Raw genomic sequence first — 105858 nt, 5'->3', positions numbered from 1 at the left:
AGACCCAGAAGCAGTCCATATGGGAGCTGTTTTCAGTCCCACACATAAATTGGGCAGTCTTTTCTGTCCATGTGTCAGCACTGACCCATTCAATCCCCCAGTGTTCTTCGGCTAAGGAAATGGTACCACCATACCTCCAGATGCTCACGAAAAATCTCTGGAGTCAACCCCACTCTCACCTTTTGACTTCTGTCTTTCATCCAATCCATCAACAAATCCTAAGGGCTCTATTTTGTTTTTATTTGCTTGTTTGTTTGTTGTTGTTGTTTTGAGACGGCGTCTAGCTCTGTTGCCAGGCTGGAGTGCAGTGGCTTGTAAAATGGAGAAATCAAAAGTGCCATTTTCTGGCTATTTAGAACCATTATCGAGTTTGTATTGGGGCCAAGCGGTGTTGCAGAAAAAAGTAAGACGCTTAGATTTTAGGTTAGGCGAGAGTTGAAGAGGTTTAAGTTTTTGAGAACACAGGCTAAGGGAGAAGAAGGAGGAATGGAGGGTGGAAGGTTGCCCATAGTGAAGGAGGCAAGCCCAGAGAAAAGACAGAGTAAAGACATGGAGAAGCGGGTGTAGTGAGCAGCCCTGGGCTGCAATGTGGGTGAGCAGCCAAAGCAGGCGTCCCACAGTTGACTTGCCACCAAGGGAATGTGGGTGAATGACCAAGGCAGGTGTCCCCGCGGTGATCAGACACCAATAGAGTGTGAGTGAATAATCAGGCAGGAGTCCCGCGGTGATTAAACACCAAGGGGGCCGGGAGCGGTAGCTCAAGCCTGTAATCCCACCACTTTGGGAGGCCGAGACGGGCGGATCACAAGGTCGGGAGATCGAGACCGTCCTGGCTAACACGGTGAAACCCCGTCTCTACTAAAAAATACAAAAACTAGCCGGACGAGGTGGCGGGCGCCTGTAGTCCCAGCTACTCGGGAGGCTGAGGCAGGAGAATGGAGGGAACCCGGGAGGCGGAGCTTGCAGTGAGCTGAGATCCGGCCACTGCACTCCAGCCTGGGCGATACAGCGAGACTCCGTCTCAAAAAATAATAATAATAAATAAATAAATAAATAAAAAACACCAAGGGAAGACTGCCTTCCTGAGTCCGTGACCGGCGCCGGAGTTTTGGGTCCACGATAAAATGTGTCTCCTTTGTCTCTACTAGAGAGGAAAAAGAACTGCAATTGGAAGGTCAGGGAGATTGAAGGGTAGCTAGAGAGGCTGGAGAAGAGAGTAAAAAGACCACTTACCCGATGTGAAATTGGTGAGATGTTCCTTGGGCTGGTTGGTCTGAAGACCCGAGGTCATAGGTGGATCTCCTCACGGAGTGAGGGCGAGGACAGGGGACTGGTCTCCCAAAGGAGTCCTCCTGTCCCGGGTCTTCGGCACCAAATGTCACACGCGTCTGTGTAAAGAGACCACCAAACAGGCTTTGTGTGAGTAACAAAGCTGTTTATTTCACCTGGGTGCAGGTGGGCTGAGTCCGGAAAGAGAGTCAGTGAAGGGGGATGGGGTGGGGCCATTTTATAGGATTTGGGTGGGTAGTGGAAAATTACAGTCAAAGGGGGTTTTTCTCTTGCGGGCAGGGGCGGGGCATCACAAGGTGCTCAGTGGGGGAGCTTCTGAGCCAGGAGAAGGAATTTCACTAGGTTCATCGCTCAGTTAAGGTGGGGCAGGAACAAATCACAATGGTGGAATGTCATCAGTTAAGGCAGGGACTAGCCATTTTCACTTCTTTTGTGATTCTTCACTTGCTTCAGGCCATCTGGACAAATACTTGCAGGCTTGGGCTCAGAGGCCTGACACAATTCTCCTGCCTCAGCCTCCTACGCAGCTGAAATTACAGGCATGCGCCACCATGCCCAGCTAATTTTTGTATTTTTATTTTTTATTTTTTTGGTTTTTTGAGACCGAGTTTTGCCCTTGTTGCCCAGGCTGGAGTGCAGTGGCACGATCTCGGTTCACCGCAACCTCCGCCTCCCCGGTTCAAGCGACTCTCCTGCCTCAGCCTTCCTGAGTAGCTGGGATTACTGGCATGCGCCACACACCCATCTAATTTTGTATTTTTAGTAGAGACAGGGTTTCCCCATGTTGGTCAGGCTGGTCTCGAACTCCCGACCTGAGATGATCTGCCCACCTTGGCCTCCCAAAGTGTTGGCATTACAGGCATAAGCCACTGTGCCCGGCCAATTTTTGTATTTTTAGTAGAGACAAGGTTTCACCATGTTGGCCAGGATGGTCTCAATCTCCTGACCTCATGATCCACCCGCCTTGGCCTCCCAAAGTGCTGGGATTACAGGCATGAGCCACAGCGCACCGCAAGGGCTCTACTTTAAAAACATTATGTATTTCATTAGTTTGAAGAAGCACATTTTTCTTTTTCTTTTTTTTTTTTTTTTTTTTTTTAAGACGGAGTCTTGCTCTGTGCCCCAGGCTGGAGTGCAGTGGCGCGATCTCGGCTCACTGCAAGCTCCACCCCCCCTTCACGCCATTCTCCTGCCTCAACCTCCCAAGTAGCTGGGACTACAGGCGCCCGCCACCTCGCCCGGCTAATTTTCTTGTATTTTTAGTAGAGACGGGGTTTCACCGTGTTAGCCAGGATGGTCTCGATCTCCTGACCTCGTGATCCGCACGTCTCGGCCTCCCAAAGTGCTGGGATTACAGGCTTGAGCCACCGCGCCCGGCCCTCTCTTTTTTTTTTTTTTTTTTGAGATGGAGTCTCGCTCTGTCGCCCATGCTGGAGTTCAGTGGCGCCATCTCAGCTCACTGCAAGCTCCGCCTCCCGGGTTCACGCCATTCTCCTGCCTCAGCTTCCCAAGTAGCTGGGACTACAGGCACCCACCACCACACCTGGCTAATGTTTTGTATTTTTAGTAGAGACAGGATTTCACCATATTAGGCAGGATGGTCTCGATCGCCTGACCTCGTGATCCGCCTGCCTCGGCTTCCCAAAGTGCTGGGATTACAGGCGTAAACCACCATGCCTGGCAAAGAGGCACATTTTTCACTTGACATTTCTGAATTTGGGATGAAGTTTTCAGAGGACTAAACTAGTGGAGTTTTTCTTTGTGTGGCGGTAATAATGGTATATGCTTCAATTATTTATTGCTGCTTAACAAACCACTTGAGGCTGGGCGCGGTGGCTCAAGCCTGTAATCCCAGCACTTTGGGAGGCCGAGATGGGCGGATCACGAGGTCAGGAGTTCGAGACCATCCTGGCTAACACGGCGAAACCCCGTCTCTACAAAAAAATACAAAAAACTAGCCGGGCGAGGTGGTGGGCGCCTGCAGTCCCGGCTACTCGGGAGGCTGAGGCAGGAGAATGGCGTAAAAACCCGGGAGGCGGAGCTTGCAGTGAGCTGAGATCCGGCCTCTGCACTCCAGCCCGGGTGACACAGCGAGACTCCGTCTCAAAACAAAAACAAAAACAAAAACAAAACAAAAAAAAACAAACCACTTGAGAACTGAGCTGCATAAAACAACCACCATTTTACCTTGCTCACAGGTTTTGTGGGTCTGGAATTGAGAGAAGGCACAGCAAGAAATATTTGTCTCATCTTCACAATGCCTGGAGTCTTAGCTGATGGCTGGGATGACTGTAAGGGCTGGAGGCTAGAGTCATCTGGAGAGGAGTCACTCTCAAGTCTGGCTCCTTGGTTGGGATGACATGAATAGCTGGGGGCTCACTGGCTGGCTATCTATCTATCTATCTATCAATCATCTATTGTTATATATTCTCGGAACTTCTCCATGTGGACTCTCCACATGGCCTCTCTATTATGGCAGCTCATGGTTCTGAGGGCCAGTATCCCAGCTTCTTATTCCAATTGGACTGCTATAATAAAATACCATAGACTAGGTAGCCTGTAAACAACAGTTTACCTTTCTGAAGGCTAGGAAATTGAAGATAAAGTACCAGTAGATTTGGTTTCTGGTAAGGGCCTGTTTCTTCATAGAAGGCATCTTCTCGCTGGGCGGGTGGCTCACGCCTGTAATCCCAGCACTTTGGGAGGCCAAGGTGGGTGGATCACGAGGTCAGGAGTTTGAAACCAGCCTGATCAACATGATGAAACCCCATCTCTATTAAAAATCCAAAAACTGGCCAGGCCCAGTGGCTCACTCCTGTAATCCCAGCACTTTGGGAGGCTGAGGCGGGCGGATCATGAGGTCAGGAGATCGAGACCATCCTGGCTAACACCGTGAAACCCCATCTCTAATAAAAAAAAGTACAAAAAATTAGCTGGGTGCGGTGGCAGGCGCCTGTAGTCCCAGTTACTCGAGAGGCTGAGGCAGGAGAATGGCGTGAACCCGGGAGGTGGAGCTAGCAGTGAGCCGAGATCGCGCCACCGCACTCCAGCCTGGGCGACAGAGCTAGTCTCCGTCTCAAAAAAAAAAGAAAAAAAAAAAAAAATCCAAAAATTAGCCAGGTGTGGTGGCACGCGCCTGTAATCCCAGCTACTCAGGAGGCTGAGACAGGAGAATCGCTTGAACCTGGGAGGCGGAGGTTGCAGTGAGCCAAGATTGCGCCATTGCACGCCAGCCTGGGCGACAGACAGAGTGAGACTCCATCTCAAAAAAAAAAAAGAAAGTATGTTTTCGTTGTAACCTCACAGGGCAGAAGGGGTGAGGGATCTCCCTGGGGTCTCTTATAAAGGCACTAATTGATCATGAGGGCTCCATTCTGATGATCCGATCACCTCCCAAAGGCCCCACCTCCTAATACCATCACCTTGGGTGTTAGGATTTCAACATATGACTTTTGTGGAGACACACATTCAGACAATAGCACCCAGTGAGCAAGACGAAAGTTTGCCTCGGAAGTCACATCACATCACTTCCATTGTACTCTGCTGCTTGAAGCAGTCATAAGCCCACCCAAATTTTAGGGGAAGGCACACAGACCCCTGACCTCTCCATAAGAAGAGTGTCACGGCCGGGCACAGTGGCTCACGCCTGTAATCCCAGCACTTTGGGAGGCCGAGGCGGGCGGATCATGAGGTCAGGAGATCAAGACCATCCTGGCTAACATGGTGAAACCCTGTCTCTACCAAAAATACAAAAAATTAGCCAGGCGTGGTGGCGGGCACCTGTAGTCTCAGCTACTCAGGAGGCTGAGGCAGGAGAATGGCGTGAACCCAGGATGCGGAGCCGGCAGTGAGCTGAGATCGTGCCACTGCACTCCAGCCTGGGCGACAGAGCGAGACTCCGTCTCCAAAAAAAACCCCCAAAAACAAAAAAGAAGAGTGTCAAAGAATTTGGGGCTATGTTTTAGAACTGCCACAGTGTATCTTAAAATTAGTGGAGTCTGGCCGGGCGCGGTGGCTCAAGCCTGTAATCCCAGCACTTTGGGAGGCCGAGATGGGCGGATCACGAGGTCAGGAGTTCGAGACCATCCTGGCTAACACGGTGAAACCCCGTCTCTACTAAAAAATACAAAAAAGTAGCCGGGTGAGGTGGCGGGCGCCTGTAGTCCCAGCTACTCGGGAGGCTGAGGCAGGAGAATGGCGTAAACCTGGGAGGCGGAGCTTGCAGTGAGCTGAGATCCGGCCACTGCACCCCAGCCTGGGCGGCAGAGCAAGACTCCGTCTCAAAAAAAAAAAAAAAAAAAAAAAAAAAAATTAGTGGAGTCTTAGAGTCCACAAAATATGGTATCTTGAATTTGAGTACCCCTCACAACCTCTACTGCTAACACCCTGGTCCAAGCTATAATCACCATCCATCTGCCTCAGTGATTCCACTCCATCTCTCCTAGGCACCCTCACCATCTACTCTCTACATAGTAGCCAGAGTGATCCTTATAAAGCATAAATCATGGCTGGGCATAGTAGTTCATGCCAGTAATCCTACCACTTTGGGAAACCGAGGCAGGTGGATCACTTGAGATCAGGAGTTCAAGACCAGCCTGGGCAACATGGTGAAACCCTGTCTCTACTAAAAATACAAAAATTAGCCAGGCGTGGTGACTCATGCCTGCAGTCTCAGCTACTTGGCGGGGCTGAACCTGGGAGGTGGAGGCTAAAGTGAATCATGCCACTGCATTCCAGCCTGGAGAACAAAGTGAGACCCTGTCTCAAAAAAACAACAATAAAGCCCACAAACAGGCCAGGCATGGTGGCTCATGCCTGTAATCCCAGCACTTTGGGAGGCCGAGGCAGGAAGATCACCTGAGGTCAGGAATTTGAGACCAGCCTGGCCAACATGATGAAACCCTGTCTCTACTAAAAATACAAAAATTAGCCGGGCATGGTGGCGGGCACCTGTAATCCCAGCACTTTGTGAGGCTGATGCAGCCAGATTACCTGAGGTCAGGAATTTGAGACCAGCCTGGCCAACGTGATGAAACCCCGTCTCTACTAAAAATACAAAAATTAGCCGGGCATGGTGGGGGGCACCTGTAATCCTAGCTACTTGGGAGGCTGAGGCAGGAGAATCGCTTGAACTCAAGAGGCGGAGGTTGCAGTGAGCCAAGATCATGCCATTGCACTCCAGCCTGGGTGACAAGAGCAAGGCTCCATCTCAAAAAAAACAAAACAAAACAAACAAACAAACAAACAAAAAACCCATAACAAACAAAAACACTGAAATGATATCATAGACTGCCTTGATCTTAATCTTCTATCAACTTCTTATCACCCAGAAGAAAATCCAAAGTTCTAACTTGGACTTATAAGGCCCTATATAATCAAACCCCTGACTTTATAGCTGACCTTACTTCCTAGCAGTTTACCCGCCTGTTCATTCCATTGTTTCACTGGCAACATTGCTGTTTCTCAAAGGAATCTATCATATTCATACCGCAGGGTGTTTTAATTTGTGGTTCCCTCTTTCTGTTACACTTCTCACCTAGAGATCTACATAGATATCTTTCACCTCATTCTGGTCTCTACTCAGATGTCATCTCTTCAGACAGGCCTTCCTTGACCTCTCCATCCAAAAACAGCACACTCAACTCTATCACTCTCTCCCCACGCCTAGCATGGCTTTGCTGTGCTTTCCTTTACAGCATTGATCACAAAAGGCTAATCTGCTCCACATTCATTTACATGTGCATTGTCTGTCTCCACCTACAAGGCTGGGACTGTTTTGCTCACTGCTGCTTTCCCAAAGCCTGGTATATGGTAGGTGCTCAATAAATACTAATTGAATGAATTCACTTATTGCCTCATTTCCTCACTGTGTAACCTCAGGCAAATCACTTCTCAGGGCAGTTGGCAAGCAGACTGGTGGATGGCTGTTCCCGCAGGGTCTCACTCACATAGTTGTTAGTTGGCCAGCTGTCTGTGGGGAGATGGAGGTAACTGAGCCACGTGTCTTTCATCCACCAGCAAAGTAGCCCAGGTGATCACATAGGTTGAATAGCAGCAAGAAGGCAAGCTCCACATTCTCTTCTGCTTCTGTCATGTTTGCTATTGTTCCATTGGCCACAGCACGTCATGTGGCCCTTCTCAGAGTCATGGTGAGAGGGCACAGTCAAAAGGCAAGCATACAGGGAGGCGTGAACAAATCGGGGGCCACGATTACAACAGTCTACCCCAACAGCTAATTTCAGAAGAGAGTACTAGCTTAAGTGCAGCAAAGGTGGGAGGTGGCAAGGAGGAAAAACAACTTCTGACTCAGTGTTCTGGAAAAGCAGGGGACTTAGAGTCACTTTTCTTTTCTTTTTTTTTTTTTTTTTTTTTTTTTTTGAGACGGAGTCTTGCTCTGTCGCCCAGGCTGGAGTGCAGTGGCGCGATCTCGGCTCACTGCAAGCTCCGCCTCCGGGTTCACGCCATTCTCCTGCCTCAGCCTCCCGAGTAGCTGGGACTACAGGCGCCCACAACCGCGCCCGGCTAATTTTTTGTATTTTTAGTAGAGACGGGGTTTCACCGTGGTCTCGATCTCTTGACCTTGTGATCCGCCCGCCTCGGCCTCCCAAAGTGCTGGGATTACAGGCGTGAGCCACCGCGCCCGGCCGAAGTCTCGTTCTTATCCCCCAGGCTGGAGTGAAGTGGTGCGATCTCGGCTCACTGCAAGCTCCGCCTTCCGGGTTCACGCCATTCTCCTACCTCAGCCTCCTGAGCAGCTGGGACTACAGGCGCCCACCGCCATGCCCGCTAGTTTTTTTTTTTTTGTATTTTTTAGCAGAGACGGGGTTTCACCGGGTTAGCCAGGATGGTCTTGATCTCCTGACCTCGTGATCCGCCCGCCTCGGCCTCCCAAAGTGCTGGGATTACAGGCTTGAGCCACCGCGCCCGGCCTGTATTTTTTGTAGAGAGGGGTTTTGCCATGTTGCCCATGTTAGTCTCAAACTCCTGGGCTCAAGTGATTTGCCCTCCTCGGCCTCCCAAAGTACTGCGACTACAGGTGTGAGCCTCCATTACAGCCTAATATCTGTTATTTTTTTACTTATTTATGTATGTATGTATGTATTTATTTATTTCGCTCTGTCGCCCAGGCTGGAGTGCAGTGGCCGGATCTCAGCTCACTGCAAGCTCCGCCTCCCGGGTTCACGCCATTCTCCTGCCTCAGCCTCCCGAGCAGCTGGGACTACAGGCGCCCGCCACCTCGCCCGGCTAATTTTTTGTATTTTTAGTAGAGACGGGGTTTCACCGTGTTAGCCAGGATGGTCTGGATCTCCTGACCTCGTGATCCGCCTGCCTTGGCCTCTCAAAGTGCTGCGATGACAGGTGTGAGCCACCGCGCCCGGTCCTATTTTTTTGCTTTTTAATAGTAGCCGTTTTGCCCGGGCGCGGTGGCTCAAGCCTGTAATCCCAGCACTTTGGGAGGCCGAGACGTGCGGATCACGAGGTCAGGAGCTCGAGACCATCCTGCCTAACACGGTGAAACCCCGTCTCTACTAAAAATACAAAACATTAGCCGGGCGTGGTGGCGGGCGCCTGTAGTCCCAGCTGCTCGGGAGGCTGAGGCAGGAGAATGGCGTGAACCCAGGAGGCGGAGCTTGCAGTGAGCTGAGATGGTGCCACTGCACTGTAGCCTGGGCGACAGAGCGAGACTCCATCTCAAAAAAAAAAAAAAAAAAGTAGCCATTTTGATCGACGTGAGATGGTATCACACTGTGGCTTTGATTTGCATTTCTCCAATGATTAGTGATGTTGAACATTTTTTAATGCTTGTTTGCCATATGTATGTCTTCTTTTGAGAAGTGTCTGTTCATGTCCTTTGCCCATTTTTTTAATGGGGTTGTTTGTGTTTTGCTTGTTGATTTGTTTAGGTTCCTTATAGGTTCCCGATATTAGATCTTTGTCAGATGTATAGTGTGCAAATATTTTCTTCCATTCTGTAGACTATGTGTTTACTGTGTGATAGTTTCTTCTGTGTGAAGAAGCTCTTTGGCCTAATTAGGTCCCACTTGTCAACTTAGGCTTTTGTTACAATTGCTTTTGTAGTCTTTGGCATGAAATCTTTGCCAAGGCCTGTGTCCAGAATGGTATTTCCTAGGTTTTTTTCTAGGGTGTTTACAGTTTTGGGTTTTATATTTAAGTCTTTAATCCATCTTCAGTTGAGAAGGAAGGATCCATTTTCATTCTTATGCATATGGCTAACCAGTTATCCCAGCACTATACATTGAATGGGGAGTCCTTCCCCATTGCTTGTTATTATCAACTTTGTCGAAGATCAGATAGTTGTAGATGTATAGCTTTATTTCTAGGTTTTCTATTCTGTTCCATTGGTCTATGTGTCTGTTTTTGTACCAGTACCACACTGTTTTGGTTACTGTAGCCTTGTAGTACTGTTTGAAGCAGGGTAGTATGATGCCTCCAGCTTTGTTTTAAAAGCACTATCTCATTTAATTTTCATAATCACCCAGAGCACTAGGTTCCATTTCTTTTTTTTTTTTTTTTTTTTTTCCTGAGACGGAGTCTCGCTCTGTTGCCCAGGCTGGAGTACAGTGGCCGGATCCCAGCTCACTGCAAGCTCCGCCTCCCAGGTTCCCGCCATTCTCCTGCCTCAGCCTCCCAAGTAGCTGGGACTACAGGCGCCCGCCACCTCGCCCGGCTATATTTTTGTATCTTTTAGTAGAGATGGGGTTTCACCGTGTTAGCCAGGATGGTCTCGATCTCCTGACCTTGTGATCCGCCAGTCTCGGCCTCCCAAAGTGCTGGGATTACAGGCGTGAGCCACCGCGCCCGGCCCTAGGTTCCATTTTCATCTCTCTTTTTTTTTTTTTTTCTTTTTTATTTTTGAGATGAAGTCTTGCTTGTTGCCCAGGCTGGAGTGCAGTGGTGCAATTTTGGCTTATTGCAACCTTTGCCTCCTGCATTCAAGTGATTCTCCTGCCTCAGCCTTCCAAGTAGCTGGGATTACAGATTTGCACCACCATGTCCAGCTAATTTTTGTATTTTTTGTAGAGATGGGGTTTCACCATGTTGGCCAGGCTGTTCTCAAACTCCCAACCTCAAGTGATCTGCCTGCCTCAGCCTCCCAAAGCTGGGATTACAGGTGTGAGCCACTACTCCTGGTCACAATCTTGAGCAACAAGAACAAACCTGGAAGCATCACACTACCTGATTTCAAATTATACTGCAAAACTATAGTAATTAAAACAGCATAGTATTGGCATAAAACAGATACATAGATCAATGGAACACAATATAAAGCCCAGATATAGATCCATGTATTTATGCTCAATTAATCTGCAACAAAGGTGCCAAGAGCACACAATGGGAGAAGGACAGTCTCTTCAATAAATTGTGTCAGGAAAAGTGAATGTTTGCAGGCAGAAGAATGAGATTAGACCTTTACAACACACACAGAAATCAACTAAAAGTGGATTAAAGACTTAAAATATAAAACCAAAAACTGCAAAACTACTAAGAAGAAACAGGGAAAAAGCTTATTCACATTGGTCTGGACAATGATTTTTTTGGGTATGACCCCAAAACCACAGGCAACAAAAGCAAAAATAGACAAATGGGATTGCATCAAACTAAAAAGCTTCTGCACAGCAAAGGAAATCAACGACAGAGTTGAAGAGAACCTATAGCATGGGAGAAAATATTTGCAAACCACACATCTGATAAGAGTTAATATCTAAGATATATAAGTAACTCAAGTAGCTCAACAGCAAGAAAACAAATAACCCAATCAAAAAATGAGCAAAGAGGCCAGGCACGGTGGCTCATGCCTGTAATCTCAGCATTTTGGGAGGCTGAGGTGGGTGGATCACCTGAGGTCAGGAGTTCGAGACCAACCTGACCAACACGGTGAAACCCTGTTTCTACTAAACATACAAAATTAGCGGGCGTGGTGGCACATGCCTGTAATCCTAGCTACTCGGGAGGCTGAGGCAGGAGAATCGTTTGAACCCAGGAGGTGGAGATTACAGTGAGCCAAGATTGCACCATTGCACTCTAGCCTGGGCAACAAGAGCAAAATTACATCTCAAAGAAAAAAAAAGCAAAGAGCCAGGTGCAGTGGTGTATACCTGTAGGCCCTCCTACTTAGGAAGCTGAGGTGAGAGGATTGCTTGAGTCCAGGAGTTTGAGGCAGACCCAGGCAACATAGGGAGACCTCATTTCTAAAACAATAAAAATAAAAAATTTAACGGGCAAAGGACTCAAATAGATATACCCCAAAAGAAGACATATAAATGGCCAATAGGTGTATGAAAAAATGTTCAACATTGGCTGGGCACGGTGGCTTACGCCTGTAGTCCCAGCACTTTGGGAGGCCAAGGCAGGTGGATCATGAGGTCAAGAGATTGAGACCATCCTGGCCAACATGGTGAAACCCCGTCTCTACTAAAAATACAAAAATGAGCTGGGCATGGTGGCACATGCCTGTAGTCCCAGCTACTCGGGAGGCTGATGCAGGAGAATTGCTTGAACCGGAGAGGCGGAGGTTGCAGTTAGCCGAGACTGTGCCACTGCAGTCCAGCCTGGTGAGGCGAGTGAGACTCCATACTAAAAAAAAAAAAAAAGAAAGAAAAATACATCACCACTCATCAGGGAAATGCATGTCAAAAGCACAATAAGATATCACCTCACACTTGTTAAAATGGCTATGATCAAAGAGACAAAAGATAACAAAGATGGGAACCCTTGTATACTGTTGGAGGGATTATGAGTTGGTAGAGCTGTTATGGAAAACAGTTATGGTGGTTCCTTGAAAAATTAAAAATAGAACCACAGGCTGAGCGTGGTGGCTCATATCTGTAAGCCAAGCATTTCGGGAGGCCAAGGCAGAAGGATTGCTTGAGTCCAGGAGTTTGAGACCAGCCTGGGAATCACAGTGAGACCCTATCTCTACAAAAAATAAAAAATTAGCAGGGCCTGGTGGCCGCACCTGTAGTCCTAGCTCCTCGGGAGGCTGAAGTTACAGAGTGAGACCCTGTCTCAAAAAAACCAAAAGAACTACCATATGATCCAGCAATCCCATTTCTAGCTATATCTCCATAGAAAACGAAATCAGTATGTTGAAGCGGTATCTGAGCTTCCATGTTCATTGCAGCATTATTCACAATAGCCAAGATATGAAATCAACCTACGTGTCTGTGGAAGGATAAATGAATTTTTAAAATGTGGTATATCCAGAGAATGGAATATCATGGAGCCTCAAAAAGGAAGGAAATGTGGCCATTTGGAACATGGATGAAGTTGGAGGACATGCTAAATGCAATAAGCCATACTAAATGAAATAAGCCATTATGCTAAGTGAAAATATAAAGACAAATATTGCATGATGTCATTTATATGTGGAATCTTAAAAAGCTGAACTCATAGAAGCAGAATGTAGAATGATGGCGGCCAGGGACTGGTGGGTGGAGGAAATGGGGAGATACTGGTCAGTTATTATTATACAGCTGTTTTAGTCATGCAAGATGAATAAATTCTGGAGATCTAATATACGGCAATTATAGTTAATAATACTGTATTGTACAGTTGAAATTTGCTAAGAGAGTAGTTTTTTTTTGGGGGGGGTTGGAGGGTGAACTGAGTCTCGCTCTGTCACCAAGCTGGAATGCAGTGGCACAATCTCGGCTCACTGCAACCTCCACCTCCTGTGGTTCAAGTGATCCTCCTGTCTCAGCCTCCTGAGTAGCTGGGACTACAGGCATGTGCCACCATGCCCAGCTAATTTTTTGTATTTTTAGTAGAGATGGGGTTTCACCATGTTGGCCTGGATGGTCTCGATCTCTTGATCTCGTGATCTGCCCACCTCAGCCTCCGAAACTGTTGGGATTACAGGTATGAGCCACTGCGCCCGGCTGAGAGTAGATCTTAAATGTTCTCACACATGCACAAAAAGCAAAAAGTTAACTATGTGAAGTGTTTAATATGTTAATTAGCTTGATGTGGTAATTATCTTTTTTTTTTTTTTTCTTTCTTTGGGACAGGGTCTCGCTTTGTCACACAGATTGAAATGTAGTGGTGCAAACCCTGCTCACTGCAGCCTCAACCTCCCAGGCTCCACCAATCCTCCTGCCTCAGCCTCCCAACTAGCTGGGACTACAGGTGCATGCCACCACACTCAGCTAATTTTTTTTTTTTTTTTTTTTTGAGATGGAGTATCGCTCTGTCCCCCAGGCTAGAGTGCAGTGGTGTGATCTCTGCTCACCGCCAGCTCCGCCTCCTGGGTTCACGCCATTCTCCTGCATTAGCCTCCTGAGTAGCTGGGACTGCAGGGGCCCACCACCACGCCCAGCTGATTTTTTGTTTTTTGTTTTTTTTTTTGAGACGGAGTCTCACTCTGTCGCCCAGGCTGGAGTGCAGTGGCCCGATCTCAGCTCACTGCAAGCTCCGCCTGCTGGGTTCCTGCCATTCTCCTGCCTCAGCCTCCCGAGTAGCTGGGACTACAGGCGCCCACCACCTCGCCGGGCTAGTTTTTTGTATTTTTTTTAGTAGAGACGGGGTTTCACCATGTTAGCCAGGATGGTCTCAATCTCCTGACCTCGTGATCCGCCTGTCTCGGCCTCCCAAAGTGCTGGGATTACAGGCTTGAGCCACCGCGCCCAGCGATTTTTTTTTTTTTTTTTTTTGAGACAGAGTCTTGCTCTGTCGCCCAGGCTGGAGTGCAGTGGCCGGATCTCAGCTCACTGCAAGCTCCGCCTCCCGGGTTCACGCCATTCTCCTGCCTCAGCCTCCCGAGTAGCTGGGACTACAGGCGCCCGCCACCTCACCCGGCTAGTTTTTTGTATTTTTTAGTAGAGACGGGGTTTCACCGTGTTAGCCAGGATGGTCTCGATCTTCTGACCTCGTGATCCGCCCGTCTCGGCCTCCCAAAGTGCTGGGATTACAGGCTTGAGCCACCGCGCCCGGCCGATTTTTTGTATTTTTAATAGAGACGGGATTTCATCATGTTAGCCAGGATGGTCTCGATCTTCTGACCTTGTGATCCGCCCGCCTCGACCTCCCAAAGCTCAGCTAATTTTTGTATCTTTTGTAGAAACAGGATTTCATTTCAACGTATTGCCAAGGCTGGTCTTAAACTCCCAGGCTGAAGCAATCCACCCGCCTCACCCTCCCAAAGTGCTGGGATTACAGGCATGAGCCACCGTGACCAGCCGATGTGGCACTTATCTTACAATGTGTAGGCATAACAAAATGTTATGTTGTTAGCCAGGGATGGTGGTGTACACCTGTAGTCCCAGCTACTTCAGGGAGGTGGAGGCTGTAATGAGCTATGATTGTGCCACTGTACTCCGGGTTGGGTAACAGAGGGACACCTTCTTTGTTTTTTTTTTTTTTTTTCCTTTTTGAGACAGAGTCTCCCTCTGTCGCCCAGGCTAGAGTGCAATGGGCACTTGGCTCACTGCAGCCTCCGTGTCCCGATTTCAAGCAATTCTCCTCTCTCAGCCTCCCGAGTAGCTGGGACTACAGGCGTGTGCTACCACACTCGGCTAATTTTTGTATTTTTAGTAGAGATGCGGTTTTGCCACGTTGGCCAGGCTCGTCTTGAACTCCTGACCTCAAGCGATCTGCCTGTCTCAGCCTCCCAAAGTGCTGGGATTACAGGCACAAGCCACCAATTGTCTGTATTATTCACAATATGACTTTTTTTTTTTTTTGAGACGGAGTCTTGCTCTGTTGCCCAGGCTGGAGTGCGGTGGCACGATCGTGGCTCACTGCAAGCTCCACCTTCCAGGTTCAAGTGATTCTCCTGCCTCAGCCTCCCAAGTAGCTGGGACTACAGGCACCTGCCACCATGCCCAGCTAATTTTTTGTATTTTAGTAGAGATGGAGTTTCACCACGTTGCCCAGGCTGGTCGCAAACTCTTGAGCTGGCAATCCGCCTGCCAAAGTGCTGGGATTACAGGCATGGGCCACTGCGCCCGGCCATGACTTTTTTTTTGAGATGGAGTCTCGCTCTGTTGCCCATGCTGGAGTGCAGTGGCGCTATCTTGGCTCACTGCAACCTCCGCCTCCCAGGTTCAAGCAATTCTCCCGCCTTAGCCCCCAGAGTAATTGGGACTATAGGCATGCACCACAATGCCTGGCTAATTTTTGTATTTTCAGTAGAGACGGAGTTTCACCATGTTAGCCAGGATGGTCTCGAACTCCTGACCTCAGGTGATCTGCCTACACCTGGCATTACAGGCATGAGCCACTGTGCCTGGCTTGTTTTCGTTTTTTTCTTTGAGGCATTGTCTTGCTCTGTTGCCCAGGCTGGAGTGCAGTGGCACAATCACAGCTCACTGCAGCCTCAACCTCCCAGGCTCAAGTGCTCCTCCCGCCTCAACCTCCTGCTAGTAATATACTATTGGCATGTGCCACCATACCTGGCTAATATTTTTGTTTTTTCTATAGGGACAGAGACTTGCCATGTTGCCCAGGCTGGTCTCAACCTCCTGGCCTCAAGAGATCCTCCTGCCTTGGCCTCCCAAAGTGCTGAGATTACAGGCGTAAGACATTGTGCCCTCATATACACTTTATTTATCGATTACACTTCAGTAACCCTTGAAAAAAACCTTAATTTAAAAATAAATAGGTTGGGTGTGGTGGCTCATGCCTGTATCCCAGCACTTTGGGAGGCCAAGGTGGATGAATCAGGCCAGGAGTTCACAACCAACATGGCCAGCATGGCCAAATTCGTCTCTATTAAAAATACAAAAATTACTCGGGCATGGTGGTGCATACCTATAATCCCAGCTACTTGGGAAGCTGAGATATGAGAATCTCTTAAGCCCGGGAGGCAGAAGTTGCAGTGAGCTGAGATCAGGTCATTGCACTCCAGCCCAGATGACGGAGCAAGACTCTGTCTCAAAAAAAGAAAAAAAAGGCTGGGCGTGGTGTCTCATGCCTATGATCCCGGCACTTTGAGAGGCCAAGGCCGGTGAATCACTTGGGGTCAGGGGTTTGAGACCAGCCTGGCCAACGTGGTGAAACCTTGTCTCTACTAAAAATACAAAAAATTAGCTGGGCATCGTGGCGAGCACCTGCAGTCCCAGCTATTCAGGAGGCTGAGGCAGGAGAACGGCGTGAACCTGGGAGGTGGAGGCTGCAGTGAGCCGAGATGGTGCCACTGCACTCCAGCCTGGGAAATAGAGCAAGACACTGTCTCAAAATAAAAAAAGAAAAAAAGAAAAAAAAAAAGTCTTCCCCCAATTTTTTTTTTTTTTTTTTTGAGACAGTCTCTCGCTCTGTTGCCGAGGCTGGAGTGCAGTGGTGCTATCTTGGCTCACTGCATCCTCTGCCTCCTGGGTTCAAGCGATTCTCCTGCCTCAGCCTCCTGAGTAGCTAGGACTGCAAGTGTGCACCACCATGCTTGGCTAATTTTTGTATTTTTAGTAGAGACCATGTTGGCCAGGATGGTCTCAATCTCCTGACCTCATGATCCACCCGCCTCAGCCTCCCAAAATGCTGGGATTACAGGTGTGAGCCACCATGCCTGGCCTTAAAAATTTTTTCTTTAATTTAAATGTTTTGTAGAGATGAGAGTTTTGCTGTGTTGCTCAGGCTGGTCTCAAACTCCTGGGCCCATGAGATCCTCCTTCTTTGGCCTCCCAAAGTGCTGGGATTACAGGTATGAGCTACTGTGCCTGGCCAATGAAGCTGTTTTTAAAAATGAGCTGGGAGTGCCCGGACACTGTCGCTCAAACCTGTAATCCCAGCACTTTGGGAGGCTGAGGAGGGTGGATCAGGAGGTCAGAGGTTTGAGACCAGCCTGGCCAACGTGGTGAAACCCCTTGTCTACAAAAAATAAAAAAATTAGCTGGGTGTGGTGGTGTGCACCTGTAATCCCAGCTATTCAGGAGGCTGAGGCAGGAGAATCACTTGAATTTGGAAGGTGGAGGTTGCAGTAAACCTAGACTGTGCCATTGTACTCCAGCCTGGGCAACAGAGCAAGACCTGTCTAAAAAAAAGAAGAAGAGCTGGGAGTAACAGATGTCCCCATTATTTATTCCTGTGCTGCAGCAAATGACCCCAAAATATAGTGGCTTAAAGCAACAGTCATACCATTATGTTTCACATTTTGTGGATCAGGGAATTCAGACAGGCTTGGCTGGGTGGGATGTTCAAGGATGGAGGTTTCAAGATGGCTTCACTCTTACACCTACCACCTTGGCAGGGACAGCTGGGAGGCTGGGCTCCAGTGGGTCCCTGTCCTTCATGGAGATTCTGAGCCTCTTCATGTGGTCTCTCTAGAAGGAAGGTCAGACTTCTTACATCATGGCTCAGGCTATGAGAGACCAAGGTGGAAGCTGCCAATTATCTTAAAGGTTAGGCCTGGACCTGACATAGCATTACTTCTGCCATGCTTTATTAATCAAAGTAGTCATGTTCTGGGAAGAGGGAAAAGGCTGAGTTGGAACTGCCAGGCAGAGCTACGATGGCACAAGTGTACTCCAGCCTGGACAACACAGTGAGACCCTGTCTCTAATAATAATAATAATAATGCAAAATAAAAAAGGAAGCCATAATGGGTCCTAAGCAGTTGAGTCTGGGTATATGATGGTTGTGGGTGGGCCTTGTGTGGAAGAGTGATGGAAATAATACTGAGTCGGGCACGGTGGCTCACGCCTGTAATCCCAGCACGTTGGGAGGCCGAAGCGGTTTAATCACCTGAGGTCAAGAGTTCGAGACCTGCCTGGCCAACATGGTGAAACCTCGTCTCTACTAAAAATACAAAAATTAGCTGGTATGGTGGTGCATGGCTGTAATCTCAGCTACTCGGGAGGTTGAGGCAGGAGTATCACTTGAACCTGGGAGGTGGAGGTTGTAGCGAGCCAAGATCGCGCCACTGTACTCCAGCCTGGTGACAGAGCAGACTGTCTCAAAAAAAAAAAATAATAATTAATTAATTAATTAAATTAAGTTTAAAAACAAACAAAAAAAGGAAGCAATGCTGGGTAGGAGTTATGAGAGACTAGAGAGGTCCTCGGCTGCCAGGTTAAGCAGTTGAGTTACCTTTTCTAGGTAAGAGGGTAGTCCTTGAATTCTACAGCAGATGAAGTCAACGAATGAGTAAAAGACAGCATTAGGCCAAACAAGGATGAATAAATGGCATAAAAATTTTCAGCTACAAAATCAGGCAGCATTTGGAGTAAGAAGCGGGTCAGGCTTAACAGCATGTATTGATTTATATATCTTTTGATTTTTCTGCTTTATTTATTTATTTGTTTGAGATAAGGGCACGATCTCGGCTCACTGCAACCTCCACCTCCCGGGTTTAAGCGATTCTCCTACCTCAGCCTCCCAAGTATCTGGGATTACAGGCGTGTGCCACCATGCCTCGCTAATTTTTGTATTTTTAGTAGAGACAGGGTTTCACCATGTTGGCCAGGCTGGTCTCGAACTCCTGACCTCAGGTGATCTGCCTGCCTCGGTGAGCCACCATGCCCAGCTCGGATAATTTTTCGTATTTTTTGTAGAGATGGGTTTTCGCCATGTTGCCCAGGCTGGTCTCGAACTACTGGGCCCAAGCAATCTGCCCTCCTCGGCCTCTCAAAGTGCTGGAATCACAGGCATGAGCCACCATGCCCAGCCTATATTTTAAAAACAACTTTCATTGGTTTTACCCTTATTATGAAAGACACAAATTTCATTTTCAAAAATCCAGAATGACAGTTGAGCTTTAAAATGGTTGGCAGCAGGTAGCTACTTTGGGGTCTTGAGCTGGGAACGACAGGAGGCAAGACTGCAACTTTCATTGATGGAGGAGAAGGAGGATGTGGTTTATTGTGTGAGATGCTGAGGTCCAGGGGAGGGTAGTTATTAGACAATGACAGACTTAAGGGTTGGCAGGCAATTTGCAAACCAATCTGCTGAATACCAATTATTATACTTTTTTTTTGGTCTTTTTTCCCCCCTTTTTGTGGATAACGAGGTCTCACTATATTACCCAGGTATGTCTCGAACTCCTGGGCTCAAGCTATCCTCCCGCTTCTGCCTCCATGAGAGTGGGGATGACAGGCGTGAGCCACTGCACACGGTGAATACCAATGATTAAAAAACAGTGAACATGGGGCCCGGCGCCGTGGCTCACATCTGTAATCTCAGCATTTTGAGAGGCTGAGGTGGGTGAATCACGAGGTCAGGAGTTCGAGACCAGCCTGGCCAGCATGGTGAAACCCCATCTCCACTAAAAATACAAACGAACTAGCTGGGCATGGTGACATGCTCCTGTAGTCCTAGCCACTTGGGAGGCTAAGGCAGAATTGCTTGAACCTGGGAGGCAGAGGTTGCAGTGAGCAAAAATTGCACCACTGCACTCTAGCCTGGTGACAGAGGGAGACTCCATCTCAAAAAAAAAATAAATAAATAAACAAAAAGCAGTGAACATTTATTGAGCACTTACACATGCTTGGTATTATACTAAACACTGTACATTTAGTAACCCATTTAACCCTGATAGTCAGGTACCTGTATCATTCCCATTATATGGATTAAAAATTTGAGGCACCAAAGGGTTAGGTAACTTGTCCAAAGCTCCAGTTAAGCGTGGTGGAGCTCTCAAGTCTGTAGTCCCCGCACTTTGGGTGGCTGAGGCAGGAGGATTGCTTGAGGCCGGGAGTTTGAGACCAGCCTGGGCAACACAGTAAGACCTTGTCTCTAAAAACAAGAAAAAAGAGGGAAAAAAAATAGTGGAGATGAAGTGTTAGTTTAGCTGAGTTCTGTAGTTATCTACCAAAGCTAGATATTTACTTTTACCTTTTATATGTGCAATTCGGGTTTCTCCATTCTAATTTATAAAGTTCTAGGTGACTAGAGCTTCCATGATACCATCTGACATGTTGCTGTTCTGGACTCAGGGTTGTTGAAAGCAGCTGACATACTCTGTTAATGATTCCAAGCCAGAGTCAGGCTGGAGTGAAGAGTTGGCCCGGTGTGTAAGGACTCCATCCCCCCTTAACTGGCAGGATGCAGGCAATGATTCAGTAGGTGAGGCTGGTCACCTCCCCCATCCCCTCACCCCCTGCCATCATTCAAAATAGTAATTATGATGTAATGTTGGTTTAATGTTTAAAAAAATACTCTGATGATTTATGGACTTAAAAGTTATCTAAATGCACCCTGAGGATGATGGTGAAAGGTGCAATTTTGACATCAAAACAAGCGGGTGCATCGAATATTTAATTAAAGGATCAGATGAAGAAAGCAGATGCAAAGTCGCTCAGATGGAAATGTGGCCTAACCCCCCAACCCAAGGTCTGAGAGTGGCAGAAGCTAGTGTCACCTTTGAATACAAAACATGGCTACAGACGAATTCAAGAAAGAGTGAGAATGTATTGCTTATATAATTTTAGGGCTTTTTTTTTTCTGAGGCGGAGTCTTGCTCTGTTACCCAGGTTGGAGTGCAGTGGCACAATCTCAGCTCACTGCAACCTCTGGGTCCCGGGTTCAAGCAATTCGTCTGCCTCAGCCTCCCAAATAGTTGGGATTACAGGCGCCTGCCTCCACACCCGGCTAATTTTTTGTATTTTTAGTTTCTTTTAACAAATGATTAATTATTAAAATACAAGATGATTTAAGGATTCTTGAAGGCATATAGACTCCCTTTCAAATGTAAACGAGTGGAGGTAAAACCGGAAGCCTGCAGTCCTCCTCCTTGGCTAACAAAGGGTGTTTATTAGCTAGGATGGCAATGAAACATTTAATACAATGTAGTTTATAGCAGTGGACCGTGTCTTTGGCTCCTCATCTGGATGTGTAGCTCTGGCTTCTCATGGATAAGCTGTATAAAGCCTTATTAGATTCAAATACTGTCACTATGCCATATTAAAAAAAACATAGCTATGAACTGTATTTCTTATACAAGTGGGGTTAAATTAGTTGATTTAAAGATTTCCCTCTTTCCTACTGGTGCTAAAAAATTGTTAAACAAAATTAGGAATGTGCTAATTTAACAATTTACACTACAGGCCTGCTGCCTGGCAATGTGCTGTCAATTCAAGAAAAGAAAGCAAGCAAGCTACTTCATGATGAGAAATCAAACCTCACCCCCACTTCTCTCTCTTTTCTTCCTTTTTTTTTTTTTTTTTCCTCTGAGCAATGGTCCCCAGGAAACAAACCCACAAACCGCTGTCAAGTCTGATTCCTCTTTCTGGAGTTACAGCCTTCCTGCTCCTCCGTGATGGCTCAGCGGACGCACCACCTCTGCTACTCGTTTTCAAAATACATGTTGAGTCTTAGGACCAGGACCAGGAGGACGATTGAGATTTTTTTCCTTGTCATCTTTCTTTTCTTCTTCTTTCTTTCTTTTTTTTGGTGGTGGGTGGGGCCAAACTAAGAGGGAGACAGCAGGTCTGGGCCATCCCTCCTCTGACCCTCTGGGGCCATCTTCCTTCTGGCAATTCTCTTCCCCCATCTGTTTTCCTCTTGTTTTTGTTTTTTAAAAGAGAAGGAAAAACAATCAAAGAAAGGAAAAGAAACGAAACAAAACAAAATTACATGAAACATCTCTATGGCAAGGCCAGTACGGTAGAAAATTATGGTTAAAAAATTATAGGAGTGCATTGATTCATGTGAGCATTCCATGTTTCCACACAGGTCTCAAATTATGGAAGAAATACATTGTTTAGGCAATAGATGGTGGCATGAGAAGCTTCCTCTTTTAATTTTTAAATTATACAAACTTTGCTTCTTCGTTTGGCAAAGGAGGGGCTCTGTTTTGGTTTTATTTGATCAGTAATTTTTCATTCCTTACACATTTCAGTAAATGTTCACTGATCTTCGCTTTGCTCCAGGTGCTGAGGAGGGAGCTCTGGGGGCAGCTGAGGGCTTAGGCATTCCTGGTGTGGCTGCTAGGCTCTTCCTCAGCCTGGGAAATGCTCCCATCACAGGACAGCACCCTGGCCCCTGAGATGGCTTCATCCTTTTGGAGAGGTACTTCTGCAGCTTCCTAGGGCCTTCGGCACATGTGTCTAGCTGGGTTGATTTAAGGGCTCCTTCCAGGGTGATCATCCCATGGATTCCAATGAGCAAAACCAGAGGAGCTGGGGAGGTCCACGTAGTGTATTTTTAAATTTCTCCATCTTTATGATCCAGGCATAGTTATGAAGGTTGGACACCGAGGTTTTTTTTAAAATTGCTTATCGAAGTATAATTTAAACAGTGAAATTGTGCACAGATCTTAAACGGCATTTATAAGTTTTGACAAATGTACACACATGGCAATCTATTTTTATTTCACTATCCCAGAAGGTTCCTTCATGCCCTTTCCCAGTCAATACCTCCTCATCCCCAAGGGTACTTTTCCTCTCCCCATAGCTTAGTTCTGTCTGTTCTAGAATTTCCTGGAAATGGAATCACGCAGTATGAACTCTTTTGTGTTTGGGTTCTTTCTCACAACACCATGTTTTTGAGAGTCATCAGGTTGTTGCCTGTACCAGGTTAAATAGGATATCACTAACAGCGAGATAGTGTTAAGAAGGGACAATTTTTACCCCGTTGGCCTCCAGGCCAGATACTACCTAAATCCTGGTAAGTGGCCCTCTTCGCCCTTCCAAGTGAGTCTCTCTCCAGGGCCATGCAAGTTTCTCTCCCAGAACCGCTCAGGCGGCCTCGGGCACCACCCAGATGGCTGCGGGGCCATCACCAGGTCGCCTCCCCAGAACAGCTGCCCCCTGCTTCCCCCCAGCCCCATTAAAACTCAAAAGGGAACTCTGGCCCCTCTGCCGATCAGAATTCAGATTCGCTTAATTCCACGCATCCAACTGCACACAACTGTGGGATGTTTTGGTGATCACAGATATGCACAGTCCTTTAAAAAACGTAAAAAGAAAAAAAAAAGGTGGGTAAAAACCGAGATCTCCAAGGCAGTGGATATCAGTCTCGGTTGAGCCAGGGATTCAGAATGAAATCTTTTCTTTTTTAAATAAACGGAAGAGTCGTTCTCTGCTCCTCGCTCAGAAGGTTTCAAAGGTCGTCACACTGAAGCCCGGGGGCGTTCATCTCCCCAGCGGCCGGGAGAAGGGAGGAGGTTGGAGGGAGGAGGGAGGGAGCACACAAAAGCGGGCCGTGCTGAGAGGGCTAATGTTTCCTGTTTGCCTGGAGCCCCCTCCCCTGCCTCCCCTCCCCCAGCCCCCTCCCAGCACTCGGGCGGAAGTGAGTTTGCTCCTTTGGAGATTAAAAGGATTCCGAATTCCGATCAGTCCCAATAACCGGCGTACTGAAGAGAAGAGGAGGAGGAGGAGGAAGAGGCGGCAAAGCAGAGAAAGAGGGGGCGCGCGCGCGCGCACGCAACCCGAATTGGGGGAGTTGTGCAAAGCCCCAGGAGGCCGGGGCACGGCGAGAGCAAAGCCCGGTAGGCGCAGCGCGGCCGAGGCCACCCGCGTCCGGATCGGCGATTCGTTTCAGAAAGAAGATGACGCGGGCGCGAGCCGGCGGCGTTGGCCACGCGGCTCTCGAGCTCGCCGCGCGGGGTTGTTGCCGGTTCCACTGATTCCAGCGCGCCTGAGAGGAGCCTCCATCCCCGAGGCTCGGGATCGGAGGGGGGACCAAGGCGAGGGCGAAATGGCCCAATGACAAAGGAAATGTGATCCCCCTTCGCTGCCAAGGTTTCAGAGAGGACGGACGTGAGGAGGAGGAGGGGCGCAGGGCGCGCGCGGAGCTCGGATAGCATTGCACGACGGCCCGCGCGGAGCGGGTACATCTAATATCTTCCTGCCGATGAATAATTCAGGGCGGCCCGCGGGGACCTGCGGCCCCGCGCGCTAAGCCGAAGGGGAAGGAGCGTGCGGGAAGCGCCCAGGCCAGGCGAGGCGGGGGCACGAGGGCTCCGGGCCGCGTGGGGCGCGCGTGCGTGTTAAGCGCGGGCAGCCGCGGCCCGGCTGGGCAGGCGCGCGGGAGACTCGAGGCGCGTGGGACGCGCGTGCGTACTGCACGCGTGCGGCCGCGGCTGGGCCACCACGAGCTGCAGCTGCTGCGGGGCCCACCGCCCTGCAGACGAGGCCGCGCCTGGCGGTGCGCAAGCCCCAAGCGCAGCACGCCGGGCCACCCAGGAGCCCCTAGCCGCCGCGTCATGCGGCGGGGCAGCCGGCGTCGCGCGGGGAGACACCGGCTTGGCGACGCGCCGCTCCCGCCTTTACTAGTTTGGGGCGCCTTCCCCTCCCAAGAACAGACTAGATTCGTTTAAAGAAAAGCAACGCACCAAATACTCGTAGAACCAAATTCTGCTCTCGCCAGGACTGGGACTGCACAGAGAACCCTCCTTTTGGGAACTCCTTTCGGCTATCGCGAAGCGAAGCGCCAGCTGCTCCAGGGAGTCTTCCGACCTCCCTGCCCCCGCTCGCCCCTCGCCTGTTGGGGCTTGTTCCGGTCTTCTCTCTTCGGAAGGCACGCGGCCCCCAAGTTATCCGGAGGAATCTGTGTTGCCGCTGGATAGTGGCATTTAATGCCTGCAGTGTCGGGGGTGGCAGCGCTCGGGCCGGACGTGGCGAAGCCTAGCGGGCAGCGCTGCTCTGGTGCCGGCTCCCGGATTGCAGGCCTAATCGATGCATTTTTCTGAGTGAGTCGGTGGCTCCCCCACCCACCTCGTCCGCTCTCTCCTCCTCCTCCTCCTCTTCCTCTCTGGTCTCCTCCCTCCTCCGGGCTGGGTTGCAAATGGCTTCGTTCCCCGAGACCGATTTCCAGATATGCTTGCTGTGCAAGGAGATGTGCGGCTCGCCGGCGCCGCTCTCCTCCAACTCGTCCGCGTCGTCGTCCTCCTCGCAGACGTCCACGTCGTCGGGGGGCGGTGGCGGGGGCCCTGGGGCGGCGGCGCGCCGCCTACATGTCCTACCCTGCCTGCACGCCTTCTGCCGCCCCTGCCTCGAGGCGCACCGGCTGCCGGCGGCGAGCGGCGGCGCGCCTGGAGAGCCGCTCAAGCTGCGCTGCCCGGTGTGCGACCAGAAAGTAGTGCTAACAGAGGCGGCGGGCATGGACGCGCTGCCTTCGTCCGCCTTCCTGCTCAGCAACCTGCTTGACGCGGTGGTGGCCACTGCCGACGAGCCGCCGCCCAAGAACGGGCGCGCCGGCGCCCCGGCGGGCGCCAGCGGCCACAGCAACCACCGGCACCACGCTCACCACGCGCACCCGCGCGCGTCCGCCTCCGCACCGCCACTCCCGCAGGCACCGCCGCCGCCCGCGGCTTCCCGCTCGGCACCCGGCGGCCCGGCCGCTTCCCCGTCGGCGTTGCTGCTGCGCCGGCCTCACGGCTGCAGCTCGTGCGATGAGGGCAACGCAGCTTCCTCGCGCTGCCTCGACTGCCAGGAGCACCTGTGCGACAACTGCGTCCGAGCGCACCAGCGCGTGCGCCTCACCAAGGACCACTACATCGAGCGCGGCCCGCCGGGTCCCGGTGCCGCGGCAGCGGCGCAGCAGCTGGGGCTCGGGCCGCCCTTTCCTGGCCCACCCTTCTCCATCCTCTCAGTGTTTCCCGAGCGCCTCGGCTTTTGCCAGCACCACGACGACGAGGTGAGTGCGTGGGGGCGTGTGTTTGTGTTCACCGGATAACTGCGTGTATGCTCAACAGTGGTCTCCCGGCCGGTCCCGTAGCGAGGGGGGGAGGCCCTCTCCGGATTTGCTTTGTATTTCCTTCAGCTACGTGGCAGTCCTCGCTACCAAAGTAGATCATGACCTGGGAAGTATGTGGAAGTGGATTCTGTGTAAGTGTCGCGAGGGGCCCCGAAATATCCCATAGCGTGGGATCCTCCCTTTTCCGATTTTAATTTGTGTGTGGCAAAACGCGGCAATCGTCTTCAGTTAGGCATGAGTTGGGAAGAAATAGGTGTGTTTGTGTAGACGTGGCCTCCTGGCGCGGGCACGCCAGAGGCCTCCCAACGTGATGAGAAGGGGCTCCTTTATTTTCAGATTTTTGTTTGGAAAACTCATAGGTTGTTGCCTTTAAAATAGGGCGTGAGCCCGGAAGGGGTGGTTGTGTGGTGGTTGTGTGGGTGAGTGCGTGGAGTTGGTGTGCCTCCGTAGACCTGGTTTCCACGTGCGCACTTGTGAGGGGAAGACTGGTTTTTTTTTTGTTGGGACAGCGTGGTAGTCCTTGCCTCCTTATGTTGGGTAAGAGTGGGAGAGTCTGTGGATCTTTGAGGGCCAGGGGCCCCCCGTCTTAAGGCCTTCTCGCCGCGGCTGCTTCCTATATTGTTTGAAATGCGTGTTCTGGCCCCTGAACTCTCCTAGCGTGAAATCGCCGTTCGTAGGCCCACGGCTCCACCCCGAGATAGAAGCAGAATAAGGGGACGACGTTATCTTCACCCGCCTGAGTCTCTTGGGCCGCGCCCGCCTGCCCGGACTCCAAGCCCTACAGGAACCGGTTTCCCTGGTTAGGAGGTATCCACCCGGCTCAACCAGGGGCTCCACTTCCTTGGAAAAGACCAAGGCAGCCGTACGCTGCTGGAACGCCGGAGCGCGAAGGGTCTTAGGGCTACATCGCAACCCTCGGGCTTGATTTCGCCCTTTGGGCTGTCGAGTAAACTTTTGCTTATTTTTCACACAGTGTGAACCCTTTCTCGTTTCCTTTGGTATTACGCGAGTATCTTCTGCTCCCCCGAACCCAATAAAGGCAGGCCAAAAGTCTTGAGAAGCGGGCTCTGCCGGAGGGGGTCAGTAACTTAAGCGATCTACCTGTAGACCGGTGAGAAAGGGTGTTGGTGAAAGTCTTGATAGCGTAAGCTGGAGACTGCAGAGGCTTTAAAAACCATAGTGGGGGTCACGGCCTGTGTGAGCTGGAGAGTGGGTACCGAGCACCGCAAAGGTGAGCCCAGCGCTGCTACCTTTTCCACTCCTAACCTGCTCTTTGGGGAGGAGGGCGGAGCCATTGCCTGATGGCCTTTAGCTGGCTTCTCCTGTTGGGAAAAAGTTGAAATTCTAATCTACTTGTTGTGGGCATCTCCTTTTAAAGGGTTTCTTCTAGGTAAGAAGCTAGGGGGCAGTTTTCATTTTTAAACTTTGAATGGACTCCTAGTTTTAACATATGGGTTCATGTTCTTTAAGCACTTTTAGAAAAATGAATGATTGAGGTAAATACCGATCCAAATCCCAGGAACAGAAAAATGGAGCCAGTTCACTTGCAGATTGGGATCAAATGCAGGGCGAGCAGAATGGGGTTGAATCCAGGAGTTTCCCTCCTGAGAGCTGCTTTTAGTTTAAACGTCAGTTTATATTTCCAGTTAAAGATCCACCTATATTTTTATTTAGACTGAAACAGTAGATGCTCAGTGTTGGCAGACTTGTAAAAGATTGATTCACTTTTAAAATTAGAAAAGCCTTCAAACTGCACTGGGGAGTGTGAATTGAGAAGTGAAGCTCTCCACTCACCCTGGGTGGGAGGTACTCGGAAGCTCTTCAGATTCACTTTTTAGCATGTGCAATGTCAGGTTGAAGTAACTAATACTTAACATAAAATTTGCTCAGTTTTGAGCAAGATTCTACTTACTCTCTTTAGCTTTTCATGAAAAACGTTTTGGAAATTAATTGTTTGGCCCTTTTATTCATTCCTGGATTTAGAACGCCAGAAATTTGAGATTAAAGGTGACAAACCAGTGTTCTGAGTAGAAGACAAGTGTTTAGGAGAGAAAGCACTGCCAGGTAGTGAGGTTCATAAACGGTTCCACCCACAGCTTAAATAATTCCTTTTCTTTGAAGAAAGTGATCACGTTAACAGTTTGAGAATATTGTTCCTTTAAAAAGACATCCCTCTGGCTGGGAAGGAGCTTTAGGACATTTCCATTTGGAGGATGATAGGCCCATATCTTGACTGTGGTATACTGAATGCTTAAATCTACTTATTTTAATGTGTATACTGTCTACCTCAATTTTTAAGACAAGCTCCTTAACTGAGTTACTTCCCTTGTCAACAGGCTCCGCTAAATAATTCAGAGCAGCACCTTTTCCTCATAGTGACTAAGGCCACCTGACCTTGGGAAGGAGGCCCAAACACCCTACCCCAGCCTACAGTGTCTCTCGCCCAAGGGGACTTTCTTCCATAAGTGTCCCCTTGGAGATGTCTCCTTAAGATTGGCAAGTGAGGTGTCTTGTCTGAGCAATTGGCTTTAAGCCGTAGTGATGATAACCTGGAAATCTTTGGGTTTTTCAACGAAATAATGAGACTTGCTTGCTGCTACTCTCTTTGGCTTATTTCAACAGCATAGTTGGGGCTTTTCACTAGTTCTGTGCCTCCAGAGTCCGAAAGACCTGCAGGCTCCGTGGCCCAGCCAGCATCGGGGGGGGAATCCGAGGCCGCTGTCCCCGGAACAGCTGGCCCCGGGCCCGCTGCGTGCCGCGGGTCCCGGGAGAGGCGGGCGCAGGCAGAGTCGCCACGGGCCTGTGCCGCCGCCCGGCCAGCCCGGAGCCTGTCTCGGCTCTGGGGACGTGGCCTGGCCGGCGGCTGCTCTTCTCCCTGCAGGCACCCGCTGGGGTGTTCACGGCTGCACTGGTCATGGAGAAGGGTCTTCGCTTGAGTTTTGGAGGAAGAGTTTCACAACTAGGGAGCTGTGAGCGCTGCTCCATCTGCTCACAAGTGGCCTTTTAGCATTGTTTTGCTTTTGGCACATAGGACATGAGCCCTTTGCAGCCTTGGAGGCGACACTGGGAGCACAAATCCTGGGTGTGTTATGTGCCTAAGCTGGGCGTCAGGATTCTGTGAATGGCGGGAAGTTGAGCAAGGTTTGAACCCAGGAAAGCCTCTGTCACTAGTGGTGAGGGGCAGTGGGGGTGACATTGTTGCCACCTGGAAAACATTGTAGCCCGCCCCACCTGAGGATGGCAATATTGTTCCCAGTTAGGCGGGTCCGGGGGTGGAATTTTCTGGAGTCTCTGGTTGGAAAAAGGGGTGCAGGTGTTGGTAGTATGCATGCGGTCCTTGTGTTGGGTTTTAAAATGCCACCTGAAGATAAAAGTTCTAGAATTCCAACCTGATTTGACCCTGAACATTGAGCACTCCCTGGGACTGTCTCCTGGCAGGAAACTTAAAGTGGCTTCAGACTCTTGGAACAAGATTTGCTGCCTAAAATAATCGGTGGTTGTGTGAATTTCTGTTTCGTATATTGCGAGTAAATGGGACCGTACCTGTATTCAGCACCAGTGTATATTATTCTCCGTTCCCAAAGTCTTAAGTTTTTTCGAGCCTGCATATACTCAGTGTATGCACGCTTATTTTTAAATTATATGCATGTTCTTGCGTAAATTATAAAATCCATACCAAAATATTTTTAAAAGCATAATACAAATTTCCCAGTTCCTATCTTTTCCTTCTTTAGAAGTTATCAGATGTAACTTAAGTTGGTGAAATTTATGAGACAGTTTGAGAATTTCTAGCTGAAATTGGGATTTCAATTGGAATCTGATTGATTCATATTAATTTCTTTTTTTTTTTTTTTTTGAGACGGAGTCTCGCTGTGTCTCCCAGGCTGGAGTGCAGTGGCGCGATCTCAGCTCACTGCAAGCTCCGCCTCCCGGGTTCACGCCATTCTCCCGCCTCAGCCTCCCAAGTAGCTGAGACTACAGGCGCCTGCCACCACGCCCGGCTAGTTTTTTGTATTTTTAGTAGAGACGGGGTTTCACCATGTTAGCCAGGATAGTCTCGATCTCCTGACCTCGTGATCCACCCGCCTCGGCCTCCCAAAGTGCTGGGATTACAGGCTTGAGCCACTGCTCCCGGCCTGATTCATATTAATTTCAACAGCTTTTTTTTTTTTTTTTTTTTTTTTTTTAAGTAAGGACAAGGAGAGAAAGTGAACAGAAATGGGTATTCTAGTATTTCTGTACCTGCTCTACACTACCGGGTGAATATGTCCTCTGAGTGCAGACATCTCACCTACTGGCTGGAAAACCAAACTTTAACAGAGGTTGCTGCTTTGAATCCAGTTCAGCAGGTAGACATTTGGAAGCCTATTGAATTCAGAAAACGCTTGATAAAAATATATAGGAGGGAAATGTTCATTATTGATATGTTAATTGCTTAGCCTTTGTGGCCTTAAGCTATTTCCACTAAAGTGCATAGGAATGGATTTTTCAACGTGGACCCTCAGGAAGTGGGGGCCATGGCTAGTTTGGCAAGCCTGTGCTGATGAGGTTGCCTTGAAGGCATAAGGTGTCATGAACTGTGCTAGTAATATGGAGGCTGTTGTAGTATCAGCACTGTCTGGGAAACCTTTTGTGATTATTTGTTCAGTTTCCTTTCTTTGAAAAGATAAACTGTAATGATTTGGGGATTGCATAGATTTGATACAATATTTTTATTTCCAATTCTGGGAATATACATTTTGGAAAACAAGATATTTGGGAACAAAACGGGTACTTTTTCTAAACTGCCAGGTCTTCATTTGACAATAATATTTGTTCTTTATCATTGACATTGTTTTCTTTTTTCTTTTTTTTTTGAGATGGAGTCTCACTCTCGCCCAGGCTGGAGTGCAGTGGCGCCATCTCGCCTCACTGCAAGCTCCGCCTCCCGGGTTCACGCCATTCTCCTGTTTCAGCCTCCCGAGTAGCTGGGACTACAGGCGCCCGTCACCAGGCACGGCTAATTTTTTTGTATTTTTAGTAGAGACGGGGTTTCACCGAGTTAGCCAGGATGGTCTCCATCTCCTGACCTCGTGATCCGACCGCCTCGGCCTCCCAAAGTGCTAGGATTACAGGCGTGAGCCAGGCGCCCGGCCAACATTGTTTTCAACGTGAAATAGGTGTACTTGAAATGGGGAAACTCAGGAGGCGGAGGTTGCGGTGAGCCGAGTTGCGGTGAGCCGAGTTGCGGTGAGCCGAGTTGCGGTGAGCCGAGTTGCGGTGAGCCGAGTTGCGGTGAGCCGAGGGGTTGCCATGTTGGCTAGGCTGGTCTAGAGCTCCTGACCTCAAGGTGCTCTGCCTGCTTCGACCTACCAAAGTGCTGGGATTCAGGTGTGAGCCACTGTGCCTGGCCCTTAGATAGTTATTTTCTAGAAGGATCTCAGGAGGCTAAAATGTGTAGTTTTCTCAAGTACTACTTAATATGGATGTAACTTTCTCCTCACACGTAAAATTATGAGCATAATTGGACTTTTTGTCTTTTTACTGAAAAAAATAACTAATAATCGCGCGTGTAGAGTAAGAGAACTCTTGTGGAAGCTGTCAGTGAGGTGAAAAGGCTAAAATGCTTTTTGAAGTGTTTTGCCGGAGTAAAACGTGTTTGTAAGTTTTTCTGGTTCAAGAGGAATTTTCATTATTTCTGTAGGTCTAAAATTTAACCCCCTCCGGGTTATTTTTGGTGCTAAAAGTCACATGGTTTGCTATTTCTCCATCCGGTTCTCCACACAGGGCAAGGTTTATTTTGTCTGTATTCATTCTTAGCAAATAAAGGACCATTTCAGTGTCAGTTTTGACGCTTAGGCAAAAGGGTGAGATGAATTCTATACTATGCAGGCAGTTTCAAAATAGTGCTTCCCTTCTCCCACTCCCACCCATAAAACTAATAAAGGTTAAAGGCCTGGCTCGCTAAGGCTGTTTTTGCTATCTCTGCCATTTTGGAAGAGAGCAAGAGAAAGATAATGATAAAGAATGACAGTGGCCTTAAGGGAGCAAGATGCCACCCATTGAAGCCCACTCTGTTACCGCTTTTCTTCTTGACCTTTCATGCATTGTGGCTTGCAAGAGTAAGCTTGATCCATCTTTCCTCTAAAGCTGATGTGACCTCCTACTTGTTCGATACTAAATTATTCCCCTCCTTTTGAGGTTTTGTCTATACTCACAAACCGAGTTGGCTGAAACCAGATTGACTGTTTTGATTGACAAGACTCTGACTTGTCAACCTAAAAAGTGGGAGGAGTAGGGGGCCTAGTGGTGTCCCTTTACATTTGAAACTGTTTGACTTAAACCATATTCCAAGGTAAATCTTTGCCTCTCCCATGCCATTTCTTGCCTTCCTTGTGGTGTAGATAAATGCAGTTTACTTACAAACTGGCTTTGAAGGTAGAATGAAATGAAATGGGGGACGATCCCACTCAGCTGCCCTCCCGGGGGGTGCGGTGGCTTATGCCTGTAATCCCAGCACTTTGGGAGGCCGACGTCCCATCACATAAGGCCTGGAGTTGGATACCAGCCTGACTAACATGGTGAAACCCCTTTGCTACTAAAAATACAAAAATTATCCGGGCGAATCCCAGCTAGTGAGGCTGAGGCAGGAGAATCACTTGAACCTGGGAGGCAGAGGTTGCGGTGAGCCAGGATTGTGCCACTGCACTCCAGTCTGGGCGATAGAACAAGGCTATGTCTCAAAAACAAAAACAAACTCCATCCAAACCTGAGTTTTAGAGATACTCATATTAGACTTAGGCTAATAGTTTTTTGGGTCATCCTTACTGTAGATTTTCTAATCCTAGATGGTTCCTAACCTGAACTTTAATTCCCATCAGGTGAGTTCTGGTTTTTTTTTTTTTTTGAGAGGGAGTCTTGCTCTGTCACCCAGGCTGGAGTGTAGTGGCACCACATTGGTCAGGCTGGGCTCAAACTCCTGACTTCAAGTGATCCACCCAGCTTGGCCTCCCAAAGTGCTGGGATTACAGGTGTGAGCCACCACACCCGGCCAGGTGAGTTTGTTTGTATTTTTGAGACGCAGTCTTGTTGCCAGGCTGGAGCGCAGTGGCCTGATCTCTGCTCAGCTCACTGCAAGCTCTGCCTCCCGAGTTCACGCCATTCTCCTGCCTCAGTGTCCTGAGTAGCTGGGACTACAGGCGTCTGCCCAGCTAATTTTTTTGTAATTTTTTTTAGTAGAGACGAGGTTTCACCGAGTTAGCCAGGATGGTCTCAATCTCCTGACCTCGTGATCCGCCCACCTTCGGCCTCCCAAAGTGCTGAAATTACAGACATGAGCCACCGCACCCGGCTGTGAGTTTGTTTTTAATGAAGCTGTAGTTAAATTATCAGTTGGAACAAAAAATTAGCAGCCAGTTGTATTTCACTCAAAAACAATTTTCCGGCCGGGTGCGGTGGCTCAAGCCTGTAATCCCAGCACTTTGGGAGGCCGAGACGGGCGGATCACGAGGTCAGGAGTTCGAGACCATCCTGGCTAACACGGTGAAACCCCGTCTCTACTAAAAAAAAAAAAATACAAAAAAAACTAGCCGGGCGAGGTGGCGGGCGCCTGTAGTCCCGGCTACTCGGGAGGCTGAGGCAGGAGAATGGCGTAAAAACCCGGGAGGCAGAGCTTGCAGTGAGCTGAGATCCGGCCACTGCACTCCAGCCTGGGCAACACAGCGAGACTCCGTCTCAAAAAAAAAAAAAAAAAAATTTCCACATAGAAGTAGTAGTCTTTAGCAATAAAAATACTGTTTTCAGTAATTATGTTAGCGTATTGAAGTTGTGATTATTGGGAATGAGGTCCTTTGTCATGAAGTGTGGGGGGATAATTCTTTTTTTTTTTTTTTTTGAGGTAGAGTCTCACTCTGTTGCCCAGGCTGGAGTGTAATGGTCTGATCTTAGTTCATTGCACCTTCTGCCTCCTGGGTTCAAGCGATTCTCCTGTCTCAGTCTCATAAGTAGCTGGGTTCACAGGTATGCACCACCATGCCTGGCTAATTTTGTATTTTTTGTAGAGACAGGGTTTCGCCATATTGGCCAGGCTGGTCTCCAATGATCACCCGCCTCAGCCTCCCAAAGTGCTGGGATTATAGGCGTGAGCCACCACGCCCTGCAAGGGGGCATAACTCTTGATTGTGATCATTTATATGAGCTTCTGCAGAATAGCACATTTTGTCAACATTAATAGGTTTTAAATAGAGCGGTGGGCACAAAAAGAATAAAGTGGATGCAGATCAGTTGTGTAGACTGAGGACATACCCTTCTGGGTCTGACACCCTGTGAATTCCACGGGCCCTTGAATGGACTTTGGAGCCTGAGTGGTCAGTCAGGTCAGGCGCCCCTGAGAATGAGAGCCTTTGTAAAACATCTGTTGGCTGCTGCATCCTGTAGCTGTTACTTCTGGAAAGTTTGGCCAGCCATTTTGTTCTTGTCTTAATCTTTTGCAGTTCAAATGTTTTTATTTATTTATTTTTTTTTGAGACGGAGTCTCACGCTGTTGCCCAGGCTGGAGTGCAGTGGCGCGATCTCGGCTCACTGCAAGCTCTGCCTCCCGGGTTCCCGCCATTCTCCTGCCTCAGCCTCCCGAGTAGCTGGGACTACAGGCACCCGCCACCGCGCCCGGCTAATTTTTTGTATTTTTAGTAGAGACGGGGTTTCACTGTGGTCTCGATCTCCTGACCTTGTGATCCGCCCGCCTCGGCCTCCCAAAGTGCTGGGATTACAGGCTTGAGCCACCGCGCCCGGCCTCAAATGTTTTTCTTGAAATGCCAGTGGATTTGGGGAAGTCGTTTCATACTCTTTTGAGACTGATTGGGATAATTACTAAAATGGTGTTATATAAAAAAATCTGCACTTAAGGTTTGCTGCTGAGTATAGATTTGATGACTACTTAAGCACTGGTGTTTTAAAAGTGAGAATTGTGAATGAGTGGCATCAGCAGCCATTATTACCATGTGTGGGACACTTAAAGGAAGTCAGGAGTTTAGATCGTTTATCTCCACATTTTGATCTGTGCGCTCTGAGATCAATGTCAAAGGGAGACATTTCTGTTACTTAGGATTATCAATAGATTTGTACTGAAAATGCTTCCAGAAATGTTGTAGATAAGCATTGAGCGGGAGAGTAGAAAGTTTAGGGTAATAGTTGGAAAAAAGTAAGATTCCTGATAGGCAGTCTTAATCAAGTGTCCGTTTAATTATTTGGCTTTGCTTGAGTGCTCTGGTTCTAGGTTAGATTCTGCTTTGCCTCAGTTTTTGCATCTGTAAAATGAGGGTAACCCTTTGCGGTGTTGTAAGGATTAGAGCTGACATGTAAAGTCTTATAGCACAGTGCCCTACAATTGAAGGCAATTGTAAACTTTTTTTTTTTTTTTTGAGGTGGAGTCTCGCTCTGTCACCCAGGCTGGAGTGCAGTGGTGCAATCACAGCTTACTGCTGTCTCAACCTTCCCGGCTCAACTGATCCTCCCACCTTAACCTCCCGAGAAGGTGCATGCCACGAAGCCTGGCTAATTAAAAAAAATTCTTTTTGTAGAAACTGGGTTGCACCATGTTGCCCAGGCTTGTCTCCGACTCCTGGGCTCAAGCCCACCCTCCTGCCTGTCCTCCCAAAGTGCTGGGATTATAGGCATCAGCCACCTCACCTGGCCCCTGTTTACATTTTCTATGATGTGTTTGAAAACCACTAATTTTTCTTTTTAATTTTTTTTGTAGAGACGGGGTTCTCACTTTGTTGCCCAGGCTGGTCTTGAACTCTTGGCCTCAAGTGATAGTGATCCTCCTACTTCAGTCTCCTAGAGTATTGGGGTTACAAGCATGAGCCACTGCCCTCCACTAGAAAACACTAATTTTTTTTTTTTTTTTGACACAGACTCTCGCTCTGTCGCTCAGGCTGGAGTGCAGTGGTGTGATCTCGGCTCACTGCAACCTCCACTTCCCTGGTTCAAGCGATTCTTCTGCCTCAGCTTTCTGAGTAGCTGGAACTACAGGCATGCACCACCATGCCCGGCTAATTTTTTTTTTTTTTTTTGCGACGGAGTTTCACTCTTTGGTGTGATCCCGAGTAGCTGGGATTGCAGGCGTGAGCCACCACAGCCGACTAATTTTGTATTTTTAGTAGAGACAGGGTTTCTCTGTTGGTGAGGTTGGTCTTGAACTCCTGACCTCAGGTGATCCACCTGCCTCCCAAAGTTCTGGTATTAGAGGCGTGAGCCACTGCGCCCGGCCACGTCTGGCTAATTTTTGTATTTTTAGTAGATACGGGGTTTCACCGTGTTGGCCAGGCTGGTCTCCAACTCCTGACCTTGTGATCCACCCACCTGGCCTCCCAAAGTACTGGGATTACAGCCATGAGCCACCATGCCCTGCCACCATCACTAATCTTTAAAGCCAGGATATTGTGTGGAGGCTGGGGAGAGGAAGGGAAACTGTGGCATATCAAGGAAGCAGATCAACTTGCTCAATGGAACAGTCTAATCTCTGCAACTAGAGTATTTAGTAAGCATTAATGTCATGGTATTGTGTCTGTGTGTGTGTGTGTGTGTGTGTGTGTGTGTGTGTGTGTATGCATTGGAGGAGGCATCTGAAGAAGAATCAGATTGTCACAAGAAAGGCCTTAAGTCTTCATAGAAGAAGCTTCTCCATTACAAATGGGAATGCTGAGGCCTGGGGTATGAAATGACTTGATCAGAAACTGTCCTGACTCCTAGTCTACTCTTTCCACATTGCTCTTTATGTGACAATAACATGTGTTACTGACAAACGTAGCTTTTTGAGATTAATCCTTAAAAATCTGCTTAATACTAAATTTACGGCCTGAATTTTTTTTTTTTTTTTTTTTTTTTTTTTGAGATGGAGTCTTGCTCTGTCACCCAGGCTAGAGTGCAGTGGCACCATCTTGGCTCATTGCAACCTCTGCCTCCTGGGTTCCAGCATTCTCTTGCCTCAGCCTCCCAGGTACATGGGACTATAGGTGCATGCCACCATGCCCGGGTAATTTTGTATTTTTAGTAGAGATGGGGTTTCGCCATGTTAGCCAGGCTGGTCTTGAACTCCTGACCTCAGGTGATCCGCCTGCTTTGGCCTCCCAAAATGCTGGGATTATAGGCGTGAGCCACTGTGCCCAGCCTCTACATGTGTTTTGTTTGTTTGTTTTGATTTTATCTTCTTGCTTTGACCTAAGTCATTAAGGAGAAAATTAAAAAGCATAAATGGGCTCTGGTCTCTTAGCCAAAAACTGAGTGTAACCATCTTGCAAAAAACTGCTTGTCATTCCAAAATTAATTTAGTAAGTATTACCAGAACGATAATTTAGCAAAGGAGAAAGCTTTGAGTTTTGTTAATCTCTTGAAATGATAACTGCATCTCATAGTGTCAGGGTGAGGTGCATCCTCTGGGCATATTCTATTCCAGATTGCCGGGAATGGAGCCCACCTCCTGCTCCTGTCCCCATGCCCTCTCACCCTGGCCCCAACACCTCAGAGCAATTTGACATTAATGGAGTGGGGATTTTTACACTAAGTCTGGCCTCTTGTCGATATCAGCGGATTTAAGGACCACTTCCAGCTTTTGCCTGATTGTCAACTTCCAATGAGTTAGTGCAAGTTGGGTTTGACCCTCAGAAGATGCCCTTCATTCCTTTGCAGAAACAAAGGAGACTTAGTTTTCAAGCCATAGAATGCCTCCCCCTGCCCCAAATGTTGAGGGTTTTTTTTTTTTTTTGTTTCTATGTTTTGTTATTTTGCCGGAACTGGAGTGCAGTGGCGTGATCTAGGCTCACTGCAACCTCCGCCTCCTGGGTTCAGGCGATTCTTGTGCCTCAGCTTCCCCAGTAGCTGGGATTACAGGTGCCCGCCACCACGCCTGGGTAATTTTGATATTTTTTTTTAGCAGAGACTGGGTTTCACCATGTTGGCCAGGCTGGTCTCGAACTCCTGACCTCAGGTGATCCACCTACCTTGGCCTCCCAAAGTGTTGGAATTACAGGCGTGAGCCACTGTGCCTGCCTGCAAATGTTGAGTTTTGATGGACTTTTCCAACCACATTATAAAGATGGGGGTGGGGGACTGTTGGGGGATTTTGGAGATGAAAGGGGAAGAGTAGCTTGAAAAATGCTCACAGCTTCTTGGTATAGGTAAGACCATGAGCCATAGGATAACGACTGGATTTAAGTCCTAGTGTTGCCCTGTGTGACCTTGGACAAGTCACTTAACTGACTTGATTTCTGACCCTTAAGATGGGAGTGATAGGGGTGGCTACATCTTCCAGACCTATTTATGGGGAGCTCTTTCACATGAAGGTGGTTTGAAAGAGATAGAAAAATTTATATTGTAATGTATGTGCCCGTAACTGTAAATATCATGAAAAAATTTGGCTTCAACTTTTCCTGCAAGTTGCAGCCAAACAGCTAAAGTTTGTTTTCGTGAAATTAAACAATGTTGCTTATCTTCCTTTTTTTTTTTTTGGAGACAGAATCTCGCTGGGATGACCAGGCTGGAGTACAATGGTGTGATCTCGGCTCACTGCAACCTCTGACTCCCGGGTTCAAGTGATTCTCTTGCCTCAGCCTCCGGAGTAGCTGGGACTACAGGCGCATGCAACCACACCTGGCTAATTTTTGTATTTTGAGTAGAGATGGGGTTTTACCATGTTGGCCAGGCGGGTCTTGAACTCTTGACCTCAAGTAATCTGCCCTCCTTGGCCTCCCAAAGTACTTGGGATTATAGGCATGAGCTATTGCACCCAGCCGTTATCTTCCTTAAAAGATATTTTTTGGTTGATGGCCAAGCAGTATTTGATGCCATGAAATAACTTGGGCAGTTCCTCATTGCTGACAGAACTTGGATGTGTTAAAATTTGCCTTCAAAATATTTGAATGCCTATTTCTGTTCAGTGTGAATTGTGCTCTTCGCTGAAGATGTGTAAGAGCAGTCTACGTTCTATTCCTTGCTTTAGTCTTGTGGCTTGACTGGGAATATAAAACTGAAAAGGAAAAGGTGAATTGCGGGGAGGGCATTCTCTACTTCCCTATATGGCCTCTTTATATGTGGCCTTATTTAAATTTTTTTTTTTTTTTTTTTTGAGACGGAGTCTCGCTGTGTCACCCAGGCTGGAGTGCAGTGGCGCGATCTCCGCTCACTGCAAGCTCCGCCTCCCGGGTTCACGCCATTCTCCTGCCTCAGCCTCCGAGTAGCTGGGACTACAGGCGCCCGCCACCACGCCCGGCTAGTTTTTTGTATTTTTAGTAGAGACGGGGTTTCACCGTGTTAGCCAGGATGGTCTCGATCTCCTGACCTCGTGATCCACCCGCCTCGGCCTCCCAAAGTGCTGGGATTACAGGCTTGAGCCACCGCGCCCGGCCTTTATTTAAATTACTAGATGAAATTTAAATGCTAAAGTTGGCCATGCACATTGGCTCATTCCTGTAATCCCAGCACTTTGGGAGGCTGAGACAGGAGGATGGCTTGAAACTGGGAATTTCAAGACCAGCCTGGGCAACAAAGCAAGACCCTGTCTCTGCAAATTAGCCGAGCACCGTAGTTGTGCCCCTGTGGTTCCAGCTACTGGAGGAGTGGGGAGGGTCTGAGGTGGGAGGATCACTTGAGCCCAGGATGCAGTGAGCTATGATCATGCCATTGCACTTCAGCCTGAGCAACGGAATGAGATCCTGTCTGCTAAGGTTGATGGAATCCAAATAAGTTCAGATGGGGAGATGAGTTTGGGGCTGAATGAACAGTAATGTTGGGGAATTACCCAGGTGTGGTGGCACACATGTGGTCCCAGTTACTCAAGAGATAAGATTGCTTGAGCCTGGGAGGTGGAGGTTGCAGTGAGCTGAGATCATACCACTGCATTCCAGCTTGGGTTGCAAAGTGAGACTCCGTCTCAATAAAAAATAATACAAGTTTAAAAATCAGACCTTTTACCTAATTATTACCCTCCTCTTCCTCCCTTCCTAGGGGGTGGATGATTGATACATTGAAGAAATAATATCAGGGGCTAGAGCCACATTAAATAATAGATAATATAAAGAATTATTGACTGGGCTGGGCGCGGTGGCTCACGCCTGTAATGCCAGCACTTTGGAGGCCAAGGCAGGTGGATCACCTGAGGTCAGGAGTTCGAGACCAGCCTGGCCAACACATGGTGAAACCCAGTCCCTACTAAAAATACAAAATCTAGCCAGACTTGGTGTTACACGCCTGTCGTCCCAGCTACTTGGGAGGCTAAGGCAGGAGAATCACAGGAGAATCACTTGAACCCGGGAGGTGGAGGTTGCAGCGAGCTGAGATCGCACCACTTCACCATTGCACTCCAGCCTTGGTGACAAGAATGAAACTCTGTCTTAAAAAAAAAAAAAGGCTGTTGTTCCCAAACCTGCTTATTGTAATTAACCCAGCTCAAGTAAAGATGAAATAGGGGTGCAGAATATTGTAATTTCTATGGAAACTGGAATTTCTATGAAAACTGATTTGATAAAGTAAGCCCTGGGGAAACAGCAGAGAGCAAAACAGTCCCGCATCCCTGCTGTAGACTTCACATTTGGGATAATAAGATGATCCCCTGCCTTGGCTGTGTCCTTAATCTGCTTCTGACTGGAGTGGAGGCTGCTGCTGTTGCACAGAGGGAGCTTCTGTGGATAGCTGGTTTGGAACCCCCCGGCTGTCTCCCCGGTGTGAAGTAAGACATTCAGTGCATGATGGTTACAATCTTAAGAGTGAGATGGGGAGGTTGAGTACAGGCTGCAGGAGTACTGAGCATGTTTTTTTTTTGCTCAGGCTAAAGTGCAGTGGGAAGAACGACCTGACTTTTTTGTTTGAGAATCAAATGAAATATTTTCTGCAGTATGCCCTATTTATAAGTGAAGACATTTATGTAGAAATTTAATGTGAAAGAATTAATATGGGGACAGTGCTGCATAGGGCTAATGGAAGCACCTACTGTGCCCCACCCCCATCCTTGATCTTTGGGGGAAAAAATGCGTCTTTGTTTGTTTTTAATTTTCTTCATTTTCCTAATACAACAGGTTTCTACTTCCTTTGTTTCTGTTGTTAGCTTGAAAAGAGCCTTCAGGGATTTAGAGGAATATTTCAAGAGGAAAATTAGTTTTTCCAATTTAATTCGATTTTGAAAACCACATAGGTGCTGCAAATACAAAGAAAAAACACAGCTCTGTTCAGCTGTGGACTGACCCAAAATATTTGGAGCTTTACCTCCGTGTGTATAAGTTAAGTAAGGTTTCAGTATCTCCACTTTTAAACTGAAGTTTGGTAGGTGAAAGAGTGATTGTGTTTGTTATGGTCATAAATGGAAACCATTTGAAGAAAGGATAGCAAAGCCTCTCATAGCAGGAGATAGTGATTAAGTCTAGATGACGTTTGGGACTTGACAAAGCAGCTACAGATTTCATGTTAAGCCTGTTGTGCAATAAATCCAGACTTGCCTTGATTGAGATCCTGTAGCTGAAGTTGTTTCCTGTCTTCATCTGCAGCTTTATTGTTGGTTTATGTAAGTAGATTGTGTGTTAATTACATACACAAATGTTAACATACACAGGCATACAATGAAAGGCATTAAGTATACCAGGGTTTCCTAGATCGGGGGAATTTTACTTCTAGTATAGCCAGTTTTAAAGTTGGAAAATGAGCATTTCCTTTTCTCATAAAAGGAAGGATGGTGGGAGGCCGGGTGCGGTGGCTCACACCTGTAATCACAGCACTTCGGGAGGCCGAGGTGGGTGGATCACAAGGTCAATATCGAGACCATCCTGACCAACATGGTGAAACCCTCCCCTCTACTAAAAATACAAAAATTAGCTAGGCGGGGTGGCGGGCGCCTGTAGTCCCAGCTACCCTGGAGACTGAGTCAGGAGAATAGCCTGAACTCGGGAGGCAGAGGTTGCTGTGAGCCGAGATTGCGCCGCTGCACTCCAGCCTGGTGACAGAGCGAGACTCCATCTCAAAAAAAAAAAAAAAAAAAAAAAGAGGGATGATGTTCACATTTGGCATTTTGAGCATTCGTTTTGTCTATGGTCTACTACAGAATCTGAGCACAGAATTTGTCTGAATGTAATGACATTCAGACAAATTCTGCCCGAACTGGCAGAATGAACTGTCAGTGCCTTTTTGTCCTAACCCCATAGAATTTAATTTATACAGATTTTTTTGTTTGCTTGTTGAGACGTAAAACCAGTTGTCTTCCCCATCATGAAAGGTATGTAAAGCATCGAATGGAATAAAATTTAAAAGCCATGTGCAAGATGAAACTATGAAGATGAGGAGGTGGTGATGTTAAGCTCTGCTTTGAGAGAAGAGGTTGAGTTTCAGGCTCTGTTGGGTTCCCGTTATTGGCATGTTAAGGACATCTGGACAAATCACAGGTTTTGCATGTGTAACATGATGGCGGGGGAGTGGGGGCAGAATGTCCAACGTGTAACAGTTCTGTAGCTTCAGCAGGTTAAGAAACATTCTCATTTTAATTCCTTGACTTTACACCTATTTGTAAATGTTATCACTGTGCGAGGGTCCTCTCCCCCTCTAAATGGTAAAAACAGACAGGTTGACTCACTGTGAACAGAAAAGAGGAACCCAGATGAATGAATGCTTAATCAAAAGTATGTTAACACTTGATAGGGGTGAAAAAGGGAGGGAAGGGGTAACAATTTTGTTTTAAATGTGTGTTTAAAAGACAACAACGTGGCCGGGCGCGGTGGCTCAAGCCTGTAATCCCAGCACTTTGGGAGGCCGAGACGGGCGGATCACGAGGTCAGGAGTTCGAGACCATCCTGGCTAACACGGTGAAACCCCGTCTCTACTAAAAAAAAAAAAATACAAAAAAAACTAGCCGGGCGAGGTGGCGGGCGCCTGTAGTCCCGGCTACTCAGGAGGCTGAGGCAGGAGAATGGCGTAAAAACCCGGGAGGCAGAGCTTGCAGTGAGCTGAGATCCGGCCACTGCACTCCAGCCTGGGCGAGACAGCGAGACTCCGTCTCAAAAAAAAAAAAAAAAAAAAGACAACAACGTTTAATGGTTTTGGGAAAATGACGTTTTGTTTAGAATTCACAACGCCTGTCATTTTAGGTTGTAATTTTTCTGAGTATGTCTATGCCTGTGAGTATAATATTTGATGTTTTTCATTTCTCCTTCCTTCACCATCCTTAGTCAGCTCGTAATTGCTGGATGAATAGAAAACTGAGATTTTTCTCAGGGATACCTTTTATCCTAGGAAGTAACTGTAGTTAACTCTAATCGTAAGTAATATAAACCTATTTGTTGTTTGGATTATCTGTAAATTTTATTTTTTTTTTTATTTTTATTTTTTTTTGTTTTTTGAGATGGAGTCATGCTCTGTCGCCCAGGCTGGAGTGCAGTGGCCAGATCTCAGCTCACTGCAAGCTCCGCCTCCCGGGTACACGCCATTCTCCTGCCTCAGCCTCCCGAGTAGCTGGGACTACAGGCGCCCGCCACTTCGCCCGGCTAGTTTTTTGTATTTTTTAGTAGAGACGGGGTTTCACCGTGTTAGCCAGGATGGTCTCGATCTCCTGACCTCGTGATCCGCCCGTCTCAGCCTCCCAAAGTGCTGGGATTACAGGCTTGAGCCACCGCGCCCGGCCAAATTTTATTTTTAAAATGTACTTCTGTCCCACTTCTTTCCAAAGTGTGTGGTGTTCCAGGTTCGTGGGGTTCCTTTCAAGCAACCATTTACATACACAAGCATATAGAGTTTAGTCTCAAAAAACGTGTAGATGCCACCCTGTACTGACTTGCTGGTCGTTATTTGCACTAAACTTGGCCTTTATAGTGTGAAATTTATTTTGCCTTTCTCTGCTTCTGATTGCCTCTTTTATTTGGCTGTTGCCAGCAATGCACATCCTTGTGTCCCTGTTACCCTCTCTTATAGAAGGGAGATCCTCCCCTCCCCCGCCTGCTTCCCCAGCTAGGAGATCTCTGGAACCCTGGAGAGGCACATTTGAGATGTTAATAGATCCCAGCACTTTGCTCCTGAGAGCTTGCCTCCCACCAGCCACATTTCCTCCCTCTCCACCCCTCCCTTATTGCCATCAATCTAATGAAAAAAAGGGTTCGTCCTGTTGTTTTACTCTTCATTTCTGCAATCGCTATGAGGTGTGCGTGAGCTTTTTGTATGTTTATTGGCCATTTGAGTTTTCCTCCTGAGTTCCCTGCTCCTGTTCCTGGGTTGATTTCTTGGGTTTAAAAAAATTTCAATTTGTAGGCATTTTGGATAAATACTGATTACTAGTTGTGTGTTACAAAGGATTTCTCTGAGGCCATGGTTTGCCTCCATTTAGTTTAACTTGGTATACATTTTAAATTTTAGTGTGATAGACATTTACTTTCTCTACATTTTGTGTCTTTAGGTCCCACTTTAGGTATAGTCTTGGTATATCGTATGAGGTGGATCTAATTTTATTTAGAACAAATGATGAGCCTAATGTCCTGTCTCTGTTAGTGAATGGTTTCTTGTCCTTTTTTTCTTTGTACCTTAGATTTCAGGGAAGCCATTCTGAAAATAGCTAGTGGCTGTGGATGAAGAGCAGGTATATGAAGGTCCTTAACTTGTGAATGCCAGCTGGCTTGCAATCAGTTGAGTGTTCATGCTTCGTGGCCATATACTGGTAGCTATTATACTGGTAGCTATTAAGGAAATAGTCTCTGCAGACGTTCATTTATTCACAGCAGACAAGTGATGGTGCTTGTATTGGTCTAGGTCTTGTTACAAACCACCCATTCCTTCAGCATGTACCATTGGTCTAGGTCTTGTTACAGACCACCCATTCCTTCAGCATGTACCTATTCCCGGGCTGGGCTTTTTCAAAAACATACAGAATTGCTGTCTTATAGGTGCCTTTTCCCCCCTCAATTTTTATCTTCATTGGATTTTTAAATTGCAAAAGAAATAAGTAGTCACTGTAACACAGGCAAACTTGAAGTATATTTAAAAAAAAAAAAAAAATTTACCAGTTTCACTCCCCAAATGTAATCATTGTTAACAGCATGGATAATATCATTGTTCTTATTTCCTAAGCGTATGCAATGCCATCTTTATGACTGACTGTAATTTAGTTGTGTACACATTGATATAAAGGTGTTTTGAAATATATATTGCATTTTGTACTGTCTAATAAGTTTGTGTTGCCACCACCACAATCAAGATAGGGCATTTCCACCAGCCCAGAAAGTTCCTTTACTACGTTGCCTTTTAGTACAAATCTGTGGAGAATTTGGCCTGCTTCTCTGGTCATGGGTCTCAAAAAGATTTATAAAAAGTATAGTTTGAGGGGCTGCGGATATGGTCAAGTCTCTAAGGATGAAAAGTTGCAATGTCTGATGTCCTGGCTTACTACTGATCTGATAATAGTTGTAAAACTTACTAACGTCACTGGGCATGGTGGCTCACGCCTGTAATCCCAGCACTTTGGGGAGGCCAAGGTGGGCGAATCACGAGGTCAGGAGATCATCCTAGCCAACATGGTGAAACCCCGTCCCTACTAAAAATACAAAAAATTAGCCGGGCATGGTGGGACGCACGTGTAGTCCCAGCTACTCGGGAGTCTGAGGCAGAATTGCTTGAACCCAGGAGGCAGAGGCTTCAGTGAGCTGAGATAACGCCACTGCACTCCAGCCTGGGTGACAGACTCAAAAAAAAAAAAAAAAAAAAAAAAAACAACCTCCTAAATTCTTTACCTCTATGGCATTTAGCTTCTCAGAAGGCTCAGATTCTCTCTCTTTTTCTGTTTTAAGGGCCACAATGCAAATGGCCAGGGCACATTGTTGTCCTCTGAGCAGATGCCTGCTGGCAGGCAAATTCCTCAAGGATTGCTCGAAAAATGTGGATGTGAATTTCATGTGGATGTGAATTTCGCTCAATCAACACACTTGTCATTGAGCATCTGCCATGTGCCTGGCACTCTCCGAGTGCTGGAGGACATAAAGCAATAAATAGGGCTTGCCCTCTGGAGGCCCTTACATCACTTATAAAGGGAAGTAGAATTACTGGGGATTTGGGGTACCGTGGATAATGATGTACATGTAGAAGTACTATATTATTTTGGATTAGGTACTATCCAGGTTTCACTCTTGTTGCCCAGGCTGGAGTACAATGGCGCGATCTCTGGCTCACTGCAACCTCCGCCTCCCAGGTTCAAGTGATTCTCCTGCCTCAGCCTCCCGAATAGCTGGGATTAGAGGCATACGCCACCACGCCCGGCTAATTTTATATTTTTTAGTAGAGAGGGGGTTTCTCCATGTTGATGAGGCTGGTCTCAAACTCCCGACCTCAAGTGATCCACCCGCCTCGGCCTCCCAAAGTGCTGGGATTACAGGCACCACTGTGCCTGGCTTTTTTTTTTTTTTTTAATTAAGTCAAGCACTGAAGGGGCATGCAGTGGAGAAGTGAAGCCCTAACGCAGAATGCCAGTTTCTATGTATTCTCCTAGCGGCGCTTGGTATAGGGGAGCTAAAGCTCTTTTGTCCTTGGAGGAAGGTTGCTTGTAGAGACTAGTGAAGGCTTATGAGAAAGTTCATAGCTTTTCAGGCCTGCTGGTCAATTGGATGTGACAGATTGGTGGTTTCCATTCCTGAAGACTCTTCTTCTCAGGAAAAATTTGGGTTCTGAGCTCTTTTTTTTTTTTTTTTTTTTTTTTTTTTGAGATGAGGTCTTGCTCTGTCACTGAAGTTGGAGTGTAGTGTCGCGATCTCAGCTCTCACAGCAACCTCTGCCTGCCCGGTTCAAGCAATTCTCCTGCCTCAGCCTCCTGACTAGCTGAGATGACAGGCACATGGCACCATGCCTGGCTAATTTTTGTAATTTTAATGGAGTCGGGGTTTCAGCATGTTGGCCAGACTGGTCTCGAACTCCTGACCTCGGATGATCTGCCCGCCTGGGCCTCTGGGATTACAGACGTGAGCCACCATACCTAGCTTAGAGCCTCCTTAATCAGAAATCTAAACTTGCAAGGACGTTTCATTTCAGGGGTGTGAGTGGAGGGTGTTTCTTGTCATGGATCAGCTATTATACATGCCATTCAGAACTGCCTTTCATGGATGCTAAGGTCCTGTGTGAAAGTGACATGAATTTTTTCTGAGACAAGAATCTCATTTGGTCATTGAGACTGGAGTGCAGTGGCACCATCTCACTGCAACCGCCGCCCCCTGGGTTCAAGTGATTCTCTTGCCTCAGCCTCCTGAGTAGCTGGGATTACAGGTGTGCACCACCACGCCTGGCTAATTTTTGTATTTTTAGTAGAGACGGGGTTTCGCCATGTTGGTCAGGCTGGTCTCGAACTCCTGACCTCGTGATCCATCTGCCTTGGCCTCCCAAAGTGCTGGGATTACAGGGGTGAGCCACCGCACCCGGAAGACATGATCTTACCAAGGAGGGACGTCTGATCCCCCAAGCCCCAGAACTTTTACAGTAGGCTTTAGGCTGTTTCCTCGTGCATAATTGTTGAGTCTTCACTGTAGAAAGTCAAATTGATTATTGAACTTTTTTGTGGGGGCAAGGTCCCTTATCACTTGGCACTAGCAGGGTTCGGAATTGGTTCCTCATATCTAATTCTTCCCTCATGCGTGGATCTGCTGGCAAGTCAGAGTTTGCTGGGCCAGAATGGGGTACGGGCATTGAGGGTGGGGGTACTACCCGGGGAAGAGGGTATAAGAGCCACTTGCAGGTCCCAGAAGAAAGACCTGGGTGCTTTTGAGGAGCTGGGTGTTGGGAAAATCGGGAAGCACTTTGCTGAGGACTCCACTGACGATTAGAACTGTATCTACAAAGCAAATGTTCAACCAATGTTTACAGAGTTCATTCAAACTGGCTGCAGTTTAAAAACTTGCCACCTCTGCCCTTCAAAGCAAGAGAGAACCTTGCTGTTTTGTAAGTATGCCTCAAAATGTCTTTCCCAAAGCCCCCGCAAGCCTCCTCCAAAACAGAAGTTGTTCATCTCCTGTTCATTTGAAGATGTACCCACTGTATTGTCAGTGGAGGAGTGCACCAGCACAGGGAGGGAGAAAAGTTTGCTTTCACCAATTCCTGTGTTCCCCACCCCTCTTCTCTTCCAGAGGTCCTTTTTGCTGGGGATCTCTGATTGGAATCTCCCTAGAATCATCTCATGTTGATGCAGGCAGTCTTTTAAATAGGCCAACAAGCCCCACATTCTGTGCTTTGAAGGACAGTAAAATGTTTGCACTGGTTACAGTAAAAGCCAGTACATGGCACGAATACAAAGCCCCTCGAGATAAAGTTAATGATTAAATTCAGAGGTTTTGGCCTGTTTCCTCTACAGATTGCTCTCTCCTGAACTTTACTCCATTATGTTTTGAGACAAAGCCCCCAAATTGCCTTCTGTGTTTATAAGGTCCAGTTGTAATCTGTGCTGGAGCCTTTTCCTTGAGTTTTCTCCATTCCTCCAACAGGGCGTGCGGTGGGGGTAGGCTTCCTTAGGGCCCCTTGCTGGGGCTGCTTTCTTCGGTCCAGTTTTGTTTGGATACCACCCCCAACCCACATGCTTGGGGCAGGAGGAATTCCACCCTGGGCTCTTTGTTCAGCAGGAATGGCTGCCTCCTGGAATGTTGATCACCTTGGCCCAAGTGGCTGACACTGGTGAAGCCTTGTGTTTCTGCTGCTGGGGAGCTTTCAGGGCTCAGCTGGGGGTGCAAGGGGGCATGCGTTTGGCCCTGAGTGGTGGCCTCCCTTCTCAGTCACCTCTGGGCTAGTCTAAGTGAGCCAGCTTTTATCTTATCCACAAACTAAAGATTCTATCCCTTCCTCATTTAAAAAAGCCAGGGAGCCAGGCACAGGGAAAATGTGTGCCTTGATTATATCGATAGCACCCTGAGTGTGATATTATACTATTGTTTTGGGAGATGTTACCAGTAGGGGAAACTGGGTAAAGAATACTAAGTATCTTTACCTAGTGAGGTGGCTCACACCTCTAATCCCAGCACTTTGGGAGGCCAAGGTGGGTGGATCACTTGAGGTCAGGAGATCAGCCTGGGCAACATGGCAAAACCCTGTCTCTACAAAAAAATACAAAAGTTAACTGGGCGTGGTGGTGTCTGCCCTGAACCAAGATTACGCCACTGTACTTCACTGTACTCCAGCCTGGGCAATGAGTGAGGCCCACCCCCAACCCCTACCCCCCAAAAGAAAAAGCCCCAGAGGCGGGGGATTGGTTAATGTTTAGTGCTGTACCCATTCTTTGGCTTAACGAGGCTTCTCTACTGATGAAGCTTTGTAAGGTTTATTGTTTCCTTTTTCAAGAGGTTTGTTGGGACTTCACCTAAGTTGGATTCCCAGGACTTACCAGGAAGCTTCCTTTTTAATTTATTTTAATATTTACTTTTATTTAAAAAATTTCTGTAGAGACAGGAGTCTTGACATGTTGCCCAGGCTAGTCTGAAACTCCTGTACTCAGGTGATCCTTGGCCTCCCAAAGCCAAGGGATTGTAGGCATGTGCCATGGTGCCCAGCCAGGGTGCAGTTCTTGAACTCACGGCATACACCTAGGAACAGCTCCACTCGTTTCTGAGCAGCTGTCTCTACCTGCTTTGCTCTAGCATAATAAAGATTGCCCCTGTAATTTCAGCAGGGATTTCCCCACAGCTCAGCAGGGAGAGAAGGGAGGAGTTCTCCCTTCTGTCAGTGCTGGTCCTCATATGCTCAGAAGGGGAATTTGCAGTTCCATCACTGTCTAGATTTACTGCTGGGAAAACATTGTCCGTATTGAAAACTGACAGTTTGATAATGGCATAATTATTTAGTGTTGCTCATTTTGCTTTGACTGCCAGGAAGCTCAGAGCCAAACTCTTGGTCTCAATCCAGGAAGTCCTATCCGCATGCTGCTCTTCTCCTTTCTTGACTGGAGCTTGCTTGTGTTTGTCTTCTTTGTAAGCTGCTTTTCTTAGATTTGGATGAGAGTTCCTGAAATAAATTTCAGTAAAAATTGAGTGAAAGATGATGGGGGTTATAAATTGTCCAGGATAGACAGGTTTTGATCCAACAAATCAGACTGCTGAGTAGGTAAAAGAATTAAGCCATTGTACCAGCATAGCACTTGTCAAACACGCACGTAATCCCCATGTATGCTCTGTCCCTTCCTGGATAGAGTCCAGACCCGTGCCAGGGGGCGGGTGCAGAGACTTGCTAGCATGTGCCTCACAGAGAAGCCTGGGCAGTGAGGACTACAAAGCTCTCCTCTGTAAAAATCAAAGTGATTTGAGAAACCCCAGGGTTATTCATGTCCCCTTATACAGGCCTTAGCCAGGTGTAGGCTCTTCTGATCCCCGTCTCCCTGCCGCCACCCAGGAACGCTCTATTCTGCAATTTGGTACATCTTGAAACCCCTTCTTGAGAGGTGGGAGGAAGTGGTTAATCCCCACTTCCTTCCCTGGGAGTTTTATGGGCCTCTGGGAGCCTGCCTTACTCTGGCCTTAATGGTCATAAATGACCCTCTCTCAGGGCAGGGTGAAGCCCCTATGAGTCTTTGCTTGGACTCTAGGCAGTTAGGTGCTTAATAAATGCTTTTTGATGGTGATTCCCTTGGTCTTCTGTAATTGGAGGGTGGGGGTGGGACTGTTTGTAGGATTATCGGGGTGTTGGCCACAGCCCCTCCAGCTGGATATGGGCCTGGAACGTTGTGATCGGGCAAGGGCTTCCAGGGGGCTGGGACTAGGTTTGACGGAATTGGTCAAGTCATGCTTTTGTTGAGAAATCCAAGGGGGCAGGGCCTCACCCTCCAAGGGAGCCCTCTGCTTCCTGTTACTTTCACCCCCCAAGATCTGACCTGCATGGTAACAGGGGGTAGGAGAAATGTGAAGGTAATCGTAATTGAGGTTTGATCTGGCTTTCACCTCAGGACACTCCCCCCAACTCCCCAGGATCCTTTTTTTTCATCCACCAGAGTTTTAAGGCATAGCAGTAACTCCCCAGTAAGCTTATTTCTTGGTTTGCCCAGCTCTTGGGACAGGCTTACCCAGGGGCCTTCAAGTAAGGGATACCGGGATCTGTGAAAATGGAGTGGATGGCCCAGTTGTGCTTAGCACATTTAATCTTTATTAGTGGCAAAAGAGCTCTGGGAAGGAAATCTGGGCAGGCATCACCTCTCCTGCTAGCAGGTCCCCCTCCCTTTCCCTGCCAACTAATCCCCGTGCCTCCCATTCTGCAGGGTTTTAATTAACTGTGTTTAATCTTCCCCGGGAAGCAGGCTTAATGCCCGCCTGCGTGCTTATCCCGTTACCCGCTGGGTTTTCTGTTCCAGCCCAGCCAAGGACAAGTAACATTCTGGAGGAGTCTTCGCCCAAGGGCCATTAGCTGAGGGAACCTCCCTGAGCTCCTTTCCTGTCGTGCTGCTTTTTGGGAAGGTGCAGAGCCGGCCCAGAAAGCAGCCAGGGTGTGGGCAAGGGTTAATCTGGGCCCTGCCCGCCCACCCTGCCTTTGTGGAGGAGCTCCATAAATCCTGCTGGATTTAATGTTATGCAAATAACTCCAGATAATGCACTTTTTTCTGGTTAGAATCTCAAGATGTCTTAATGTGAAATACAGAAAAAATAAGTGTCCTAAAAATGATGAGAGCCGAAGTATTTTACGGGAAATCATTTGTGGTGACTGCCTACTATGTGCTTACCCATGCTTTCTGGCTGTGTCGGGGTTATTTTGTGTGGTTGCGTAAATCAGCCCTTCCCTGGTTAACAATGACCTGGGAGTTGGTTAGCCCTGGGGCTCCCTACCCCGTGGAGATTCTGATTCTCTGAAACTGGGGTGGGGCTCAAATTTGCATCTTTAACAAGTACCTCAGGGGATTCTAATGCTGGTGGCCCCTTTGAGAAACAGATTTAAATGTTGCCCTAGAAGGAAGGAGGGGACTTTAGGTCATGACGGAGTTCCCAGCACACTGTTTTGTTTTGTGAATTGGCATTTTACCCAATTGTCAGTCATAACTTTACTTTTATTCCCTTTCCTTGAGACTGGGTCTCAGCTTGTCACTTAGGCTGGAGTGCAGTGGCATGATCACAGCTCACTGGAGCCTCAGCCTCTCAGGCTCAAGCAATCCTGCCTCAGCCTCTGGCATAGCTAGGAGTACAGGCACTCTCCACCATGCCTAGCATCTCACCAGTGATCCACCATGCCTGGCCAATCATAACTTTTCTATTTAATTTTACATGATGTCTCCTGAATTGTAAGTTGGCAGACCTATATTATTATCAGATGCCTGGTGGGTTTAAGCAGCCCTTGATAATAATGAAGCTTTAACTTAGCTGATGAAGTAGGTTAACCAACTTTAAGACGTAACAATTCCTAGAATATTGAATCAACTTTTAGCCGTTCCTCTCCTGAGCCACCTTGAAAAGATAGCCAATGGGGACATTATATTTCTGAGAAGCCATTTCATACTTCCAAAGTTCCCCAATTTTAATGACATTGGGATGGAAATTCAATTTAAGACAAGATAGTGAAGACAATGAGTTTTTGGACTGAATTTGAGCTAAACTGCCCGAAGTTGTTTCATGTGGGACTCTGCCTTCGACACAAGCAAGGGCAGCTTAGAACTAGGTTATGGAGCTGCTCTTGGGGTGAGGCTGTGCATCTCGAGGGCCTTGCCAGGTTTTCCCTTCTGGTTTCACCTCTAGTTGGCATCTCTGTTCTCTCTCTAAATGGAGCTGAACGGGAGCCACCTGGAGGCTTTCCAGGTACCTGTCTGGATTGTATAAAAACAGCTGGTGCTGTGCCATGGAGGGGAGTACAGTAATTTTCAGACAGAGCTGAAATGTTTGTGGCCGTGTCTCCCAGACCATGCCAGGGCTTCCATTTCACTCCCAGGGTTAATTGGGTGAAAATGTGGGAGACACATGGCTCAGACCCACAGAAGGCTTGCAAAGATGTAGGAATCCCCAGGAGCCAGGGCAAAAAGGATGAAAAAGAATGCAGGTGTTTAGTATATTCACGAGTCCCCAGTGTCCCTCATCTGGCTAAGCAGCTCCTGCCACCACACCATGAACAGTCTTACTGCCACCTCGCTTGGCAGCCCTCCTTCCCTCTAGCGGGTTTGCAGGGAGTCTTGAGTTTGGGGTTACTCACAGGCACAAACCTTTGTTAAACTCGGTGGTCACTAGGTAAATGAGATCATATGATATTATAAGCCAGTTGTATGTATTGTTAATGACAATATGCTCTGAGAGAACAAAAGGCCTTGGGATCTTACATGAGGTTACTGGGTCAAATTGCCATGCGACCTGGGCAAAGTTTCGGTTTGGATCCTTTTTTTTGAAACAGAGTCTCCCTGTCACCCAGGCTGGAGTGCAGTGGTGTGATCTCAGCTTACTGCAACCTCTGCCTTCCAGGTTCAAGCGATTCTCCTGTCTCAGCCTCCTGAGTAGCTGGGATTACAGGCACCTGCCACCATGCCTGGCTAATTTTTGTATTTTTAGTAGAGACGGGGTTTCGTCATGTTGGCCAGGCTGATCTCGAACTCCTGACCTTAGGTGATCCGCCCAACAGTTTGCATCATTTTTTAAAAAATGGAGTTGGAGATTATGGCTCACTAGCTTGTGCATTTATTTATTGTGTTTTTGGGTGGGAAACTAACTTGGTAAGCCACTTCTTATTTTTAAATTGGTATAATAATTATATATATTTAGAGGGTACAATGTGATATTTGGTATATACATACATTGTGGAATGATTATTTTAAGGTAATTATCTCAGATACTTAGGGTTTTTGTGATAATATTATTTAAAATGTTTAAAATCTGTTCTCAATACATCATTAACAACTATGGTCACCATGCTGTGCATTAGCTCTTGAACACGTAAGTCTCCCTGTCTAACTGAAACTTTGTGTGTACCCTTTAACCATATCTCCCCTTGCCCCTCCCCTATACCCACCCCCGTCCCCACCCCACTCCTAGCCTCTGGTATTCTACTCTCTACTTCTCCTTTAGTTCTCTACTCTCTACTTCTGTGAGATCAGCTTTTTTAGTGACATCATGTGGTGTCTGTCTTTCTGTGCCTGGCTTGTTTCACTCAGCATAATAACCTCCAGTTTCATCCCAGTTATTGCAAATGACAGGATTTCCTTCCTTTTAAAGGCTGAATAGTATTTACCCATGCATATATGGCACATTTTACTGTCTTGTGAACAGTGCTGCAGTGAATGAGAGGACAGATGGCTCTTAGACATACTGATTTCAGTTATTTGGGGTATATACCCAGAAGTGAGATTGCTGGATCATGTGGTAGTTTTTGTTTTGTTTTGTTTTGTTTGAGATAAAGTCTCGCTCTATCACCTAGGCTGGAGTGCAGTGACACGATCTCTGCAACTTCTACCTCCCTGGTTCAAGCGATTCTCCTGCCTTATGCTCTGGAGCAGCTGGGACTACAGGCTCACGCCACCAGGCCCGGCTGAAATTTTTTTTTTTTTTTTTGAGACTGAGTTTTGCTCTTGTTGCCCAGGCTGGAGTGCAATGGCACGATGTCACCGCAACCTCCGCCTCTTGGATTCAGGTGATTCTCCTTCCTCCACGCGCCCCCCCCCCCCCCAGTAGCTGGGATTACAGGCATGCGCCACCACACCTCGCTGATTTTGTATTTTTAGTAGAGACGAGGTTTCTCCACGTTGGTCAGGCTGGTCTCAAACTCTCGACTTTAGGTGATCACCCTTCTCGGCCTCCCAAAGTGCTGGGATTACCGACATGACCCACCGCAGCTGGCCTAATTTTTGAATTTTTAGTAGAGACGGGGTTTCTCCACGTTGTTCAGGCTGGTCTCAAACTCCTGACTTACCGCGTCTGGCCTAATTTTTGAATTTTTAGTAGAGACGGGGTTTCACCGTATTGGCCAGGCTGGTCTTGAACTCCTGACCTCATAATACACCTACCTACCTTGGCCTCCCAAAGTGCTGGGTTTACAGGTGTGAGCCACCGCCCCCGGCCAGAGTAGTTCTGTTTTTAACTTTTTGAGGAACCTCCATACCCCTCTCCATAATGTCTGTACTAACCTTAAGGTTGTACATTTTAAGTGAGTTGATACAGGGAAGCATCACCAGTGCCTGACTTACTGTATCCTTACATTTGGCAAGTACACATTGACTATCTGTTTTGAGCTTAGCTTTGTGCTCAGTTAAATGCAGCCCCTTCCATATGTGACAAATGAATGTGCTGACAACCAGAGATTCGCCTGGAGTCGGCTTCCTCCCACATTTGCCTCTGAGTCTTGGCTTAGCTGGCTCTCAATATGGTGCTCTGTTTTTTTGTTTTGCTTTGGGACTGGTAATGTTTTGTATATTTATGGGCTCAACCAACTGTGGATTGAAAATATTAGAAATAAGGCAATAAAAATTCAAATACAGTATATTGACATAGTATTTACATTGTAGTAGGTATTCATAACCAATCTAGAAATGATTTGAAGTATATGGGAGGATGTTCATGGGTTATATGCAAATACTACACCATTTATATAAGGAACTTGAGCATCCTTGGATTTTGGTATCCAAGGGGGTCCTGGAACCCAGTCTTCCACAGATAACGAGAGACGGCTGGACTTTATACAAGCGTGGCAAAGAGCCACTTAATACTGTGTGACCTCGTGTGAGTTAATCTCTTTGCCTTAGATTTTTAATTTGTTAAATAGAGATGATAGGTAGACACTTAATGGTATCCTGTGCGCTGACGAAATGCACAGATCTGAATAGATGGTGAGTTTCGACAGTTGTGCACCCCAGGGTAGTGTGCATTTCTTTCTGCCCTCTTAGTTCTACAGGTCAGAGGAATCCTGCCAAAGGAGTTCTGCAAGGTCTGGCCCATAAACTCTTATCTTGTCTGCAGAAGTCAGCTGGTCTTGTCACTTCTTTCCCTGATAACCACCCCTCTTCCCTGGAGGGGTGGGGGCCTGAGTCATCAGGGCATGAAGCTGTTGTGGAAGGTTCCCTCCAAAGAAATAAGGGGATTGTCTTTGCTAATTCTTTCCTATCTCTTTATCTCATATTTCTTAATACTGTTTTTTTAAATGGTTCTTTTTGGGAAATGAGGCTCAAAAATATACCTAGTTTTATCTGTGATTAGGATCCTGAGGTTATTTTTCCCTTGCCCCAGGCAGTTTTAAAATGCCTGATGCCTCTTCATCTTTGCCCCTTAAACACCAGCCCTGGCCAGCTAAACGAAACCTGGGACAGTGGCCAGGCCATGGACCCAGTGGAATCTGGGGATGGTGGGAATCACCTTGGTTAGCTGAGACTTGAGGTGACAGGAAAACCAGAAAGCTGCGCTTTCATGTGGTAGTGTCATGGAGTGGAAACGTCTGGGTTTCAGAGCCCTGCCAGACACATCCCTAAGCCCCTAAACCCTAATTCCTCACCCCTATTCAGTGAGTTCCCTGAAACTCTGGGGGTCTAGGGTTGGAGAGAGGTTAAGATGATACTTAAATTTTTTCAAACACTCTTATTTTAGGAAATGGGAAAAAATGGGATCCTGGCCCTGGGCAGTCAGGGGAGCCTTAAGCTGTGTGTGCTAAGTGGACAGAGGACTTAAGGGCATGATAACTGCAATTTAATTTAAAAAGCTGCATGTTGGAAAATAAGCCCCTCAGTTTGGATGGATAAGGACAGAAGGAACACAGTCTTGTGAAACTACTTCTTGGTAGTTAAACATCATTTCATGGTGAAGGCAGAGCGAGTTCATTTACCTGCCTTAGATGAGAAACCCCAGTACTGCAGTTTCCCCCAGGACCAATTTTTAAACAGTGTGGTTAGAGGAAGGATCCTGCATAGGGCCTGGAGTTTTTTTTGTTTCTTCTTCTTCTTTTGAGACAGAGCCTTACTCTGTTACCCAGGCTGGAATGTAATGGTGCGGTCTGAGCTCACTGCAACCTCCGCTTCCCGGCTTCAAGCAATTCTCCTGCCTCAGCTTCCCCAGTAGCTGGGATTATAGGCGTGCGCCACCACGTCCAGCTAATTTTTGTATTTTTAGTAGAGATGGGGTTTTGCCGTGTTGGCCAGGCTGGTCTCGAACTCCTTGCCTCAAGTGATCCACCCACCTCAGCCTCCCAAAATGGTGGGATTACAGGCGTGAGCCTGGCCTAGGGCCTGGAATTCTAATGTTTATTTCTTAATTAAGCTGTGGCTGTTTTACTAGGTAAACAGGCCTCCTTCCCCTTCTACTTTTTTTGTCTGGTGGGGTAAGAGTTGGGTGCATTGGTTATGGATTCTTAACTTTTTTGTCAAGAACCCCTTTAAGAATCTGACCTGTGTACTTTCTCTCCAGAAGGAACTGCACACTCAAAATTTTGCACACTAACTGAGGGGTTACCAGGCCCTGCGATTGTCACAGTTGTGCACACAAATTGAAGGTAGCTCCCATCTGGCTCCTAAGCTTGTGTGGCTCAAAGTGTTCTTGGGGTATGTCTTCAGTGTCTTTCAAAACAAAATAGTAATCTGTTGTTATGTATTTCCAAAAATGAAACAAACCCCCACACATCCGGGTGGTTTCAGAATTTAGGCCCTGTGGCATGGAGGTTCATTGTGGTAAAGCCTTCCTTCCAGTCTCCCTCCGTTCCGTGCCTCTTTTCCAAAGGCAGGTAATGGGACAGAAAGGTGTTGAAGCATTTCTGAGTTTAAAATACTAATCCTGTGGCAAATCTAGGGTTTTCTATAGGAGGATGTGGTGATTAGCGGGTGAAGTTTGCATCGTTAATTGGGAATACAGATTTTTTGTGTGCAATTCTCTAAAAGCAAGTGTTAGGGAGGGTGAAAAGCTAAGAGGAAATTGTTTCTCAAAGGATTTTCGCAAAAGGCATTTCCCTTCCCCCTCCTCTTATGTTTGACCTATTTATGTACTTTCAGAGTGTTGATGTCATAGTATTTCAAAGGGATATTGTATGTCTTGACTGGTAACTGCTTTTAAATAGGCCCAAAATACTCCCTCCTCCATTAATGATCGGCATGGCTCCAGCCAGGAATGGAAATTGTCAAATTGTCGTAGAATGTCTTAGTCATCCTAATGACTAGAGTCATTCTCTCTCCTGCTTAATTCTGGACCTTCTTTTGCAACCACTGGAACATAATCAGCAAATAAAAATAACCTTTAAGGAAGACTAGCTTGTGTAGACGAACGTTCTTTGAATTTTAAGCTGAAATGCTGAGTGCAGGATGGAGAGAACGCTGCTAAGCAAGGTATCTTGACCCGCTTGTTAGTGAGGGTTTTGTAGAGGGACCATTCCCTGCCCCATCCGCCTGTTCCTCTTGTGGGATTAATCATTTCCTTTTGACCTTGTGCTCTGCCCCTAACATGTTGCATTGATCAGATCCCGAAATCTCAAGTCATTCTCCACCCCCACCACCCACCTCATTCTAATTAGACATCCTGAGGTGCAGGTGGGGGAGGGGTTTAAATAGAAAAGGTATTCTCTGTCACAATACACAAAATGAAAAACAAATCATTATTTTTCAAAACAAGCCTCTCCACTTTCCTGTTTTGTTTTCTTATGATTCTGTCAAGCCTTTTAGAAAGCTCCACTTTCTCAGTGTGACTATGGAAATGTTACTGGTTCAGCTTACACATTTTAAAGCCTTGTGTTTCTTAGGCTGTGGGGAAAACTTTGTTCTTTTTCATAAGCCTTACATCTCAATTTCTTCCTCACTCTCACTTTTCAGAAAATTTCTAAGTAGATGGTGAAATTTGAATTTCAGGCTACAATTAGTAAAATAATTGAATACAATTGGTAATAGAGTAGAATACAGTGAACAAATGGCCAAGCCAATAAGGAGGGTATGCAGAACTGACTGATTTTGGTGTATTTCCCTCCTTAACTGAATCCACCCAGCTAAATATAAAGTTCTTTGAAGACATAGTGTTGTCCTCACCTTTGATTAAGAAAAGAGAATTGGCAAACTGGAAACTTTGTTTTTTTGTTTTTGTTTTGTTTTGAGACAGAGTCTTGCTCTGTTGCCCAGGCTGGAGTGCAGCGGTGTGATCTCAGCTCACTGCTGCTTTCGCCTCCCAGGTTCAAGCAATTCTGCCTCAGCCTCCTGAGTAGCTGGGATTACAGGTACCCACCACTATGCCTGGCTAATTGTTGTATTTTTAGTAGAGATGGGGTTTCACCATGTCGGCCAGGCTGGTCTCGAACTCCTGATCTCAGGTGGTCTGCCTGCCTGGGCCTCCCAAAGTGCCGGGTTTACAGGTTTGAGCCACCACGCCCTGCTATAACTGGCAACTTTGAAAGGGGTGGGGCAGCTCTACTCTGTGTGACGTTAATCTTGGGAAACTTAATTATTTCAAACTTAAATTTCAGGGTGGCAAAACAGAGGTCTGAAGAGTATCAAAATTGCAAAAGAGAGAAAGGAAAGCTGATTTTATCACTTAGGCATAGCAACAGCTTGCTTTTGCCGGGTGGGCAGGAAAGGAATTTTCTCTTCACTTCCCACTTGCACGTACCGGAGACCCTCTGGAGCGTGCCCAGGGGAGTCCTGTGGGAACAAAGGGTCTGTATTGGACCTGCTGCAGCTTGGACCAGGCTGTTTTATGGCCGGTCCTCGACCTTGGACCAAAGTGGCTACAGATTCCCTGGGGGTAGCCTTTTGGATTGTGGGGCTATGAATGAAATTGGGGACAGGGACAGTGTCACGGCCTAAACTGGAGCCCCGGAGGCACATCCTGGAGAAGGACATTGAGGGCTGTGTTCCTTCTCTCTGACCAGAGGGAGGGTGGGGGTTGGGAGGTAGATAATTAGGTCTCTCCAACTTCTCCATATGTCCACTACTGGGTTTATGCCTGAGGGTGTTGTGTAGACATGTGAAGTATTGGGAAGCAAAACAGTGGTTCAAACAAATGCAGTGATAGGAGAGTGGGGCTCTCAGATGTGAGAACTTACAGACGACCCAAATTAAGACAAGAACATTTTGCCAGAGAGGTCTCCTTGTGCTAGGCTCATTGTAGGGAGCTATAGGGATGTGCTATTAAAGTCAGGCTTGTTAAACCCAACAGGCATTTATTCTCGACCTGGAGGGATAGGGAGCCATTGAGGGTTCTTGAGTTTGGAAGTAATGAAAAAAAGAAAGCAGTTGAATTTAGCAGTGGTTGATGGCACACAGGTAGAATTGCCTCTGCCTGAGGATTACAGAACCCTAACTGGGTAGAGGAAGGTTTGTATTCGTATACTGTCTTTATTTTATTTTATTATTTTTTTTTTTTTTTGAGACGGAGTCTCGCTCTGTCGCCCAGGCTGGAGTGCAGTGGCCGGATCTCAGCTCACTGCAAGCTCCGCCTCCTGGGTTCACGCCATTCTCCTGCCTCAGCCTCCCACGTATACTGTCTTTAAAAAAAAACAGAAACAAAAACAAACCAAAAAAAACCCCTTTGGTATTCATTTAGTATAAGCAGTAATGAAACATGCAGCTTCGTAGCTTTGTCTTGGCAAATATTTCAGGAACATGAAGAGAACAGCAAAAGGTGTTTGCAATTAAGTTCTAAGTAGCTACACAAATACACCCCAGTTTGGTGTGAATAAAAAGTATGGGTGGGGCGCGGTGGCTCACGCCTGTAATCCCAGCACTTTGGGAGGCCAAGATGGGCGGATCACGAGGTCAGGAGATCAAGACCATCCTGGCTAACACGGTGAAACCCCATCTCTACTAAAAAAAAAAAAAAAATACAAAAAAATTAGCCGGGCGTGGTGGCGGGCACCTGTAGTCCCAGCTACTCAGGAGGCTGAGGCAGGAGAGTGGGGTAAACCCGGGAGGCGGAGCTTGCAGTGAGCTGAGATCCCGCCACTTCTCTCCAGCCTGGACGACAGAGCAAGACTCCGTCTCAAAAAAAAAAAAGTATGAAATTTTGTTCTATGACATACAAAGAATGTGTGCCTAAGTCAGCACCAACACTGAACTCCAATCCAGGCTCTGCTCAGATGGGGCATGTGGGAGATGCCAGCTACCCACATCTTGGGGCATCTGTCCTGTATGCTATCCCTCTGAACTGTACCCTCTCACTATAGATTTGGTTATCAAGGAATACTTTTACCTATTTTTCTTCTTTTCCACAGATAGTAACATACTGTGTACATTACTCTGTTCCTATTTTTTCCATAGTAACGTATCTTGGAGATTATTATTATATTTTGAGGCAGAGTCTCACTCTGTCACCCAGGCTGGACTGTAATGGCATGATCTCAGCTCACTGCAACCTCCGCCTCCTGGGTTCAGGCAATTATCCTGCCTCAACTTCCTGAGTGCTGGGACTACAGGCGCCCGCCACCACGCCCGGCTAATTTTTTTTTGTATTTTTAGTAGAGACGGGGTTTCACCGTGTTGTCCAGGATGGTCTCGATCTCCTGACCTCATGATTCGCCCGCCTCAGCCTCCCAAAGTGGTGGGATTACAGGCGTGAGCCACCGCACCTGGCCAGAATATCCCATTTTTAAAAAAATGGTTGCCCTGGAGTCAATTTATTTAACAATTATTAACTAGTACTCTATTAATGGACATTTAGTTTACTTCCAGTCTCATGTGGTACTATAAATCATTTATTTTTAAGGAAGTGCTTCATTCCTGCCTGGGTGAACATCTAAAGATTGTCTTGTAACTTGTAAGTGTTCTTACGAGAGAAGGGACACCATTTTTCCTGAGGAGAAATGGAAGTTAAAATTTTGTGCTGAGATAATGTTGAGCCGTTGGTGAGTTTGTCAAGTCTGGGGTTTGGTTTTGTCAAAAGTTTGTGGGAGGCCAGGTGTGGTGGCTCACGCCTGTAATCCCAGCACTTTGGGAGGCCAAGGCAGGTGGATCACTTTTGAGGCCAGGAGTTCAAGACCAGCCTGACCAACAGAGTGAAACCCCATCTTGACTAAGAATACAAAAATTACCCGGGCAAAGCGTGTGTCTGTAGTCCCAACTACTCAGGAGGCTGAGGCAGGAGAATCGTTTGAACTCAATAGGTGGAGGTTGCAGTGAGTTCAGACCACACCACTGCACTCCAGCCTGGGTGACAGAGCAAGACTCCATCTCAAAAAAAAAAGAAAGAAAGAAAGAAAGAAAGGGAAGAAAAGCCTTGGTGTTGGCCCCTTTGGGCCATCTTGGCTCACAGCAACCGCTGCCTCCTGGATTCAAGTAATTCTCATGCCTGAGCCTCGCAAGTATCTGGAATGATAGGCATGTGTCACCATGCCTGGCTGATTTTTTAAGTTTTTGTAGAGACTCAGAGGTCTTGCTATGTTGGCCAGGGTGGTCTCAAACTGCTTGACTCAAGTGATCTGCTCACCTCGGCTTCCCAAAGTGCTGGGATTACACATGTAAGCCACTGCGCGCCTGGCCTACATTCCCATTGTAATAGTTTTGTTCCCTAGCACGTTCTCAAAGATGGTTATTTCTGGAGAGGCACCTCATTCGTGGACATACACATGGAAAGATGCTTCTGGACATTGCTTAGGCTGTTTAGGCTCTGAGAGGTTGTGACCAGCTCATGGAAACCTTGAGTTTTCCTCTGACTCTCTGTGGCTACCCAGCTGACCAAAGCTCTGGAATGGAATCCATGAATGAAATTTTGATGGAATTAGCTGTGGGCAGAGCTAGGAAGGAGCCTTAGTTTGAATATCCTCTTCATTCCCTAGGCCTTACTCAAGGAGGAAACAAGGCGGCATCATCTGGCTAAATCTTTCTAGCCCTCAGCCCCAACTCCTCACAAAGCTGTTTTCTGTTCTTTAATAGATGAGAATGGTGTTATGATGATCATTTTCTGGCCACAGTTGGATGCTGGTGGGATACAGTGCTCACCACCCACTTAAGTAGAGCTATTGCATAAGTGGTTATTTCCTCCTTTCTGTTTGTTCAAATGTGTATTGAGCATCCATGTGCCAGACACTTAGATGCTTGGAATGAAGCAGTGAACAAGAGGGAAAAGTCAGTTCCAGCCTTCCTTGTACAGTGATCTCCCTTACCCACAGTCAGCCACAGTTGGAAAATAGCTGAGTGCAGCACACGATATTTTGAGAGAGAGATACCACATTCATATAACACAGTATATTGTTACACAATACATTGTTATAATTGTTCTCTTTTAATATTGGTTGTTGTTACTCTTCTTACCTTTTATCATAAATATATATGTATAATGAAAAACTTAGTGTATGTAGGGTTTGGTACTATCAGTGCTTTCAGGCATCCACTGGGGGTCTTGGATGTATCCCCCAAGGATAAGAGGGAACTACTGCACTTAAATTCGAATGGGCAGGTGGTGTACACATTTTCAGGGATTGAAAAGGGTTGTGAGGTACCTGCTTTCTCCGATAGTTTTCTTTACCTGGAACTTTCACTACCACCGCCCCCTCACACCCCCCATCTACTTGCACTTTTAAGACTTGACTTCTCCTCCTCCAGGAAGTGCTAGGAGATTACATCTCAGCTGGACTTAATTCAGTTGTCCCTTCTATTAGACTGTTAGCACTTTGAGGGCAAGGACATCATAGTGCCAAGCATGAGGCAATAACGAACTGTACTGGGTGTTAAAAATAGGACCTCTGTTGGTGGAAGGTGGAAGGGAAGAAAGGCTGTTTTGACTGGACATGCATAAGAGTGGAGTCACTGGCCTCCTGCAGAGGAATTTGGGACATGTAGGGTCAGAGGTCATCATTCAGCATGCTTTCTCCCACTCTTATTTATGAAATCTCTCAACCTTCTTTTCAACGAGCACAGTAACCCAGCGAACCTGGGGCAGGAGTGCCTTCTTGGCTCATTGTCAGTCCTGCTTTGCAAACACTGTGATTTAACTTGCCTTGCCGCTTACCAGGCCGGAACCCTTCTGGGCTCATAACCACGCCTTTTCTTTCTGTTGGAACTGCCACGGACGTTTTTGGGTTTCATGTAGGGTCCTCGGATGAATTCTCTACCACCACCCCGAGAGGAAATGTAGTATCCCCATTTATGGGTGAAAACAGAGCTCAGTGAGCCAACTTATCCAAAATTGCTGGAGAAGGACCACTCAACATTTGAACCCAGGGTTTCTGACTCCTCAACACAAGGTGGCCCAAAGTTGTGTCCTGGCCTCCTTCCACGTGGCTGGAACGTTCGCTAACCGCTGGCCCCTCAAGGTCACCCAGCTATCACATACATACTTCTCTTCAGGAGCTTTCACTGGGTCCCCTGTTGCCTCTGTTTTACTTTGAGTTCTACATTTTGTCCAGGAATAGCGTGCTTCTTTGCTCAAGCTGTTCTTTTAACTGGCAGATTTGTAAATCTTCCACCTCAGTCCTCCTGGGTCTGTCCCATTCTCCTTGAGAAGCTATTTCTGATTTACCTGCTTATCCCACGGGCATGCTGCTGCAGTGTCTCCTAGACAGTGGTTGAAGTTCTTGTTGAATGGAGTCATTTTGTGCAAAATTTCTAGCCATTTTTAGCAATTTTTCTCTAACTGGCCTCTTGGGCAATTCACTCTTGAACAATGTGGGGGGTTAGGGGTGCTGACCCCCTGTGCAGTCAAATTTGTATGTAGACTCCCCCAAAACTTTATAGTATGCTTTTGATTAGAATTCTTACAGATAATAATAAGTCAATTACCACATGTGTGTATTATTTGTATGTTACATGTATTATATGCTGCTGTATTCTTCAATAAAGTGAGCTTGAAAATAATGTTACTAAGAAAATTAATAACGGCCGGGTGCGGTGGCTCATGCCTGTAATCCCAGCACTTTGGGAGGCCAAAGCAGGCAGATCACTTGAGGTCAGGAGTTCAAGACCAGCCTGGCCAACATGGAGAAACCCTGTCTGTACTAAAAACACAAAAATTAGCCAGACATGGTGGTGGGCGCCTGTGATCCCAGCTACTCTGGAGGCTGAGACACAAGAATCCCTTGAACCCAGGGGCTGGAGTTTGCATCGAGCTGAGATCATGCTACTGCACTCCAGCCTGGGTGTTAGAGCGAGACTTAGTCTTGGGGCTGGGAGGAGGGAGGACACTAAAAGAAGAAGAAAATGTATTTACTATTTAAGTGGAAGTAGATCATTATATAAAGGTCTTCATCCTCCTTATCTCATATTGAGTAGGCTGAGGAGTTAGAGAGAGAGGAGGGTTTAGTCTTACTGTCTTAGGGGTGGCAGAGCTAGAAGAAAATCCATTTATAAGTGGACCCTTGTGTTTCAAACCCATGTTGTTCAAGGGTCAGCTGTATTTTGGTAATTCCTCATTTGTCTTACTGATCCTCTCTATCAGGGGTATATTTTCCAAATCAGGCCATGTCTGAGTGTGAAGGGGGTGCTGTTATCAATTAAGCCTTAAAAAAAAAAAAATTAAGCCTAGACATCGTGAGCAAACCTGTCCAGACTGACCAACCAACACCTCTAGAGACTAGAAGCTTCTCAAGTTGTTTTTTCTTTCAAGGCTTTTAGCCCAGTCTTAAATCTGATGTAAACAGTTTAAAAATCAGCAGTGAGCACAGCACACTTGACTATGAGGCCAGGATACTGTGGCCTCGTAGTCTCTGAGTCTGAGTACAGACCAACTTTAAGAGCTGTCTCTAAAACAGATGGAGTTGGAGGCCCAGGAGGAAGTTCTGGGAGAGCCAGGAGGCTCAGCTAAACAGCCCGAGCCTCCCTGGCCACCTCTTCTTGGGGAAGAGTTTTAGATGCAGTGGGATGAGTATTGTGGAAAGACTAAGGAAAAGCCACATAGGGCCTCAGAACAATTTGGGGGAAGGACAGAGCCAAATATTTAGATTTCTTGTGCCATGTGTATCACCTTTTCCTGACTTGAGGTGATAGACAAAGCAAAGAAGTAAAGGTGACTTTTTCAGGGCCAGATGGAGCAAGACAGGAATTTCAGGACCCAAGTAAAGACTAACTTGGGGGCTTAGAAAAGCCTCCTGAAAACTTCGATTATGTAACTGATATCACCTGATTGTTTCACCAGCTAAGAGCTTGTGAAATTTCTTTTTCCCATCATAGCAGGTCTGGCTTCTCCCATCTCTGTGAAGTTTACCCTTGCTTATCTGACGGAGTGCATGGTCAGGTTCTGCCCCTCGTGGCCTTTATAGGGCAGAAGTGTGGGGGTTCTCTTGGCTCCGTGACCTGCTGAATCTGGGCGGTGGGTGCCTGTTTCACAAGTTCTGTTGAACAGCATCCAACAAGCTTCATTTGTTGGAATGAGGTAGGATTTCTGAGAAACGTTCACATCTGAGACTTGAAATTATTTTTCATTACCATCATTTGCTAAAAGAGGAAAAACACGATGAGTGGTACCGCAATTTTAAGCTTTTCTTTTTTCTTTTGGAGACAGTGTGTCGCTCTGTTGCCTGGGTGGTGTGCAGTGATGCGACGTCAGCTCACTGCAACCTCTGTCTCCTGGATTCAACGATTCTCCCGCCTCCCAAAAAGCTGGGATTACAGGTGCACACCAACATGCCTGGCTAATTTTGTATTTTTAATAAAGATGTTTGTATTCACCATGTTGGCTAGGCTGGTCTTGAACTCCTGAGGCTAGGCCTCCCAAAGTGTTGAGATTACAGGCATGAGCCACTGTGCCTGGCCAACTTTGGGGTTCTGAAGAGGGGTTTGAGTCCAGTGGTTTTACGTACAGTGTCCCCAAATGTTGGTCTTTTTTCTGGTTGTATCTCGTTACCATTTAGTTGACATTTCCCTGCCTGGAATGCTGCTGACCTGGGTGCCTGGGTTCCCTGGCTTTCCAGGGGTCATTTCACTTGGTCTTTGCTTACATCTTGCTGTAATGACTGCTTCTTTGGAGTGGACTGTGTACACTGGTGGGAAGAGGGTTTCGGGGAAGCCAAGGGACTGGGACTTTATTTCTGGCCTTAGTAGAGCCCAGTAACATGGTTCCTGGTGTGGCAGCTGAACTGATAACAGTGAGTGGGTTGATCCCCATGTGATTCCTGCACAGGGTGGGCCCTTCTTCCTCAGGTCACACTACCTAAGACTTAGAATCCAGCTTTCCTGCCACCCAGTTCTGTTCCCTGTTGGGCCAGTTTCTTCTGCTTTGCCTAGGCCTTTTGGCCCACCCTTTGTTGTGCTTTCTCTTCCTCCCCTGCCCTCCCCTCCTGTCTCCTGCCCTCCCCTCCCCTCTCCTCTCCTCTGCTCCCCTCTCCCTTTCCCTCCCCTCCTCTCTCCCCTTTTCCCTCCCCTCCCCTCCCCTCCCCTTCCCTCCTCAATGGAGTCTCACTCTTGTTGCCCAGACTGGAGTGCAATGGCACGATCGCAGCTCACTGCAGCCTCTGCTTCTGGGTTGAAGTGATTCTCCTGCCTTAGCCTGCCAAGTAGTTGGGATTACAGGTGCCCACCACCACGCCCAGCTATATTTTGTATTTTTTGTAGAGACGGGGTTTCACTGTGATCAGGCTGGTCTCGAACTCCTGACCTCAGGTGATCCACCCGCCTTGGACTCCCAAAGTGCTGGGATTACAGGAGTGAGCCATCACGTCTGATCCCTCAACACCTTCCTTTAAAAAGGCCTTGAAATTTGAGGTGTGTTTTGCCTTTTATGCCTCATTTCAGTTGCCCTACTCTCCTCATTGCTCTACCCAGGACCCTCTAGATTATTGATGGTTGGTAAGAGAAAATCACCATTGCTCTCTACAGTTTGGGGTTTCTCCTGGGGAGGTGGGAGGACTCTTACCTGCCCAGTAACTGCCTAGATCACAGCCGTGGGGCCCACCTGCCTCAGGTTACTCCCTGTGTGGGGGACAGACGGGTAGCTTCCATCTCAGAAGCTCCTAAAGCAAGCTGCCTGGCCTGGGCTCTGCGCGCCTGGTCTGTGCCCCTTTGACATTTGTAGAGGTGTCTGCAGGGCTAGGTTTCCTACTTCTGGAGTAGAGGCTACAAACACTAACTTGAAAAGGGTTTTTAAAAATAAATCGTGGGGCCGGGCGTGGTGGCTGATGCCTGTAATCCCAGCACTTTGGGAGGCCGAGGCAGGCAGATCGCTTGAGCTCAGGAGTTTTAGACCTGCCTGGCCCACATGCTGAAACCCCATCTCTACTAAAAATTCAAAAATTAGCCAGGTGTTGTGGCACATGCCTGTAGTCCCAGCTACTCTGAGGGCTGAGGCAGGAGAATCGCTTGAACCCTGGAGGCAGAGGTTGCAGTGAGTTAAGATCGTGTCATTGCACTCCAGCCAGAGCAAGACTGTCTCAATAAAATAAAATAAATAAATAATCTTTTTTTTTTTTTTTTTTTTGAGATGGAGTCTCACTCTGTTGCCCAGGCTAGAGTGCAGTGGCTGATCTCGGCTCACTGCAACCTCTGCCTCCTGGTTCAATCGATTCTCCTGCCTCAGCCTCCTGAGTAGCTGGGATTACAGGCATGCACCACCACAACGCCTGGCTAATTTTTTTTTTTTTTTTGAGACGGAGTCTCGCTCTGTCGCCCAGGCTGGAGTGCAGTGGCGCGATCTCGGCTCACTGCAAGCTCCGCCTCCCGGGTTCACGCCATTCTCCTGCCTCAGCCTCCGGAGTAGCTGGGACTACAGGCACCCACAACCGCGCCCGGCTAATTTTTTGTATTTTTAGTAGAGACGGGGTTTCACGGTGGTCTCGATCTCCTGACCTTGTGATCCGCCTGCTTCGGCCTCCCAAAGTGCTGGGATTACAGGCGTGAGCCACCGCGCCCGGCCTTTTTTTGTTTTTTAAAGTAGAAACTGAGGTTTCACCACGTTGGCCAGGCTGGTCTCGAACTCCTGGCCTCAGATGATCCACCCACCTCGGCCTCCCAAAATGCTGGGATTACAGGCATGAGGTGCGATGGCTCACGCCTGTAATCCAAACACTTTGGGAAGCCGAGGTGGGAGGAATGCTCCGGAGTTCAAGACCAGCCGGGGCAACAGAGTGAGTCCCTGTCTCTACAAAAAAATAAAAATCATTTTCTTTACAAGACTCAGCATCCACCCGTTCCCCCGCTTTTGCACTGAAGATGTTTGCTCTGCTCTCGCTCATTTTGCCTTTTACTTACAGAGAAAGATGTCAAGAAAGGCTCTGGTAATTGCTGGAATGTCTGGGGGAAGATGAGGTACTGGGAGAGTGTGTCTGGCTTCTCTCTTTAATACTCTCCTTGACAGGTGCAGTTTTGGGGAATGCCATAGAAGAGCCCAGACTTGGTACTTGGGAGACAAATCCCCGTAATTCACAGACACACCCCAGCACCCACTCCTCCACACCCCCACCCCCCACTTGAGCCTCAGCAATCCCCGCTGCAGCATGGGCACTTCTTGTCATTCAGAGAATTCACAGAGGCCACATATGTGCTAGCTACTGCTTCCCAGGATTGGTCACTTCCCAATGTAAAACAGTTACTCCCTGTGAACAACTCTGTATTAAAACAAAATTTCTATGGTAATATCTTTCTCCCCCCCCCCCCCTTTTTGGGTGGAGAGTAGGCATTGCCTAGAAAGGTAAGTGGCTCTAAGCCTTATCAACGGATAGGACAGTGTCACCTTGATTCACTAACCCTAATCAAGACAGAAGGCAACTAAGTAACGCAGGGGACAAGGACAGAAGATGATGGAACTTGCAGAGAGGAGTGAAATGTTAGGTTGTGTTAACGGTAGAAAGCATGACTAGTAATATTTACCAACAGTTTTTATTACTAGTGTATTCTCATCTGAGTCTGTATTTCTGCTTCTCTTCTCAGGACAGTTTTACCCAGGTGATGAGTGCCTTCCCTTGCTTTAAAAAAATCTGCCACTCTACACCATCTCAGCCACATGGGCGATTGAAACCTACTTAGTTTCTTTAGGAACTGAAACGGTTTCAGGTGTACACTGTTGCCTGCTGTTTAAGAGGCGAGGACTGAGTTACATGGCCACCTACAGAGTCTGACCATTTTTTAAATGTCAACCCCAAAGTACCACTGACTCTTGTCCATAGCACAACAGATTAAAACCGTGCCTTGCTTTTGCGACCTTGGAGGCAGCCGGAAAACTTGTGTGTCTACGTCCAAATCTGTCTTTTCGTGTCCAGTTAAAAAATATATAATTTACATGGGCAGTGATCTCAGTGTTGGAACAAATCTCTTTTATTTGCTGCTGGAAGCTGCATGGGCCACTCATTAATACATCAGAGGTCAGATGCATGCCGGGGCAGCAGCTGGGACACTAATGATTTCATACGGCTTTGTATGACCGCTGGCCGCCTGTGGTGCTGTAAATCGGGACTCAGGGTTCTAATTTTTTCAAAACCTCCAGGGAGGTTGCCTCTTGCGAGATAGAACTTAAGATAATATTTATAGTAGAGGGCAAAGGAAAAATAATACCTAATGGGAACATTGTGGAAAAAATGGTAGCAACCTATTAGAAGTAAATTATGTGGGGCCATTGGAGTTAACTCATTTATGGGCTCCATGAGTATTTTATTAGGTCCTTAGCTATGAAGAGTGCTGCGCTGTGGCCAGGCTCCAAGCATCACCCCCTCAACACTTAGGTTGCCAGTGGAAGGATTCTCCCCTCACTTTTGGGAGGGAGGAGTAGAATTGAATCCTCCCCACCCTTTTTTTTGAGCCGGTCTTGGTGTGTCTCCCAGGCTGAGTGCAGTGGTGCATTCATGGCTCACAGCAACCTCAAACTCTTGGGCGGGCTCAAGCCATCCTTCTGCCTCAGCTGTGACTAGAGGCATGCGCCACCATGCTTGGCTAATGTTTATTTTTTATTTTTTTGTAGAGGCAGGGTCTGTCTTTGTTGGCCAGGCTAAGTGTACATTTTGAGTTTTGATGATTTATATATACCTGTGTAATCAGTCCTCCCCCATCAAATATAGATTATTTCCCTCACTCCAAAAGGATTCCCTTGGGTTCCCTCTAGTTCATCTCCCTTCTCACCTGCAACTACTGTTGTGATTTCTTCGACGTTTAGTTTTATCTTCGTATGTTAATAAATGGAGTTACGCAATATATTCTCTTGATTTTGGCTTTTTTCCGCCAGTCTAGTGCCTTTAAACTTCTTGTCTGTAGGTATATTTATTTATTTATTTTTGTTTGTTTGTGTTTTGAGACGGAGTCTCACTCTGTCACCCAGGCTGGAGTGTAGTGGTGAGATCTTGGCTCACTGCAGCCTCTGCCCCCCGGGTTCAAGCAATTCTCCTGCCTCAGCTTCCTGAGTAGCTGGAACCACAGGTGCCCGCCACCAGGCCTGGCTAAAGTTTTATATTTTTAGGAGAGATGGGGTTTCACTATGTTGGCCAGGCTGGTCTCAAACTCCTGACTTCAAATGATCCACCCACCTCAGCCTCCCAAAGTGCCGGGATTACAAGCTTGAGCCACCATGCCCGAACTTCTTGTGTGTAATTACTGACAAACATCCTATTGTGTGGATGTACCACGGTGTATGTTGATGTGGAAGTTTTGTTTTTACTTTTAAACATCCAAGACTGATTGATTGAGACAGGGTTTCTGTCACCCAAGCTAGAGTGCAATGGAATGATCATAACTTGCTGTAACTTTGAACTCCTTGGGCTCAAGCCATCCTCCCACCTTAGCCTTCTGAGTAGCTAGCAAGTTTTATTTAAGTAAACATACTTATTTGTTCAAAACTGTGTTTGGGAGGCAGTAATCCAAAACACAACTCTGGCACTTTCCAAGCCGTCTCTCAGTATTGTGTAGTGTAACTTGGATCTGTTAGAGGACACCCCAAGCACAGGTGTGGCACTTGCCACCCTCAGGAAAATGCCCTTTTGCTGCAGAGCCTTCAGGAAATGTGTGAGAGACTGAAGGCGGTGGGCCGGTGGGCCATGAGTTTGCCTCAAGCTGTGTGGGGTGGGTGCCAGCCCAAAAAGCAGATTCTGATCTGGGAGGCAAATAAGTCCAAAGGGCCTAGGGAGCGGGTGCCCTCTGGGTTCGCCAGAGGCAGAGTTTGGAGAACATGTTATTCGAGATCCCATGCTTTGAAAGGCAGGATGCAGGATGTCAACAGGGTCCTGACACCGCAGTGCCCCCAGGGGCAGAGCACGAGTGTCTGCCGCCTGCCCTCAGGGCTCAGGCTCAGGCTCAGGTCTGGTGTAGGATGGAAAGTCTGGGTAAAGGAAATGGCAGGCATAGCTACATTCCCCACTACGCATCCCTCTTCCCCCACTTGGCGTGTGTATTGTCCCACAGTTGGTATTTTGCAACATCATGATCATACTTTTAAATATTAAGTGGTGTGTGTGTGTGTGTATGTGTGTGTCTTCACAAAGGCCTGGAGAAGTGCTAATTTTAGCTCAACATGGGAGGTCCCTGTCATTTTCCCTGCCGGAATCTCCTTTTACCTCGACCTCTGCCCCTTATGACTCACCTGGAGGATTGCTCCTGCCTTGTAAAACTCAATGTAGCAGGGCCAGCTGGGGGGTGGCTCACGCCTGTAATCCCAGCACTTTGGGAGGCAGAGGCAGGCGGATCACGAGGTCAGGAGATTGAGACCATCCTGGCTAACATGATGAAACCGCGTCTCTACTAAAAATACAAAAAATTAGCTGGGTGTGGTGGCACGCGCCTGTAGTCCCAGCTACTCAAAAAAAAAAAAAAAAAAAAAATCCTGGAAGCATCATGTTTTAACAATAAGTCATATTGTACATGGTGGCTCACACCTATAATCCCAGCACTTTGAGAGGCTGAGGCAGGCAGATCACTGGAGGTCAGGAGTTTGAGACCAGCCTGGCCAACATGGCAAAACTCATCTCCACTAAATATACAAAATATACAAAATAGCCAGGCATGGTTACAGGCATCAGTAATCTTAGCTACTCAGGAAGCTGGGGCAGGAGAATCGCTTGAACCCAGGAGTTGGAGGTTGCAGTTAGCTAAGATCACCCCACTGCACTCCAGCCTAGGGGACAGAGCGTGATTCTGTCACAAAAAAACAAACAAAAACAAAAAAACCCCAAAAAAACCCACTGCAGCAGCCCGCAGAGGTCGGAATCACAGAAAACTACAAACACGAGTTACAGCACCCTTTCTCAGGCCACACTGTGCGCTCGGGTTTAGGCGGCAGCAAGGGACATATTCATGAAACTGCTTTGTCTGACTCTGCCAAAACTGGTGGAAGGCGTTTGCTGTGCTGCCCAGGGCATTGTTCTTATCTGGGTTTTCATCTTCCTTAAGAGAGTCATTGCTGGGGGAAAATGATTTTCTTCCAGGATGAACTCATTTTCACACTTTTAATAGTTCTGATAGTTCCTGTGAGCCACAAATGGGGCTATTTCTCTTTTTATCAAGTCAGCAAGTAAGCTCAGCCAAATTCCAGCGTTCAACTCTGTAAACAGAATTTAGTCACTTTCATTATCTGGGCCTTTTAATTTGCTAGGTTTTGTTGTTGTTGTTTTTAAGACAGAGTCTGACTTGTTCTGTCACCCAGGCTGGAGGCAGTGTCAAGATTTTGGCTCACTGCAACCTCTGCCTCCTGGGCTCAAGCAATTCTCCTGCCTCAGCCTCCTGAGTAGCTAAGATGACCGATGCCTGTCACCACGCCTGGCTATTTTGTATATTTAGTGGAGATGAGTTTTGCCATGTTGGCCAGGGTGGTCTCAAACTCCTGACCTCCACTGATCTGCCTACCTCAGCCTCCCAAAGTGCTGGGATTACAGGTGTGAGCCACCACGCCTGATCAACGCTTTGTGTTTTGTGTATACTAGTAAGAGCTGTGTGCTCAGAGAAACACCCAGACATGGTGGTGTGCTACTGGAGTATGCTGAGGCTCTGAGCCCTGAGACTTTGCACAGGGCCATGTTGATGGAAAATAGTTCAGGGACTGGTGAAGCTGGACCCTTGGACTTTACCAAGGGCCTGTGTGATTCTGGGGCCTGGTCCCACAAGCAGGGGAGCAGGTGATAGGAGAAGGAACTACCCAGTGTTTGTGGAAGCCTTATAGAATGGTGCATTGGGGGAGCAGGGGCTTTCTAGATGTGGTTGGTTGGCTGCTGTTGGGGAGGAGTAATGGTAACTGTTGGGGGAGCAGCAGTTGGTAGTGAAGAATTTTTGAAGACAATTAGGGAGGAAGGGAGCATGGTGTGGCTTTTGGAGTCACATAAAAACTTTAAGTGAACAAATGCTAACAGATGACATTTTGTGATTGTCAAACTATGCTTCTCCCTGGGCACCAGCCGTTGCGGTGAGTTCAGATGCAGAGGTAACAGCATCCCTCTCTGATTTCAAGTTTTCCTTTCAAATTGCCTTGTCCATGGAGCCTAAACATTTAAATTGGAGATGAGTGGATGCCTCTGACCCCACTTGAGGCTGTTCTTGGACACTCCCACTTTCACCCTACCCCCCGCCCCTTTAGATCTTCAAGTGTTATATTGCTTATTTAGTCTGAGAATGAATCTTGTTCCGCCAGACAATATTACATGTGTGCATTTCTTACCTTAACCTTTGAGGTCAGTTGAGCCTCATCCTTCAAAATTTCAGATTTTAGAAAGTTAATACTGTGCATTTACATAATACGTATAATGGGACTGCAAAATAACATTATTTTTGCAGTGAGATACATAAAAATTTACTGAATGACATAGGCAAAAATGATTAATCCTTTTCACACCAGTTCCAGTTTTTAAAATTATTTTACTGACAATTGTGTGTGTGTGTGTATGTATGTATGTGTGTATAGTGTATGTGTGTATATATACATACATATTTTTGAGACGGTCTCGGGCTCTGTGGCCTAGGCTGGAGTGCAGTGGTTCGATCATGGCTCACTATAGCCTTCATCTCCTGTGCTCAAGTGATCTTCTTGTCTTGGCCTCCCAAAGTACTGGTATTGTAGACCTAAACCAGCATCCCTAGCCAAAAATCTTATATATTTATTGTGTACAACATGTTTTGAACTCCGTATGCATTATAGAGTATGTATGTTGAGCTCATTAACATGCATTGCCTCACATATTTTTTTGTAGTGAGAATACATAAAAATGTACTCAGCGATGGTCAAAAATACTGTAATAGCTATAGTACCTTGTCGTACATGAGTTTTGCTGCCAAATAGTATATGGAAAACTTTGTATTCCAGAGCATCATTTTGGATTTTGGAGTTGCAGAAAGGGGATTGTGGGCCTCGGGTGTGTGTATGTGTGTGTGTGTGGGTGTGTGTGTGTGTATGTGTGTGTGTGTGTTTTAATTCCTAACACCCCTCTTCCTTTTTATTGCCTGAGATTCCTTCAATTTGTAGAGATACCATGAAGCAGCCCCGCTTAATCTATTTAACAGACACTACTGAGACTGCCAGAACGCAACACAAGACTTTTTCCTTGGGCTGCTCCTCTTCTAGGCCCCTTTTCAATGTTGGCACCCATCAAAGCCTTCCACCCAAGCAGAAGCAGATCTTAACTCCAGTCCCAACTGTGAACTGTGTCCATACTGACTCCCTCTCCTGGCATCCCCTGCTGGCCTTTTGTGTTCGGTTGTGTTGAGAACAGAAACTGGTACTTTGCCCTTCACATGGGTGAAGGTCGACCTGACTGAAAAGAATTCGGTAATTCTTACTATCCAAGCTTGCAAGTAGGTTTCCACCGATAACCATTATATCAAGTGATGTAACAATTGAATATATTACCAAATTGAAAACTAGGGTTTCTCTAAAGAACAAGGATGTTAACTGTGGCATTGCTTGTGCTTTTTCAAAAATCAGGAAAGAGTTTTAAAATTGTATTAGTATATACTGACAGTACATTCATATAGCAGCATACCATGCAGCCATTCAGAAAGCCAGGCATCTCTCTGCATGGAGTGACCCAGAACATTCAGAACAAGTTAATATAGTTAAGAGAAACTTTTTGTCTTAAAAAATTCAATTATGTCTAGAATATAGCTTTGTTTTTCCATGGTTAAAGTGGAGACAATTGAGCGAGACATTAAGGATTTTTTTTAAAAAACTGTTTACTTGTATTACTTTCTGCATTTGAACAAATACTTGTTACCTAGCCAAATGAAAAATGTTTTGGAAACACTCCTTCCCCATACCCCCACTAAAGTAAGGTTAATTTGTCTGCGGCGGGGACTCTCTTGTCTTTAACTGGTGAACGCTGTGTATGAACTGGGTCCCTATTCCTTTCTCCTGTTTATCCAGGCCACAGATGTGGGGCAGCACGTGGCCAGAGCTACAGGAGGGGGCTTCTGCTGAGGGTTTGGGCTGCGGGTTTGAGCCCAAGCACTCAGTCTAAGTCAAGTAAAGCTTCGTTTTAATATTACTTAAGACTTGTTTCATGGCTAGACTTTACTCCCTTGAACTTGGCTTACCATTTTTAAAACGAATCCTCTGTTGTCCCACCTGAGAACCTGCAGAGTAACACACACAGGTCAGGCTTCCTGTGGGCCTCATTTGCTTCTGTTGCCTCCACTTTACTTCTGTCGTGGGAAACTCAGAAACCCTCTGGGGTGGGTGGAGATCGAGCCAGGCGTCACGGTTCAGCCTTGGTTTGTGGGAGGCCAAGTAAATGTCCTCAGTCATTTTAAGGGATATTGAAGTAATCTTTAAAACGTTTACAGCAGTTTATGTATTTGAGTTGAGACATTTTGATGAACTTAAATGGCGATCTGGGCCTTCCTCCATCCTTCCAGCTTACATTCTTCACTGATAGGGGTAGTTGTATTTTAAACCTCAAGCTCATTCTTTGAGATGTGCGGGGCTGCAACAGAGGTCCCTTGGTGTGTGTGTTCTTGTTGGGCCACAGATAGGAGTGCAGAATCTAGATTCCAGAAGCCTGGATGCGTGTGCATTTGCATGTGCACACGTGCGTGCACACACGTTCATTAACAAAGCATTCTATTTAAACACTCGCTAAGATACAAACATGCGTATTTTGTATTTTTATTTATTTATTTTTCTATTTTTCCTTTAATCTCCCTCCCCCATTCCCCCCCACCAGTCCCCCGCCCGTTCCTTTCCTGCTGGGCTCACATTCCTAGGTCTTTGTCTCTGCCTGGTATTTTAGAAATTTTGGGAGAGGAAGGCAATGGGTGGGACGTTCTGGAAGCTGGGGGCAGGGAAGAGGGTGGTCACTTGCAGGGTCAGAGGTCAAGCCTCCTCCATTTAGCTGGGGCAGCCGGATTGTCGCCAGGCCCGAGGGGGCGTGTCTGTGCATCTGCCCGGGAAGCCCCAAACAGGCCTTGGAATTCCTGCTGCTAGACGACCTGTTCTTCCCAGTCCCTTCCCCCCTTTCCCGGGAGCCACTGTTCATGGCTGCTCCCACATTTCTGGCTATAGGACCCTCCACACAGCTCCAGCTTATTCCCTTAAAAATAATTTTACACCTGTTTCAGAGATAATTGCACCCATGCACATCCTCTCCTATCGATTGTTTTAACAGCTCTAAAACTGTGGTTTTTCAATCTCAGAAATTGTGGTTAGATGAGACGTGGAGCTTCTAAATGAAGAATGAAATCTTACCAAAGTTTTTCTCCAACTTTTATAGCTGGAAGGTTTATAAAAGTGGATTTCATTTTATAGTTTTTGGACAATGCATTCTTTTAAAAATTCATTGTTTACTAATTACAAGCACATTGAGGCCATTCTTTTACTCACTGGTAGCTTTTTATTATCAACCGTTTGGGTGTTCCCCGCCCCCATCTCTGTTGCAGGCAGCCTGGAGCAGCTGTGGAATCACTGGCTCTTCTGAAACCACAGCGTGTTCTGGATACTTAGAACTGCATCGATCCTGTATAAAATGATACCAGGCAGGGATTGCATTCAGAGACCCCTTTCATTTGTGTATCTGGGCTCTCAAGGCTGGTCATGGGAGGGCTCTGGTGTCGGCTAAGGGCACCCTGCCTTTCGCTGCCATCACCGTCCACTACCTGTTCTGACCAGGATTTTTTTTTCTGGACACTGCATCTGCAGAATCTTTTAAAACCTACCATTCATGGGGGCATTGCAAATGTCCAGCATCATCCAGGTTCTGTGTTTTAAGGTTGATCTAAACCTAAGAAAAATCATCTTAATTCTTTATAGTTGCACAGTTGGAGTCTGGAGTGGCCACCCTGGCTCAGCCCAGAACTTGTTTTGTTTTGTTGTTGTTGTTTTTTGTTGTTATTGTTGTTGTTTGTTTGCACTCTTAGCCGGTGTTGCCTAGGCTAAGTTCATTGCCATGGTCACGGCTCACTGCAGCCTCGACTTCTTGGGCTCAAGGGATCCTCCCACCTCAGCCTCCAGGAATGAGCCACCGCGCCCAGCTAATTTTTGTAGTTTGCTCCAAGTGCTCCTCTAGCCTCGGCTTCTCCTGGAGCTTGGACTACAGGCATGAGCTGCCATGTCCAGCTACTAGAACTTAATTTTGAAGCTCTTTAGTTTCTGTTGTCAAGTCTCTATAGATAGGCTTTCTGCGGTGGAAGGGGTCTCCGGAGGTACCTAGTCAGGACCCTTTTGTTTCACAGATGAGACTGAATCCCAGACAGGTCAAGAGAACTGACTGGACAGAGGGTTCCATAGCCAGGTTGTGCCAGGCTCAAGTTTACAGCCTGAGGTTCTTTTCTACTCACTAGCCATGGAGATGAGAACAATGTAGGTAGTTATCCGAAGGAAGCAGGAGAGTGCCATTCAGTCCACACAGCTGTCTTGAGGGAAAGACAAGAGATGCCTTCTCAAGGTTGCTTAGCGGTTAGAAGCAGGGAGGCCACCCGAAGGTTTAGTGGCATGTTTTATTCACATGTAAAAGAGAGTTTTCTGATGGAAGGTTTTTCACACTTCACATCAGCATAGGAGTGATCTCTACATTATCTTGACAAATGGAGAGAGCAAAGGAAAGGAATGTAGTTCAAGCTGGTAGAATTGCTTTAGCACCATGTCGTAAAAAAGGGATCGGCCAGAAATTTTTCCTGAATTTATCCAGCTCAGCATCTTTTGGTTAGTATTTATACTTGAGAATTTTAGATTTAAAAGATTATTAGGATTAGATAATCTCTAAAGGATGGATCAGCTTAAAAAGCAACTGACTTAAAGGAGGCAAGTTGCTGTTGCCTGGTTTCAGTCTGCCACTATTGCTGGCAAAGCACTGCAGTGATCAAAACTGGCAGCAGAGTTGCAAACCTTACCACATTTCCCTTGTATAAAGTAGGATCTGGGCCAGGTGTGGTGGCTCACGCCTGTAATCCCAGCACTTTGGGAAGCCGAGATGGGCGGATCACGAGGTCAGGAGATTGAGACCATCCTGGCTAACACAGTGAAACCCCGTTTCTACTAAAATTACAAAAAAATGAGCCGGGCCTGGTGGCGGGCGCCTGTACTGCCAGCTACTCGGGAGGCTGAGGCAGGAGAATGGCGTGAACCCGGGAGGCGGAGCTTGCAGTGAGCGGAGATCGCGCCACTGCACTCCAGCCTGGGGAACAGAGTGTGAGACTCCATCTCAAAACAAACAAACAAATAAAGTAGGATCCATAAAACCTGATGGTTATAGCAGAACTGTTTCTTTACAAAAGTAAAAACACAGTATCCTGAATCTTTCCTTTTTCCTGTTTCTGAATTGTAAAGTTTCTGGAGAACCAGTTTAGCCCATGCTAGATTACACGCTTCCCTATTAACTCAGCCCTGAGTGGAGTAACTCTGTGTGCTTGACTGAACCAGTTAGGGGAAGCATTTTTCTAGTGGACACATTTTATGCAAAGATTTTGGTTATTAATAAAATAAGCATCTTGGAGAAGGAAAGAAGCAGCAGTCTCCCTCTATTTGCCCCCAGCCCTCTCTGTTTGGAGCTCTCCACCTAAGAAAACTTTCTGGGCCGCTTCCAAGCCTTCTCCCCATCTGTGTCTCCCACAACACTTCTGCCCTGCTTCTCGCCAGAATGAGCTTCTATTCAGTCTGCGCGGAATCGCCTGGATCTCCACCATACCTAGCAAGGTGCTTTGTATTGGGGATGAGAGAGCGGGGGTGTCGCCTGTGTTGGACCCAGCTTTGCCGAAGGCTCATGTTGGCTTCCCTGCTGTGTCTTTGCTAACACTGTGGCCTTGAGCACCCCCCACCTCCTGTCTTCCCCTGGAGATGAAGTGTTGGTGGTGTATTTGTGGAAGAATTCCCCTTGCCTACTGCTTCCCTGCCTGTTGCATGTTAGCTAGCTTCCCCTCATGCCCAGGTGTACCAGAGGCAGATTTAAACTCTGCTCTTGAAAGCAATCCAGCAAACATTTGCAGACTGGTGCTAAGTGCCCTGCTCTGTGGAGAGATACACAGTAATGAGACTGGCCCAGTTTCTGTGCCAAGGAGTTTTCTCTCTTGAGAGCTGCTTGTTTATTAGCAGGTAAAGGTTGTGCCAACCCTTTCTCTCTCTCTCTCTCTCTCTCCCTCTCCCTCCCTCCCTCCCAGCGTGCTGGGCCCCAGGGAAGTGTAGAACATCACATAAAGCAGTTCTGTCAGCACTGGCGGCCTCCCAGGTTCAACTCCTTGGAATAACTTGGCATGAAGAAGAAAGGCAAGGAGCTGGCTGACCTTACCACTAGCTTTTTGCCTTCGTTCCAGAAACTTAAGCCTGTGAGCTTGCTCGAGTGCCTGGGAGAACCATGCTTTGCACTTTGCACTTTGCACTTTGCATGACAAGCTGTGGTGTGAGGATGGTTGTTACTGGCTCTTAACCTTGCTTTACACATCCAGGCTAGAGCAGCAAAGGAAACTCTTCTGGTATATTCTTGCATCCAGGCCACCAATATCAGACTAGGCAACACAGTCTAAACAACTTTTCTGGATAATGAAGCTAAGATTCAGGAGAAACTCTCGTGCCGGGAGGTTTTTGTTTGGTTTGGTTTCTGCCTTTGAAGTGTCTCTGTTACATTCTGAGTGAGACTACAGTGGGATGTGGCATTCAGTTGTGTTCCCCACTCCATTCCCCCTTGATTTGGGGCAGAGAGAGTGGGAGAAAAAGGGAAGCAGACAGTTTTGGTTATGTTTGCAGTTACTCCGCTGCTGTCTCTCCCTGTGGGGTGTGCTTGCTCATTTGGAAGCTGGTGGTTCGGTTGTGGGATCCAGGACCCTCAAGTTGCTGTCTTCCCTCCTCCTCCCGTCCTGTATCTCTATTTATGCCTGTCCTCTCTCTGGTCACCAGGTGCTGCACCTGTACTGTGACACTTGCTCCGTGCCCATCTGTCGTGAGTGCACAATGGGCCGGCACGGGGGCCACAGCTTCATCTACCTCCAGGAGGCGCTGCAGGACTCACGGGCACTCACCATCCAGCTGCTGGCAGATGCCCAGCAGGGACGACAGGCAATCCAGGTGAGCCTTCCCTACCCTTCCGCAGTTCCCATGTGAATCGGGTCCCCCTTTCTGTCAGGTGGCATGGACAGACATTTGGGGCAGATTCCAGTGTGGGGGGTGGAATAGTGACCCAGATGAGCTCAGGTGACATCCCTGCAGCAGCGATCCCTTTAGGGGTTCTGGTAGTCTTGTGAAGATGTCAAGGACATGTCCAAAGTTACTGGTCAGATTTCTAAGCACCTGGCCTGGGTCCTAGCATACCACCTGCACGTGTGCCACCTGGCTGCCTCCCGAAATCAGAGCGGACATTGGCACTTCCAGCCAGGACCGCGGAAAGGCTGGGTGCTTAATGCTTATTATTATTATTATCATTATTATATTTTTTGAGATGGAGTCTTGCTCTGTCACCCAGGCTGGAGTGTAGTTGTATGATCTCGGCTCACCACACCTCCACCTCCCGGATTCGAGTGATTCTCCTGCCTCAGCCTCTCGGGTAGCTGGGATTACAGGCATGCACCACTGCACCTGGCTAATTTTTGTATTTTTAGTAGAAATTGGGTTTCACCACAGTGGCCAGGCTGGTCTTGAACTTCTGACCTCAGGTGATCCACCTGCCTCGGCCTCCCAAAGTACTGGGAGCTACTGAGCCCAGCCAATGCCTTTTATTTATTTTTGTTTTTGAGACAGAGTCTCACTCTGTCACCCAGGCTGGAGTGTAGTGGCGGGATATCAGCTCACTGCAACCTCTGCTTCTCAGGTTCAAGTGATTCTGCTGCCTCAGCCTCCCAAGTAGCTGGGATTACAGGTGCCCGCTGCCACTCCCAGTATTTTTTCTTTAGTAGAGTTGGGGTTCCACCATGCTGGCCAGGTTGGTCTTGAACTCGTCCTGACCTCAGGTGATGCACCCGCCTCGGCCTCCCAAAGTGCTGGGATTACAGACGTGAGCCACCATGCCCGGCCTAATGCTTTTTAGACAGAGACCTTTATGATACAGATTTACTTATTTATATGTGAGAAATTAGTGAGCAGGAGAATGTTGTGTGAGGTTCCGTGTCTACAGTCCTTTCCTGGATGGCAAATCCCCCGTAATTGAAACTGTCGTTTCTGTTGAATTCGTATCAACAGCTAGGGAGGGGCATGTGTAACTTTGAGAATTGGCAGGGTTCTCTTACATAGTTAGGTGATAGTGTCCCTGAATTGCTGTTAAATCTTGTCTGATTCAGGTGACAAGGTTTTAGGAAATCAGAAAATTGTGACGTTTTCCCTGTGTTGTAGGATACTTTGAAAGTCAAGAAAAGTTGTTCACCCTCTAGCAGAAATAACATAGGAACCATTTTAGAATATTTATATAAGTGAATTGTTTTAAAAGTAAGATTCTGGCCAGGTGCAGTGGCTCACGCCTATAATCCTAGCACTTTGGGAGGCCGAAGTGGGTGGATCACTTGAGCTCAAGAGTTTGAGACCAGCCTGGGCAACATGGGGAAACCCTACAAAAAGTACAGAAATTAGCCAGGTTTGGTGTGACACTCGCCTGTAATCCCAGCTACTTGTGGGACTGAGGTGGAAGGGTCGCTTGAGCCCCAAAGGTGGAGGTTGCAGTGAGCCAAGATTATGCCAGTGCACTCCAGCCTGGGCAACAGTTAAGAGCCTGTCTCGAAAAAGAAAAGAAAAAAAAGAAACCCTATTTTGAAAGTGCTGAAGAATTGAGATCACGTGTCTTACAGAAGAGGGAGGATGTGATTTAATAAGTTTCTCAGCCGCTATCACATTCCCATGCATGATACTGAAACAGTCTTTTCTGATGAGTCAGATTGTATGATGTTCAGATTATAAAACTGGAAGTTTGAGAGACTTTCTGGAATGACTCATCCTGTCATCGTTACACCAGTATTGTTTGTCGTCTTTAAAATGCCTTGAGTGTCTCTGTTGCTCTTCTCCTTTGTCAGTGTCTTCACCTGTGCGTCATTCTGTTGTGTATCAGTGCGTCCGTCCCTGTGGATGAAGTGATTTGTGTCTTTCTTTTTTTTTTTTTTTTTTTTTTTGAGACAGAGTCTCGCTCTGCCGCCCAGGCTGGAGTGCAGTGGCCGGATCTCAGCTCACTGCAAGCTCCGCCTCCCGGGTTCACGCCATTCTCCTGCCTCAGCCTCCCGAGTAGTTGGGACTACAGGCGCCCGCCACCGCGCCCGGCTAGTTTTTTGTATTTTTTAGTAGAAACGGGGTTTCACCGTGTTAGCCAGGATGGTCTCGATCTCCTGACCTCGTGATCCGCCCGTCTCGGCCTCCCAAAGTGCCGGGATTACAGGCTTGAGCCACCGCGCCCGGCTGATTTGTGTCTTTCATTTTATGCCACGACAGTTAGGACCTTGACAAACAAATGCCTTACCCTGCCGGTGTCTCCTCAGCACCGGTGCCCAGCCTTCACTGTGGCTCGCACCTATAATCCCAGCACTTTGGGAAGCCGAGGTGGGTGGATCATCTGAGGTCAAGGAGTTTGAGACCAACCTGGCCAACATGGTGAAACCCTGTCTGTACTAAAAATACACAAATTAGCCAGCCGTGGTGGCGGGCGCCTGTAGTGCCATCTACTCAGGAGGCTGAGGGAGGAGAATTGCTTAAACGCAGGAGGCAGAGGTTGCAGTGAGCCGAGATCATGCAGCTGCATTCCAGCCTGGGCGACTGTATGAGACTCCATCTCAAAAAGACAAACAACAAACAAAAAGAGCCACTGGTGTCTAGGTCTGAACTCCTAGATTGTGTTATGATTTTATTATGCTCTTACTGTCTTAGGAGGTCGAAAACACTTGGAGAATTATTGAGAGAATGCTGGTATTCTCTGTGCTTAGTGGGAAAAGCCACTGTGGGGGAGAAAAATGACTTGTAACAATTTGCTGGAGACTTAAGGAGAGCACCCAACAAATCATGAGTGGGTAACATGGTGAAATCTCAGAGAAATGGAAATTCAGACTTTTTGTGGAGAGAAAAGAGTGTGGGAAAAATAAATATAGTCAACTGTATAAGTGGTGAGAACCTAGGCATAAATCCTAGAGGTATGATTTAAATGTTAGTTAAAAGTGTGTGCCCAACATTAATCTGAATTCTAGATCATGGGGTATTTTGGGTAGAGGCATTTTAGATCTGTTAATCTATAAGGCCACAGCCAGGTACACTACATAGATTGATTTCCTAGAAGGTTTTTGTTTAACCATAACTTGTGTGTACTTAGCATCCTTAAGTCTTGTTCTGTCACCCAGGTTGGAGTACAATGGTGCAATCTCGGCTCACTGCAACCTCCGCCTCCCAGTTTCAAGTAATTCTCCTGCCTCAGCCTTCCTGAGTAGGTGGGATTACAGGCACCTGCCACCACTCCTGGCTAATTTTTGTATTTTTAGTAAGAGACGGAGTTTTACCGTGTTGTTGGCCAGGCTGGTCTTGAACTCCTGACCTCAGGTGATCCACCCACCTCGGCCTCCCAAAGTGTTGGGATATCAGGTGTGAACCACCGCACCTGGCCATTGTTGTTGTTGTTGTTGTTGTTGTTGTTATTATTTTAAGAGACAGTATCTCTGTCACTCAGCTAGAGTGCAGTGGTGCCATCATAGCTCACTGCAGCCTGAAACTCCTGGGCTTTTAGGCGATCGATCCTCTTTCTTTGGCCTCCCACATAGCTAGGACTACAGGCATGCTCCACCACGCCCAGCTAATTTTTGTATTTTTTGTAGAGATGGGGCTCGCTTTGTTGTCTAGGCTGATCTCAAACTCCTGGCTTCAAGCGATCTTTCACTTTGGCCTCCAAGGCGCTGAGATTAAAGGCATCAGCTGCCTTGCCCAGCCTGACAATTTCTTAAAATGTAACACAAGCCTTCATCCCTTTATTTTTCTCATGAGATTGCAACAATTCAGTCACATCTTCAGACTCCACTTCTAATTCTAGTTCTCTTTATATTTTTACCACATTTTTAGTGACTTCCTCCACTACTTCTTTCTGCTACAAGAAGTTAATCAGCTTCTTCAAACATTCTATTAATGTTGATATTTTGACCCCTGCCCATGAATCACGAATGCTCTTTTATAGTATATCCAGTTTTAGTCTTTGTGCTGCCAAAGTGAGCACCACACATGTTCTTAATGGCACCTGGAATGGTAAATTCTTTGCCCAGACCCATCAGAGGAATCACTATCTGTAGTAGCTATAGCCTTACAAAGTTTATTTGTTAAATAATAAGACTTGAAAGTTGAAACTACTTCTTGATCCATGGGCTGTAGAATGGATGTTGTGTAACCAGACATGAAAAAAACTTTCATGTCCTTGTGCATCTCTAGCAGAGTCTTCTGGGTGACCAGGCACATTGTCAGTCAGCGGTCATATTTTGAAAGGAATCTTTTCTTCTCAGTGGTAGGTCTGAACAGTGGGTTTAAAATATTCCATAAACCGGCCAGGCACGGTGGCACAAGCCTGTAATCCCAGCACTTTGGGAGCCCGAGGCAGGTGGATCACCTGGGGTCAGGAGTTCGAGACCAGCCCGACTAACATAGAGAAACCCCTTCTCTGCTAAGTACAAAAAATTAGCCGGGCGTGGTGGCTCATGCCTGTGATCCCAGCTACTTGGGAGGCTGAAGCAGGAGAATTGCTTGAACCCAGGAGGCGGAGGTTGCAGTGAGCCAAGTTTGCGCCGTTGCACTCCAGCCTGGGCAACAAGAGTGAAACCCCGTCTCAAACAAATAAACAAATAAAAATTTAAAAAATGCCATAAACCGTGCTGCAGGCAGACCTGCCGTCATCCAGGCTTTGTTGTTCCATTTGTAGAGCACAGGCACAGCACATTTAGCATAATGCTTAGGGGGCCTAGGATTGTCGGGATGGACAGTGACTGTTGGCTTCAACTTAGTCACCTGCTACATTAGTCCCTACCAGGAGAGTCAGCCCGTCCATTGAAGCTTTGAAGCCAGGCATTGACTTCTGAAGCTATGAAAGGTCCTAGATGGCATCTTCTTCCAATATAAGACTATCTCTTTCCAATATCAGGCTGTGTTCTTCCAATAAAAGTCTCCTTCCAAAAAAAAATGTCTGAAGTCTGTTGTTTAGCTGTCTTCATCAATTATCTTAGCTTGTTCTTCTGGGTAACTTGCTGCAGCTTCTATATCAGCGCTTGCTGTGTCACCTTACACATACGTGTTTTGGAGATAGCTTGTTTTCTTAAACCGTATCAACCAGCCTCTGTTAGCTTCAAACTTCTGCAGCTTCCTCATCTCTCACCCTTCATAGCATTGAAGAGTTAGGGCCCTGCTCAGGAAGGATTAGACTTTGCCTTAAGGAGATGTTATGGCTGGTTTGATCTTTTCTCCAGATCATTAAACTTTCTTCATATCAGCAATAAGGCTGTTTTGCCTTATTACTGTTTGAGTGTTCACTGGAGTGAACTTCTAATTTCTTTCAAGATCTTTTGCAATCACAGCTTTAACTGTTTGGTGTGAGAGGCCGAGCTTCAGCCTGACTGTAGCTTTCTACTTGCTTTCTTTACTAAGCTTAATCATTTTAGAATTGTGGGACCTTTTCTTTCACTTGAATACTAACGGCCATTGTAGGGTTACTGAGTGGCCTGATAAACGCCAAAGATCACTTGTCACAGATCAGCGCACCAGATAAAGTAATAATGAAAAACTTGAAATACTACAAAAATTATCAAGGTGTGACACCGACAGTACGGGCTTTTGGGAAAATGACACCAATAGATTTGGTTGATGCAGTATTGCCACAAATCTTCAATTAAAAAAAAAATCACTGGCTGGGTACTGTAGCTCACAACTGTAACATCAACACTTTGGGAGGCTGAGGCAGGAGGATCACTTGAGCTCAGGAATTCTAGTCCAGCCTGGGCAACATAGTGAGACCTTGTCTCTACAAAAAATCAAGAAGGTTAGCCGGGCCTGGTGTTGAGCGTCTGTAGTCCCAGCTACTCGGGAGGATTGCTTGAGGCCTGGAGGTTGAGGTTGCAGTGAGCCACGATTGCACCACTGCACTCCAGCCTGGGCGACAGAGCCCAAAAAAGAACACAGCGAGACTGGGCAACGCAGCGAGACTGTCTCAAAAGAGAAAATGTGGGTTTTTCTTTTCTGTCTATGAAGTGCAATAAAATGAGGTATGGCTACAGTTTGTGATTATATTTTTTATTATTATTTTTTTTGAGACAGTCTTGCTGTGTTTCCCAGACTGGAACGCAGTGACAGATCTTGGCTCACTGCATCCTTTGCCTCCCAGGTTCAGGCGAGGAGCTGGGATTACAGGCATGTACCACCACGTCTGGCTAATTTTGCGTTTTTAGTAGAGATGGGGTTTCACCATGTTGGCCAGGCTAGTCTTGAACTCCTAAGTTCAGGCAGTCCACCCGCCTCAGCCTCCCAAAGTGTTGGGATTACAGGTGTGAGCCGCTGCGCCTGGCCAAGAATTACATTTTAGAGTGGACCACAGTAGCTCCCCATACCCGGTATGGTCGCCTGCAAGTGTATGGGTGATGTTTGCATTCTCTTACCTTCTGACCATTGGTCTCTTTAAATACAGGTCATTATGCCACCACTGTTCTCCACAGTTGGCATCACTGATCGATATCTGTATTATTTCCCTTCAAAGCCCTCGAGTCTCCTCCATACTGAGTGAGGAAGTGCACTGGAAAGTGCACTGATGCACCAGTCCAAATGGAGACCCTCAACTTTCAAATGTTTGATTCGATCTGTTAACATCTCAAAGATGGTTAAATTTTCTCTCCAGCACCATGCTTGTTGGGTGATTTCTCTTTCCTTAGTGTAAAGTGTATTTATCTGTTTTGGAAGTTTACCCAGCCTTTCTACATTGTCATTTCCCCCAATCCATCTGCCTTATATTTCTTCAAATGCCCTGCTGTTAGAGGTTGGGAACTATTTCAGTAAGTCCTGGTCTGCACATCTTGGAATGCGGTGCTTGGCTGGGTACTGCATAGTTTGGAAGGGAAAGACCTATTTTTCTACTATGCATTGGGAAGGGCTTTTGTGACTCTCAGCCCAAGGAGTATTTTTGCATACTTGCTGATTATTAAAATTGCAACAAAAGCTTTGAATCCCCTGAACCTGTTTGAAAAATTGAAGGAACCGTTTTTATCATAAAATGTGAGTTCCAAACATGAGGGATAAGCCTGGCTAGGAGACCAGGGGAAGAGGTGAGTAGGGTAGTACACCCATTCCTGTGCAAAGGGAGTGGTTTTGTGTTTGTTTGGTTTTGTTTTTGTTTTGTGAGACAGAGTTTTGCTCTTGTTGCCCAGGCTGGGCCTTTTTTTTTTTTTTTTTCTTTTTTTTACATCTGATAGACGTTAGATGTAAAAAAAAAAAAATTAGTTTGGCAAGTAGTATGACATTAGTATTAGTTTGCCACCTCTGCTTTCTATTGAGGAATGATTAAGAAATCTTACAGACATAGGTTTGGTTGCCTTGGTCAAATATTAGCTTGGACACCAGTTGTGCTAATTAATAACCAACACATCTAAAAATATAGAGGGTGCCAGTTACTAAGTTCTACTCTTTGGGCTCTAACCCTGTCACACTCTTGCCATGTGATACTGGGGCTGTGACTCTTCAAACTACATGTATGGGAAAAGGACTTCTTCCCTTTTTCTTCCAATTCATTTAAATTATATTATTATCATATTATGTATTTGTTTTGAGACAGAGTCTTGCTCTGTCACCCAGGCTGGGGTGCGGTGGTACAGTCACAGCTTGCTGCAGCCTCGATCTTCCAGGACTCAAGCAATCCTTCCAGCTCAGCCTCCCAAGTAGATGGGACTACAGGCAAGCACCACCGTGCCTGGCTAATTTATTTATTTATTTATTTTGTAGAGACTGATGGAAGGAAAAAAAAAAACCCGGCGCAGCAGAGCAGGGGTTGGGGCCCCTGGCCCCCGCCACTGCCGCTCAGGCTGATCTCAAACTCCTGGGCTTAAGCTATCCTTCTGCCTCCCAAAGTGCTGGGATTACAGGTGTGAGCCACTGTACCCGGCCCCAATTCTTAATAGCAATTCTTCTTCACTCCGACAGCAGAAGTTGGTTTCAATTTCAGATCTTGCCACTACCAGAATTAGCTGGACGTAACCTCGCCACCTTATTCTGTGTTCTTGTAACCACAGCTTTCTTTCCTTTGTTCTCTCAGACAAAGCAGAAGAAGCTGCTTCTGCAGGTGCTGTCTGCCTCCGTGTGCTCTTTGCCCCAGCAGTTCTCCCATACCTGTTTAACCATTTCCCTACGCTAAATTCTCTTTAAATGTCTAGGGAGCTCTCTGGCTGTCTCTCGCTTTCTCTGTTTTTCCCTGGATGAATCCTGACAGCCTGAGATACTACACATGTATCAGTGCTATTATGATACCTGCCTATGTGCATGCTCATTTGATTGGCCATTCTAATTTTTTAACTTCTAGGTAATGTGGATGTAATATCTGTCTGCTTCACGTTACTGACTTCTGTATTAGTTTATCGGGTCTGTTGTAACAATTTACCGTAAACTGGATTACTTAAAAACAGCAGGCCGGAAGTCCAAGATCAAGGTGTCAGGACCATGCTCCCTCTGAAGGCCCTCAGGAGGACTCACTGCTTTCCTCATCCGGGCTTTTGGCAGTTGCCAGCATCCTTGGCTTGTACCTGCATCAGTTTCCATTTCAGCTTTGGTCTTCACATGGCTTTGTTCTCTGTGTATCTGGGTCTGCACATGACCCTCTCTGGATATCAGTTTTGGGATTTAAGATTCAACTTAATCTACTATAACCTCATCTTAGCTAATTGTATCTACAAAGACCGTATTTCCACACAAGGTCACATCCTGGCCCCCATTTAGTTGAGCCCAGAGTTTGGAGGGACAGTGTTTAACCTGACGCAGCTACCTAGTGCTTTGGTAAACACGATTATGGCTAGAGATGGGCAAATATAAAATTTATAGATTGTTCTGCTAATTGTTCTGCTAAATCCCAGGTGCCATAAGTATCATGGGCTTTGTACTTAGCTCCTCCTCTGATTGATATGTAATGGTACTTGAGACAGGATTGTAAAGGTGGAGCAGAAAGGTTATAGAAATATGCTGTTCCCTTCCAGCTTCAGAAGGGAAGTGGCATCGGAACTGGGTTTGGAAATTTAGGGTGAAGCATTCCAGGCTGGGGACAGCCTGTGAGCCCTCTGGATCTACCCAGTTCCCCTGTGAATCAGTTCAGTGGATCCTTAGGACACACAGGATCCTCTTAGGCAGGGAATGCAGTGTGGCCGCTAACCATTGGAGTCATGGGTGGTGTGCTTTTTGTTTTGTTTTGTTTTGTTTTGTTTTGTTTTGTTTTAAATAGAGACCAGGTTTCACCATGTTGGCCAGGCTGGTCTCAAACTCCCGAGCTCAAGTGATTCGCCTGCCTCGCCCTCCCAAAGTGCTGGGATTACAGGCGTCAGCCACTGTGCCCAGCCACCATGAGTGTTTTTGGGGCTGTACCTTTGAGCGTGTCTTGCATGCCATGAATGTGTCAGCTCTCATCCAGACTGAGTCAAACTGTTGGGCAGGAAGAATACTCATAAAAATAAGGTAGATTGTGTATTGTATGATGATGCCATCTATATGAAATACCCAGAACAGGCCAGGCGCAGTGGCTCATGCCTGTAATGCCAGCACATTGGGAGGCCTAGGTGGGCAGATCACTTGAGCCCATGAGTTTGAGACCAGCCTAGGCAACATGACAAGATTCCCCCATCTCTATTAAAAAAGAAAGGAAGGAAGGGGTGGGGGGAGGGAGGGAGAAATGCTCAGAACAGATTTGTAGAGACACAGGAGATTAGTGATCGCCATGGTGGAGAAGGAGGGAAGTGGAAATGACTCCTTAATGGTTATGGCCTTTGCTTTTTGGTTGATGAAAATGTTCTGAAGCTAGGTACTGGTGATGATTACACAACACTGCACATACTAAATGTGACTCATGGTAAATCTTATGATAGGAGCTAAGTGGCCTGACGAGACACAATGGCTGAACTTTTGTCCCAGGTGTTTATCAGATGAGAACTACTAATAACAGTGTTTTACTCTGTGCCAGGTGCTGAGCTCAGCTCAACCCATGCATTGCTCTGCATTTCCCTCACATCTCCCCTTTACCAAGGTTGGAGAAGACCAGGAGCTTGTCCGAGGCCTTACAACTAGTAAGAGGCCCTAAACTAACCCAGGATTGGAACCTGGGTTACCTGACTCCAGGGATGACTGACTAGCCTGGTTTGCCTAGGACTGTCCCAGTTTTAGCACTGAAAGGTCCATATCCTAGAAACCCCTCAGTCCAGAGCAAACTGGGTGACTGGTCACTCTGATTCCTAAGCCCATGCCAGGCTCCAAACCCGTTGTGCTTCCCTGACACGCTCCTGATTGGATCACCTGCCCTGAAACCTGTTGCACCAAGAGCAATCACTTTGGAATCCCTGATTTAATACCTCGGTATCTCAAAGAAATCCTTGTGGCTTTTCAAGACACAGCATGTAATATTAATGAAAACACCATGCCTTCTGTCTGGATTAATTTTTTATGAACAATAATACGTCTGATTAAACTGGCTGATTTACTAGGGCTGGTACAGGGTGACGTGTATGGTGACGTGTAGATGGTCTCTGACCACGGGGCACAGCTTCTTAGGTAGATCGGGGGATATTCCCAGTGTGCACTTGGCGTTCGTTCTGGCTGGGATGAGCTGAGCTGTGTTGCCAGTACCTTGACAAAAACAGGATGGATTAGCCACTAGTCTATCGCACACCCTCACGTGAGGGATGGGCCTGGCCTATGGGGTTTTGCCCAGGCAAGAGAGTGAGGCAGGGAAGTCTGGGGAAGCCACTTGTGTGGCTGGAGTTGCACATTTTACATCTGATCCTCCTTCCCCATTTTCGGCTGTCACCCAGCTACACTGGTTTCACTGTGTTAGAGTATCTCTTAATAGTTCTGACATTCACTGTGTAGGTGCCATTTCTCATGCAAAGAAATCCAGCTCTTGCCAGCAACTCCTTTAGTTACATGTCAAAGAGATGCCAGTCTCTCCCTAAGTGCCTGTTTTCCTTCCAAGGGAGTGAATCAAGTGGTCTGGGAGCCCAGGGTGTCAGCTTTTCAAGTCTGGCAGAGCAGATTCAAATGTTTTGTATAAGGAATGACAGTCCTTCTAATGCCTCGAAGTTGTTTTTTTGTTTGTTTGTTTTTGCAGCTGAGCATCGAGCAGGCCCAGACGGTGGCGGAACAGGTGGAGATGAAGGCGAAGGTTGTGCAGTCGGAGGTCAAAGCGGTGACTGCGAGGCATAAGAAGGCCCTGGAGGAGCGCGAGTGCGAGCTGCTGTGGAAGGTAACGGAGCACTCCCCCACCCACGCTGTGCCCACTTGGCTTCCATGAACCCCAGCAGCGCTCTACAGGACTCTTTTCAGATCCAGGAGCCAAGCTCTTAAGTGTAAAACATTTGGTAATTTTCCAGAAAGTCTGTTGGCAGAAAGATGCAGGGGGTCCCTGGAACATTGTGGGTGCTGTGTGCGGTAAAACAAGAAGGGTTTTCAGAAGTACATGGGTAGCCAAGACTGGAAGCGGTGAAGCGGTCTCCAGTTTTATATTGCATTCACTCAAAGGGAGGCTAAAGAAGGGAGCGTAGTCAAAACTGTTGTTCAGAAAGGCAGGCTGGTAGGAAGCATCCCTATTTTCGGTGACCTGGCTGGTTGCACTTCCTGATCTCTTGTGGAAAACCAGTTTTCCTCTTCGGAGGCAGTGAGTGTGTGCCCTTTCTTCCTGTTGGAGCAGGAAGGAGTGCCGAGCACACTAGTGTGCGGTTTAGATAAAAATCAGCTGGAAGGACTACTCGCCCCACCCAGGCCAGCATTCCAACTGTTCCTTTTCTGATTTTATGTCCCCGCTCAGAAAGGAGGAGAGTTATGTCTATGAAAGGGCCAGTACTCCATGCCAGTTCTTTAGCTATAATTACATTCTCTGAACACATGAAAAAGGCTAGAGCTGACTTAAAAGAGTATCCTTGTGGAGCGTGCCTGTTTCCATCTCCAAACAATATGATGATGGTGGGGATGGGCCTCAGTTTCTGCAAGTGACCTTTGCTAACTACTGTGCCCTACACTGTTCTGCAAGGCATCGCTGGATTTTGCATTGCATTTTCCATTTAGTTAACTTCACAACTGGATGCTTTCTGCCTCTTCTCACCTCTTAAGGAATATGGCTCAATTGCTTTCTGACAAGAAGAGACTTTGGAGGTGTTAGTCCAAGGTTTTTAATTCACATTTTTTGAGCACCTTTGTGGGCATGACATCGTTTTCAGACACTCAGATGTCCCCATGGGTCTGCCAGTGTTATGCCACCCACGAATGTTAATTATAACTGAGGGGCCCACTTCTTGCAACCTGAGAGCTTTGTAGTGAATTCTGCCACAAACTCGCTCTTCTGGATTTCCTGATGAAAAAGGCCTTTGTGTGTGGGGGTTTCTGCCGCTTTCACCTTAGTTACCCTCCCTCCTGTGAGGCTGACCCACTGTCCTCTCTAAAGGCAGTTCTGTTTCAGAAGAAGTAGCAAGTTTTTACTCTTGGGAGAAGCCTGTTGAAAGAAGAGTCAAATCCCTTCTTCGTTGTAGTAAGCAGTTAGTGCGTGCCCAAAAATTCATCCTCAGAGCATTCCAAAAGAAGCTGCCTTAGTTTGGACACTTTTGCTGTAGAACCTTGCTCCGAATCCTGTGGGGGTCCCTCTCTAATTACTGATTTTTTTTTTTCCCCCCCTGTTCCTTCCCAGCAAAGCCCTCTTGCCTTGCCTGTCTGTGTCTGGGCATCTCTTTGTTACAAGTTTTGTTTTCGTGCATCTCTGGTTACTTCACTTTAAGATACGTAAGTGCAAGGATTAAGGCAACCCTGTTGTAAATATCCAGATGCCTCTCTTCATTCTTGGGCCTATGTATTTTCAGTGGACTTGGCTACCTCATGGGGTTAGCTGCATGTATAGTTCATGGGTGAGAACCAAAGGTGGAGGTTTGGCCCAATGGGCAAAGCTTCTTTAAATCTGTCCCCACGTGGGCCTCTCCATACACATGTATCCTGGTTCACTGAATAGATGAAAAAGCAGGAATGAGTCGAAATCATATAATCACCCCTCCCACCCTAAAGGGAAAGTCAGGTTGAAATCCAGCTCTTTCAACAGTGGACGCTTATTCTGAAATAGCCTTCTATGGCTTTCAGATCTGTAGAACGACTCAAGTCACGATCCTCTGTGAAAACTATTTGGATAAGTTCATTCCCTTCACAGGGGAAAATTGCTTAGAATTAGAGAACTTCTAAAGAATAGAGAAACTAATGTTTCACTGGCAAAACAAAATCCCGTATTTCTTTTTTTTTTTTTTTTTTTTTTTTTGAGACAGAGTCTTGCTCTGTCGCCCAGGCTGGGGTGCAGTGGCTGGATCTCAGCTCACTGCAAGCTCCGCCTCCCGGGTTTAGACCATTCTCCTGCCTCAGCCTCCCGAGTAGCTGGGACTACAGGCGCCCGCCACCTCGCCCGGTTAGTGTTTTGTATTTTTTAGTAGAGACGGGGTTTCACCGTGTTAGCCAGGATGGTCTCGATCTCCTGACCTCGTGATGCGCCCGTCTCGGCCTCCCAAAGTGCTGGGATTACAGGCTTGAGCCACCGCGCCCGGCCTAAAATCCCGTATTTCTAAATAGCATGGTTTGAGAACCTCAAGCAGGAATTATTTCGGCAAGTTAGAATCCATGTCCATATATATTATAGCATTTTAGATTTAAAGGGCTCTTTTGGAAATAATATAGACAAATTATTACCAAAAGCGTGCTATCTTAAAATTTGGGGTATAGGGCTTCTCAGGTTCCCAGTTGGGTTTTTTTTTTTTTTTTTTTTTTTTTTGAGACGGAGTCTTGCTCTGTCACCCAGGCTGGAGTGCAGTGGCCGGATCTCAGCTCACTGCAAGCTCCGCCTCCCGGGTTTATGCCATTCTCCTGCCTCAGCCTCCCGAGTAGCTGGGACTACAGGCGCCCGCCACCGCGCCCGGCTAGTTTTTTGTATTTTTAGTAGAGACGGGGTTTCACCGTGTTAGCCAGGATGGTCTCGATCTCCTGACCTCGTGATCCGCCCGTCTCGGCCTCCCAAAGTGCTGGGATTACAGGCTTGAGCCACCGCACCCGGCCCCCAGTTGGGTTTTTAAAACTGTTTTTAAAATACAGAAGTAAAGAGAAACTGGCCAAGCACAGCGACTCACGCCTGTGATGCCAACATTTTGGGAGGCTGAGGTGGGAAGATTGCTTGAGCCCAGGAGTTTGAGGCCACCCCTGGCAACATTAAGACCCCATCTCTACGAAAAAAAAAACTTTTTGATGCCCTATGGTGGTGCATGCGTAGTTCCAGCTACGTAGGAGGCTGAGGTGGAAAGATCACTTGAGCCTGGGAGTTCTGAGGCTGCAGTGAGCCCATTGTCAACACATAGTCTTTATCCTTCTCTGAGAGAGAGAGAGACAGAGAGATACACACATATATATATACAGGCACACGCCACCAAGCCCGGCTAATTTTCGTATTTTTGGTGGAGACGGGGTTTCAGCATGTTGGCCAGGATAGTCTCAATCTCCTGACTTCAAGTGATCCGCCTGCCTCGGCCTCTCAAAGTGCTGGGATTACAGGCATGAGCCACCGCACCCACACACTACGTGTGTGTGTGTTCTTTAAGAGGTTTCAGGCTTCTTGCGGGGTAAGACTAGCCATGAAGTCCTGCCTGATTTTGCCTCTGGTAGCCTCTCTGTCACTCTCTCCACTTTCACAGCTACTTCTGTTGGCTAAACCACTTCCAACCCACAGCTGGGTGATCTCTGGTCTCTGTTCCCTCATTTGTTCCCCTTTAATAAACATTTCCCAAACTAATCCTTTTGTGTTGTTGTTGTTGTTGTTGTTGTTGTTTTGAGACAGAGTTTTGCTAGTGTTGCCCAGGCTGGAGTATAATGGCATGATCTCAGCTCACTGCAACCTTCGTCTCCTGGGTTCAAGCGATTCTCCTGCCTCAGCCTCTCAAGTAGCTGGGATTACAGGCGCCACCACTCCCGGCTTATTTTGTATTTTTAGTAGAGACAGGGTCTCACTATGTTGGCCAGGCTGGTTTTGAACTCCTGACCTCAGGTGATCCACCCACCTTGGCCTCCCAAAGTGCTGGGATTACAAGCATGAGCCACTGTGCCCGGCCCCAAACTAATGCTTTAAGAATATGAATCTGTCATGTCATTCCCCTACTAAAAGCTGTGGTTTTGAAATGCTGAGCCTGTGCCCGCAGTAGGACCTTCATGCTGGCTGTTCCTTTGCTGAGATAGCTCTCCCTTTGGCCTTTTGTCTGGTCTCAGCCTGTAGGTCTGAACTTGTGAAAGGCACTGTCCCTCAGCACTCTGTCTGTATCAGGGCCCCTAGTCACTGTCTTCCACATCCTTTTTCTACTTTTTTTTTTTTTTTTTTTGAGACGGAGTCTCGCTCTGTCTCCCCGGCTGGAGTGCAGTGGCACAATCTCAGCTCACTGCAAGCTCTGCCTCCCGGGTTCCCGCCATTCTCCTGCCTCAGCCTCCCGAGAAGCTGAGACTACAGGCGCCCGCCACCACACCTGGCTAATTTTTTGTATTTTTAGTAGACACAGGGTTTCACCATGTTAGCCAGGATGGTCTCGAACTCCTGACCTCGTGATCCACCTGCCTCAGCCTCCCAAAGTGCTGGGATTACAGACGTGAGCCACTACACCCGGCCCCTTTTTCTACTTTTTAACGGCTATCACTATCTGACATGATCCATATTTCTTTGTTTGCTTTCGAATATTCCTTTTCTAAACTACAACTCTGTGCAAGCAAAGACCATATTTTATATTTTCTGTGGATTACGGCAGTACCTCCAATGCCTGGCAGAGTGTAGGTGCTCAGTAAACTCCTTTGTCAGGTGGCTGTTTTTGGTTTTGGTGGTGGGATCTTGCTATTTTTTTAAGGTGGGATCTTACTGTATTGCGCAGGCTGGAGTGCAGTGGTTATTTACAAGTACAGTCATGGCACACTACCGACTCAGCCTCCTAGGTTCAAGTGATTCTTCCACCTCAGCTTCCCGAGTAGCTGGGACTACAGGTGCACGCCACTGTGCCCAGCTCTAGATGGCTGTTTTAACTTTTATTTTTCTTTAATTTCTAGCTTACAGAAAAGTTGCATTAATTATAGCAACTCCATATATTCCTTATCCAGATTTACTGATTATGTACGTTTTGTTCCAATTATTACTATTACTGTTTTTTGAGATGGAGTCTTGCCCTGTTGCCCAGGTTGGAGTGCAATGGCGTGATCTCTGCTCACTGCAACTTCCGCCTCCCAGGTTCAAGGGATTCTCCCCACATCAGCCTCCCAAGTAGCTGGAATTACAGGTGCCCGTCACCACACTTGGCTAACTTTTGTTATTTTTAGTAGAGACAGGGTTTTGCCATGTTGGCCAGGCTGGTCTCGAACTCCTGACCTCAGATGACCTGCCTGCTTCGTCCTCCCAAAGTGCCAGGATTACAGGCATGAGGCGTGCGTGTGCGTGTGCGTCTTGTGTGTGTGTGTGTATGTATGTATATGTATATATGTTTGTGATCTGAGAGTGAGTTGGCGTATTGGAAGCACAGCACTTTTACCCCTAATCACATTGCAATTATAGAAATCAGGAAATTTGATTTTGATACAGTACTAGCATCTATTCTTCAGTCCATAATCAAGGTTCCACAATTGTCCCAACAGCACTCTATTCACCCCAGCCCCAGCCATTTCCCCCAGTCCAGGGCCACTGATTGCATAGTTGTCCTGTTTCTAGTAACTATCTTCTGTATCCCAGAACAGTTCTTCAGGGTTTTTTTGGTCCATTTTGCTTTTGCTGCCTTTGAAGAAAGCCCAATGTCTTCTGTAGACCATTCCCCAATATGTGTTTGTCTGGTGCTTCCTTGTGATGAGTTGTGGCTTATGTGGTATTTTCTGTGCTTGGCTCTAAGCCTCTGTGTCTTTCTCCACTCTTGCTTTTCCCTCCAGGTAGAAAAGATCCGCCAGGTGAAAGCCAAGTCTCTGTACCTGCAGGTGGAGAAGCTGCGGCAAAACCTCAACAAGCTTGAGAGCACCATCAGTGCCGTGCAGCAGGTCCTGGAGGAGGGTAGAGCGCTAGACATCCTGCTGGCCCGAGACCGGATGCTGGCCCAGGTGCAGGAGCTGAAGACCGTGCGGAGCCTCCTGCAGCCCCAGGAAGATGACCGAGTCATGTTCACACCCCCTGATCAGGCACTGTACCTTGCCATCAAGTCTTTTGGCTTTGTTAGCAGCGGGGCCTTTGCGCCACTCACCAAGGCCACGGGCGATGGCCTCAAGCGCGCCCTCCAGGGTAAGGTGGCCTCCTTCACAGTCATTGGTTATGACCACGATGGTGAGCCCCGTCTCTCAGGAGGTGACCTGATGTCAGCTGTGGTCCTGGGCCCTGATGGCAACCTGTTTGGTGCAGAGGTGAGCGATCAGCAGAATGGGACATATGTGGTGAGTTACCGGCCCCAGCTGGAGGGTGAGCACCTGGTATCCGTGACACTGTGCAACCAGCACATTGAGAACAGCCCTTTCAAGGTGGTGGTCAAGTCAGGCCGCAGCTACGTGGGCATTGGGCTCCCGGGCCTGAGCTTCGGCAGCGAGGGTGACAGCGATGGCAAGCTCTGCCGCCCTTGGGGCGTGAGTGTAGACAAGGAGGGCTACATCATCGTTGCCGACCGCAGCAACAACCGCATCCAGGTATTCAAGCCCTGCGGCACCTTCCATCACAAATTCGGCACCCTGGGCTCCCGGCCTGGGCAGTTCGACCGACCAGCCGGGGTGGCCTGTGACGCCTCACGCAGGATCGTGGTGGCTGACAAGGACAATCATCGCATCCAGATCTTCACCTTCGAGGGCCAGTTCCTCCTCAAGTTTGGTGAGAAAGGAACCAAGAATGGGCAGTTCAACTACCCTTGGGATGTGGCGGTGAATTCTGAGGGCAAGATCCTGGTCTCAGACACGAGGAACCACCGGATCCAGCTGTTTGGGCCTGATGGCGTCTTCCTAAATAAGTATGGCTTCGAGGGGGCTCTCTGGAAGCACTTTGACTCCCCACGGGGTGTGGCCTTCAACCATGAGGGCCACTTGGTGGTCACCGACTTCAACAACCACCGGCTCCTGGTGATTCACCCTGACTGCCAGTCGGCACGCTTTCTGGGCTCGGAGGGCACGGGCAATGGGCAGTTCTTGCGCCCACAAGGCGTAGCCGTGGACCAGGAAGGGCGCATCATTGTGGCAGATTCCAGGAACCATCGGGTACAGATGTTTGAATCCAACGGCAGCTTCCTGTGCAAGTTTGGCGCTCAAGGCAGCGGCTTTGGGCAGATGGACCGCCCTTCTGGCGTCGCCATCACCCCCGACGGAATGATCGTGGTGGTGGACTTTGGCAACAATCGAATCCTAGTCTTCTAATTGCATTTCCTAGGTTTCTGTGTTTGGGGTGTGTGTGCGTCTCTCTCTCTCTCTCTCTCTCTCTCTCTCTCTCTCTCTCTTTTTGAATTTCAAAGAAGAAACAGTCTCAGGGAAATTTCTTTTTTCTTTTTTTTTAAAAGAGAACAAGAAAAGTACAACATTGCTTAAGTCCTACCTCATCTTTATTTTTTTACAGATGAATGTACTTATCTTTTCTGCAGGGATTGAGCCTGTGAAGTGATAATTTCTATCTACCTCATAAATCTTTACATTTCCTTCTGCAGCAGGCCCTCTTCCCCTCCTCAGTGGAGTTTGCATTTCCCTCTTCCCCTGCGTGGGGCATGATATGCACAAGCCTGGCATCCGTATGGCTGGGAGGGCACTGGATGTGTGTGGTGGGGTGTATTCTGTAGATTGAGCCAAGGAAACACAAAAAAAAACTACTAAGTAAAAAAACAAAAAACTATAAAACATGGAAAAAATAGGATTTGAAATGCATAATTATAGAGTATCTGTGTTCTTGAGAATACTGTGTTTATATGGGGTTAGATTATGTTGTGTCGTTTTGATCTTTTGGAAAATCTTCTCTTTTTTTAAATGCTGCAACAGAGAAATTTCCTCTGTTCTCCGTTCATACCTCAGTGTGTTTAACATCCTCTTCTGTATCTTTTCTTAATCTTAGACGTTGTGGCTGTGGCTTGCTAGCCAAGAAAAGCAGACCCTTCATGTTTTAGGGTATATAATCTTTATTTCTTTTAAGGGAGGGTGTGTGTGTGTTTGTTTCAAAGCCATCTTGCACCCAAGTAGCTGAAAATGACACACTGCCTCCCAAAGAACCTCTCCTTTTCTCACTTTGGTTTCTTGAAAAAATATATAGATGGTAGCTCAGGATTTTTGATTAAACGTATTCTCAAAAGTTAAGCTTTCTTATTTTGCTGTTAGGTTATAAAGGGTTAAATGGAAGGAAGAAGGAAGTTAACCTCATTCTCAGAGAGGGTTTTCAGGCATGGGCTGATGTGGACATGAATGTGGGTGGACGTGTGTGCTGAGGGAGTCAGGGAGCACATTAAAGAACAAGGCACCCCTAATCTATAGTTGTTCTGTAGTCCTTGGAGTTTCTTTTCCTAAGAAGAGCAGGCAAAGGAAAGAACTTTCATTTTACAAGCACAATTTTTTTCCTGCTTTGAAAGTTCAGGGAAATAGAATGTTTGAAAGTCAAAATAATACCAACAGCCCAGTCCCACACCCTCTGCTTGGGTCACTTTTTATAGGATTGTTTGCACCCAGGCCGTGCTTTAGGACCTCGTGGTTAACATGAATCCCCCCGCCCCCCTCCCCTCAAGGCCTTTGAACATAAAGGATCTAGAAACCAAATTGTCCAAACCTGAAATGTAGGATGTAATGTCTTTTCTTAAACCTGTAACTCGGTACCAAAGAATGAAAAATTAAGGCTCCCACTGCAGAACTGTGGGGTAGAATCTGTGTCACTTTACAGGATTGGTTGGTTGTAAGCTGGACTTGGGTACAAAACTTGTGCTTCTGGGCATTGTCTGTCTCTCAAGTGCAAAGCAGATGTAGCTGATACCCTGCTTGTCAGAACCCAGTGGGTTCCTGCATTGCCCCAAATACTGAAATAAGAACCAAATTCTGGAGGAGCCCTCCTCAGGGAAAAGAGGGACTCACAAACAAACGTCAGTGACTTACAAGGGAGACCTCTTGTTTAAACATAAAGACTTAGGGATCAACTTCTGTTCTCTATTTAAGAGAAATTTCTATTGCAAAATGGGTATAGTTTTAAATGAACAAAACAGATTAACAAATGGAGCAATTTGTTTCTATTATCCCAATAGAAAAGGAGATGATGGGGACAATGTGACAAGTCAATCAAGTTGCTTTTCCCGTATACCTCTTTTGGACGTTTAATTTACTACTACTACAGGCTACGCTGTCTCTTCCCATTGCTTTAATTCTAGGGTTTCTGAGTGACCAAAATGGGAAGGGAAAAAAAAAAAACCTCATCTCACAGAGGAGAACTGCATGCAATCAAAGATTCAAAAGTTGGAAAGTAACTTCAAACTGCTGCTGGCTCCCAGCTGCTGTTACAGGGTGGGAAGGTGTTAAGAAATCTTGTTTGTTAGAAGCTCCTTTTACTGTAGAATTTAATAGCGAATCCTTCCCCAATGCCTGTTCAGTTGCCTGTTGGCCATGAAGCTCTTTCTGGTAAAGAGTTAATATAATTAAACATTTTTGCTGTTTTCTATTTTGGAGTAACTTGGTGCTGATCCTTCCCTCTCCGCAGCCGCCCAACAAACCACCCTTTAAATACCAAAGACAACTGGTTTTAAATGCTTGAAAAAAAAATTTATTGAGGAGATGGATCTTGATTAAAATCCTTTCATAGTCATTTTCATCCCGCTCTTTTCTTTCTAATTTCCCCAGATGTAGGAAAATTTTGGGACCTGAATGAGAAATGTTCTTGGTGCGTAACAGTTGCTAGAGCTCCTTATTTGACGTTTTACTATGAATGTGATTCAAAAGCCAAGATTTTTGCTCCATGGCTGAAATTATCAGGTCTTAATTTACAGACTTAAAAATTTGCAGGCTTAGAGCAACTAGAAACTATCCCCTGAAATATGTGTGTAGGTCAGAGATACTACTACCTTTGTCCTCAGGGGTGGTGTATCTCCTTACCGTTCTGTATCCAGAGTGGTGCATGACTGGTATTTGAGAAACATGGTCACACTTGGAAAGCTTTTGTTTTTAAAACATTGGCCGTTTCTGGCTGTCCACGATTGACTCCTGACCCATAGGGATTGGTGCGAAGCACTTTGGAGAGTTCATTGTATGATGTGAAGTGTTCAAATCAAAGAAAGATGATAAAAGCCAACATTTGGCAGTCCCTAGTGTGAAACTGTGAAAAGTACCTGTGTTTAAATACGTAATCTCCTGCCCGTTATGAGGTAATGCCAGGGTAGCCAGGAGTTGGGTCAAAGAAGGGAGTCTTCAGCCTGATGGAAAAAATAAGGTCCTGGGTGTTAGGAGGTAGGAGAATAAAAAGGTTTCTGGGGAGTAAATGTGACAATTAGACAGTAGTCCCCATGGAGGTCTGATCTGGTCAGGTGGCAAGGGTTGGGTGGGGTATGATGTAAGCTCAGTTTCTGTTTGGAGATGCCCATTGGGTTTGGATATATAGGTTTGGGTATTGAGGTGTTTAAAGGAAATCTAACCCATTGGTAAAAACTACTTTTGCTTGACACTTAACATTTCAAAAGTGCTATTTGTGGTCCCAAGATCTAATGCTGTCTCAGAACGTGTGCCCTGTTGTGGCTGCAAGTGGCACTCAAGTTGACTAGAGCACAGTGACCTGGGCTGTACCCCAAGTGCACTAACTCCTCAATGCCCTTTTAAGTCTAACTTACTTGGGAAAACACGTAACAAAGGGTACCATAAACCGAATCCAGATTACGTGTTGGGCCAAAAATGTTGCCAGAATTGAGGCACTTTGTGATGGAGTTGCAAGAGAATAGCTTGAGATCGGCTCAGTCGGATTTATTCTAGTTAAGCCAAAGCTTAATTATTTGAGGAGGAAAGTCCCTTAGGCTTGAAGCAGCAAAATACTGTTTATATATATGTTGCCTTCCTCATTGGAAGATTCTAAGATTGCTCTGTTCTGGTAGGTGGTGAAAGATATGCCAAAGTTTTAGGCTTGTTTTTCTGATTTTATTTTATTTTTTAATCCAGTGGTGCCAAAAAGTATTTAGGGTATATTTAAGGTATATTTAAAACATCACTCTGAATGAGTTTCCAACAGTCTGGGGCTGTATAAAAGTCACACTCTTGTACTTGTAGGTGATGGTGTCACAGGGCCAGGCCTCCAGAGCTCTACGGCTTTCTCTGGCTTTCTGTAGGGCCAAGGGCATAGGACACAGCATTCCAGACCACACTGACTGCTTTTGTTGAGTTTCTACCTCACTTGTGGCAAGTCATCTACCTCATGTTAGCATCTGACAGGTCTCAAAAAGAATAGTATTAATCCACTGGGGAGTGGGTGGGAGTGGGAAGCTACCTCTAAAAGAAATGTTACCATAAATCTACAACTGATTTCTCCCAGGAGAAATGTTTTATTTACCTTGAAAGAGAAATGTCAGGCAAATGTAGTCATAAATCCAAGTAGTTCTTCTCAATCTGGCTTTTTCCCCCTCCAAAAGAATTATGTGTACTGTTACTATTGTTCAGTATTATGAAACTACTGGTTAATCTGGCCTATTGGAGGACTTAACTACAAGTAAAGACCTTTAGGTCTCCTTCTCTTCAAGAGAAAAATATTTTATCTATATTTCAAATGTCTGCAAATAATACCCTTTAGGAGCAATTCTAAAGGTCTAGTTCTTGGAAACATCAAATATTTGAAGGGAATGAGAATCCTCTTGACTTCATGATTGTATTTGTAGCTCTCTGGACCCAGCAGGACGTTCATCACCATGATGTTGCAGCAATCACTGTTTTGACTGAGCAGTGACTGTTGAAGTATGTATTGCTCTTTTGTTTTGTGTTTTGATTTTTTTCTACCAAAGGTAACATGTTGACGGGTTTTTTTTTTTTTTTTTCCCTTGTTTATTAAATACTTGATAAAGTTGAGAAGCACATTACCAGGATATACTGTATTGACCTTCCCACCTCTCTTCTGCCCTAATTTTTGGTTGGTTGGAAGAGAGGAGGGTCCTAAGACCACTGTCATTATCATGAGGGGCTTATAAATGTCATGGTGAAGAAATACCTCAATGATGTCTATTTTTAAAACTGATCTTACGGGTTAACAAGCCAGCCTGGTGGGATGTTTTCCATCATCATTTAACCAATAATGGTTCTAAAAGTTTTGTGTATCCACATGGTCGTAGACCTCCTTTTAATGATTGTATTAACTTGCAAGCTCAGGTAGTATTTTTCTGAAGACTCTTATCTCAGAGCACACTGACTGAATGTTGATGTGTGTAGCGAAGTGTTTACTTTCTTTAAATAACCAGCTCTGTAACTCTGTAAGTTCTTTGTGTTTCTAGCCGTCTGTGTAGTTGTCTTCTTCAGAGGAAGATTTTTCACATTTCTGGGATTTTCTTGCTTTTAGGGTGGTAAGATTCCTTTCTTTTTTTCCCATTTCTCCTAAAATCGATGCAGGTGAGGGTGGGTGGGTAAGGGGTGTTGTTTTTTAACTAGCATGTTAGTTATACTTGGGTGGGTGGGAGGGTTGTGAAACTGAATCTTGCTTAATACTGTCCATTAGCTCTCATGCCAGGTCAGCAAAATGCTTTAATTTTTAACTGTAGAACATATGACTCGGTTGAGTCTTTTTGTCTTTTTTTTTTTTTTTTTTTAAGTAAACACAGAGTTGGGGGAATTAGCCTGGGCATGTTGCCTTATGTTAGAATGACTAAGTTAAACCTCTTAATTTGTATTTGTCCAAGGCAGACATGATATAAGGAATATGCACTACCGTAGTAACTCCCCTGGCTGCAGAAACCACACTGCCAGCCCGTCCGGGGTGGGGTGCTGACTGCCGTTTGCCACTTTGAAATGGGCATTGCCATGGTAATGTGAATCCCATCAATTCAGTAGATGGGTGGGGAAATGAAGATTTCCCCCCAAATCTTTAGGCAAAAGTGAGTTTTTGTTTGGTTGGTTTTGGTTTTTTCCCCCCCTCCTCTTGGCTTTCACATTTTAAATCTTAAATGTTAACTGTTGCAGGCCGCAGGCATGACAGGCAATGAGCAGGTGAAGAACCAATGGAAAAGTATTCAGAAACTCCTGTGTGAGCTAACAGGCTTCTGAATGTATCGCTGTGGTCCACAGAGAAGGCTGGAGAAGGTAGCAAGGAGATGCTGTATCAGCTACTACAGCCTTAAAACAAAGTTGGTGTCTCTTTGGACTTTAAAATTGTTCCTATGCAGCTTATTTTATTTTTGTTTAATCAAATAAACAAGAGGGTTTTTCCATGGCTACAGTGTGTCTGTGTGGTCCTTTAATCCATAGTAAATAAGGGTGTGTGCACTGTACTGGAAGGAAAGGGAGTCTCTGAGGTGGACAGTTCAGGGGCTGCACTGTGAATGCTGGGCCAGATTGGGCCGGTGCAGTGCCTTCAAAAAACGGTGATGGGAGCATTTTTAAATAGAGGAAATGTTAAAGAGCTTAAAAGTTCTGCATCATCACGGAGTTTCAGACCTGGAAGCCCTGTGTGTATCTTCTCCCAAGGAGCTGGGTAGCAGATGTCGCCCTAGAGGCAAGTACGTGATTCCCAACTGCCAGCGCCCTGTCCCCCTTTTTCTGGAAG

At 46.9% G+C, this 105858-nt stretch overlaps 2 protein-coding genes across 2 annotated transcripts; one reads left to right on the top strand and one right to left on the bottom strand.

Annotated features, from left to right (window-relative positions):
- Positions 1–23422: 23422 nt before the first annotated feature.
- On the bottom strand, positions 23423–24192 carry LOC105470941 (uncharacterized). Its single transcript, XM_011723291.3, has one exon. The coding sequence runs from the start codon at positions 24014–24016 to the stop codon at positions 23513–23515; it is 504 nt and encodes a 167-aa protein (XP_011721593.2). The 5' UTR covers positions 24017–24192; the 3' UTR covers positions 23423–23512.
- LOC105470940 (tripartite motif containing 71) lies at positions 24186–104704 on the top strand. The gene is made up of 4 exons (XM_011723290.3): positions 24186–25818; positions 80874–81041; positions 92239–92373; positions 98085–104704. The coding sequence occupies exons 1-4, from the start codon at positions 24967–24969 to the stop codon at positions 99534–99536; spliced, it is 2607 nt and encodes an 868-aa protein (XP_011721592.1). The 5' UTR covers positions 24186–24966; the 3' UTR covers positions 99537–104704.
- Positions 104705–105858: the final 1154 nt, after the last annotated feature.

Source organism: Macaca nemestrina, chromosome 2, assembly GCF_043159975.1.
Source record: "Macaca nemestrina isolate mMacNem1 chromosome 2, mMacNem.hap1, whole genome shotgun sequence".
Classification (NCBI taxonomy): domain Eukaryota; kingdom Metazoa; phylum Chordata; class Mammalia; order Primates; family Cercopithecidae; genus Macaca; species Macaca nemestrina.
This window is presented reverse-complemented; position numbering and strand designations above follow the sequence as displayed.

Bases quoted from the DNA above. Each gene is read 5' to 3' on its own strand.
- LOC105470941 (XM_011723291.3), bottom strand. From the start codon at position 24,016: ATGTACCCGCTCCGCGCGGGCCGTCGTGCAATGCTATCCGAGCTCCGC.
- LOC105470940 (XM_011723290.3), top strand. From the start codon at position 24,967: ATGGCTTCGTTCCCCGAGACCGATTTCCAGATATGCTTGCTGTGCAAG. The intron at 25,819-80,873 runs GTGAGTGCGTGG...TCTGGTCACCAG, and splicing joins GCCAGCACCACGACGACGAG to GTGCTGCACCTGTACTGTGA. The intron at 92,374-98,084 runs GTAACGGAGCAC...TTTTCCCTCCAG, and splicing joins AGTGCGAGCTGCTGTGGAAG to GTAGAAAAGATCCGCCAGGT.